Genomic DNA, 121,896 nt, shown 5'->3' with positions numbered 1-121,896 from the left:
GGAGGTGCAAATCGCCTTTTAAATTCACTTGAGCACTTAGAGCTATTGTGTCGGCTTGTGTCCGTCGTCGTGTGTCGTGAACAATTTTAGTAGTTCTACACGTTCGGATAAAAAAAATCTACAATGTAGAATTTGATTAAACCCTGATTCTCCAAAACTTCACAATACACTTAGAAAATACGGCAAATAAAAAAGATAGGGTCGTGTGCTCGATTTTTTTTTATAATGGGAGTCTATGGGAAAATCACAATTTTGATAACATTTACGCGAATAGAATTTTTTCTACAATGTAGATTTTAATGAAACTTCTCACAGTCATAAATAAACATACGGCCTATAATGGTAAAATAAAATGTATAGGTCCGTATGCTTGTTTTTGAGATATTTGTCCACAATTAAAGAGATCCGCGCATTTCAAGCTAATTAAAAGACATTTTTCGGAATTATTTAACGTGTCAGATGTTTATACTATAATATTTTAACTTTAGAAAGATAGTAATGTTGCCGTTGTAATAAATTCACTCACCTTTTGCCACAAATTCATAAAATGATTTTCATTTCCGTACGCCGAATCCAGGTTTTATTCTACGTTTAACGGACAAATGACGTTACGCCATTTCTTCCGGCTTATTAAACGTGCACAACTACCTTAACACACTAAAATGTATTCATAGTTTTAGCCCACACTGGATATAGACTTATATAGAATCTTTAACTTTCCGTTTCCACATGCGGTATTTTTATGTTCATTTTTAAAAAAAGAGATATGGCTTATTGTGTTTGTGTCTCTTTTGTGTTGGAGAAGCGTTGCTGTAAAAAAGTGTCTTGGGTCATGGTAATTTTCCAACTGTATTTCGTAAAATTATATAACGTTTTATTAAAGGAGGTTACGACCCAACTGTTTTGAGACATACCGCATGTTTAGTGTTCAACCCATTTACAGTTGGACACTATGCTTCCCTCTTTGATTGTGTCTGACGGAAGAGGGGGAATACTCTATGATAAGCAGTTTTTAAATCCCGCCAGGACTGAATTGCTTTGATATCTGTCTTCTGGCCTGTTTCGTCAGGCCCTTAAGGGTGTTTCTCTTGTTGCTCTGACGTATGTAAAGGCATTGAGTACATACGTTTTTAGTTCTTAAGGTTTGCTTTTTATATATCTATACACGAGCATTTTTGTGTTTTACATGCCATGCCTTTTTGTTTCCATGACGTATGTTAGAGATTCACCTGGAGGGAAATACTTCTATTTACACTGTCCCGTGTCTTTAGAATATGGTGGGGGTAAGAGTGAGGTTGGGTGCGCACCATAAACCGGCTTAAGCTCCCCAGTGACGTTTTTGCCAAGTGCTGACCGTTCCAAGGCGGTGCTCCACTGTGTTCCTTTGTTTGTTGTTCTGTCCTCGTGTGTTGACTTTGTGTACGTGTGTGTGTATGTGTTTGTGGTGTGAACGTCTGCGTGCTGTGGGTTTCGTTTTGGGGAGGCTGTGTTTTTGGTACGTGGCATTCCCTGTTTGCTATTTGTCTTTGTTTTTATTTAGTAAGATGCCATCATTTACCATAGCTTACCATAATTTGTTGTTTTCTCTTCAATGCCTTCTTGGATGATTTTATTTATATGCAAATGTAATTTATTTCAGTCTCTTTGAATTCAGATTTCCGTAGTTTTTTATTGCATTCCATTGTTTACGTTTCTTTGCATGCTAATATTTTTTCCTTTTTTAGGTATTTGTTCCAAGTAAAATCAAGGCAATGTAATCTGTCGTAAAAGATGTAGCATTCTCCCCGGCAAAAGTGTTTGAATGGAGCAATGCTTTTGTCATTTATTAGATTCTTTGGGAAAGTGATATATAAGTATAGAAATAACATGTGCTGAGACCTTATTATCATTAGATTTCGCCAGAATTTTGTACTGACTAAAAAGAGTGCTAAAAAGAGTGCAAGAGTTTTTTGTGCAATTTACCACATTTACACGTCTCGCGGGCTTAGTGCAAAACGGTTGTAATTCCTTCTTTATTTCATATAAGTTACAACCGTTTTGCGCTAAGCCCGCGGTCTGCTTTTGTAGCAGTTACGTCTGAAATTAACAATTCCTTTATCTAAGTACTGGCAAGTATGAGCCTTAATTAGGTAAAGGTAAAGGTAGGTAAAGGTAAATCTTATTTACCGTCGCTTTGTGTAACAGTTAACATAAGCTCTGTAGAGCTTTTGAGCGACCCTATTTTAAAAACAGTTAAAACCAATTATACCGTACCCCCAGCAATTTGCTGGTACCCATTTACAGCTGGGTCGACTGTGGCAATCGTGATAAAGTCCTTGCCCAAGGACACACCGCAATGGGAGTACCCAGGATTCGAACCAGGGGCCTTCACCTCCGTAGGAAAGCGTCTTAGCCCTCTCGACCACTGCGTCCACACACATTAGCGACGGAATAAGATTTGAATGCTTGTTTATGCAATTTAGGAATCTGATACGTAGACAAAATTAAAAAAAATATCTTCTGAAGATTCTTCACATTCGCTGTTTATTTTCTCATCGTCTGATACACGGTATATTTTTCTGATTGTAACTCCGGGTCGTCGCCGGCTCCGAAAAAGCGGTCCGGCCATGGATCGCAGAGAGGGGAGGGCACGGGAGGGGGATTTTCCCTCTTCTCTAAAGGGAGGTTCGAGGGGCCTCCCCCGAGAATATTTTAAGATTTTGGATGCCAGTAAGTGCGTTTTTCTTGTATCCTGAAAGCATTTTCGGTTAAGATTTTCAGTCAGTTTCATAATATTTTACGAGGATAACTAAATATACCCAATTTTAGCAGATTGCCATAAATGTTGATGTATTTTTTTATCAATCATGGTATGCTGAAGTAAATAATTCGCCGCGTCTCCAGTCATAAGCATAAGTTCGAACGCGAACAATATCTTGATTGTATACAAGACAGGAAGTATTTACTGTCACTTTCTAAATTCCGTGTATCTGTTTCCTTGATGTAGTATGTCCATTGTAACCATCACATGATCAATGATATCAGGAATACTATTCTAGGATTTGATGTAGTGATGCATTATTAGTAATCATGTTACAATCTTTATGATGATGTTGCAAATATATCTGCGCAAGGCAATTTTCAACACAGATGCTAAGTTTTCATTGAATTTGATTTTCACTAGATTAAGATCAATTAGCAGAAAGATATTCACGGTCGATAACTGGTGGGGGTGGCGGTGGGGATGGGGAGGAGGGTGTCCCCAAGAGCATTTAAAAACAGGTTAAAAATACCCAGCACTGAATTATGAAAGAGATGCCGCAATGCTAGCCTTGAACGTGGCCAAAGTGGGTGCTCTAACGGTGCAATTCGACAGCTGGTTCTTTATAACGATGGAATAAGGGAAGAATGACTGTTCTACAGTATTTTGTCATGAAAATCATTGAGTGGCCGCGGTGGATGCTCCCTGTGGGTGTAATTTAAGTAAGACGTTTAGTCAATGGCAACGGGGTCATAAACATTGTGTAAAACTTGATTGCCTTAGCCTGATTTCTCTGCTATTTAAGACTTAGAGCGTGTCTAGTATGGCGATGACACTGCCTTTACAAGCGTAGTCCCCAGTAACGAATCTGGCAGAGCTCTGCTTAAATTTGCACCTCTTCGAATCTTCGATCTTACTGATGTTGATTTTGCTGTGAGAATCCCACACGGCAGAAACGAACTCAGCTTGTGGTCTCACAAATGTTTGTAAAATGCCTCTTTGATGGGATCATTTCTCATTTTTTTATGTGATCTAACCTGCATATTGAATTTACTAAATGAGCACTCCTTTTCGCTTTTTAATGTACTTTGAGTTCCGCTGGCAAGATGGCGGATGTTGAAATGAGCGAGGGTATGGAGGCAGTAAACAGTTTTCTGAGCTTCTCGGCCTAGAGTCGCCTACCTAACTTTCAAAACCTCACACAAAAGTCTGTAACCACACACCTGAAATAAAGATATTGCAACATTAACATCACTGTATGTCTATCGTTACAAACCATCTGCAATACATCTCTAATATCTAGAGTGGGCAGACCAATGCTCGGCGTAAAAACTACATATTTTAAATTTAAAAACTGATTTTTATATTAACTTACCGTACTTTTTTATCGTCAGTTTGTAGAACAATCTTTGAGTATTCAACCATATTGTTTACATATTTCTAGTCACACCGTGACGTAATAGGCGGGAGCTAAAAATAGTACCAGTAAAACCTATGCGGTTCATACGGAAGTATACCAACGCTCGGCGTACGGCATATTAATCTGCAGGTTGTAATTTTGAACTATTTATGTATTAAAGTAAAGTATAAGACATATTTAACACAAGACATAGGTTGTATTGATTAACTGATTTTCTAAAGTACATAAACAGTTACGTAAATTACCCCTCTCTCTATTCTGCATCTATAAATTGAATAAATACAGTATATACAACAATTATCTTAAGGAATTCATTTGAAGATAATTTATCACAATTCTGTGAGTCTAACTTGAAGAAATCAATAAATTATGATATCTGATGATTTATTTCCATTATTTTTGGAAATCTTTTCAAAAGTGTCATTAGTCCACATAGTATATCAATTACTTCGATAGCATAAGCTACAGAAAAGTGCAGTACAATGGGTCCGTATAAAATGCCATGATAAGGGTTTATAGTTTATTTAAGTATAAAGAAATAGAATAATTAAGAATAAAAATGCTTTTATTCTCCATAATTCGGCCTGCAAGCTACTTTTTTAATACCAATTTTACCAGAAAATCTGTTTTAATGAGAGTAGAACACAAAACTGAACGGCTTTTAGCCTTGCATCGTCTGCTCTACTGTGACCACGTGACCATACCGGAAATGAACCGCACTGGGATAAAATTACGCGTGATGTAAACAAACGAAAGGGGACTCATAAGAGCTGATATTTTATATATATATTAAGAAATTCCCAGAGAAACGTGATATACGCCGAGCGTTGGTATGCGCCGAGCATTGGTCTGCCCACTCTAGTTTTCTGTTTACAAGACCTGAATTTTGTGCTCTCCCGGTCGCGGAAACTGATGACGAAAAAAGCTAAATTTGCCAATTTTTCAATCGCTGCAGAAAATTCCCTGAAAATGATAGCCCCAATTGCTACACTGTTCCATACTCCAGTAACACGGTAAAATCTGAAAATAAGCTGAAATATATGGGCCATCCGTACCGTTTTTTCACTATTCCACTTTTTCTGAGGCCCCTGCTAAAATGCCAACCCCACTTTAAGCCAGCTCAGAGGAAGCATGTATACGCTCCTGCAAGTCATTACGTCATACTATCAAGATCAAGGCTACTCAACTGATTTTCTTTAAATAAGTGAAACTCAATTCTAGCCACTGAAACTTCAATTCTAGCAATTATTATTATTTACAAGTTCAAATATGCACTTCATTCCGTAAATTCCCTCTTATTTGTAAATTTCACCCGGCCAATTCGACACTAACAGCTGAAAACTGTTTACTGCCTCCTTAAGGGAGACAAAAGTGACCCCAATAGTATGACATTTGCTGTTTATTTTGTAATTTAATCAATTATGACCAAAAGAAACCCAATTTCTTACATATCCAACATATGCTGTTGAAAATTTTGACAACTGGAGTACATCATGTATGCAAAAATTCTACCAGGAACGCGTACCGAAATTAACTAGTAACATTATAGTTTCATTTAAGGCCCGTTGCATACAAAAATGAGGTCTCAACCATGTTTTTAGTATATAGATATGTTCAGCTGCCAAGCTGGCTGAATATTATAGCAATTTTAAGTCACTGGTACTGTGCTGGACCTACTTCAGGAAGCTACAAGCACATGCATGAGCACCATATGTCACCGTCTTAACGTTTCACAAAATATACCACTACATGCTAATTTGTCTATTCCAAGACACTAAATGGTGTCTATTTGAAGATAATTATCTGCACTGTGCTACTTAGCAATGATGTACATGACTTTCAACCCATAGAACTGACTGCATCAGACCACGAGTCCATGTTAAGACCTCAATTTGATAATGATCACTTTCCACGAGTGATGAAATATGAGAAAAACGTTACTTTTGAGACAAACCTTTCAAAACCCATCTATTTCAGGGAAAAAGATGTCTATTCTCTAAACTTTGTGTGCTGTGACTGGAGTCTATGTTATATGAAATATGTACATAAATTCTAAACTGAAACGAACAACGAAATACTGATTCAGAGGACATACTGCCGCAAGTACCCCCGAGGTCTGTTCCGCAGTCCGAGCCGCTATTTTGCTGTTAAAAAGCTTACTGAATTAATAGAAATCAATGAATTTGCATGTAAATGCCTTATTTGACGACTTTAATGTCACAGTAGGCATATGTCTAAGTAAAATGCTGTCATAACAGATATATCTTTCATTATATCGGCTCGGAAAACACTATTAAACTGACTTTCATGTCTGAATCGCGGTTACCTCCCCTTAGTTATTGCTCTTAAAAACTCTCATTTTGCTTCAAAATTAACTTTAAAACTCATATTCCTTCACAAATCATACTGAAAATCCTCTAAGACATCAAATAAATGCACATGGAAGAACTTACAAATTTTCAAGATTTGCTCTTAAGGAGGCAGTAAACAGTTTTCTGAGCTTCTCGGCCTAGAGTCGCCTACCTAACTTTCAAAACCTCACACAAAAGTCTGTAACCACACACCTGAAATAAAGATATTGCAACATTAACATCACTGTATGTCTATCGTTACAAACCATCTGCAATACATCTCTAATATCTAGTTTTCTGTTTACAAGACCTGAATTTTGTGCTCTCCCGGTCGCGGAAACTGATGACGAAAAAAGCTAAATTTGCCAATTTTTCAATCGCTGCAGAAAATTCCCTGAAAATGATAGCCCCAATTGCTACACTGTTCCATACTCCAGTAACACGGTAAAATCTGAAAATAAGCTGAAATATATGGGCCATCCGTACCGTTTTTTCACTATTCCACTTTTTCTGAGGCCCCTGCTAAAATGCCAACCCCACTTTAAGCCAGCTCAGAGGAAGCATGTATACGCTCCTGCAAGTCATTACGTCATACTATCAAGATCAAGGCTACTCAACTGATTTTCTTTAAATAAGTGAAACTCAATTCTAGCCACTGAAACTTCAATTCTAGCAATTATTATTATTTACAAGTTCAAATATGCACTTCATTCCGTAAATTCCCTCTTATTTGTAAATTTCACCCCGGCCAATTCGACACTAACAGCTGAAAACTGTTTACTGCCTCCTTATGATGTTTTACAATTTTCTACTACTAATGACTAACTGTTATAACGTGATTTTTTTAAATAACAGAAATCATATTATGCTATTATAGAGTGAGATTTATCTTTTCGTAATGTGTCTTCCTTATTTTTTGTTCAACATTATATCAAGTGTGCATGATGCCGGTTGTGTAGAGTGATCGGCTAAATATCTTGTACAGGTGTAACAGTCTCAGGAAAAATGTGCAGCCTCGACTAGGATTCTAACCTCGGACCTTCGGCTTACCGTGCCAACGTTTTACCAATTGAGCTACCGAGGCCACCCGATACGAGAACCGCTACACACCTTCCCTCTTATTGCGAGACATTGGCACTCCTGGCCAATGTCTGCCGCAGACTGTTAACCGAATTCAGCTGCACACCCCAGCCAAACTGCTTCGCCCTGCATGGGCTTCAAGGGTGAGCATCCCGGACGAGCCCCCAAATATAACAGTCTCAGGAAAAATGTGCAGCCTCGACCGGGATTCGAACCTCAGACCTTCGGCTTACCATGCCAACGCTCTACCAATTGAGCTACCGAGGCCACCCGATATGAGAACCACTACACAGGTAAAAGGTAACGGTAAATTTTATTTACCGTCCCTTTGTGAAACAAAGAACATTTACTCTGTAGAGCTTTTGATTAACCCTAATTTGAGAACAGTTTAACAGGTTTTTAGCTCGACTATTCGAAGAATAAGTAGAGGCTGAGCTATCCTACTCACCACGGCGTCGGCGTCACACCTTGGTTAATTTTTTCATACCAGTCCACATTTTGACAAAGTCTTTTGAGATAAAGCTTTGAAACTTTCAACACTTGTTTACCATCATCATGGCCAGTTATAGGCAAGAGTACATAACTCCATCAAGGATTTTGGCTGAATTGTGGCCCCTTTTGACTTAGAAATCTTGGTTAAGTTTTTCGTACCAGTTCATATTTTGACAAAGTCTTTTAAGCTAAAGCTTTGAAACTTTCAACACTTGTTTACCATCACCATGTCCAGTTATAGGCAAGAGCACATAACTCCATCAAGGATTTTGGCTGAATTATGGCCCTTTTTGACTTAGAAATCTGGGTTAATATTTTGTACCAGTTCATATTTTGACAAAGTCTTGAGATAAAGCTTTGAAACTTTCAACACCTGTTTACCATCACCATGTCCAGTTATAGGCAAGAGTACATAACTCCATCAAGGATTTTGGCTGAATTATGGCCCCTTTTGACTTAGAAATCTTGGTTAAGTTTTTCGTACCAGTTCATATTTTTTGTAAAGTGTTTGACATATGGCTTTGAAACTTTAATCACTTGTTTAGTATAATAGTCTCTATCTGTAGGAAAGAGAACATATTAACTCTGTCATCTATTTTGGCTGAATTATGGCCCTTTTTAGCTCGACTATTCGAAGAATAAGTAGAGCTATCCTACTCACCACGGCGTCGTCGTTACTCCTTGGGTTAAGTTCTTCGTACCAGTCCACATTTTGACAAAGTCTTTTGAGATAAAGCTTTGAAACTTTCAACACTTGTTTACCATCATCATGGCCAGTTATAGGCAAGAGCACATAACTCCATCAAGGATTTTGGCTGAATTATGGCCCCTTTTGACTTAGAAATCATGGTTAAGTTTTTCGTACCAGTTCATATTTTGACAAAGTCTTTTGAGATAAAGCTTTGAAACTTCCAACACCTGTTTACCATCACCATGTCCAGGTATAGGCAAGAGTACATAACTCCATCAAGGATTTTGGCTGAATTATGGCCCCTTTTGACTTAGAAATCTTGGTTAAGTTTTTCGTACCAGTTCATATTTTTTGTAAAGTGTTTGACATATGGCTTTGAAACTTTTATCACTTGTTTAGTATAATAGTCTCTATCTGTAGGAAAGAGAACATATTAACTCTGTCATCTATTTTGGCTGAATTATGGCCCTTTTTAGCTCGACTATTCGAAGAATAAGTAGAGCTATCCTACTCACCACGGCGTCGTCGTTACTCCTTGGGTTAAGTTCTTCGTACCAGTCCACATTTTGACAAAGTCTTTTGAGATAAAGCTTTGAAACTTTCAACACTTGTTTACCATCATCATGGCCAGTTATAGGCAAGAGCACATAACTCCATCAAGGATTTTGGCTGAATTATGGCCCCTTTTGACTTAGAAATCATGGTTAAGTTTTTCGTACCAGTTCATATTTTGACAAAGTCTTTTGAGATAAAGCTTTGAAACTTCCAACACCTGTTTACCATCACCATGTCCAGGTATAGGCAAGAGTACATAACTCCATCAAGGATTTTGGCTGAATTATGGCCCCTTTTGACTTAGAAATCTTGGTTAAGTTTTTCGTACCAGTTCATATTTTTTGTAAAGTGTTTGACATATGGCTTTGAAACTTTTATCACTTGTTTAGTATAATAGTCTCTATCTGTAAGAAAGAGAACATAACTCTGTCATCTATTTTGGCTGAATTATGGCCCTTTTTGGACTTTGAAATTGGTTCTGTTTTCATACAAGTCCATGTTTTGTCAAAACTATTTGACATATGGCTTTTAAACTTTAACTATTTGACATATGGCTTTTAAACTTTGAACACTTTTTAGCTCATCTGATTTTTTGAAAAATAATGATGAGTTATTGTCATCACTTGAGCGGTTGTCGGCGTCGGCGTCGGCGTTGCCTGGTTAAGTTTTATGTTTAGGTCAGCTTATCTCCTAAACTATCAAAGCTATTGCTTTGAAACTTGGAATACTTGTTCACCATCATAAGCTGACCCTGTATAGCAAGAAACATAACTCCATCTTGCTTTTTGCAAGATTTATGGCCCCTTTTGTACTTAGAAAATATCAGATTTCTTGGTTAAGTTTTATGTTTAGGTCAACTTTTCTCCTAAACTATCAAAGCTTTTGCTTTGAAACTTGGAATACTTGTTCACCATCATAAGCAGACCCTGTACATCAAGAAACATAACTCTATCTTGCTTTTTGCAAGATTTATTGCCCCTTTTGGACTTAGAAAATCAGTTTTCTTGGTTAAGTTTTATGTTTAGGTCAGCTTTTATCCTAAACTATCAAAGCTATTGCTTTAAAACTTGCAACACTTGTTCACCATCATAAGTTGACCCTGTACAGCAAGAAACATAACTCCATCCTATTTTTTGCAAGATTTATGGCCCCTTTTGGACTTAGAAAATATCAGATTTCTTGGTTAAGTTTTATGTTTAGGTCAACTTTTTCTCTTAAACTATCTAAGCTATTGCTTTGAAACTTGCAACACTTGTTGACCATCATAAGCTGACCCTGTACAGCAAGCAACATAACTCCATCCTGCTTTCTGCAATAATTATTGCCCCTTTTGGACTTAGAAAATCATTTTCTTGGTTGAGTATTATGTTTAAGTCAACTTTTCTCATAAACTATCAAAGCTATTGCTTTAAAACTTGCAACAGTTTTTCACCATCATAAGTGGACACTGTACATCAAGAAACATAACTCTATTCTGCTTTTTGCAAGAATGATGGCCCTTTTTAGACTTAGAAAATCATGGGTAGGACAATATTTCTATTACACAAAAAAAATCAGATGAGCGTCAGCACCCGCAAGGCGGTGCTCTTGTTTATCATTATGATTTCCATCTGTAGGCAAGAGTACATAACTATTTTGACTGAATTATGGCCCTTTTTGGACTTTGAAATTGGCCCATATATTGCCATTTAGTGCAAGACTTATCGAAATCAAAGTAATACAGGAACATTGTTTGTCTAATCTATTTATTTCTTATGTCTGAATATCCGTGGAAATATTTTGACCCCATTCTTCAATCAATTCTTCGAATAGTCGAGCGCGCTGTCATCAGACAGCTCTTGTTGGACTTTCAAATTGGTTCTGTTTTCATATGGAGAAATTGGGTCATGTGGGTCAAAAACTAGGTCACTAGGTCAGATCAAAGGAACATCTTGTTAACACTCACCACATTTTAAGTTTGAAACTCATGAGAATTTGTCAGAATGTTTGTCTTGATGACCTCTAGGTCAAGTTAGAATCTAGGTCATGTAGGGTCAAAAACTAGGTCAGCCTATCAAAAATCAAAGAAAAAGCTTGTGTATGCAATAAGGGCTGCATTTTATACTGGATCTTCATGCAATTTGATCAGAATTTTTGTCTTGACGAAATCTAGACAAATTCAAATATGGGTCATCTGGGCTGATAAAATAGGTCACCTGGTCAAATCAAAGAAAAACTGTGTGTATGCAATAGGGGCTGCATTTTTCACTGGATATTTGTGAAATTTGATCAGAATGATCTTCTTGATGAAATCTAGGTCAAGTTTGAATATGGGTCACCTGGGGTCAAAATCTAGGTCACCTTGTTTATGCAATAGGGGTTGTATTTTTCACTGGATATTCATGAAATTTTTTATTGTTTGTCTTAATCTAATCTAGATCGTGTTTGAATATAGGTCATCTGGGGTCAAAAACTAGGTCACTGTCAAATCAAAGAAAAACTTGGTGTGTGCATTAGGGGCTGCATTTTTGCTGATCTGATGTGCATGAAACTTGGTCAGAATGTTTGTCTCCATCAAATTGTTCTTGGTCACGTGGGGCCAAAAACTAGGTCACCAAGATTATTTACACACTAGAGGCCAGTGTTTTGATTCTATCTTCATTAAACTTGGTCAGAAAAATGTTTGTTATCACGAAGTCTTGGATGATTTTGAATCTAGGTCATGTGGGTTTAAAAAAAGGTCAAATCAAGCTTGTTTACACTCTATAGAGGCCAACTTTTTTGCTCCGATCTTCAGGAAATTTTGTCAGAATGTTTGTCTCAATGAAATCTTGGACGAGTTCTAATCTGGATCATGTGGGGTCAAAAACTAGGTCACTAGGTCAAATCAAAGAAATGCTTGTTTACACTAAGGAGGCCACATTTTCGGTCCAATGTTAATGAAAATTGGTCAGAATATTAATTTTGTCTCCATGAAATCTCAGACAGCTTAAAATTTGGGTGAGGTTGGGGCAAAAGCTAGGTCACTAGGCCAGATCAAAGAGAAATCTTGTTTACACTCTTGGAGCCAGTAGAGGTCACATTTTTGCTCCAATCCTCATAAAACTTGGTTAGAATGTTTATCTCCTTGAAAACTGGGAAAGATTGAAACTGTATCATGTGATGTCAAAATCTGGGTCATTAGGTCAAACATGCTTACACTGTTATGGTGTGTTTCTCAGGTGATCAACCTAAGGTCATCTTTGCCCTCTTGTTTGGCATTAAATATACATGTAATAGACATGTAGATATATGTAGCATATCATATGTAATATATAAGTGTTTACATCTTATTTATATGTTTCCATTACTTCAGGAAGTGAGGCAGGTAGTCCCAGAAGTCATGGTTCTGGCAGTCCAATGAGAGAAGGATCTGTGTCACCAGCACACAGTGGAGCATCAGGCAGCCCTATGCATGAAGGATCTGTGTCCCCTGCGCACAGTAAGAGCTCTAGAAGTCCTGAAAGAGAGGGCTCAGAATCCCCTGCACATAGTGGTGGCCCGGGCACTCCACAAAGTCCAAACAGAGAAAGGTCAGTTTCTCCAGCCCACAGTGGCGCATCTGGAAGCCCAGGTAGAGAGGGGTCTGTGTCACCAGCAAGAAGTGGAGGATCAGGAAGCCCCCACAGGGAAGGGTCTGCTTCACCAGCACACAGTGGGAGATCTCATTCTCCAACTCCAGACAGAAGTAGATCAGCTTCACCAAGAAGTCCCCATAGTGGGGCTGGTGGAAGTCCATCACATAGTAGAGAAGGCTCAGCTAGCCCAGCTGGTAGTCATACATCTAGGAGTCCAGCACGAAGTAGATCTGGGAGTCCGGCACACAGCGCTCACAGTAGATCAGGCAGTCCAGCACACAGTAATGCTGGAAGCCCTGCTCGCAGTAGATCAGGCAGTCCGGCACACAGTGCTCGTAGTAGATCAGGAAGTCCTGCTCACAGCAGAGAAGGCTCGGCTAGCCCGGCAGGTAGTCACAGGTCTGGTAGTCCAGCTCACAGTAGATCAGTGAGTCCAGCTCGAAGTAGATCTGGTAGCCCTGTCCGCAGTAGATCTGGAAGTCCAGCATCACATAGATCAAGATCAGGTTCCAGAAGTCCAGCAAGAAGTGAAACTGCAGGAAGCCACAGGAGCAGGTATTTTTTGCTTGATTAAAAAAGGTTAAAGTTCCGCCAAAGAACAGCTTTGAGATGATATCATCTGACTTCAAAGACATGTGGTTTCTTATCCGATTTAAAAAAAAATCAGCTGAATGGTCCCTTTTATTTATCATATGTATTAATTATAGAATTATAAAAGGTAATACTGAGTAATTTAAGATGAATGAAACTTGTTTAAACTAAATAAAAGCCACTTTTATGCAGTCTTAATACATAGGCATGTAGCACTAAGCCTGTCCCAGACAAAACCCTCTGGGATTTTTGTTGAGCCCGCTTGCGGTGAGCTCGACTTAGTCGCCACTTTTGGCGCTTCGGTGTTTGTGCGTGCGTCCGTCTGTGCATCCGTCTGATTTGGTCAAGACCATAACTTTGACATGCATGGAGCAATCTTGTTTTTGTTTGGGAAATGTTAACCTCAATGAGAAGGAGTGTCATGCGCCAACCCCATGTTCCTATCTCAAAGGTCAAGGTCACAGTTGGAGGTCAAAGGTCAAATTGAAGAATGAGATTGTCCGGATCATTTCTTCTTAATGCATGGTGGGATTTTGATGTAACTTGGCATGAATGTTCACCATTATGAGACGAAGTGTCATGCACAAGAACCAGGTCCCTAGGGCTAAGGTCAAGGTCACACTTAGAGGTCAAAGGTCAGATACAAGAATGACTTTGTCCGGAGCATTTCTTTTTCATGCATAGAGGGATTTTGATGTAACTTGGCACAATTGTTCACCATCATGAGACGGAGTGTCATGCGCAAGAACCTAGAATAACTTCCCTTTGTTGTTACTATAAATAGCTTATATTGTAACGTTTTTATTAGCTCACCTGTCACATAGTGACCAGGTGAGCTTTTGTGATCACCCTTCGTCCGTCGTCTGTGCGTCCGTGCGTTCGTCAACAATTTCTTGTCTGCACGATAGTGGTTTCATTATTGATTTTATTTTAACCAAACTTGCACACAACTTGTATCACCATAAGATGTCGGTTCCTTTCTTGAACTGGTCAGATCCCATTATGGGTTCCAGAGTTATGGCCCCTGAAAGGGCCAAAAATAGCTATTTTGACCTTGTCTGCACAATAGCAGCTTCATTTATGATTTGATTTTAACCAAACTTGCACAAAACTTGTGTCACCATAAGATCTTGGTTCCTTTCTTGAACTAGCCAGACCCCTTTATGGGTTTCAGAGTTATGGCCCCTGAAAGGGCCAGAATTAGCTATTTTGACTTTGTCTGCACAATAGCAGCTTCATTTATGATTTGAATTTAACCTTTAGCATGCTAGATAAATTGTCGTCTGCTGGAAATGTCGTCTGCTAAAATTGTAAAGTTCATTCAATTTGCTCCAAAATTGGAAGAAATATTGTCAGAGTAGCAAACAGCTTGGAACCTGATCAGACGCCGATTTAATCGGCGTCTGATCTGGTTCCAAGCTGTTTGCAAAGGCTGTTAAATTCGCCTGCAGCAGGCTAAGGGTTAATAAAACTTGCACAAAACTTGTGTCACCATCAGGGATCAGCCTAGGTCAATATTTTAGGGAGAAGTGACTTCTCCCTCCACAGAATTTAGGGAGAAGTTGAGAAATTTAAGAAGAATCGGCATAGCATTCAGTTTCTTGCCTATATATATCCACTTTCTGTGGGTCTAGCTGTAACTTATAAACAGTAATTTTTGAAGGAAATTGATTCTTGCATTATCATTTTCATGAATTTCTAAATAAAGTATAAACTTAGCTATGAAAAAGTCGCCTTTAAATTTTTATCCGAAAATTACATGTCCAAAATTCGTAAATTTAATAGGTGCACAATCAAAATGGCGTGAAAATTTTCATTAATGTTTTAATTCTCGTACTTTTATAATGCCCGATTTTTGCACCAACTTTTCAGATTTATACATTTAATTTATTTATTTATTATTTTTTTCGAAAATAATACCAAACTCGTAGTTAATGGCGATCTTTTTACAATATTTTGTACAGCAGTTCTGACGTCCGCGAAATCATTTTTAGCTCATCTGATTTTTTGAAAAAAAAATGATGAGTTATTGTCATCACTTGAGCGGTTGTCGGCGTCGGCGTCGGCGTCTGCGTCGGCGTTGCTTGGTTAAGTTTTATGTTTAGGTCAGCTTTTCTCCTAAACTATCAAAGCTATTGCTTTGAAACTTGGAATACTTGTTCACCATCATAAGCTGACCCTGTATAGCAAGAAACATAACTCCATCTTGCATTTTGCAAGATTTATGGCCCCTTTTGTACTTAGAAAATATCAGATTTCTTGGTTAAGTTGTATGTTTATGTCAACTTTTATCCTAAACTATCAAAGCTATTGCTTTGAAACTTGGAATACTTGTTCACCATCATAAGCAGACCCTGTACATCAAGAAACATAACTCCATCTTGTTTTTTGCAAGAATTTTTCCCCCTTTTGGACTTAGAAAACAGTTTCGGTTTAAATTTTAGTTTGGTAAACTTTTACCTAAACTATCAAAGCTTTTGTTTAAAAAAACTTGCAACAGTTTTTCACCACAAAGGGGCCCCTGTACAGCAAGAAACATAACTCCATCCTGCTTTTAAAGAGAGGGCCCCCTTGGATTAGAAAATACAGATTTTTGGGTTTAATTTTTATGTTTAGGTCAATTTTTTCCTTAAACCTCAAAGTTTTGTTTTTAAATTTCACGTTTTTCACCATCATAAGCGACCTGAAAAGCAAGCAAATAACTCCACCTGTTTTTTGCAATAATTTTTGCCCTTTTGGACTTAGAAAAATTTTTTTTCTTTTGAATATTTGTTAAAGTAATTTTTTAGCTCACTGTCACAAGGACAGTGTGACTTTTGTGATTGTGCAGCTCCGTCGCCCGTCCGTCGTCGTCCGGCGTAAATTTTTGTTTGGACCTCTCTAGGGTAAATTTTTTCAGGGGTTTTTATGAAAGGGGCAGATGTTCATCTGATGATTCTAGGTCAATTTCGAAACGGGTCACGTGCGGTCGAAACTAGGTCATGGGTCAAAAATAGAAAAACCTTGTGACCTCTTAGGGGCCATATTTTTACATGATTTTCTGAAAAGGGTCAGAATGTTCACTTGATGATTCTGGCAAGTTCGAAACTGGGCCCAGTGCCTACAAAAACAGGTCAGTGGTAAAAATAATAAAAAAAATTGTGACCTCTCTAAGGGGCCCAAAATTTTTTTATGGGATTTATAAAATTTTGGGTCTGAATATCTCTGATGATACTAGGTAAAGTTCGAAACGGGTCCCCGGGCAAAAACAGGTCTTAGTCTAAAAATAAAAAAAACCTTTGTGACCTCTGTAGGGGTCATACTTTGAATGGATTTTAGAAATTGGTCAAATGTTCATTTGATGTTCGGGTCAATTTTGAAATGGGTCACGGCCATCAAAACTGGTCAGTAGGAAAAAATAAAAACCTTGGACCTCTTAGAAGCCAATTTTTCATGGGTTTTTAGAAGTTGGGTCAAATTCATTTTGATGAATCAGGTCAATTTCAAAACTGGGTCACGGCGGTCAAAAATAGGTCATAGATCTAAAAATAAAAACCTTGGACCTCTCTAGGGGCCTTTTTTTACATGATCTCATAAAAATTGGTAGAATTTTTCCTTTGGTGATATCTGGGTCAAGTTTAAAATGGGTCAGTGCCTTAAAAAAACTAGGTCAGTGGGGGTAAAAAATAAAAAAACCCTTGTGACCTCTCAGGGCCTTTTTTTAAAGGGATCTTCATAAAAATTGGTCAAATGTTTTTTTTTAAAATGTTAGGTCAGGTTCGAACGGGTCGGCCATAAAAATGGTCAGTGGGTCAAATAAAAAAAAAACTTTTGTGACCTCCTAGAGGCCATTTTTCAGGGGATCTGTATAAAGTTGGTCGGAATTTCATCTGAGATATCTAGACATTTCGAAACGGGTCAGTGCGGGTCAAAAACTAGGTCATTGGGTAAAAAAATAAAAAAAGCTTGTGACCTCTCTAGGGGCCCCATACTTTTGAGTGGATCTTCAAAAAATTTGGTAGAAGTTTTTCTTGTGATTTTCTAGGTCAAGTTTGAAACTGGGTCACTCCCATAAATAAAGGTCAGTAGGTAAAATAATGAAAAAACCTTGTGACCTCTTAGAGCCTTTTTTTCATGGGACTGTATAAAAGTTGGTCTGAATGTTTTCTTGATGATATCAGGTCAATTCAAACTGGGTCACAGGCTAAAAAAACAGGTCACATGTCAATAATAGAAAAAAACGACGTATACCCAGTTCAAAAACGGGGGTCTTTTGGACGGGGGGAGCTTTTCAGGACCTCATGGCCCTCTTTCTCAAAAAACCAATCAAAGAAATTGCTTAAAACTTGCAACAGTTTTTTCCCTCAAAAAGTCCCCAATGTTCACAAAAAATAACTCTATCCTGCTTTTTGGGCAAGAAGATGGCCTTTTTTAGCGAAAATCGGGGGGTAGGACAATATTCTTATACAAAAAAAAATCAGATGAGCGTCAGCACCGCAAGGCGGTGTCTTGTTTTCCACAGTCCCCAGCCCGTTTTTAAGAAATGACCGTAATTATGGTAATTGAAATAATTTTGAAGTAATCTTAAAAAATGAAAGAAAAAAAAATCAATTGTTGCATAGAATCATGCCTCATTAAGTTTACCCCTTTCTACGCGCCAATTTGAAAATTTTCAAAATGGCGGGGCTTACAATATTATTGATTGACATTTTAAAGTTTTTTAAAACGTACGTTTGGCAAAATTTTTGACGGGCGGTGGGCGGGGTTGGGACCAGGGTTTTATCGATAATTTTTACCCCTAGAATATGCATCAGTTTTGCAATTTAAAGTAAACAAAATAATCGCTGAAAAAACTGGGGGTTTTGGGGGGTTCCCGGAGGCGTAATTAGGCAAAGTGCCGATTTAAAAAGCGAGTTATCCCAAATCGCCTTTAGGATGATCCCGACCATAAGTCCCCGGTTCCTTTTGGAACCGGAGATTGTAAGGGGGATCCAGATTGGCCCCCCCCCTAAAAGGCCCAAAAATTAATTTTTTTGCCCTTGGTCAATAGCAGCTTATTTTATTTGATTTTCCCAAAAACTTGCAACAACTTGATCCCACAAAGATCTTGCTTCCTTTTGAACTGGCCAGTTTCCCATTTTGGGTTCAAGAGTTATGGCCCCCAAAAGGTCCAAAATGGCTTTTTTGGGTTTTTTTGGCCAAAAAGAGACTCATTTATGGTTTTTTTGATACAAACTTCCCAAAAATATCTTCAAAACAATAACCGGATCCATGACAAATCAGATCCAGCGTGGTTCCAGGTTTTTTTATATTGATTTCCTCCCTGTTTTTAAACAAAAAAGGATTTAATCGTAAAATACTTTAAGGACTTTTTTGAAATTTCATTTTGTTATTAGTTGGGTGAGACAATAAAGGGGAGATAAAAAGGACTGATTTATGTGAAATTACTCCTTTATTTTAAATTAAAACGGGGGATATCTCCATAACTAATGAAAAATACTGTCGCAATTTCATTTTTCCAAAATATTTTTTGGGGAGATCTTCTTTTGGGTTCACTTAAAAATATTTTTTTTAATTTTTCCCTTTTACGTTACTAAAATAGTTATTTTAGAACTTTTTATTATTGCCATAGGGAAAAAATGAGACCACTTTTCTGTGGGACAACAGGACGGACCCCAAAATTTTTTGGGGTTTTTTGACTATCTATCTGTAGAATTTTTTTTCTTCTTTGGGGAAAATTTTCCCCGGGGGTTTGCCCGGGGGTTTAGATTTTTTTCGAGGGCCCCCGTCCTAAGTGCATTAAAAAAAGGTGAGCCATCTGGCCCTCTTTTATTTGGGTTTTATGGAAAAAAAATTAAAACCATTTTGTAGAAAAAAACATGCATGTTGAAAACCCAAATTTTTATGTATTTTGAAAACCCATCTCTATGGGGAAAGGGTTTTGTGTGGACTTAGATTTTTTTGACTCCCAGTCTTTTTACAGCTGCATGGGGGCTCACTTTTCCCTTTGGGGGTTTTTTTTAACAAGTTTTACTAAATCCCACCCATGAATTTTTCCCTATCTTTTTAAAAAAAAATTTTTAAAGGGCCCAAAAACATAAATTACTTCAAAAAAAAATTTTTGATGCTGAAAAATGAAATATTTTTTACTCATTCTTTTCCGAATTGTGTATACAGGAAGTTGTTATCTTTATCTCTTCGGGAAAATACTTTTAGGGGGTTTTGCCCGTCCCTTTTTACCGATTTGAATGCCCGGTTAGGTTTTAATTAATTTGGGCATATCATATGTTTTTTTTTTTTGCCTGGAGCACTGCATATAATTATATGACCCGTTTTGAAAAGGTTTCTTCAGGAATTGCCCCAAAATGTGAACGAAATATTTAAATTTTGTGGGGACAAATTTCATTGTTTTTTAACTTTGCAAAAAACGCCCTTTTTTTTGGGTATGAAATTCATAGATGTCAGCATCTGAGATAAAATAAGGGGGGAATTTTGTTTGTTGGGGAAAAAAATTCATGAATCGATGCAGTCACAAAATCACGAAAATAAGCCCCCCCCCAAAAGTTTCTGATTTCACAGTAATGTAAAATGAGAGACTAAATTGTTTAATTGGTCAATTTTAAGACACCACGCAGAAATCTTTTTTTTTGTGTTTTTTAGGCAGGAAGTCCATCAGAGCCAGGCATCCAAAAAAAAAGGTAATATAACTGCTTGGTTCATTTTATTTTCAAAAAAATTTTTCTCTCAAGGAAATAAGCACACATTGACCTCCCCAATTGGGGACTACATCAGCCCTACCCTAAAAAAAAAATTTTAGACCAGCTTGTTAGTGTTGCTTAGGTAGGGGAAGGGGCTTCCAACCGAAGGTTATAGAGTTTAATCCTGGTGATTGGGTTTTTTGTTTGTGATTTTCCACAATATTGAATTTTTTAAAAGTAAAATTTGAGGAAAAACGTGAAATTTTGGTATGCTTTGTGTGAAACCCCCCACTGTGGGCACGGGTGAAAAAATAATTGTTCAATTGGGATTTCAAATTTCAGGTGGAATGATTCAGTCAGATGTTTTGTAAAGGGGTAAAAAAGAAAGTCGATGAAGATGATGGACTGTCCCACATTGAGGGGGGTGAAAAAGTGCAAGGAACATGTTTAATTTTAAAAAGAAATGTTTTTTTGGTGTTGTAAAACGAATGTTTTTCTTTATGTGTGTAAAATTAGGTCAGCCGTGTGGCGGTTAATAGTTTCACAGAAAGTTGTATTTAAAGAAGCCAAAGTAGAAAATTGCTTTAAGTTTTCATTTTTATAAAGGCATGCGGCTGAAAAAAGTTTAATGAAAACTATTAGATCCCCCTTTTTCGCACTGATTCTCTTTAAAATAAAATAAAAACAAAAATTTTAAAATTTTTTACGGGTTTTACATTATTCTAAAAAAATCGAAAAGAAGATGGTAATAGGATTTTCAGAATTTAAAGAATCTTTATTAGTTAATTATCATTTAAGAACAATTTTTTTGGTTTTTCCAGGGAAAATAATATATTTTATTCCGAATAAAAAGAAAAAAATTTACTTAATTTTTGGGTGGATTGTTATAAAACTTTTAGGAAAAGACTTACATTTAAAAGCGCATTTCCTTTAAATGTTTAAAACTTTTTTTCGAGAAAATTTTTTTCAAAATTTTCACTTTTTTAAAGGTAAAATACATTTTTTGGGGCCATAAATTTTTAAAGATATTTTTAAAATTCAAAAAGATCTGACTATCTCCCTCTAAGACCTTTGGAATAATTATAGTTTCTTTCTGGAGTTTACAAAATAAAGCTGCAATTTGCGGGGGGAAAAAACTGTAAAAGAAAAGGTGGATCAAATAGTTAAAGAAAATGACCGTCTATCAAAAGTAAGGACGTTTGATTTCAGGGCAAGGCAAATTGATAGTAACTGTGTAAGTTACTGGTCCAACATCTCTTTTAATCCATTTCTGTAACATGGGTAAGGTTACAGCCAGAACCCTCACCGAAATACCATTTAAAACTTACGTTTTGTTAATAACTCGTACCAATAAAGTTGAAAGCATATATTGTTTGACAGTAAGCATGTACATGAAAGAAAGAAGTTGAGTTACCAGTAAAATAAAATTTTGTCTAGCTTCTGTGACCAGAAAAATACAACAAGTGTTTCCTTGTTCAGGTCCACATTTAGCCATTGAGTGACCTAAAATTTTCAGATTTAATCAGTTGCTGTCACTTGATTTTAGTAAAATTTACTATACATGTTATTTGAGATGTTATGAATATGATAGAGACTTAATACAAATACAAGAAAATCATTTTTGATTTAAATCTAAATGCAAAATGAAAGAAATGTTTAAAACAACCTTTCTTCATACAGCAACTGTTGACGACCTGTTTGGTGATGCGGATGACATCAGTTCAGATGAAGAAGCAAAGAAAGGTTCAGATAAAGAGGATGGAGAAGGAGAAGATGGAGAAGAAAGAACACAGGTAAGATAAATAGATTTGATGAAAGGTATGATTGTTATGACCATTTTTCATTTTTAAGATAAAATAAAACACCTAAGAAAGAATGCAGTAGAGGTACAACACACCTGAACACCAGATAAATTATAACTGTATTTATTTATAGATCTACTAGTTTCGGTTCAATATGAACCTTTATCAGGATATACATATTAGAAAATTGTTATCTAAAGTACAGTTTTATGCTGCCACGTTCGTGACGTTTGTTGCTAAAATTAGAAACAAGTGTTACTATTTATAGGTTGAAATTGGAATATTGCCAAATTGTAACTTGCATTTAATGAAAGAATAAAGAAAGTTAGTGTGTTTTTTTTAATATACCATATATGTAGTGAACACTAACTATCTGTTCATTAACATCCGAGAATGTCCCAGTTTCAGCTAAACATACAGTTTCTGTGCTGTTGGATTTGATGTAATAAAATAAATTCAAAGGGGTGGTGTAAATATCTTTATTAGCTCGTCTGATTTTTTGAAAAAAAATGATGAGTTATTGTCATCACTTGAGCGGTTGTCGGCGTCGGCGTCGGCGTCTGCGTCGGCGTTGCCTGGTTAAGTTTTATGTTTAGGTCAGCTTTTCTCCTAAACTATCAAAGCTATTGCTTTGAAACTTGGAATACTTGTTCACCATCATAAGCTGACCCTGTATAGCAAGAAACATAACTCCATCTTGCTTTTTGCAAGATTTATGGCCCCTTTTGTACTTAGAAAATATCAGATTTCTTGGTTAAGTTTTATGTTTAGGTCAACTTTTCTCCTAAACTATCAAAGCTTTTGCTTTGAAACTTGGAATACTTGTTCACCATCATAGGCAGACCCTGTACATCAAGAAACATAACTCCATCTTGCTTTTTGCAAGAATTATTGCCCCTTTTGGACTTAGAAAATCAGTTTTCTTGGTTAAGTTTTATGTTTAGGTCAGCTTTTATCCTAAACTATCAAAGCTATTCCTTTAAAACTTGCAACACTTGTTCACCATCATAAGCTGACCCTGTACAGCAAGAAACATAACTCCATCCTGCTTTTTGCAAGATTTATGGCCCCTTTTGGACTTAGAAAATATCAGATTTCTTGGTTAAGTTTTATGTTTAGGTCAACTTTTTCTCTTAAACTATCAAAGCTATTGCTTTAAAACTTGCAGCTCTTGTTCACCATCATAAGCTGACCCTGTACAGCAAGCAACATAACTCCATCCTGTTTTTGCAATAATTATTGCCCCTTTTGGACTTAGAAAAATCATTTTCTTGGTTGAATATTATGTTTAAGTCAACTTTTCTCATAAACTATCAAAGCTATTGCTTTAAAACTTGCAACAGTTTTTCACCATCATAAGTGGACACTGTACATCAAGAAACATAACTCTATCCTGCTTTTTGCAAGAATGATGGCCCTTTTTAGACTTAGAAAATCATGGGTAGGACAATATTTCTATTATACAAAAAAAATCAGATGAGCGTCAGCACCCGCAAGGCGGTGCTCTTGTTTTAAATTTACTGTTGCAAAAGTTTGGACAACTTAATGTTAATTATGCCCAGTAATTTCAAGGGCTTTTGCTGAGAAGAAAAAAGTTATGGACCACATTGGACTACCAGTCTAAAGATTGCAATTGGCCTAGTGGTTAAGGTTGCTGACTTTAAATCACTTGACCCTCACCGCCCTGGGGCTGAGACCTGCGGCGGGGTGTAGAATTCTGTTTCTAAGGAAGCCATCCAGCTGGCACAAAGAAGTTTGTTGTTTCTACCCATCTCCCCACCCATGCTTGAAAAAATGCTCAGAGGGCCATCTGGGGGTCTTCCTCCGCCATGGAAAACTTGAAAGTCACCATATGACTATTTTGTGTTAGTGTGATGATAAACCCAATAAAAAGTAATGATTATGCATCCTATTTGGGGACACCCTTGTCCAAGTGATTTTGGTTGCTTACTTTAACCACTTTTCCTGGACTTCTGTTGGTTCAGGGTCCATAGTCATCAAGATTTAAAGTCTGAAGTTAGACTCCAGAATGTTAAATTCTTAAATTAGTATGCAGGGTAATGAAACTTGCATAAATATTCATTCTGTAGCTACAGACAGCTCTGCAAAATTTCATTAGTATAGATGTGCGATAAACAAAGTTATGACAAACTGAATATTTGCCATTCTTAAGTCAAAGATTCAGACTTTAAACATTGTTGAATACAAGCCCTGGTAGAGTTGTCATGTGATGAAGCAAGCCAGGTGACTTTGTGCAGGATCATTCATGGTGTTAAGAATTTGTTAAACACGAGTGTTTGTGTTTTAGTACATGATGCAGATTAATATTGATGACTATTTAAATTTGTGAGTGGCACTGTTTGCAAATATTTGCAAAAATGAAGTCACTGTGAATATTACCTAATCTGCATTATTTTACAAAATATTTTTTGTTAATGTCAGTGCTTTCTAAGACCCTACATTTGGGTTTATGTTGGATAATGGCAGAGAAGTATATACCGGTAGTTCTTATTGTTAAGTGAATTTGTAATACTGATAATATTCTGTACGCTGTTGTATCTCTGTATGATATATGATAGGACTTCAGTCTTCTCCATAATATTGTGAAGGCTCTACCGATGCTATAGAAACTAAAAGTGAATTTGAAAAGAAAGGTTTCAGCTTGTAATAGTTTTAGCAGCTTTTGATACCATTTGTGCTTTTTCCCATACTTTTCTCATATTGTGATTTTAACATACTCAAAGCTCAGTATGTCGAGTAAAAAAATATGAATCAAGGAAGTTACTAGTTTAATCCCCTGAACCCCTGTAATGATTTGACAGATGACAGTGTTTCTAAAGTAAATCCTCAGAGCCGTGTGGAGAAGTTGTCGGTTATTAAGTCTTATTGAGGACAGGACAGTGATAGAAAACAGATAGGTAAAATAAATTTTTGTGAAATACTGGAAAGGGGTATTAATCAGTCACACAAATGCAATTATATAAACAAGTCATATTGTTATTTCAGAAACCAGTTATCGAGGGATCAGATGAAGAGAACCAGGAACCAGAAGAGCTGCCGGAAACCAGAATCGAGGTCGAAATTCCAAGAATCAAAACAGATCTGGGCAAAGCAGTGCATTATGTAAAACTGCCTAACTTTCTCAGTGTGGAAACAAGGTATACAGTTAAACTGTTGTTTGAATTCATATTGGAAACATATCAAATCTTTTGAGGTATATGTATAATTTCTTTCTGAAAAAGTCGAGTTAGGGAATATTGTGAAGCATAAATGTGTTTAATTTGAAGCATAAATGTGTGTAATTTGTGTACGGTATACCATGATTTCATAGAATCAAGTTCTTGTGTATTTAAATTATGATATTATCACAGTTTAAGAGTAGCTATGCAGCTCTATTATTGACATCTGACTAACTGAACATTCTGTGTGCTAAGTTTGATTGTTAGACTAAATGTGGTAACATGTACATGTCATAATAACTTTTTATGCCCCCAGTTTGGGGGGGGGGCATATGATTTGCCCTTGTCCGTCCGTCCTTCCGAGAATGTTGTGTCGCGCCTTGCTCCAAAAGTATTTGACGTTGTCACAAAACTTTACAGGAATGTTGGTCAGCATGTATAGTTGTGCACCTGGGGTTTCGCGTCCGGATTCATTCAGTCGTGTAGGAGTTATGGCCCCTGACTTTGTAAAAATTGGTCATTTTAGTGTTGTGTCGCGCCTAGCTCCAAAAGTATTTGACCTAGAGTCACAAAACTTTACAGGAATGTTGGTCAGCATGTGCACTTGGGGTTTCACGTCCGGATTCATACAGTCATGTAGGAGTTATGGCCCCTGACTTAGTAAAATATTGGTCATTTTAATGTTGTGTCGCGCGTAGCTCCAGAAGTATTTGACCTAGAGTCACCAAAGTTTACAGGAATGTTGGTCAGCATGTGCAGTTGTGCACCTGGGGTTTCGCATCCGGATTCATTCAGTCGTGTAGGAGTTATGGCCCCTGACTTTGTTAAAAATTGGTCATTTTAATGTTGTGTCGCGCGTAGCTCCAAAAGTATTTGACCTAGAGTCACCAAAGTTTACAGGAATGCTGGTCAGCATGTGCAGTTGTGCACCTGGCATTTCGCGTCTGGATTCATTCAGTATTGTAGGAGTTATGGCCCCTGACCTTAGAAAAAATTGTCATTTTAATGGACAGGTATCTAAAAATCTCAAGAAAGCATATATGTTTATATGTACATTATATATGGTTATTTTTGCATTTTTTTCTTAAATAGCAACATATTGTTTTCCCAAAGTTGATCTGTGTCCTTTGTCATGTAGTGGGGACATCTGTGTCCCATGGACAAATTTCTAGTTTGAATTATTTCTTATTATCCCTGGAGCAATAACCGGTATACAATGACCAATTTAAATCTATAAGATGGGCGACATCAGGGGTAAAAATTTAACTTTTCTTTGCACTCGCAAATTTTTGCCTTTACAAGAAATTTCAGCGTGTAAAATATAAACTTTACTCATGATTTTAATCAACTGTTTTCTTTCATATAAATTTTTCATGAATACTTGTTTTTATGTAGTATAAATTTGTGAAAAATAAACTCATTATTTTCGCATACATTTAGCTTAGTCACAATAAATTGGAATATGTATCGAAAATGGAGATGAAATATTGCCACATGGATATAATATTAGAAAAACTACATCAGTCATTGTTTTCTCTGTAAATAGCATCAGTGAATGCTTATTTACAGCAATCAAAACTGAAAGTTAAAGAAATGAAAACCAAATTCATTTCATCTACGTTGGCATCTGGATATAGCGTTTGCTATGTGAAAAGCGCTTTTGAACGTGTTTATCACGAAAAGGGCGCTATATAAATCTGGTATAATAATAATAATAATAATAATAATAATAATAATGTGAAGTTATTGTATGTCAGTTGGTATTGCAGTAAACACTGGTTGGAATGGTTTGAAATCTCACACAGTTTTTCACTGTGATAACTGACTTGCAGTGCTGTATCTCTACTTTGCATTTTTATAAAATTATGCCCCTGTCTAGACTTTACAATTTTTGTTTAAGTTTTTGTATGTAAGCTGATATCTCAGTACCCAATGATGGGAAAGGATTGAAACTTCACAAACTTGTCCACTTTGATTTTCTGACATGCATTGCAGAAGTTCCATTACTCATTTTTGAATTTTAACAAAATTATGCCCTTTTTTTGACCAGTGTTCATTCATTTAGTTTTCTTTAGTGACAAGGCTGTTAAATAGATGTTCAAATTATGATGCACTTTTGTTCCTATCTCAGTTATTACTAAATAAGAGTTGATTCAAACTTAAAATAGTTATTCCACATGATATGACACATGGTGCATTACTGTTGCAGAAAGTGTCCATGAATTATGTCCCTTTTATACTTAATGTTTTGATACATTATTATTTGTTATTACTTAACACTTTTGACACAGACTTAATTTATTTTTTAATATCTGCTTTCACACTTAAGTCACTAAACACTCCAGTGACCACTCCATCTTCCTCAGATGTGCCGATTTTCACTATCCAGCATCGAAATAGTTGAGCGCGCTGTCTCCTGTGACAGCTCTTGTTTTAGTATGTGAGTTAGAATTTGAGCCAAGGGCTCTACAGAGGTTGCACCACATATAAGCTTTACTTGTCGTGTTTTCAGACCTTTTGATTCCCAAACGTATGAAGACGAGATAGACGAGGATGAAGTTTTAGATGAAGAAGGAAGAACTAGAATGAAACTCAAAGTATGTCGTTCTTTTATGTACAGAAACAAACATACTGATTTATGCATATTCATTATCTTTTTACATTTTTTTTAATGAGAAAGCAGGAGCCATCAAAACTAAGTGACACATTAGTTTAACACTTATCATGCTGGACATGACTGAATCTGCCTTTGTGACCAGTGTAGATCATGATCAGCCTGCACATCTGTCTGCAAAATCGATTTAAATTTCATTGTTTTCTTTTTTCACAAAACGTGATTTTACAGTATGTAGAATTTGATAAAATTGCACATCACTATACATCTGTTTAGGTTGAGAACACAATACGATGGCGTTCACGTAAAGATGAGGAAGGAAATGAACTGAAGGATGAGTTTGACAAACCAATACATGAAAGTAATGCAAGAGTGGTCAGATGGTCAGATGGAAGGTAAGTCATACCCTAGCTAAAACGCAAGTGTAGAATTTGAATTTCAGACATTATGCTTTGTATGGTCATGTCTTTGCAAATTAAAATAATTTGCTGTTTCATGGCGCTAAGATTTTAGAACTGTATTTTTGCAAGGTTACTGAAGATACAGAGCTTATAATTTTCCTGATGCGGTTTGCCATGTCAATAGTTGTAATGTATCAGAAATTTATGTCGGAGAGCTAAACTTCTTTTTAAAGATTAGTTGATATGCTGTTACAGTGACAGTTACAAGGTGCTTGTGATATTTTTGTGATGATTTTACAGTAAAGAAGATAAATCTTAGTAAGTTACCTGTTAGTACTCCCGAGCCCATATTCTGAACCGTAGACTTGTAAAATGCTGAATTTCTTTTTGCTGTGTCATTCTTAAATTAGAACAGAGGTTAATGAAACTTTGCCTGAGTATTCATTCTGTAGCAAGAGATATCTCTGTAAATTTTCATTGGAATAGATATGCTATTAACCAAGTTATGACAGTTTGAATAATTTACTGTTCTTAAGTCTAAAGTGTCAGACTTTAAACATTGATGAATGTAGGCTAAGATTTTAATGTATGGTTAACATAAAGGATTATTTTACCTTCTTGTTTGATTGGTAGTAAAAACTTGAACAAACTGTGTTGTATTTTTAGCATGTCACTACATCTGGGAGAGGAAATCTTTGATATCCACACTATGCCTATACAAGGAGACTTCAATCACCTGTTTGTGAGACAAGGCACAGGTCTACAAGGACAGTCTATATTCAAAACTAAACTTACATTTAGGTGAGTTGAAATTTGTAATTATGTTCTACGTGATTTACAGCTCTCTGGATTTATTTTATGCAAGTCTTTAGTGGTAGGTGTTACTAATCTTTATTTTATACAGAGCTAGTGAACATTTTGTTTGCTTGGTATTTTATTCTTGAGTCTCCCTTCATAGCTCTGTGGTTGTGAATTCTTTCCCTTTGTAAGATGAATGTTCTGGATGATGGGTTGATAGAAGACAATATGGCTGAAGTTAGTTTTCTTCCATCTCTGATCCATGTGGGGAAGTTTTCGGTTTACTTGTGGAGAGCAGGTCAGTACTGGTACAGGATACAGGAACACTGTTAGATTGACTGGCAGCCATCACATAACTAACTGGTTTGAAATGGAAATAGAATAAAATAAAACTTTAGTCATATTTGTTTGTTTTCTTTAAAAACTACCTTGATTTTTAGAGATGTTCTACACTGAAATCATTACTTATCCATGATAGATGTCTGAAAAATTGATTGTAAAATTTTTGGCACATAAATTTTCATAGTTTGAAACTTCAGACTTAGATTTTAGAAGTGTTTTATAAACCTGTATGTGTACATTCTTTTGAATTTTCCATCTTTTGAACTTAAGCATTTCAGATGCTTGTTGAAATATTTTAATAAGAGTTTTATGTTTTTTTCTCGCAGGCCACATTCCACAGAGTCATTCACTCACAGAAAGATGACACTTTCATTAGCAGATAGATCTACTAAGAAACAGAAGGTGAAAATTCTGCCTATATCAGGACATGACCCAGAATCTCAGAGATCAGAAATGATTAAGGTAAGTTACTCTGTAGACATTAAGTAGCTTTATTTACATTTATATGATATTGTAGGATCTTCTTTGCTGAGTGGTAAATGTTACTGACTTTGAATCACTTACCCCTCACTTCCGTGGGTTCAAGTCCTGATTGGTTTGTATTGTGAAGAAGACATTGAGCTGACTTGCAGAATGTCAGTTTTTCTACCCTATATGCCTGCCCATGCCAGAAATGATGTCTGGAGGGGAATTTGGGATCTTTCCATACCATTATAACAGGGAGTCGTCATAAAGTACTTACATTGTGTTTATGCAACTTAAAGTCAAACAAACCAACAACATCCTTCCAACAAATAAAATACCAACAAACAAGCAAAACTCCATTTTATCCAAAGCTGAAATCCACAAATTCATATCCACATGAAATATCTGTTTTGACAAAACCCATGAAATCTTGTGCCAACAAATTTAAGTGATTTTACAGTTTTTATTGTAGCATTGCTAAAATATGGTAAGTTCTTAATGTGGGAGTTCTTCTGTGTATATTCACGAATATCTTATTTTTTTGATGCACATGTGTTTTTAAGCTAGGAACTGTTTTGGCCAAAATGTTCAAATGCCAGTGTATTGTTGCTTATATAACATACCTTTGTTATAAAAAGCAGTCCTGTCCTAAAAATATTTGTCTGTAATACAGCTTTTCACACATTTTAGGTGTTACATGTTTACATTTAGTAATACATGTACTTTTTTAAGTACTTTGTACAAACATGAAAAGTTTGAAAAAATCATTATGTCATAGTGTAACAGACAGAGCCCATTTATTAACCTTAACCCTGCTAAATTTCTAAAGTGGACTGCTCTATATCATTTAGTTTGGACAGTACCATTTTATTATTTGAAGTGGTGTACACTGAAATTTACTGACTGGATAGCGAACAGTGCAGACCAAAATGAGACTGCACAGATGTACTGGCTCACCTTGGTCTGCACTGGTTGCCAAGGCAAAATTTCTCACAGCCAGCAGGCTAATGGCTAACCAATATATGTGATATTGCAGAAAGAAGAGGAAAGATTGCGAGCATCAATGAGATTGGAGAGTCAGAAGCGTCGTGTACGAGAACGGTCACACGCTAAAGGCCTCAGTCACAGTTATCTTGAAGGTTACGAGGATGAAGAAGAGGAAGGGGGAATTTCATTATCGGCAATTAAAAATAAATATAAACGTGGTGACAAAAGAGGTAAAAATAATACTTTTCCTATATTCATTTGGAACTATTATTTTTAGCTTGACTGTGAAACTATTGTTTTGTAAAACCAGTAATCCAGTGATGGATGAAAAGAACTACTGGTACTGGTATCTCAGTCTTTTATTTGTGTGATTCTTTTAAAGTTTTCCACACATTTACCTGTAATCGTGGCACTCAGTAAACTAAATTTATGTTATTCCTCTTTTATATTGCGCAAATTTATAGTGAAATTTTCTAAAATTTTGCATTTAATCATAATCACAGGCATTGAATATTTCATTATGTCTCCCCCAGGAGACATATTGTTTTTGCCCTGTCCGTCCGTCCGTCCTTCGGTCCGTCCGTCCGTCCGTACGTACGTCACACTTCATTTCCGAGCAATAACTGGAGAACCATTTGACCTAGAACCTTCAAACTTCATAGGATTGTAGGGCTGCTGGAGTAGATGACCCCTATTGTTTTTGGGGTCACTCCATCAAAGGTCAAGGTCACAGGGGCCTGAACATTGAAAACCATTTCCGATCAATAACTAGAGAACCACTTGACCCAGAATGTTGAAACTTCACAGGATGATTGGTCATAAAGAGTAGATGACCCCTATTGATTTTGGGGTCACTCCATCAAAGGTCAAGGTCACAGGGGCCTGAACATGGAAAACCATTTCCAATCAATAGCTAGAGAACCACTTGACCCAGAATGTTGAAACTTCATAGGATGATTGGTCATAAAGAGTAGATGACCCCTATTGATTTTGGGGTCACTCCATCAAAGGTCAAGGTCACAGGGGCCTGAACATGTAAAACCATTTCCGATCAATAACTAGAGAACCACTTGACCCAGAATGTTGAAACTTCATAGGATAATTGTACTTGCAAAGTAGATGACCCCAATTAGATAGGGGTCAGTCCATTAAAGGTCAAGGTCACAGGGGCCTGACCATTGAAAACCGTTTCCGGTCAGTAACTTGAGAACCACTTGACCCAGAATGTTGAAACTTAATAGGATGATTGGTCATGCAGAGTAGATGACCCCTAACAATTTTGGGGTCACTCTGTGAAAGGTCAAGGTCACAGGGGCCTGAACATTGAAAACCATTTCTGGTCAGTAACTTGAGAACCACTTGACCCAGAATGATGAAACTTCATAGGATGATTGGTCATGCAGAGTAGATGACCCCTGTTGTTTTTGGGGTCACTCCATTAAAGGTCAAGGTCACAGGGGCCTGAACATTGATAACCAGTTCCGATCAATAACTTGAGAACCACTTGACCCAGAATGTTGAAACTACATAGGATGATTGAACATGCAGAGTAGATGACCCCTGTTGATTTTGGGGTCAGTCTATTAAAGATCAAGGTCACAGTGGCCTGTTCATGTAAAATCATTTTTTGGAAATAACTTGAGAACCACTTGACCTACAATGTTGAAACTCAATAGGATGATTGGACATGCAGAGTAGATGACCCCTATTTATTTTGAGGTCACTTGATCAAAGGTCAAGGTCACAGAAGCCTGAACAGTGACTTGAGAACCACTAGGCCAAGAGTGTTGAAATTTAGCGGGATGACTGGACATGCCAAGTAGATAATCCCTATTGCAGCCAACCATCAGTGTCTCTTTGACTTTTGCTCCTGACCCCTTTTGACTTCATGCCTATAGGACTTTGCATTGGGGGAGACATGCGCTTTTTTACAAAAGCATTTTCTAGTTTCTCATGTTCTGTTTTGTGTTGAAAAAAATCAAGCATCTTTTTGTATGGAATAGTTTTTGGATAGACTCACAGATTTGAGACAAGTTTCTGTGTTATGCTAGGGCCTCTTTAGAGTCAGAGACCAAAGGGTTAATGCTGCTGACTGGCTGCAAGTTTGAAACACAGTCTGGGATGTAGAATGTTTTCATGTGAAGACTTTCGTCCACACTAATACCAGAAACAATGTCCTCCACCGTTAAAGCAGTAAGTTTGCTGTATGACCTAAAAATTTGTCTTGACTTAAAACATCAAACCATACTGTACTCTTTTTTCCCAGATCGTCAGCATATATATTCATCAGACAGTGAGGAGGGAGGGTATGATTCGGAGCAGGAAGATACTGGTGCTAAACGATTGATGAAAGCCAAGAAAGTCATTAGTGATGATGAGGTTAGTTCCCCTGATTTTACAGGTTTCAGATTGTAAATATCTGAATATTATATTTGCATTTGATCGTTTTAGCTTCAATTCAGTATCAGTCACTGATAGTTTGATGTCTTTAATAGTTGATGCAAAAACCTGGGAATAGTTCCAGGCCATTTGCTAAAACTTATGGCACAACGTTAGTGTTACTTTTGTGACAGTTGACTGCAAGGTGTCAGTAGGGTTGAGACTTGTATTTTTTCCGGAGGACAATATGCCTGAAGACATTTATCTTTCACTTCTGATTCATGTTGGCACCTTGTCATTTACTTGAAAAACAAATCAGTACTGGTACATAAATCAAGAACACTGATTAGGATAATTGACTGGTTAAATCCCATCATAGAAACAAATATGAGCAGCACCATGAGAAAACCAACATAGTGTATTTGCGACCAGCATGGTCAGAATCCATGCTGTTTGCTTTCAAAGCCCATTGGAATTAATGAAACCGTTAGCGAACAGCATGGATTCTGACCAGACTGCGGATTCGCAGACTGGTCTGGATCCATGCTGGTCACAAATGCACTATGTTGGTTTTCTCATGGCGCGGCTCATATGGTCTAGTTACACTTTTTTGCAATGTCCTCGTAGGCTTCTTTGATACTCCTTTAGAATATGAAATGTGACAGTAATTTCAGTTTATCAGTATATAAACACATTAGGTTTTTACCCCAGATGAATATAGTATCTAATTTGGCCTAGATTTTTATAAAACAAACATTCTTACCATGTTTAATGTACATGTATGTCAGGTAGATCATTAACCAAGTTTTTCAATGCCGACCTAGTGACATAGCTTTTTACCTGAGTGAACTTGTAACAATTTTTTCCTAGATTTTAAAGAGAGAAACATTCTGACACAGTCTTATGAACATCAGTTAGAAAATGGGATACTTTTGATTGTTAACAAGGTTTTCATATGCTTTGACCAAGTGACCTAGTTTCTAACCTTACATAATCCAGTTTCAGACTTGAGAAATAAACAATGTGACAAAAAATAGGTAACCAAGTAGAAAATATGGCCTATGAAATTTTAACATGTTTCTCACTTCTGTTTGACTTAGTGACCTTGTTTTTGACCTTGGGTAACCCAGTACAGAATTTGATCCATATTTTGTAAGGACAAACATGCAAAATTTTATGATGATCAAATAGTATTAAAGTCTAAAGTGTTAAAAAGGGTTTACTATGATTTGACAGAGTGACTTAGGTTGACCTCAGGTTTCCCAGTTTTGAAATTTACTTAGAATTCATAGAGACAAATATTTTGACAAAGTTTTATGAAGATTTAATATAAAGTTGTGGCTTATATTGTGTAAACAAAATATTTCTATAATTTGACCTAATGACCTATGTTTTGATCCAAGGTGACTAAATTTCAAGCGCATCTGAGATTTTACTTAGGAAGACATTCCGACTAAGCTTCATTGATATTTGGCAAAAATTGTGATCTCAGGAGTGTTAACAGAAAAATTAATGACAGACTATGACAGACACAGGTATATCCTAATAACTCACCTTTAGCACTTAAGCTCAGAAGAGTTAACAAAACAGCTAACATTTTCTTATTCTAATTTCAGGATTCAGAAACTGAAGCAGCACCAAAGAAGAAGAAAGCTAGAGTTGTTGAGAGTGATGAGGAGGAGGGGGAGGGTGGAGAGGGAAGTGGGGTTGGGGAGGGAGAAACCATGGACACTGGGGGTGATGCTAGTGGAGGGGGAGGGAGTGACTCAGAATGAAATGTTAGAATGTGTTATTTATGTGGAAAGAAGTGCTTGTCTCGGTCTATTTGAATAATGAAAAGTATAGAGGGAGTTGAGACAATATGAAATACAGTAGTATTTGAGTAGCGTTGACATAGACTGTTAACAAGGAAGAACGACTACCTGATTCTTTCCTGTCATGTCACCAGAATCAATATTGTTGGATTAACCTGCCGGAGAGCTCCTGCAGTTTAAGCATATGTGAGAATTTGTGTTACTTTATGAATGAAATTATTTGGTGTTGTTTTGAAACATAACAAAATTGCCATATGCAGGTCCATGAAGCAACATAGACTATATATAAAGAAACATAATCATAAATATTGATGTTTATGTTTGAATAGTTTGTCAGCCTTGAAAAATTTGTCAGCCCCTTTGTTTGATGTGGAGACTTTATTTGTTACTCAAGTGAGTACTTGAAAAAGATTTTTGAAAGAAGATTGTCAGATTATAAACAAGTAATACACAATTTGAAAGGTTATGTGAAAAATGGGTTTGAATTTCAGATCAAATAAAACCTAACCTACTGTGAAGTCATTTAATTTCATAGGCACGAAATTTAGTGGTTTTGGCAAATATTGCTATTTCATAGGGGATACAAATTCATGGATTTCAGTTTCTGAAGATAAAATTAACTGTTATTTTAATTGTTCGTTGGGATTTAATTTTGTGGATTGACAAAACCATGTAATTTTTGAAAATTGCTCCCACAAAAATATTGATGATTTCATAATAAATTTTGTGCAATATGTCTGTCCATATTTATGTCTTTATGAATTGCTTCTCTGCTCAGTACTTTACAGTGCAGTTTCATAAAATAATTTTGCAGCAAGTGATTCACTGTGCTAAAATGCTAAGATCTTCCTCTGCTGCTTAGTTGCCATATGATCTGAATTTTCCTGATGGAGTGAAAACCAGATACAAAGAATGGGGAAGTGGAGAAAATTTCATGATCATTGACTATTTTACGCGCATCATGTGCATTGTTCACTCTGTACCATTTATGTGGACCATCAGTCATTAATTCACCTCTTATTATTGAAACTGTTCATGCAAATGTCATATTTTTATGAAATAAATCTGATGTAAAAGTATGTCTTTGTTAAAAGCCCTTGTTAGGAAAATATTTGTTTTTAAAAAATGATTTAAAAAATTTGAAACTAGAGACAATTTATAAAGGCAGTATAAGCACATCTTATGCACACACTCATTCCCATATTTTAGTTATTGTCTCCCTTGTCACACATTATACAACATTCATACTGGTAAGGGAAATGAGGTTGTTAATAACTGTCTTAAAATTTTAACAATGTTCAGGGTGGGCTAATAGTATAGGTGGATAGTTCTGTGCCTATCATCATCTTGTCAGAAATACATCAAAGTTGGTCTGTAGCATCCTGGTAAGGTCCTGTCTTAAGTTAGTTTAAATGGTTCCACTTAGCCCCTCTTAGGAGCAGACATATAAAAATAGAGAAACATTTTAAATTTTCTTCTCATTAACTGCTTGATGGATCTCCATCAAACTTTGTATTGTCACCATAAGGTCCTGTCCCAAGTATGTTGAAATGTGGGCACTCTTGGGGCCTTTAGAGCCAAATTGGAAATAGCTTTAACTGACTTTTTCTCATGAACAGCTTGTCAGATCTTCATAGGCTTGTTCTATAGCATCATTGTAAGGTCCTCTCCCAAGTTAGTTTGCACATTTTAAGGGCAGCTACAGCTAAAAATAGAAATACCTTTAAACAACTTCTCATGAACGACTTGATGGACCTTCAACAAACTCTCGTCAGTAGCATGATTACAAGGTCATCTCCCAAATTTGTCCATAGAGGAGCACTTGATCACTTTAAGGGATCGCTAGAGCTAGAAATAGAAATACCATTAAACAACTGTTTCACTTGAACTGCATGATGGATCTTCATCAACCTTGGTCTGTGGCATTCTTATAAAGTCCTTGGTTAAATTTATTTTTCAAATGGGGCTATTTGGCGGCTTTAATGGGCCATTAGAGCAAAAAACAGAAATATCTAATTACCTTTTGGCTTGAACTGCTTGGTGGATCTTCATTCAACTTGATTCATAGCTCCTTGTAAGGTCCTCTCTCAAATTTGTTCAAATGGGGATTACTTTACCTCTTTAGTGTCCTTTTTTAGCTCGACTTTTCAAAGAAAATGTAGAGCTATTGCACTCGCCCCAGCGTCGGCGACGGCATCAGTGTCGGTGTTGGTTAAAGTTTTTGATAAAGTCAAATATCTCTGTTTCTATCAGAGCTATTGTTATTTACTATCACAGTCTACACCAGGAGCAACAATCCCCATAACTCTGTTTGAATTTTGACAGATTTATGCCCCTTTATAGCATAGAATTTTTTGATTAAAGTTTTTGATAAAGTCAAATGTCTCTGTTACTATCAAAGCTTTTGACTTGAAACTTGAAATATTTTTTTACTATCACAGTCTACACCAGGAGAAACAATCCCCATAACTCTGATTTGAATTTTGACAGATTGATGCCCCTTTTTAACTTAGAATTTTTTGGTTAATGTTTTATATAACGTCCAATATCTCTGTTACTATCAGAGCTATTGACTTGAAACTTAAAATAGTTATTTACTATCACAGTCTACACCAGGAGCAACAATCCCCATAACACTGTTTGATTTTTGGCAGATTTATGCCCCTTTTTAACATAGAATTTTTTGGTTAAAGTAATGATAAAGTCAAATGTCTCTGTTACTATCAAAGCTTTTGACTTGAAACTTGAAATAATTTTTTACTATCACAGTCTACACCAGGAGAAACAATCCCCATAACTCTGATTTGAATTTTGACAGATTGATGCCCCTTTTTAACTTAGAATTTTTTGGTTAATGTTTTATATAACGTCCAATATCTCTGTTACTATCAAAGCTATTCATTTGAAACTTAAAATAGTTATTTACTATCAAAGGCTACACCATAAGAAACAGTCCCTATAACTCTGATTAGAATTTTGGCAGAGTTATGCCCCTTTTACTGGCAAAGCTCGTAGAATTTTTCATGAGAAGAACCATCCATCTGGCATAAGGAACATTGAAGCTGTAAAAGTTGCCTTATTACCGTACATGTGTTGAAATGTTGTTAAACTGAACAAAAATAAACAAATCATGATTCAGTGTGTCTTACAAATATTTAAGGTCAAATAGCCAAGTTCAGGTCACAATGGCTTGACTGTACCTTAGATAAACATGAGAATATTATTGACAAAAGAGATCTTAAAACATATTATATACACAAACTGTTTATTATTAGTGGCATAGAATAATACACTAGACGTCTACTCACTTCTAAGTTATTCCACGGGATGTGTTACTCTCCTTATAACATTAAGTGTTGACATCACTTTGACTTACTATATTTTGCACCATACACGCACCATGAAATAGTACTTTCCAATTTCATCAACTTGCTTACATTGAAGACATATCAGAATCGAAATAATTTTTAGCAGAACCCTGTTGTAACGTATCTCAACAATACGAATCGGTTACGTCGCGTGTATAATTCACTCTGGAGGCGTATAACCTCTTACTATTTCGATATGTTAAAACTTGGTTCTGCTAATATATTATTTCTTAAATAATATTTAAATGTGGCAAGGAGTGTGTAGACTTCTAATAAATTATTTTGCACCCTAATAATCAATTCAGAGTGCCAATAAAGTGTGGCAACATTCTGTTATATCATTTTGATTCTATGGGTAGAAAAGAAGACAAATGTCATAGAAAAAAATATTTCACTCGGATTTCTATGGTAACAGACAAATCGTTTTGGAATTAGTTCCATTTTATACCTCTCGCATCAGATCTTTAAAAGGTGCTTAAAACCATCCGAAACTGGGGGCCTATTTATAGTATCTTTTCTAATCATATTTATTCTCGTTTAACATTTTAAGTGTTACATCGTATTACGACAAACAAGTGACACATAATTCCTTTTTTAATACCAAAGTTATTTCTAACAACATTTGATAATATGTAACCATATTATGATTCAGCATAGAATGCACCACAATATGTTTCTGAACGTGGTTGTACCAAATGATTATTCGGCACACCGTCCAATACCGTAATTAATCGAGGAATACATCTGATTGAATGCGACTGTTCGTCATGTCGAAATATTTTTCAACACAATTCCTTACCAATCAAAATAGCTGTTCAGCCAAAAAAAAAATCCTTTATGTAACGTCACTCGCTTGATAACACCCATATTTTCTATTAAGAATATTCAGACACTACGAAATGCAGTAAAAAGTTCTAAATACCTATCATAGTTATAATAACTTTCTTACTCTTACTGGCAAACTAAAGCAATTTTCTGCCAAAATATTCAACAGGTACAGTCAACTTGTTTATATTTCACATGTAACATATACATACATACATAATAATAATAATAATAATAATAATAATAATAATAACTTTATTTAAAGAGGATAGCGTAATTGGCCATAGCCAGTCTAACATACGGTCTAACACATGGTCCGCTAACATAAATAATGTAAAAATTCATCCTAAGTACGTAACATAGTACGTAACATAGACAGTGAAGTGAAGACGTGTATCAAAATTATGAACAAATTAAATCTTAGTGGCATAAACTGTATATAGTACAATGAATATAATGAGTATATACAAACGACAAAGATTCGATTCTGAAAATCGCCATTATTTACCCATGCTTTAATTTATTAGTAAATTCATTAACTAGTTCCCTAGCATTTTTGCTCCATTTTGAATAGTTAATAGACTTCCGAATTTCTGCTGACAGCTTTAGATATTCTGACAAAAGACCTTCATTCACCATAAAAGTATCTTGATAGAACTTCATGCTTTGTATGACATCCATATAAGCATATAAATGATGATCCCATAACCAAACTCCAGAAACAAACATATCATCTGGCATTACTCTGGAAGCAAAGTATCCTGATTTAAAATAAAAGTTTACTGTGTGCAACACAATGTTCTTTAAAAGATTTCTAATAACTTGTTTTAGTCTACTCTTGGGTGATGAAACCGACCGTTTTATCATATTGTAATGTCTAAAGCTCGGGCAAGCCGATTCCCTGGATTTAGAAAATAGTTGTACACATTCCTCAAAAGTAAAATATTTACCAGCATAATTCAAAAGTTTGGACAAATTCTGTTTATTCTGGTAACCAATGGATCTTACGTTATAACTGCAATTTGATGTCCTTTTTTTTCCAAAGGTAAATAGTTTCGAGGAGAGCCTTGCTAGCAATTCGGCAACTTTTAATTGCTCTGTCAAAACTGTTCATATATAACCGGTAGTCACCCTCGCTCAAATAGCGCATCCCGAGGCTTATAATTTTATAATGATGCTTGAAAACGTTTACGTTGGAAACATACTTTAACATGGATTTCAATTCAGCTAAGCCGTCTTCCATTTTATCAGATATACCAAGGGCCTGTGCACTCCGTTTAATGCAGCGAAATGCTTTAAATCCTGCGTGAATATTAGTAAAAGTTTTTCTTTTGAGTTGATATAAGCAATAAAGTTTCTTTTTATGCTTTCTATTCAGTAGAAATCTTGACCATATTTTAAAAATGAAGTGTATTTCTGCATTGCGTTCTGGTAAACGAGCCCGTATTTGATGGTTTTCTAAATACGTTATTATCGCTTTATTATCAAATACTTTAGCCAGATATAATGGCGTAAATTTATCAGCATTTGTGCATTGTATCATATTTGAGCCCCAGTATTTCCTGATAACCTTAAAAGTGTCAGTGTATCCTTGCATAGCAACTAAGTGCACAAACGAGAAGTTTCTGCTATTCTCAGAGCAAATAAACTCCTTTGAAACGTTTTTCCTGTTTTCAGTAAGTAATATAGTCAATATTTCATCCATCTGATTGTGCATTTCCCGATAATATCCTTTCAAAATATCAAAATCACTCGTCAAAACATCTTCCAAATGTTTCGCCTTTTGTGCTCGACTTGTGCTATTGTAAGTTAATAACTTTGCATATATCATACCATTATTCTGTATTTCTGCGGTAATTAAATTATCTTTAATGCCTTTCAACACAGTTACACTGGAATGAGAACTATTATCAAAAAGAGCCCATAAAAAGAAATCTTCTGCTTTCTTGTTTATTTTAATTTTCATTTCAATAAAATGTTTTACTAGAATGACATTTCTTCCCTGTACTGCTCTCTCTAATACATTGTAACCATCGAAATCTAAACTTTCTCTCAAAATGTACGACACTTCTTTAAAGAATACAAAGTTTGCTATGCCCTGATTCAGATTCGCAGAAATGCCAGTAAGCATGATAATTCTGAACTTTGCAAATCTCGCAATTTCATGTAAGATGCAAGGTAATTTTAAGGGCTTACAAATCGCAAATTTCAAAAGTTCTACATAGACTCTAACGTCAAATGAGGAATGTGCAGCTGCCTTTAAACTGCAAGTCCATATATAATTCGATAGGAAAATGTTACTGTCATCGTGCACAGACATGCATCCTATAAGAGCAGCGTCAAATTCACTGTTCTTTTCTATATACATTGATACAGCGGTGAAAAGGATAAGGCGGCGTTTTCGAACGATTAACTTCATTATTTTCTTTAGTAAACCTTCTTTCAGAAGCATTTTATTTTTCATATGAAGCAGTGTAATGAAACATGAATATTCCTGTGGCGACAGGATAGAAGACAACTGATGAAATAGTTGTGTATAGTTTGCAGGTATGAAAAGTTTTACAGTATTTGTCACCGGGAGGTTCTCGAGTCCATAAATCGCGGGAATTTTGCCGTATATGTCCCTTGCATTAAAAAATCTGTCATTCTCATTTGTAATATGCATTAGCTCCGATATCACTTTGTAATGCCCATTTGAAATTGCATAATGAAAAATATTTCTTTCATACTGATCTGTCACATTTAAAAGAAATCCATTAGTGACAAATTTGGTTACAACTGCTAAGCTTTTATCAACAATGTCTTCGGCATCATTGGCTGTTTCCGTAGAAACGTTTACTTTAACGGCTGAAAACATATACCCGCTTGCGTTTGACCTGTGATAGATTAGATTACGTTTCTCTTTCTCTATGATGAAATTGACAGCTTCAAACGATCCACACGCTAATGCTAAATGAAGCGGATCTGAGCCATTTGCACAATGTAAGTGTAAAATATTTACTTCAACAGACATTATATAATCTAAAACTCTAAGGCTGCCATGACATGCTGCTTTATGAACAGTATGACATCCTTCACCGTCCCTTGGTATTTCAGCCCAGTGAACACCCATTTGTTTAATCTCTTGGAACACCCAAAGTCTGTCGTATTTGGCTGCAATATGAAGAACGGATGATTCTGAATCACACATGGATGATTGCAAATTGCTCTGTTCAATTTCACTTAATTGAGAAATGTCAGCGATGTATTTTGGTTGTTGGCACTTATGGTGTACATCAAATCGCAATCTGTGAATAATTTGATGAAATATTTCCCGACGATTATACACAATTGCAGAAATCAGCGGAGTTCTACCAGATCTATCAGTACAACTTAAAGCGTTTGACGGCTGTAATATCAGTACCTTAACAATTGACGTTCTATTTTCCCTGACTGCCGCATGCAAAGCCGTTTCACAACTGATCAAATGGCTATCATCAAATAAAACGTAGTCTTTTACACTGTAACCTTCATCAGATAATAAATCATTGCCTTGAATTCTTCTCTTATTTTTTGGCACCCAGTAAAAATGTTCTGTGCATGTTCGACACGTGTCTTTAATACCTTGGCTTAGTGCGAATTCCACTACATCAATATTACCAGTCTCAGATGCAAAGTAAAGACAAAAATTATCTAACATGTCTGACCTGTGTTCAACAATCAACTGTACAATATTTATATGGCCAACTTTGCATGCTAGATGGATAGGCAAAAGATTCAATCCATTCATTTTGAAGAAGTGATATCTACTTGCGGTTACATCTTTTACAAGAATATCTCTTATTATGTCTATATGGTTATTTTGGGCTGCTATATCCATTACTCCGTATCCCCAATGGCGATCTTTAAACGCGATTTCAGCCGCTAATCTAAGATGGATAACATCAGAATAAGATCTCAATCTAAAGTGGATATCAGCATTATGCATCGAAAGATATTGAAATATCTTTGTGCGACCTAATGACGCCGCTAAATATAACGGCGACATTCCGGCCTGATTCAGCTCGTTGACATCACGAAAGTGATAATGGAGCAACTGTATTGCTTCAACACAGTCGCACTGTTTCACTAAACGATGAAGTGGTAATTCGTTTGACCATGTTTTATATTCATTCAATTTGCTCTGATTAATTCTATGAAACATTTCCATAAGTTTCCCTCTTGAGGAAGCATACGATATATGTATTGATATATCCACTAAGTCAACTGGTATATCACGGTTCAAATCATCAAATTGGAAAAGGGCGTGCCTCATGTGGCCGCGCTTAATATCAAGTTCATACTTGCCACTTGATTTACTTATTAGCCAATTTTTTAATGACATATGGGTAAAATGAAGCTCCGCCCCACTAAATGGTAAAATATGTTGGAATTTCCCCATGACAGCTGAAAATTGTTCCTTTGTAATATTTGTCGAACTTTGCGTTATTTGCCTTACGTAGTTTTCAGTCGGTGGAATAAGCGATGCACATACAACTTCAAGAATAGATTTAGGCTGATCATACTGCTTTCCGAAAAGTCTTTGGAAGAGTTGTCCGTAAAATCTATAGATTGATTTAGGTATCTGATTTCCTTCTTCAAAGCTCGAAGGAGTATTCATAATGTTGGATGCCAACAGAAAGTTTGATATATTATGTATCGAAGACACCTGGTTTTTTATTACTTTTGTGTGATTTGAAGCATATATGAAAGAATGTATGTCCTTAAGATTTAAGTCATCGTTGTCCCTTAACATCATAAATGAAAAATCCGTGTCTAAAGCGTTGTATTCAGTGATGTTTCTGGAAGTTATTATGAATTTGAAAATATACGGAATTTGTTTCATCCTGTCCGAATTTAACAAATCAAATATTACATTATCACCGTCGTTGTTTTCGCATTCGTCAAGCGCATCAATAGCGATTATGTATATCTCATTTTGATTTATCTGAGCCTTTTGAAGTGGATCTATTAAACACTGATCCATACATCCGAATGGATCTTGCTCACAGGTATCACTGTCATAGTTCTCCAGACAAGCTCTCTCTCTTTCCAACAACTTTGCAAACTGTGCAAATCTTTGCGCTATCATAGATGCTATCCGTTTGATAAATGTATTACTTCTTTTTGATAATTGTACATCAAATTTACAGATATGGTACGCAACAAGTCTCTTTCGCAACTTAAAACTAACATCCGATTCTTTTGAGCATACCATATGAGCAACAACCGCAGACTTTCCATATCCCATATCTGCAACCATAACAACTCCTCTTCCCTTGGAAGCATTGACGATTTTCTCCGCAAGAGCATCAAATAACCAGTCTCTTCCTACAAACTGATTGTCACGAACAAGATATCCCTCCATATTTATACCAGATTTGAATAATCGGTGCGACTTCTCAGGTAGACATTCTGAAAAGAAAAGGAACTTCAACTACTTAGTCCCTCAATGACATCAGACATGAAACATGATCATGTTGTATGGATCACCCCCATGTGACCATAGAAAGCTATTCGTGAGGTACATGTGGTATATAAACAAACGAAGAACTATTGATTAATTTTTCGTACTATGAGTCAAAGTTTTAAAGAAGTTTTGTTAAAAATTGTACTTTATCGGATTGATAACTAAAGTATTGATAGACCGTTAAGATTTTTATATTCCAGTTATAAGAACTAACCACTTACGGTTTGATCTATTCGTTAAGTCGACCAAGCGCTTTTCATCATCATCCGCATTCCTTACATTTAAGGTATAAATGAATGAAAGGAATACAGATATTATAGCGAAGACTAGAATTGAATAATTCATATTTGTCTTCTTCTCTAATTTATCTATCTTTGCCAGTATTTCCTTATTTGTTCCTGCAATTTCCTTCAATGCTTTTGAAGCTTCTTCTTCATGACCATGCAAATTACCTTGCTCAAGGTCTTTGATAGCGCTGGCAACTTCATTGTGATTTTGTATTAGCGGAATGACATCCCCATGATTCAGTACTTTGTAAATTGCTCGAAATATTGACTTCATCTCGTCAGAAGTCAGACAAAGACTGGAGGCATGTACATGGAACAAATTGTTCCTCGCCTTTTGTAGCGATTTTGAGTACTGAACAAAGTGTCTTGGAAACTCTTTACATCGTTGCCATAAGCTGAGGCTTGTTGAAACATCTTTTAAATTCAGATTCGAAGTATTCCAGCCAGTGGCAGTAAACACCTCGGCGATATTTCTGTGATGTTGTGGCCATTCCCAAGATTTCATTTTGTCCCAGTCAGTTCTAGTACTAGTACCTTGTCCTGTAATGTACGATTGCAATTCAATACGCCATAACTCGCATGTCGAACACCATCTGAAATGAAGCATTTTACATATAATAATAGTAATTTACATTATCTTTGTTCGTTGTTCTTGCACCATTTGCTCAAAATTTCATCCATATTTTACTTATCAATAAGTATAGTGTGTGTGTATTCGGGTTTAACGTCTTTTTCAACAATTTTTCAGTCATATAAACGAGTGTCTACTTGTAGCAGTGAGCACTATGCCCAACTTTATAGTGCTGCCCACTGGAATATCACGCCGTAGACATGTGTCACGTTATACTGAGAACGGGCTCAAAAGTCCTAGCACTATCCTCTTAATGCTGAGTGCCAAGCGAGGAAGCTTCCTGTACCATTTGACGCGGCCAGGGATCGAATCCACGACCTCCCGCTCTCGAAGCGGACGCTCTACCACTAGGCTACCGAGGCGATGGTATCAATAAGTATAAGTGTTACACAATAATACAATATATCTAAAATGAAAGACAGTTTTAAATGTTGTAAAGCTTTTTGTCTTTTGATATTCTTTGAAGATATATGTTACTGCAATATGAGTATTCCAAAGTGCAATAAAATATAATTATTAAACTGTACTTATAACGATCCAATAAATGTCATATAATTAATGCGAAATTTTCCAAATTTCTTATATATTTAGAGGAAAATGTTTTGAATAACATACTAAAATTTAAAGAAATTTGAATTATATCATTATCAAAAACAAAAATACACAGAACTATCTAAAATTTACAAGCGAGCTAATTTCGTTACAAGGCAGGAAAATCATGACAAAACAAAACAGATTCTTCACCCTGTCATAAGGAAACAATCTTAAATTTAATTTGATTTTTGAAATTATATCAGTGAAACGAATGATTTTTCTCATTGGATAAGAATAAGATTTGTCTGTATTTGTTTTTTACTTTTTAGAATGAAGGAAATTGATATCTTTGCAATTTTTGATTTTGTTGCAATTTTAATATGTTATTAACAACATATTTTGTAAATTTGTAAGACATTTCATATATTTACTGTTATACTTTTAAAATATATTGCTAAAAGTATGAAAGGGGCGTTTCGATTAATATATGTAGGGAGGTAGAAGCAGTCTGATATTCTTAAAAACTGCATTAACGTTCTGCCTGGACTTGTGCCTACATGATAATATGCTTTAACTTTTGTCTCATCTTTGTGTGAGCATTTGTTACCCGTCAAACTAAGCTCTGGGTCCAAAGGATTGATTTGACCATTGATTAAGTACTGGGCATTGACCTAGCTCTAGGTTCCAATCATTGATCTTACCCTTGATTAAGCTCTGGTCATTGACCTACCTCTGTGTCCCAAGCATTAATGTAACCATTGATTAAACACTGGACATTGACCTAGCTCTTGGTCACAAGGATTGATCTTACCATTGATTAAGCACCGAACATTGAGCTAGCTCTGCGTCCCAATGATTTATTAAGCACTGGACATTTACCTAGCTCTGGGTCCCAAGGATTGATCTTACAATTGATTAAGCACTGGTCATTGACCTAGCTCTGGATCCCAATAATTGAATTGATATTACTGTTGTTTAAGCACTGGACACTGACCTAGCTCTGGGGCTCGAGTATTGATCTGACCTTTGATTAAGCACTGGTCATTGACCTAGCTCTTGCTCCCAAGGATTGATCTTACCATTGATTAAGGCTGGCCATTGACCTAGCTCTGGCTCCCAAGAAAAGTTCTTACAATTGATTAATAACTGGTTATTGACCTAACTCTGGGTCCCATAGATAATTTTAGCACTGATTAAGCACTGGTCATTGGCCTAGCTCTTAGTCTCAAGGATCGATCTTACCATTGATTAAGTAATGGACATTTACCTAGCTCTGGGTCCAAAGGATTGATCTTACTATTGCTTAAGTACTGGTCTTTGATCTAGCTCTGGGTTCCAACGATTGATCTGACATTGATTAAGCACTGGTAATTGACCTAGCTATGGGTCGCAAGGATCGATCCTACCATTGATTAAGTAATGGACATTTACCTAGCTCTGGGTCCCACAGATTGATCTTTCCATTGATTAAGTACTGGTCATTTGCCTAGTTCTGGGTCCCAAGGATTGATTAAGTACTGGTCTTTGACCTAGCTCTGGGTCCCAAGATTGATCTCACCATTGTTAAAGGACTGGTCATTGATCTAGCTCTGGGTCCAAATAATTGATCTAACCATTGATTAAGCACTGAACATTGACCTAGCTCTGAGTCCCAAAGATTGATCTTATTATTGATTAATCACTGGATATTGACCTAACATTGGTGTAACCATTGATTAAGTACTGGACCAAGCTCTGGGTCCCAAAGATTGATCTTGCCATTGAGTAAACACAGGTCATTGACCTGGTTCGGGTTCCAATGATTGATCTTGTCATTGATAAAGCACTGGTTTTTGATCTCGCGCTGTGTCCCAAAGATTGATCTTACCAATGATTAAGTACCGGTCATTGACCTAGCTCTGGGCCTTAAGAATTGATCTTACCATTGAATAAGTACTTGTCATCGACCTAGCTCTGGGTCTCAATGAATGTTCTAGCTATTGATTAAGAACTGGACATTGACCTAGCTCCGGGTCCCAAGGAATAACTTTACTGCTGATTAAGTACTTGCCATTAAACTAGCTCTGGATCTCAATCATCGATCTTGCCACTGACTATTAGTTCGTATTGTTCTTACCATTGTTTAAATACTAGTCATTGACAATTGAAAGCTAATTTGTGACATATCGATATTAAAATCAAGAAGTTGCTTATGCTATCTGAGGTGCTAAAACAATACTTATACAGTTAGTATAAGTATCGAATAGTTTGAACATAAATTTGCTTTGCTTAAAGTGTTCATACAAAACATATGCATTGATTGTGTCAGCATGTTTGGCCGTATGAATTGATAAGCGCTAGAAACTAGGTTATCTCAGTTGAGTTTTTGTTTTTGTTTTATGTAACCTGTAATAGCAATGCATTTGATTTATAAGAGAACAGAAAAAAATACTCAGAGAGAAAATTTAATAATTTTCTTGACCGTATTAATTCCTCGTTTCTGTTGTTCTCTTCGTGGCTATGTTTAAACATACTTCACACGCACGACCAAACACGTCTCTGTGAAAGAGAAAGGCCACTTTCAAACATGAAACATTGTGTTTCACTTTTCTCATGCAAATTATGTAGTGTATATTTTCCACAACGGGTACCCGATTCTATCGTGTCATTTTTCGATTAACTTGTAGTAATTGAAATGTAGACGATCGACAAAAAGACGTCATCATATAGACAGTTAAATAATAAATATAATGATACAACCAAAACACACCAACAGTTCTATGTTACCGAAGCTGACGGTTTTATCCCAACGCAGGTTAATATCGTTGAGTCAACTATTATCACATAATGAAATATGAGGCCAGTATACACATTATATACAGTTGTTACATTAACATAGAAGATAAGGTAGTTCTACACGTTTGATAAACCGGAAGTGATGGCGTTACATCATTTATCCGGAAAACGTAGAATAAAGCCTGGTTTCGGCGTACGGAAATGAAAATCATTTTATGAATTAATGGCAACCTATGAGTTAATTTATTACAACGGCACTGTTACTATCTTTCCAAAGTTAATATATGACATTAAAATATCTGACACGTTAAACAATTCAAAATTATGTCTCAAAATTAGCGTGAAATGTGCGGATCACTTTAATCATGGTCAAATATCTCAAAAATTAGCAATCGGACCTATACATTTTATTCACCAAATAATAGGCCATATGTTTATTTACAACTGTGAGAAGTTTCATTAAAATTTACATTGTAGAACAATTTCTATTCGCAAAAATGTTATGAAGGTTATGATTTTCCCATAGACTCCCATTATGAAAGAATGCGTGAGGCCCAAATTTTTCAAATCAGTCTAGCAAAAAATCAAGCACACGACCTTATCTTTTTTTAATTGCTGAATTTTCTAAGTATATTCTGAAGTTTTGAAAAATCAGAGTTTAACCAAATTCTACATTGTAGAAAAAATTTCAATCCGAACGTGCAGAACTACCTTAAATGCAGCATTTTATAATGACATCGACTATTTTCTAATAGTATTAGAATGAGCTACTTTAAGACGATCTTACTTGTTAATATTCCTTTGCGTTTTACTGCACTGCTGACTGCAAGGTTTCAGGGCGCCATATTTCCTCTTCATTGTATCATGAACTGCTTGAAGTTTGGTTTCTGTTACATTTTCCAGTGCTTGTCCTGTCACACTTAATGCAACCAAAGCACACTTAAAGTTTAAATGTTTTTCAGTATGTTTTACAATTAAATTTGCCATATTTTTATCTATGTTCAGTTGTTACACAAATTGTACAGTAAACAGGAAGCACAAAAACAAGTTTATCATTTCATCACGTGGTTACCGTTATCATTTATTGATGAGACTTGATTTGTTGACTTAAGAGTCCGGGTTTGTGTAGAAAAGAAACATAATGTCATCACATTCCATTCGAGCGTCATTGTAAATAAGTAGTAATCAAAGCTTTCAGAAAACTGATGGGGCAGAGAAATCGTTTTAGGTATGGCCATGCAGGGACACATGGATGATGGAATTTCGTGATTTATTTTAAAGCTTAAACACTGGGAAATTTTTTTTTTGAAGTATTTCTAGCTGTTTTCTTTCTTTCGCTTAAGATTAATTTACTGTAGACTATACACTGATCGTCGTTCCTGAAATGCAGCTTTTTTAAAACGTAAAAATGCAAGATACATTAGATACCTTTTCTACGGGTAAAACAACTCAGTTATAATATTATAATGCTAATTTCTATATTGCAATATAATATTATAATTAAGTTGTTTTAATGTTTTATTCAACTGTTGTTATATTCCACCTAGACACAACAACTGTTTGTTATCAGTTAATGTTTATATCACACAACCAAGTCTTTGTTCGAGAACGCTGCTGGTGGCCTGACTTCTCGACCTCTAGTCGTCACATAATGCTGTGAGGATTTTTTACCTGAAACATTTTCAAGCGTTGCAGATTGTACAGGCTATGGGGTTCTGATTGGGGAATTTTCCACAGGGTCAGTGTGGGAAGGGCTGTGGTGTGATATGTTTATTAATTTGCGGTTCCTGCGGTATTCTGTACCTTCAGGGGTTTGTATTATATATGACCTGTTGTTATGTTTGGAAATAACCTTGGCTGGTTCCCATGTTTTTCCTCGCTGATACACAATATGATCTCCGGGGTTGAGCGGAGGTAAGGTCTTGGTGTCCCTATCATAATAATGTTTTGATTTCTCGCGTGCTTTTTGCATTTTTTTCACGGGCGGATTTGATGTCAACTAATTGGGGGTGAGCTGTTCTTTGGTGTTGGTTAGGACAGATCGCAAGCGTCTTGAGTTTAGTAGTTGGGACGGGGAATGGTTGCAACTCTGGAGGGATGTATTGCGATACTCGAGCAGTGCTAGGTAAACATCTGTATTTGCCGCTTTTGCTTTACTTAATATTCGTTTCGCGATTTTAACAGACGATTCTGCTAGTCCGTTTGAGTTTGCCATAGTCGGGCTCGAAGTTACATGTTTAAAGTTCCACTCTGCGGCGAACTTTGCAAATTCGTCCGATGTGAATTGTCTAGCGTTGTCTGTTTTGATTTCCACGGGCGCATCTAGTCGGCTAAAGTGTACTTTAAGCTTCCTAATGACGGTTTTACTTGAGATCGTCGGTAAATGGTCAATTTCGATGTGGTGACTGAATGCATCTACCCTGTATTGTTCGTCGTTAAATGTGAACAAATCGCACTCGACATTTTGCCATGGAAGCTCAGGAATATCGTGTGGCAACAACGGTTCCTTGCTATTGGCTGCACGATATTTTACGCATATTGGGCATGCAAGCACGTGCTCTTTTATTTGTTTTGTCATGCCTGACCAAAAGAGGATATCACGTGCACGGTCGACCGATTTCTGGCAACCGGGATGATTCATGTGGACTGCGTTTATCATATCCGATTGTTCTGATTTCGGAATCACTATTTTTGAACCTCTAACTATTATGCCATCTTCAACGGCTAACTCGTCCCTATGGTTCCAATAATCCTGCGCGTCTTTACTGCACGTGCTGCGTTCATTAGGCCATCCTTCTAAGATGTACCCATTTACAGCTTGTAACTGTGCGTTAGTTTCAGTTTCAGAACGGATTTTAGCTACTCTGTCTTCACTTATTGGGAGCGATTTTACGGTATGTACTTGGACATCCATATCCGCGAACATTTCCGGGTACGTTTCCGGTTCATAAATTCTCGACAGAGCGTCACCTATAGGGATGTTCGAGCCTTTCTTATGTACCACTTCTATATCGAAGGGTTGTAATTGCATGAGTATTCTTTGTAGTCGTTGTGGTGATGCACTAAGTTGTTTTTTGAAAATAGAAACGACCGGCTTGCAATCACTTTCAACGGTGGTGCGTTTACCATATATGTATTGTTTGAATATAAGGCAACCGAACAAAATGGCTGTAGCTTCTTTTTCGATCTGGCTCCAGGACACCTGGTTTGCAGACAGGGTTTTTGACGCATATGCGATCGGTTGACCCTCCTGAAGGCATACTGCACCTACGCCCCAGGATGAGCTGTCAACCTGGAGTGTGAATGGTTTTGTAGGATCAAAGTACCGTAGAAACCCGCCCGCTTAGCTCAGTAGGTAGAGCGTCGGTCTACGGATCGCGGGGTCGCGAGTTCGATCCTCGGGCGGGGCGTGTGTTCTCCATGACTATTTGATAAACGACATTGTGTCTGAAATCATTAGTCCTCCACCTCTGATTCATGTGGGGAAGTTGGCAGTTACTTGCGGAGAACAGGTTTGTACTGGTACAGAATCCAGGAACACTGATTAGGTTAACTGCCCGCCGTTACATAACTGAAATACTGTTGAAAAACGGCGTTAAACCCAAAACAAACAAACAAACAAACAAAAGTACCGTAGAACAGGTGCCTGTGTAATCACTTGTTTAACTAGGTTAAACGATTTCGTTTGTTCGTCGCCCCAAACATAGTCTACGTCTTTTTTGAATAATGCACGTAAGGGACTCGTTACGTCAGATAGATTTTTCGCATACAGACTCAAGTATGTAACTAATCCGAGAAAAACTTCCAGCTCTTGTCGCGATTCTGGAGTTTTCATGTTTATGATCGCTGCGATCTTATCTTTGTCTGCGGTCATGCCCTTATCGCTGATCACGTGACCGAAATATGTTACTTCGGTTTGATCCAATTGACCGATAACAAGTTTTTCTGGTTCGAACTTTAACCATTTTTCACGCGCTCGTATGAGCAGACGTCGTAAATTTGCATCGTGTTCTGCTTTGGAGTTTCCCCAGCAGAGAACATCGTCAACGATGGAAGCAACGCCCGATAGTCCCTCTAGTATTTCATCCATTTTCCTATTGAAAATATCTTGGGATGAACGGAGTCCCATTCACAATCTATTGTATTTGTATCTACCGAATGGCGTTGCGAAAATTGTGAGAAGCGATGATTTCTCTGACAACTGACACGAGTAATAGCCTTTTGTGGCATCTAACACGCTGAAGTATTTTGCGCCATGTAATTTTGACGTTATATCTGTCAATGTACGCATGGGATAGTAAGGTCTTTTTATAGAGTCATTCAACATTTTGACTATATATATTATATTCATTCTAAGTTGATAGCTGTGTGCTTTTATATCAATATTTACAAAACACCAAACACTTCTGTACATTCAGTCTTTTCTAAAACCCTCATTAAAAGCAGATACAGTGCTGAATTACTTAGTAAGCTAATCATTACAATTGCTGATAGTATACATTGCATATGTTTATACTAACATAGTCAATATATGCTTGCAGTTTACATTAACAATGTATTCCATGAAATGTCACATTATAATGACATAGTAAGTTATTTTCAATTTCCTAAACGACAACTCATATAATTCATCATTAAAATATAAGTGTACACAAGTATGCATTTCAAAGAAATTGTTGATATATAGAGTTATTAGAGTTTATTAGCTTACGCAATTGGCCATACATGAAAGTATAAATATATATATACACACACTATAGCACCAGTTGTTAGAAAATATTCCAGATATCAGTACTGTATTAATATTAGAACTCTTACATTACATAATGCATTTTCATTCATATATTATATACAGCGAGAGGTGAATGAGGTTTATGATCAATTGAAATGATAACAAAATTGATTCCTAAGGTCAAAAGCTTTATATACATACATAGCTAAGTTTTTGTTTATATTAACATTGTCAGAAGTCATTTATTTAACAAATCTTGGCGTACTTGGTATTGACCAGTAATATTTCTTTATATACTGTTTTCCTCAAATCATTAAATGCGAACATTCTAACAAAAAATGAAACTAATCCTCTAAGGTATTGCAATCGTGACATTTTCTTTCAGTGTAAGGAATTGGGATAGGTTTATTCCACCTGCCAGCTTCAAATTTTAGTCTTTGTGATGAAACTGTTAAGTCTGCAAAGTGCATTTCTAAACTTACTATAAAGGTATATTCTCAAGTGCGATCACTTAAAATTTTAACAAATGAAAGTCCATGTCATTGGTGTACGATTTACAACAAATGTACTCAATGTATTAAACGCCAAATTTGAAGTTTGGACCTCAAAACTCATATATGCTGAATAAAATTTTTACGTGACATATTATCATTAAATTATTTAAAAATTCCAGTGTTTTCAGCATATATTGTTTCAAATGTTGATATGATTTTATTGTGTTTAAAATAACATATCTGTTTTCTGGCATAAACACGGTAGTAAATGTCTATTTAATTCTGTTAAAAGATACCTATCATAACTATTGCTTTTCTTCAGAAATGTTATAAATTTAACGAGTATAAACATTATTGAAATTCAAAACTTGCTGACCTTTACATCAAATTGGAGTAACTGCATGGGCTAATCATAATACACATATGTAATAACTAGTAGTAGATTTGTCTATTCTCAAACACTTTATGCTTGTAACTTAACTGTAAGTTCTTACTTATTGTAAAAACTTACAGCTTATTTTAAATGATATTCACTTTTTGTAAACTATTATGATCATTTTATGCTGGATTTACAGCCAATGTCACTAAAGAGGCTCATATAATAATTGGTAAAAAAGAAAAGAAAAATAAATTGCTAGAAATTTTTAATTGTATTGCGATTAACACATTTTGTCTTATAACGTGTCATCTCTGAATTTTTCACCAACCTCAAATTTGTGAAAGAAAAGTTATTGCGCACTAAAGAGCGGCACTACTTGTCAATAATTACTGAAATGAATATACCTACGTTACTCAATACTTAATCACACAAATATTTGTGTCTACAAGCTTTATTGTAAATAAATGATGTTTAATCAAAATTCAGGTAACCCATTATTTGTTCAAATTCGGAAAAAATAGCATGAATATCCAACTTAATCTCCATAAGATGGAAAGATATGGTGATTTTCAAACACACTATTTATTATCCGTAACTTAGTTGCAAAACGTATGTGAAGAAATGCAAATCTCTACTTTTCGTACTTCATGACTGTAGCACAACTTTTCATCTCAGAATGAAAACAGTATTTGATAAGCATGTATTCGCTGTAACGATCATATAGTATAAATGATTAAAATATGTCCACGTGGTAAGGTATGTGTATTCAGTGGACATATCGTAACATACCAAAACTTATAGGTAAAGTAAGTTTTGTATGATATTTGACATCAGCAGTAAGTATTACTCGGTGTAAATAACATGTGCAACATTAAGTACTTTGTTTGTGATTACAAGACAACCGTGAGAAAATGAAAATAATTTACATACTTCGTGCAATTGATTTCAGAGTAAATTGTAATAATTTTCCTGTTATTTGAAATGATATTTAATTTTGAAGTGTTTAGCTGTGTACGTATATAAAATGCGCTATTACATTGAAACTTTAACATATCCTTATTTAGTAACGTACGTATTAGTACTGTAAAATAATTGTTTGTAAACCAGCTACACACCTGTCAAGTTGATATATTGTTGATGCATTAATGTAATTGTTTATTATATTCAAACCCTCACGTTTTATACGTCAAATTGTCAGATAGTACATATATATGATGTTAGAGAATGCTATATATTTGGCTGTTTTAGATATCTCGGGGAGAAGAGGTCAGAAGGACATGCAAGTCCGGCTGGACTGAGACCTAGGAAATGGGTCTAGTAGATATTAAGATTAAGTTAGGCTTTAGATATGACATTTGTTAAGACTTAAGAAGTTACAAAATGAATTATGAAAGTTATGTACGAAATATTCCATTGTGCAAATAAACATCAAAAACGTTCAGACTCGTTTCGTGTTGTGTCGTGTTGTGTTACGCTACACAACTTTATTCAATTTTTGGTGCCGTGACCAGGATGTCGAATGTCAAGATGGGTTGTTGCGACATTGCCAAGCGAAGTACTCCGACGACGACGACACGCTGCCAAGACGAAAGAAGAGAAACTGTGAGTTGCCATTTTACCTATCTTCTAGTGCAATTTTGCAAGCTAGTCTTTTCTTTTATTAAATTTTTGTTTCTATTATTGAACAAAATTTCAAGGTAAATTTTTTTTTGATTAATTGTTAGACATGAAAAGAAAATACAAAATTATAAAGGAAAAAACCTAACTCATTATAAACAAAATTCTAAAAAAAGAGTAAAATATAGTTAGAAAAAAAAACGTAAAAAGTTAGAAACAATGCATTGAGGAAAATACTCAAGAGACTGAATTAGGAAATGCAAATGTTAAGATATTTATTTTTCGAAAATGTTACTTGTCATATTATGTTTATTTTACTTGTTCCATATGATATTTGTTTCCCTTATGGCCACATTTAAACAGTTTTGAGCATTCCCGCATTGACAAATTGTTTAAATGAAGGAAGATGGATTGTCCTATGAAACTTGTGTATAGTCATAGATATGCGCAAAATGAGTTGTAAATAGTTTCTGTTGAGGTTATGGGTAATATTTCATCACGAATATATGTGAAAATACAAGGAACGGCTGAAAACTAGTTAAATACGTGGAATTCGTGTTTTAGATGTTTTTATGCATGAGAATGCATTGTTGGGTTAAATTGTCATTGCTGAATAAATTTGTACATGGTTATCTTTCTAACCATATGGTTACTTCAGGTCTCAGTAAATTAAAAGGTTGGTCTGGTCTGTTGTGCTGGAAATATTTTGAAGCCTGATATGGCACAAGAATATGTTTATTATGCAAAAAAAATGATATTGTCGCTGGAACATGTGGATTCCAGTAGGGTTGAATTTATATATATTGTGAGATACTAAGAGTTCTTGAATTGTCTTTGTGAGACTGGAAGTTGAGATCCCAGTTGTTTGTAAGATGTATACTATTATACAGACACAGATACTGTCTTCCGAAATCTTAAATCGGAGTCTTACTATCATAGCATGAAATCGATGCATATATTGCATTATGAGGTACGTGTGTGTACCGGATATTTTAAGCGCAACAGCTTTTTGTTTTATGAGACCTGATGTAGTATTTTTTGTCAAAGAGTTGCAAAAACAGTCGAACGTGCTGTTACTTTTAGGTTACCTTTCGTGGTTTTTAAGCAGCGTATTCTGTCGGAAAATTTATATTTTCTCGCGGACGACATAATATTTCTGTTGAATCATGTAGAAAGGTTACATTGAGTAAATATAATCATGGAAGAAATCATGATCATGCAGTTATTCTGTTATATATGGGTGTTGGTTGTTTGTGTTATGTCTATTCGTATTTAGATATGACTGGGCGCTTTATTTTGTAGTTATTTTGTAGCTTTCGTATGCATTCTTAAATATTATATAATTAGATTGTTTATGTAAGAACATATTTTGCTTTTTGTTAGGAACATATTTTGGCTGGTATCTTTATTTTTCGAATATTGTAAAACGTAGGACATAGCTTGTAAAAAAGTACAAAGAAGTAAGGTTCTCGGTAACATAACGGTTTATGCGAAGTACAGATCACTTAAAAAAGGAGACTACGAACTGGCTGGGAAAATACCATTAAACTGTCGAATCAAACCGAAGAAAAAGTGAATTTCATGACTGACATATTGCGGACTGTCAATATATAATAGCCAAAGGGAGACTCATTACACGTAACGGTTACATATTGGGAAGTACCTGTCAAAACAAAATGATGACATTTGCATTTGTGTATTATGACAATTTGTAAACATGCAGTCTTGATTTTATCTGTCATTTATGACAAATGGGAACAATGAATAACAAAGTATTTTCGGAAGTCATCGGAATATTGGACATGACTTTAATAAAACAGTAATATTTTAACTTGGAGAACTCTAGAAAATGCATCTGAAATATTGAACATTACGTTAATGAAACAATAATATTATAACTTGGAGAACTCTAGATAATTTCAGAAGTTAGCAAATGAAATTAGATGGATAAACATCATAAACTTGGAGAGCGCGGTACAACGTTATGGCCTATGACGGGAGATTCTTAGCTACAGAGATTGTTGGTGATGCGTTACGCTGTAGAAGAATGTTGAAACCAAGGGACAAATGTGTAGAAGGATCGATGGCGAAACCAAGCGACAATGGCGAAAGTGGACTGCAAGCTGTGAGCCTGTGGAGTTTGGCGAAGAAAATGGTCCAGCTGGAGAATTGCAGAACACTTGAAAAACAACTAATTATTTTTTCTTTCTTTCTACTTATCAATACATAATTCATACATTTTGGTCATTACATATCGATTTTACAATTTATTCAGACATTAATTGCATAAATGACTTAAGATTTTTTCTTTAACACTTTTTTTAAATATTCTTACTCCAGATTGTATTCTAATGTTCTTGGTCATATTAAATATCATTCTAAATGTCATATTGTAAGGCGATAGATAGTACTTCAAGTCTGAAAAAAAAAATTGCAATTCATTTTTTTTCTTTCGGTGGGTAACGAGTGTAAAATAATTGTTTGTAAACCAGCTACACACCTGTCAAGTTGATATATTGTTGATGCATTAATGTAATTGTTTATTATATTCAAACCCTCACGTTTTATACGTCAAATTGTCAGATAGTACATATATATGATGTTAGAGAATGCTATATATTTGGCTGTTTTAGATATCTCGGGGAGAAGAGGTCAGAAGGACATGCAAGTCCGGCTGGACTGAGACCTAGGAAATGGGTCTAGTAGATATTAAGATTAAGTTAGGCTTTAGATATGACATTTGTTAAGACTTAAGAAGTTACAAAATGAATTATGAAAGTTATGTACGAAATATTCCATTGTGCAAATAAATATCAAAAACGTTCAGACTCGTTTCGTGTTGTGTCGTGTTGTGTTACGCTACAGTACCAAAAGGCTATACTTGGCAAAAGTACAGCCATGTTGAAGTACCCACGAATTCAGGAAAATCTTGAAATACCTAACAAAAGCAGCTACTGAAATTTTAGTTTTGTCTCTATAGTAATTTCACATCTGGATTATTGCAATGTCATACTGTATGTTGTAGCTAACTGTGAGGTGCGTAAGATGCAACGTATTCAAAACATGTGCGCAAAACTTGTCCTTAACAGGAGGAAATTTGACATTTCTAAACACGCATTGTATCACTTACATTGGTTGCCGGTGAAAGCAAGAATTGAATTCAAGATAATTTCTTTCATGTATAGCTGTCACACTGGTAGAGCACCTCTGTATTTAACAGAATTGCTTACAGAGTATATTCCTAGTAGACAAGGTTTGAGATCGTCTGAAAATTCTAAATGCCGTTATGTTGTTCCATACAACAAGTGCAAAACATTCAATGATAGAAGTTTCTGTACTATTGGTCCAAAACTTTGGAATGAACTGCCGTAAAACTACGCAAAAGGAAATCACTTGACACATTCAAAAAATCTTAAGACACTGTATTTCAGAGATTTCGCGGCATTGTTTTTTTTTATAACTGTTTGTTATGCGAAAACAGCAGGTGATAGTCCTTAAGTTTTTGTAAAAAGTTTTACATTTCAACATTTATATTTCCAATGTTTGTTTAATTAAACGAACGTGTCGGTAAGGCTCTATGGGTAGGGTGGTGTGTAGAATTTCTTTCTTAAACAGTATATGATGGCACCATTAACCGGAGGTGGGGGTTGAACCTCTATAAGCAGCTCGTCTGGGCGTACTATGTGATGCTTTAAGCACTGGTATTCGAAATAGGGGTAAAATGACCTCAAGGAGAGAGGTGAGGTCATGACTGTTTGTTACAATAAGGCTGTTTATTATTGTCATTATAAATAATGTTCTAATAAAAATTATTATTTTATGTACAACGCCGTTGAATATATCATTGTATAAAAGTAGGCGTTAAATCAAATTATTCAGTTTCAGTTTAAAAGTAAGCACTGTTACATCATTATCAGCTCGGCGATGTATGACCATTTGTGTCGGTTCGCCGTAAAACCTAACTCACTCACACGCAAAGAAGTATTCAATTTTCATTTACTTTACAGATGCCTATTTACTAAACTATAAAACAAAACAACCGTTGTACAAATACATATTTAAATGTCAAGTATTGAATGCCATGACATAACGTATTTATTAGTAAAGTACTAGTAATAGTAAAAGAACAGCTTGACAAAGGATGATACACTTGTTGGTACACATGGCAGATATATAATTGCTTAGTTGTATATCTGTTCTTTCTTGTTATTAATTCCTCAAATGTCCTGAACAGACGTTTTGGTAAGCGACTTTATTACATAAGTGATTTGACTATTGTTTATTAACATGATCCTGATGGCTTCATTACTTAAGAAAAAAAGTTGTTTGCTTCAAATGAACAATTGCTTATTCTGCTCCTTTGTGATCTTCATGGCCTATATCACTTACATCTATGCATATTTTTCATCTAAGTGACCTATCTAGCATCATTACAAATTGAGGCTATAAAGTCATTGAAATTTTACATTCAACAAAACGCCTTTCAGTTTATCACCAGTTGTATCAGTCTGACCAGATGTCTCAACTCCTTTGGATAATAAGTAAAATAAAAAAATGGCTTCTTTTTAGCATTTAACATTTCCAATTTTACTTTACGTAAGACATAAATTTACTTTTTACCTGAAGTATGTTAAAACTATAAAATGTTACTATGTAAATTACTGCAGAGATATTTACAGTCATCTCGGTAGTAAATACTGGCACAACTGTGTCATGGTATGAATGAAATTTCACAAAAAGATATCCTGTAAAAGTGCAATTTTCTGTTTGCAATTTCGCTTTTGTTAAAACTACTTCTTTATGAATTTCAATGTTTGTTAACTCGGGGTAATTATCTTGAAAGTGATCTGTAATGAAAAATAATGGATATAAAATCAAAATATACCTATTTAATGCTGTAAAAACTAATATTTGAACTATAAAAGCAAGTAACGTAAGAATCGATACATACGTTACCGAGAAATCTTGCTGAAATAAAAAGGATTGCCATTTTCTATGTATATTAAGGCTATAGATACCTGTGTTAAATATAATTACAAAGTATGCAGACAAAAAGGATATAGATTAGAAACGTTTTTGCAAACAATAAAGGACGAACTGCATAGTATATTGGTAACATTTGAATTAAATTGGCGGCCAGGTATTCATTGGCACATTTGGTTATATTCAGACGGTGCATTTCTTCTATTATTACTACAAATTTGGTGTAATCTGTTAAATAATAACAGTGGTAAATACAAAAGCAATTCAATAACAAATTGTAGGCAAAAGAAAATAGCAAACTAGGAGTACATAACGTTACCAGTAATAACGTATGTATCCTAATATTTTCTCTCTTTTTTGAAACATATGCGCATCTATTCAGCATTACATGAACACATATTTGAAAGGAAAAGACATCAGACAAGAGAATGCTTGCAACAAATAGGAGGAGGATATTGAACTATTTTCAATGTTTTGGTATCGTATTTATCAGTCACGTAAGCATCTTTTTGAAGAAACAAAAACTAAACGATACACTGATTGTCTTTAAAGATGGTTGTAAAAAAAAATTTCCGTTAAAGAAAGTGGTTTGCCTATTTTCCAGTACAAGCAGTTTCTTAGACAGTTAATGCTTTATTATACTTTTAGAATTATCTGTAACATATGTATCAACGCATTTCTAACCCTAGAGTAAAGATCGAATACAACACAAAATTGTAAAGGAATTATATGACTAGTGTGTCCTTCGCAGTAAAGACTGACATCTGCCACATAGTAAAATATTATCGTGTTGACTACATGTACTATTTTTTCATCTCTATGCCTAATGATTGTTGATAGCTACGTATGTATCAATGAACTGGGATCAAGCATTTAACATATGCTAAGATATGTAAAACATGCAGTAAATTATTTTGTCTTCCGGCTCTTGTTGACATGTGCTTAAACATATGCTAATTATGACACAATACACTGGACAATTAGATTACCATAGACCATTGAATACACGCTTTATGAAGTGTCGTCAGTAACGTATGTATCAATTTGCACTACTTAGATGACTGGATAATGTTTTACAGTAGTGTGCAAGTTGCAACTATGGAATATCTGTAACTCTTGTTAAATGGAATTGGTATTTAGATGAATGTCAATAAGGCTACACTATGAAACACCCATTTGTGTCACATTAGTGACATTCAGTGTTCAACAAATTTACCTTAAGTCTTCTTCTAATGTTAGTCACAATATTGAATATTTCTTGCTTAGCCATGACCTAAAAATGATGTGATTTATCGCAATATGTACCTTACTGTTATAAAATGTGTATATGTCTGTTTATATTGCAAGAGTCACAAAGAAAAAGTGCTGAAAGTAGCGCGATATGAGGTTTAGTTGAAAGGCGTTTAAATTCCCCCACCCACTTTATATACACTACTGCATCATGAAAACCCACTAATTGTCTAACTTAAAGTATATACATAAATGTCCATACATTGTACATTAATTTCAAATGAAAATTACATATGTTTGTGTGTTCTTTTTAAAAACTAAAAATGAAATTGCTTACCCAACTCTTATTTTTAAGACTAATTTAGCATATTTTAGGTAAAAAAAATTAATAAAAACGACAATATAGTAACAAAGTACACTAATATCTCATGAATGATATTACTTTTTGCTTATTAAGTGGTTAAAATGTTTGAAACTCAATTGTGGTGAGTAAAAATAGCGAATATGAATAATCTCTAAGTATTTGTGTTTTGGCGGCCATCTTGGATTTTTCAAACTTCGCATCCACATTGAACCAAAGGAATAGCAGTTCCTGAAATTAGAGACTCTGATAAACATTTTGGTATATAAAACTTCCTGTTGCAACACGTAGACCAGTTCGGTGCTCTAAACCTCTATAGATTTGCAGCACTTTGTTTGATGTGGAGACTTCTTTTGTTACTCAAGTGAGTACTTGAAATAGATTTTTGAAAGAAGAGTGTCAGATTATAAATCAGCGATACACAATTTGAAAGGTTCTGTGAAAAATGGATTTGAATTGCAGATCAAATAAAACCTAACATACTGTTAAGTCATTTAATTTCATGGGCATGAAATTTAGTGGTTTTGGCAAATATTGCTATTTCATAGGAACATAAATTCATGATTTCTATTTCTGAAAATAAAATCACTGTTTTACTTGTTTTTTAGGATTTAATTTTGTGGATTGACAAAACCATGAAATGTTTGAAAATTAGTCCCACATAAATTTAATGATTTAATAGTGAATTTTGTGCAATATATTTGACCATAATTATGTCTTTTGAAATGCTTCTCTGCTCAGAACTTTACAGTGCGTTTTCATAAGATGTATTTTTTTTTGCAGCAAGTGATTTACTGTGCTAATATGCTAAGGTCATCCTCTGCTGCTAAGTTGCCATATGATCTGGATTTTCATGATGGAGTGAAAACCAGATACAAAGAATGGGGAAGTGGAGAACATTTCATTTATCAATCATTGACTCTGTTTATGCACATCATGTGCATTGTTCACTCTGTACCATTTATGTGGACCATCAGTCATTAATTCACCTCTTATTATTGAAACTGTTCATGCAAATGTCATATTTTTATGAAATAAATCTGATGTAAAAGTTTGTCTTTGTTAAGGAGGTAGGTTACCTTCATATTTGTATGTGCGCATGTCCAACCGGAAGCTAATGTGACGATTTACGACGACGTTTACGACAAACTAAATGTGTTTGTATATTCATTCTTCTGAAAGCAAATCATAAACTTGTCTTCGATCTGTTGATTTATGGTTTAATAATGCAGAAATAATGAATAAATTGCCACAGAAACGCTTAAAAACAATGTTGCCTTAAAATGACGTCATTGATGTCATGACGTTACGTGTCAGTTACCGCGCAAAATCAGTAGCTTTTATCTTGAAAGTACGTAATTCTGTACATTTTCTTTATTTTCACTATTTTCAAATAACCATTATTTGCTGAAATATTTTTTATGAGTCTTTTGCTCTGAATAATAATCAATATTTTGCTTCTTTTATGTAGTTATATTGAAATGTTATGCGGAATGTAAGAAAATGGATGATGGCAACCAATGTTATTTGGAATATAGTTGGGTGAAAGGTTACTTGTTACGGCCATTTTCAAATAAAAAGTCTAGCAGTTTGATTTGTAATACCTATTTTTCAGGTTCCATTGATAATTTGTTACTAACATACTAAAACTAACATCTAAAATTGTTCAAATTTCAGTAGAAAATTGTGGTTTCTTGAATTGAATTGATGTTACCATGGAAACGAAGCCCGTGACCTATGTATCTAAATGTAAAATTCAAAAGCGTTGACACTGGTCTATTTAAGAAACACAGCTTCGGCTTTTTATTTTCATTTCAACAATATCTATGAGAATAATAGTAGCACGTTGAACGATATTTCCATGAAAAATGACAGACGAGGGGTACTGCTGTAAGTAGTCTAAGCTGTGAAATTTGCTTAAATAAATGCAAATAACACGAAAATGTAACCTACGTTAGAAATAATATGTTTTAAAGCTACATCAATTAGAAAGATAATCTTATTCAATATATTTTTTTAAAGAAATTACGACAAACAGCAAGATATAAGCTATTTTAAACATCTCTGTTGCCATGGTTACTTTAAAATTTAAGAAAAATAGGGTACCATGTAAAGTGCTTGGTATTTTGCTAATAATATTACCCAAATATTTCATGTTGGTCATTAACAGAATAGCACTGAAGCCGTCGAAAACCCCTATTTTTATACATAGTTGTTTAAAAATGACAGAAAATGCGTTACCATGGAAACACGAGTCCCGCGACATATACATTTTAAGCTTATATTAGAAAGATAACGTGCATACCAGTAAAATTATCAATTATGCAGACTTCTACGGATAATCAATGAAACTAAAATACACTGAAAAATGTTAAATATCCGTATTTTCCTTCTTCTTTCAATATGAAATACCTTTGGAGGGTCATGTTCTTCAAACCTGGATAAAAAATGAACTTGAAGGGACAGAGACAAACGAAATTGAGATTGTAGCAGTTAAAACTTCATATTACACGAAATACAAAAACATGCTGCGGTTCAACTAATTTGAATTTACCCTTGTAACAAGGTATCCTACCTCCTTAAAAGCTCTTGTTAGGAAAAATATTTGTTTTTAAAAAATAAATTAAAAACTTTAGAACTAGAGACAATTGATAAAAGCAGTATATACACATTTTGTGCACATAGGTACACACACACGTTCCCATATTTTAGTTATTGTCTCCCTTGTCACACATTATACAACATTCATACTGGTAAGGGAAATGAGGTTTTTAATAACTGTCTTAAAATTTTAACAATGTTCAGGGTGGGCTAATAGTATAGGTGGATGGTTCTGTGCCTATCATCAGAAATACATCAAAGTTGGTCTGTAGCATCCTGGTAAGGGCCTGTCTTAAGTAAGTTTAAATGGATCCACTTTGCCCGACAGATATAAAAATAAAGAAAATTTTAAAAGTTTTTTTCTCATCAACCGCTTGATAGATCTCCATCAAACTTTGTAGTGTCACCATAAGGTCCTGTCCCAAGTGTTGAAATAGGGGCACTCTTGGGGCCTTTAGAGCCAAAATACAAATAGCTTTAACTGACTTTTTAGCTCACCTGTCACAAAGTGACAAGGTGAGCTTTTGTGATCACGCGGCATCCGTCGTCCGTGCGTCTGTAAACTTTTGCTTGTGATCACTCTAGAGGTCACATTTTTCATGGGATCTTTATGAAAGTTGGTCGGAATGTTCATCTTGACGATATCTAGGTCAAGTTCGAAACTGGGTCATGTGCGGTCCAAAACTAGGTCAGTAGGTCTAAAAATAGAAAATCCCTGTGACATCCCTAGAGGCCATATTTTTCAATGGATCTTCATGAAAATTGGTCAGAATGTTCAACTTGATGATATCTAGGTTAAGTTCGAAACTGGGTTACGTGCGGTCAAAAACTAGGTCAGTAGGTCTACAAATAGAAAAACCTTGTGACCTCTCTAGAGGCGACATTTATCATGGGATCTGTATGAAATTTGGTCTGAATCTTCATCTTGATGATATCTAGGTCAAGTTTAAAACTGGGTCAACTGTGGTCAAAAACTAGGTCAATAGGTCTAAAAAAAGAAAAACCTTTTGACTTCCCTAGACCCTAGAGGCCATATTTTTCAATGGATCTTCATGAAAATTGGTCATTGTGTTTACCTTGATGACATCTAGGTCAAGTTTAAAACTGGGTAACGTCCGGTCAAAAACTAGTTCAGTAGGTCTAAAAATAGTAAAACCTTGTGACCTCTCTAGAGTCCATTCTTTTCAATGGATCTTCATGAAAATTGGTCAGAATGTTCACTTTGATGATATCTAGTTCAAGTTCGAAACTAGGTCACGTGCCATCAAAAACTAGGTCAGTAGGGCAAGTAATAGAAAAACCTTGTGACCTCTCTAGAGGCCATATTTTTCATGGGATCTGTATGAAAGTTGGTCTGAATATTCATCTTGATGATATCTAGGTCAAGTTTGAAACTGGGTCACTGCAGTCAAAAACTAGGTCAGTAGATCTACGTCGTCTGTGTGTCTGTGCGTAAACTTTTGCTTGTGACCACTCTAGTTTAAGATCCAGCCTTGAAATTTGGATGACATGTACAGTTTTGCACACCAATCTTTAAACTGTCTTTCAGTGACCATAAATGTGACCTGCTGATCTACTTTCTAATATATTAGCATCAGTTTGCCATTTGAAACATGTGGTTCAATATACTCAGGTGAGCGATTCAGGGTCATCATGACCCTTATGTTCTCATGAACAGCTTGTCAGATCTTCATACTTTAGGCTTGTTCTGTAGCATTATTGTAAGGTTCTCTCCCAAGGTAGTTCGCACCGTTTTAGGGCTTGTATTATTATATCACTCGGGCTGCGCCCTCGTGATATAATTCCTTCGCATCTGAACTCCAAACAATGATTTATTCAACGACAAATCACTGGATGAGATATATTATTTCTTAATTAGAATATCCATCCATGGATAAAAGAAGTCTGGTCCGCGTTTCATGGAGAGTCAATTGATTTTGAGGTCAGTAGATCAAAGGTCAAGAGGTGGGGCGTTGCAGTTCGTGTTGTACGAGATCTTGTTATCAAAATGTTAGCTGAGTTATAGAACCTACGTCATTCAGTTGGTTCTACCATAGCGAAGAAGTGTGTGAAATTTTGTGTATGGTCTATTTCATTTACGTGCACATATAAGGCACAGAATGGTCTTCATTTAAAACTTTATAACAACCAAATTATTATTACCTATCAGAAGAAAACGCAAAACGTTAGGAACAGCACACGTTGAGTTATTTGTCTGGTAATTACGGCACTCGCGCGTTTTTTCTCTGATACCAAGATTCATATTCAGTACATGCTTCTGTCAATCAATGGAAGCATGCAAACTAACCACTGTCACAGCTGGGCAGTTACATAAATGAGGCCATGTCTGAAATTACAGCATTTGGAAACAATTGAAATAATAAAATGTTCTTTATGTTGTAGAATTGATTGATATGATGTGATTCAGTGTTGTTACATTTTCTGGTCCTTTGGGAGCATGGGGTCCATTCAATATCTGTATAATAGACACTTAAGCCGGTGCTAGGGGGCGTGAGAGGTGTTGCACATTTCATTACCTCTCATGAACAAACTCAATCAAACCGAGTCCGCTATTATTTTGCTCGGTTGAATTCTATGTTTTCAAAGGATCTTTTTACAGATTTTACTTACAGGCAACAACAAAACAAACAAGAGCTGTCTGTTGACAGCGCGCTCGACTATTCGAAGAATTTTCAGACAAAAGGAGAAAAATGGATAAGACAGTGTACCTGTAATTGCGGATTTGGATAAGTCTTGCACTTTATGGCAATGTGTGACCATGATGGTAAGAAAGTGTTCAAAGTTCCAAAGCCATATATCAAACAGTTTAGACAAAATATGGGAGGGTATGCCAAACTTAACTAATTTCTATGCCAAAAAAGGGCCATAACTGAGCTAAAGTCCTTGTCCTAGTTATGTAGTCTTGCCTACATATGAAGACTATGATGGTAAACAAGTTGTCAAAGTTTCAAAGCCATATGCCAAACAGGTTAGGCAGAATATGGATCGGTAGCCAAAATAGTTAACAGAGTTATGTACTCTTGCCTACAGATGGACATCATGATGATAAGCAAGTGTTCAAAGTTTCAAAGCCACATGTCAAATAATTTTGACAAAACTGACTTTAACAAAAACTGAACCAATTTCTATGTCCAAAAAGGGCCAAAATTCTGCCAAAAATAGTTGACAGAGTTATGTACTCTTGTCTACAGATGGAAATCATGATGATAAAAAAGTGTTTCAAGCCACATGTCAAATAATCTTGACAAAACTTGGAATTTAACGAAAACTGAACCAATTTCTAAGCCCAAAAAGGGCCATAATTCAGCCAAAATAGTTGACAGAGTTATGTACTTTTGCCTACAGATAGAGATTGTTAGAATAAACAAGTGATAAAAGTTTCAAAGCCATATGTTGAACAGTTTACACAAAATATGCACTGGTACGAAAAACTTTAACAAGATTTGTAAGTTAAAAGGGGCCATAATTCAGCCAAAATGCTTGATGGAGTTGTGTACCCTTGCCTAAAATTGGACAAGGTGCTGGTGCACAAGTGTTGAAACTTTCAAAGCTTTATCTCAAAAGGTTTTGTCAAAATGTGGACTGGTACGAAAAACTTTACCAAGGTGTGACGCCGACGCCGACGCTGTGGTGAGTAGGATAGCTCTACTTATTCTTCTTAGTCGAGCTAAAAGAGCTGTCAAAGAGACAGTGCATTCGACTACTTTAGTAGTGAATTGGGGCACATCTGAGGAAGCTAGAACTATCAATGGAGTGTCTAAAAACTCTAACGCGTATGACTATATTTTACAATAGTTTAAGTCTGAGTAATAACAGAGAGAGGGTGAAAGTGTATCAAAACATTTACTCAGTATAAAAGGAACATAATTCTTGGAATATTTCTGCAAGAATAATGCACCGCGGTAATTATGTAGAAAAAAATATTTTATTAAGTTTAAATAAAATCAATTAACTAATAACTGAGACAGAGAATAAGAGCATCATAAATATAACATGAACTTCTAAGAAAAGGGAAATAAAACATAATAAGATATTGGTGCAAGAGTTATGGACCTTGTGTCATATGATATGGTTGATGATGTGGCACAATCATTTTAATTCAATCAAATCCATTTATCAACAACGTAATATATTGTTGCGAGAGTTATGGACTTTGTGCCATATGATATGGTTGGTGCTTGCACAATTATTTTAAGTTCAGTTAAATTCATTTATAAAAACCAGAGATATGATGAAAATAGAAAACAATGAACTGAAATTCAAATAAAAAATAGACATAATTCATGAAATTTTGTGCAAGAGTTATGGTACTTGTGTCATATGATGAGGATGACGATGAAGAAGTGCTATTTTAAGTTCGAATCAAATTCAATATGCAATAACTGAAATATTGTGAAAATGCATCAAAACCAACCTGGAATTCTAAGTAAAAAGGGGGCACAGTTCATGAAATGCTGGTGCAAGAATGTTGGCCTTTGTGTCATATGATGCGGGTGATGACTTGGAACAAATATTTTAAGTCTGAATCAAATACATCTACTGATAACTGCGATACAGTGAAAGTGTATTAAAACTTTATCCTGAAAAGGGGGAGTTATTCATGAAATATTGGTGCAAGAGTTATGTCCATTGTATTGTAACATTTAAGTGATAATTTCGAACAATTATTTTAATTTGAATAAAATCTCTTCTGTAATAACCGAAATATTATAAAAAAACCCCCATCACAAATAAGCTAAATGTTTAATTAAAAATGGGGCATATTTCATAAGAAATTGGTGTCCTATGATTTGAATGATATTGCGAAACGAAACAACTGTTTTTAATTTGAATCAAATCCATTTAGTAATAACCGTGGTAGAGAGAGAGTGGAGAAAGCGCACCTAAACTTTAATCTAAAATACTAAGGAAAAAGTGGAATGAATCATGAAATGCTGGTGTGAGAGTTATATCTCTTTTGTCATATTATATGGGTAATGATAAGGAATAACTAAGTTTGAAGCAATAAGTTATAACAGAGTTAAAGTTAAAGCGCACAAAAATCATGACCAAGGTGTGGATGTGGAACGGACACGACGCAGACAACGGCATAGGTTAGCTCTCTATATATTTCGTATAGTCGAGAATAAGTGGACCTCAGTTGCCAACCTTGAAATTCTCATGCAAAGGACGCGTTTTACCACAAGTTACGAGGAAAACGTATATTTACTCCGACCGCTTCAACCAAGAGATTGTTCAGGATGGCAAGCACTTAAATTCGCGCCACAGAATACGTGTATTCTTTTGAAACTCAAAGATGGTAACTATCAATGATTTGCTTAAAAAGGCGAGAAATACAATTATAGAAGTTGCAAACTGACAGTATTATATTTAAGGTCAAGACAATGTGTTTCATGTCTAAATGTATTATTGAATTAATTTACCATTATTCACGGTACTTGATATAGACCGCGCATTGTTTCTACAGTGCCACGCATTGTTTCTACAGTGGAAGGTAGTTATCTATGCTTTTTAAACTGTACTGAAAAGAGATTGACTGAGTAAGTTTAAAGGTGAAGTTGTGAAAACACAAGTACAGGGAGGGCCTAAATTGTCCATCTGTCATCTTGAAGTATAGCTGTATTAAACCAACATAATCACAATGATTTTCGCGAAGTTCATGAAAGAGGAAAATGTAAGTCACTTTGTTGTAGTGGGTCTTTAACCACAAGTGTATTAGCCAGAGTGGTTAAGTATCTAAGCACCTAGGCTATGAGCCGTGGAATAAATGACGATAAAACATATAAAGCTCATGATTATTTTTATTCTAAAAATGCCCCTAAAAGTATTATGATAAAGAAAGATCTTCATTCATCACAGCGTCATAGTTATCTCTTCAAGCCCGTTGTTTATGGCAGATTTTACCTATTCAGCATATTCAAATTATAATCCCGCTTCTCTTGTGGTACAATAAGATGCGGTAAAGACACACCAAGCCTGCAAGTTTTTTACTTGCAACGAATTTTTGTCATAATCATTCAGGGATGATCACGACAATGCGCTGGGTATTAAATTTCTGATATCAAGGAAGTTCAGATTTACTTTAATACACGCTGATGATGATACAAGTTATTCTTACACTGGTTTATGCTGAAAAAGATTTATGTCTCTACCTGCCTAAAAGTATCTTTTCACTTTTGTCATTTACCATTTGAAAATTGCATATTACTTTTTTTTAGGTGAAGTATTATGTTTTAAGTAGCGTAACAGGATCACTAAGACATTTATGAATTTGAATTGCATAAAAGCAATTAAAATGTAATGTGCGTCCTATGTCTAAAAATGAAACGATAAATTGCTCTGTTAAAATATATTTTTGTTTTCATCTTTCAGGAGCTATCTGCAAATCTATAACTAAATATAAAATGAAAACAAAAGTTCGTTAAGCCGTTTTCTTTACTAAAGAAAACGCCTAAAACAGGCAAAACCCCAGATTAGAAGTAAAAAGCGTGCATACGTGATCCGATAAATTCAGGCAGTTGTGTCGAGCTGAGAAAAAGCAAATCATTATTCCTGATTAATCCTTATTCATGGGAAAAACGTCGTAATGAGAAATGAAAATGCACTTCAGATAATAATTTTGTTGAATCCTCTATATGTAGTAGGTAAAGTATATGACTATGAATAACAAGTGAATGAAGTATTGCCATGCAATACAAAGTCCCCTACTGGAAGGCACCTAATTTTCTCTACTGCAGTATAACATAATGAACTGATATCTGTCAATGATGTATAAACAATATTGTACTATATATACAATATGTTATAACAACACACTTGGATTAAAATGTGCATATATAAAAACCCACAGTTGTTTTCATATTGAAATGTTTTTGCCAATTATAAAAAAGTTATCATATAAGTTATTTATAGTACCAACAAAAGGAAATTAATCTTTAAAAAAAAAAAAAAAAAAAACAACAAAAAAACAAATCTATATAATATAAGTCCACAAGAAAAGAAACTCTTTACCAGGTAGAGATAGGTCAAAATACACCTAAAAATTGGATGTAACATGCATGTTGTACCACAGAAAAGTGGTCTCGATTTTTCTCTACAGCCAATAATAAAAAAGTCACAATAAAATCTATTTATAGTAACAACAAAGGGACACAATTCTAAAAATAGGGTGCCTCATGGTGGTGAACATTTGGTCCAAGTTACATCAAAATCCCTCAATGCATGAAGAAGAAATGCTCCGGACAAAGTCATTCTTGAATTTGACCTTTGACCTCTAAATATGACCTTGACCTTAAACCTAGGGACCTGGTTCTTGCGCATGACAATCCGTCTTATGTTGGTGAACATTTGTGCCAAGTTACATCAAAATCCCTCCATGCATGAAGAAGAAATGCTGCAGACAAAGTCATTTTTGTGTCTGACCTTTGGTCTCTAAGTGTGACCTTGACATTAGACCCTTGGCTTGGGTTCTGCGCATAACATGTTGTCTCATCCAGGGGAATATTTGTGCCAACTGATATCTAAATCCTGTTTTGCATGACAAAGTTATAGACTGGACAGGAAAAAAATCCTACTGACCTTTGATCTCAAAGTGTGACCTTGACCTTTAAGCTAGGGTACTGGATGTTGCGCAAGACACGTCATCTCATCATGGGGAACATTTATGCCAAGCAATATTGTAATCCCTTGATGGATGACAGAGTTCTGGATCGGAAAAAAAACCTTATTGACCTTTCACCTCCAATTGTGACCTTGACCTTTGAGCTAAGGGTACGAGATTTGCGCATGACACGTCGTCTCATCATGGGGAACATTTGTGCCAAGTAATATTAAAATCCCTTAATGAATGTCAAAGTTATGGACCAGACACGAAACAGACCCTGTTCATGCTATGTTAACATTTGACTGCTAAGTGTGACCTTGACCTTTGAGCTAGGGGTCTGAAAGTTGTGCATGACACATCGTCTTATTATGAGGTACATTTGTGCCAAGTAATATTAAAATCCCTTCATGGACGGCAGAGTTATGGACCGGACAGGAAAAAAGCCCTGTTGACCGTTGACCTCCAATTGTGACCTTGACCTTTAAGCTAGGGGACTAGGTTTTGCGCAAGACACGTCGTCTCATCATGGGGAACATTTGTGCCAAGTAATATTAAAATCCGTTCATGAATGGGAGAGTTACGGACCGGACAGGAAACAGACCCTGTTCATGCTATCTTAACATTTGACTGCTAAGTGTGACCTTGACCTCTGAGCTAGGGGTCTGAAAGTTGTGCACGACACATCGTCTTATTATGAGGTACATTTGTGCCAAGTAATATTAAAATCCCTTCATGGACGGCAGTTATGGACCGGACAGGAAAAAAGCCCTGTTGACCTTTGACCTCCAATTGTGACCTTGACCTTTAAGCTAGGGGTCTAGGTTTTGCGCATGACACGTCATCTCGTCATGGGGAACGTTTGTGCCAAGTAATATTAAAATCCCTTCATGGATGGGAGAGTTACGGACCGGACAGGAAAAAAGCCCTGTTGACCTTTGACCTCCAACTGTGACCTTGACCTTTTAGCTAGGGGTCCGGGTTTTGCGCATGACACGTCGTCTCATCATGGGGAACATTTGTGCCAAGTAATATTAAAATCCCTTCATGGATGGGAGAGTTATGGACCGGACAGGAAAAGAGCCCTGTTGACCTTTGACCTCAAATTGTGACCTTGACCTTTGAGCTAGGGGTCCGGGTTTTGCGCATGACACGTCGTCTCATCATGGGGAACATTTGTGCCAAGTAATATTAAAATCCCTTCATGGATGACAGAGTTATGGACCGGACACGAAATTGCGGACGGACGGACGGACGGAATGACGGAAAAGCGCATTCCTATAGTCCCCGAAACTGGTTTTCAACCAGTAGGGGACTAAAAAGGTCGCATACTCGATCCCTAAACACATCGTTTGTTCTCTCTGACGATATAAGAGAGGAAAGTTGCATCCTGCACCTCTGAATAATGTGGGAAAGTTGTCAGATACTTTTGAAGAACAAGTTCATTGACTGAGACACAGTTATAAACATCATAATGAATCTTTCAAGACAACTAGGTGTACTTAATTGTTTTATTCCTGGCAGTAAATATAGATAGAGAAATGTAAATAAACTGATGTGTGCTTTCACTATTTATTTAAATTTACAATTACTTTATAATAACAATAATAATAATAATAATAACAATAATGTATTGTGTATTATGTGTGCTTTTTTAACTAATCAGTCTCTTTGCAATTATAAACACTATTTTATTTGAATATGTACAAGTCTTGTAATATAATATGGATATTTGCTTTGGGAAATGCATGTCATTTATCTAAAATATTATGTTTTGAATGTTAGAAGCAGATTAATACAGTTTGTACACAGTCTTCTATTCATCAGGTTTGAACACATGGACTGCATTTAAAATGGCTTTCTATGTATGTGTTTATACAATTGTTTTTATTTTTTAATGCGGTATGTACATTTAACCAATGACAGCTCAAATATGACCATAATAATAGTATACGAGTTATATAATTATAGTAATGAACATTGTATTTCGTCATTTTTTCGAAAGGGTATGAACTTTTAAGATATGGCATATATAAAATTGCTCTGTACGAATGATCTTAGTTTCGCTTTTTTATAGTATTGCTTTTAATTTTAAATTAAATTCCACAGTTTATAGGCATGTTCTACTCTACATGAAACATGACAAGATGCATATATACTATTAAAGTCCAAAGAAAATCCTACAGAGAAACTGTTTGTAATCAAGCAATTAGGTTATTACGAAAGAAATGTATTTCTTTTAAATACATGTACAAAAATGACTTTATGTGTGTATGTTTGTACACATATTTCAAATAAATACATTTTAATAACTTAATAACACGATTATAAACAATCTCTCTGTAGGATTTTCTTTGGACTTTAATAGTATAAATGTATCTTAAAATACTGGATCAATAAGACCGATACCTTGAAATTCCTGAGACAATCATAAGCATGTTTATTACAATGATCCGTTATTAATATTTATTCAAGTCATTCTCTGAAGGATGGAGCGCCGTTGTAGTAACCATGTGGTTGTTAGTTTGAGTCCCGCTCGAGTCACACACTTTTATCAAAGTAAATTTGATACTATTATTCGAATTGTTCTACAGTTTCACACCTTCAAATGCGTTGTCAATTTCTTTTAATGTAGAAAATGCATTCTTTAATTAGTAACTGCAACAGAAATTAAAAAAAAAAAAAATAAGTGCACGAATCCTAGTACTTAACATGCTATCGCTATTTATTTATGTATTTGCTATAGAACGCAAAACATGCAACTCTTTACAATAGATAACATTGATCAACGTCAATAAGATCCAAGTGATCTGATACTATGCTTTTATGTTTGAGATATATGTCTTGTGTGCATTATTTTAAATAGCTGTACTGGCAATCTTATCTCTAACCTTGACTTTACACTATTATTCTTACTACATGCCCCTATTGTTTGTGAGATTTTATAAAATTATTTAAATGCTTGGCGTTTAATAGTAATGTGCTAAAGATACGGATTTTATTTACAGTTCTTGTACGTTTGTTATAACTGTTGTTTTGCCGACTTACAAATTCTTATGTTTATCTTATCTTATCTATTATATCTTATCCGTTGAATGCTAAAAACAAACCTGTGGCAAGCAGAACTCTCGTCTGGGTAACGCAAGTTTTGCGTCTAAACATTTTAAGCCTAACACGATTCGATTTGATTGCCAGTTAAACAAAGAAGAAAGTGAAGCTCTGTATATTTTGAACAAATAACTGTTGACGCGCGGACCAGTAAGAGAGCATTATGACGTCAAACTGCCGCTTGATGTCCAGTTTATTACAACCCGTATAAACGAAACCCAACGTAATTTTCATTGCAATATTTCAATGAACATGTAAGAATGAAAACAAGTACAGCCTCCCTGTGGTTTATCGTCTTATTTACCACGATTCATCGTTCAGATCCTAAGATATTTAACCTCTCGGGCCAACGCCCTCGTGGTTCAATTCCTGCGCATCTGAACTCTGAACCGCGATGAATTAGACGATAAACCACTCCATGGCCTAGATTATTTGTTCAGAGTTCAGAAAATGCATGGTTTGCAAAACCGTCTTCATAAACTGTAAAAATTAAATATACTAATAAGATGTTGGTTGATCGTAGAAAACTTATCTATGTACCTAGCATTTTTTACGTTGAAAAACCTGCATTTCAGGAACGACGTTCAGCGTATAGTCTACAGTAAATTTATCTTTAGCGAAAGAAAGGAAACAGTTAGAAATACTTAAAAAAAAAAGAATTTATTTTTTTCCAAATCGCGAATCTTATTTTATTAAATTCCATCTTCTATGTGTCCCGCATGACCATAACTAAAACGATTTCTCTGCACCATCAGTTTTCTGAAGATTTTGAATACTATTTATTTAGAATGACGTTTGAATGGAATGTAATGATATCATGTTTTTACACTACGGACTATTTAGTCAACATATCAAGTTTCATCCATAACCACGTGATGAAAAAGATATTTAATACAAATGTATACAGTTTGTGTAACACCTGAACAGAGATTAAAATGGCTAATTTAATTGTAAAACATACCGGAGAACATTTAAACTTTAAGTGTGCTTTGGTTGCATTAAGTGTGACAGGACAAGCATTGGAAAATGTAACAGAAACCAAACTTCAAGCAGTTCATGATACAATAAAGAGGAAACATGGCGCCCTGAAACCTTGCAGTCAGCAGTGCAGTAAAATGCAGAGGAATATTAAAAAGTATGATTTTTACCACTTTAAGAAAAAATATTATTTCATTATCAAATGGTGTATTTAATGTTATATAAAGTAACCGATGTATATAATGTCTATTCTGGCCTAATATGTATTGATGAGATAAAGTTGACTCCACGATATTACCTGCGTTGGGATGAAACTGTCAGCTTAGTTGTATCATTTTTATTTATTATTTAACTCTCCATGACGCCTTTTTCTCGATCGTCTACACAAATATATATGCTAAAAGTTACATTTTTAAGTTGCTACATGACACAATAGAATTGGGTACTCGTTGTAGTCAATATACTATACACAATTAGCGTGAGAAAAGTGAGACATTATGTATGGAAGGTCATTTAAGTAAAAAATCCATTCATGTAAATGACGTATTCTTGCATGTAAATGGTAAATTAATATTCTAATATTCTTTGTCCTAACTTCTAATTTCTATGTCCCATTTTCTAATTTGTTTGCATGGAAAAAAATCACACTTATGTAAATTATACCGTGAATGTCCGTCATTAATTATTCTACGTAATATAAGTTAATTAAGAAAAAAATGCCTTCCATAGGTTGTAATCGCGCGGGGGGGGGGGGGGGGGGGGGTGCGGGGCGGTCTTTTGAGACGGCTTGTCTAGGGGGTATTTTCCAGAAAAAATGCCTTCCATAGGTTGTCCAGGGTGTCTGTCCAGGGGGAGTGGGGGTGTTTTTCAGAAAAAATGCCTTCCATAGCTTGTCCAGGGGTCTTTTGAGACGGCTTGTTCAGGCGTATTTTCCAGGAAAAATGTCTTCCATATAGATTGTCCAGCGGGTGTCAGTCCAGAGGGGTCTCTGGAGACAGCTTGTCCAGGGGGGCTGTTTTTCACATAAAGATCATTTCGTTTTAAAGAATATCAAACTGCTTCTACCTCTCTATATATACTAATTGAAACGCCCCTTCCATACTTTTAGCAATATCTTTTAGAATTACAATTATGACTCGAAATGTATGAAAATGTCTTACAGACTTACAAAAGATGTTGTTAGTAACATATTTAAATTACAAAATCAAAAATTGCAAAGATATCGTATCATTCGAAAAAGTCAAAAACATACAGACAAATGTTATTCTTATCAAATGAGCAAAAATCATTTATAACGATACAGAGGGTTTCACTGATATAATTTCAAGAATCAAATCAAATTTGAAATAGTTTCCTCATGGCAGTGGGGTGGGGGGTGGGGGGTGGGGGAGGGGGAGGATGAAGGGGGAAGAATCTATTACATTTTGTCATGACTTCCCTGCCATATAACGAAATTAGCTCGCTTGTAAATTTTAGATAGTTGTTTGTATTTTTGGTTTTGTTAATGATATAATTCAAGTTTGTTTAAATTTTAGTATGTTATTCACAACATTTTCCTCTAAATATATAAGAAATAACGAGAATTTCCTATTAATGATATGAAATTTATTGGATCGTTAGAAGTGAAGAACAGTTTAATAATTGTATTTTATTGCACTTTTAAATACTCATATTGCAGTAACATATCTTCAGAGAAATCAAAAGACAAAAAGCTTTACAACATTTGAAACTGTCTTTCGTTTTAGCTATATTAAATTATTGCGTACAACTTATACTTATTGATACCATCACCTCGGTCGCCTAGTGGTAGAGCGTCTGTTTCGAGTGCGGGAGGTTGTGGGTTCGATCCCTGACCGCGTCATATCAAATAAGTAACAAATGGTACAAGTAGCTTCCTCGCTTTACGCTCAACACTACGAGGATAGTGCTAGAACTTGTCAGCCCGGTGCAAGTATAATGTGACTGGGTTTGGTAACTTGTGTATAATGTCACGTATCTACTGCGTGATATTCCAGTGAGGCAGCATCATAAAATTTGGCATTGTGCTCACTGCTACAAGTAGACACTGTCTTTGATACGACTGAAAAAAATCTTGATAAAGACGTTAAGGTAGACTACCCGTAAAAGGCCAAAAGCGTACATACAACTTGATAATGTAAGCTTTGAAAATGTCAAACGATAGAAATAAAGTGCATATTGACAAGTTATATAGTGACAGAAGTTCTCAAGAATGCCCTTTAGATTACATCCCCTGATAATTTTGTTTTTTCAGGAATAGAAAAAAATAATTTTCTCCTTTTCCCTACGGGGAATTTTAGATTTCTTTTTGATATTTGTATCAGAATCATATAATGCAGCTTACTACCGCAAAATTTTCTCGAAACTCAAGTTCAGATTCTTATAATGAAAGAAATTATATATTTCCCATAAGCATCTATGTTAACTTCAATACCGATTATCTCCCCCAAAAATGATAAAAATTGAAAAATCTCTCGGTGAAACGTTTTTAATTTCGAATGTCTTTAAAGTGACCAAATTTCATTTTAATATTAAGATCCAATTACAAGATATGAAATATGGCTATTACACCATGTTATCCTTAAATCCGAATACACACACACACACATATTATACTTATTGATAAGTAAAATATGGATGCAATTTTGAACAAATGGTGAAAGAAGAACGAACAAAGATAATGTAAATTATTATTATTGTTATTACTATCATTATTACTATATGTAAAATGCTTCATTTCAGATGGTGTTCAACATGCGAATTATGGCGTAATGAATTGGAATCGTACGTAACAGGACAAACTACTAGTACTAGAATTAACTGGGACAAGATGAAATCTTGGGAATGGCCACAACATCACAGAAATATCGCCGAGGTGTTTACTGCCGCTGGTTGGAATACTTCGAAACTGAATTTAAAAGATGTTTCAACGAGCCTCAGCATATGGCAAAGCTGTAAAGAGTTTCCAAGGCACTTTGTTCAGTACTCAAAATCGCTACAAAAGGCAAGGAACAATTTGTTCCATATACATGCCTCCAGTCTTTGTCTGACTTCTGACGAGATGAAGTCAATATTTAGAGCAATTTACAAAGTACTGAATCATGGGGATGTCATTCCGCTAATACAAAATTACAATGAAGTTGCCAACGCTATCAAAGACCTTGAGCAAGGTAATTTGCATGGACATGAAAAAGAAGCTTCTAAAGCTTTGAAGGAAATTGCAGGAACAAATAAAGAAATACTGGCAAAGATAAATAAATTGGAGAAGAACACAAAGATGAATTATTTACTTCTAGTTTTCGCTATAATATCTGTATTACTTTCATTCATTTACTCCTTAAACATAAGGAGTACGGATGATGACAAAAAGCACTTGGTCGACTTAACGAACAGATTAAACCGTAAGTGGTCAGTTCTTATAACTGAAATAGTTTGTTAGTGGTAACATACTTAAAGGTCTATCAATACATTAGTTATCAATTCGAGAACGTACATTTTATCAACAAGGCTTCTTTAAAGCTTATATTCATAGTCAGAATATTAAGCAATAGTTATTTATGCATCTATATATCTCTGGTATCTCACGAATAACTTTTAACTTTATCATTGGGGTGGTCATGTTTCATGTCTGACGTCCTTGAGGAACTAAGCAGTTAAAGGTTCCTTTTATTTTCAGAATGTCTACCTGAGAAGTCACACCGATTATTCAAACCTGGTATAAGTATGGAGGGATATCTTGATCGTGATAATCAGTTTGTAGGAAGAGACTGGTTATTTCACGATCTTGCGGAGAAAATCGTCAATGTTTCCATGGGTAGAGGAGTTGTTATGGTTGCAGATATGGGATATGGAAAGTCTGCGATTGTTGCTCATATGGTATGTTCAAACGAATCGGATGTTAGTTTTAAGCTGCGAAAAAGACTTGTTGCGTACCATATCTGTAAATTTGATGTACAGTTATCAAAAAGAAGTAATACATTTATCAAACGGATAGCATCTATGATAGCGCAAAGATCTGCACAGTTTGCAAAGTTGTTGGAAAAAGACAGAGCTTGTATAGAGAACTATGACAGTGATACTTGTGAGCAAGATCCATTCGGCTGTATGGATCAGTGTTTAATAGATCCACTTCGAAAGGTTCAGCTAAATCAAAGTGATATATACATAATCGCTATTGATGCGCTTGATGAATGCGAAAACAACGATGGTGATAATGTTATATATGATTTGTTAAATTCAGACAGGATGAAACAAATTCCGTATATTTTCAAATTCATAATAACTTCCAGAAACATCACTGCATATTACGCTTTAAACGCGGATTTTTCATTTATGATGTTAAGGGACAACCATGACTTAAATCTTAAGGACATAAATTCTTTCATATATGCTTCAAATCACACAATAGTAATAAGAAACCAGGCGTCTTCGATACATAATATATCAAACTTTTTGTTGGCATCCAATATCATGAATACTCCCTCGAACTTTGAAGAAGGAAATCAGATACCTAAATCAATCTATAGATTTTACGGACAACTGTTCCAAAGACTTTTCGGAAAGCAGTATGATCAATCTAAATCTATTCTTGAAGTTGTATGTGCATCGATTTTTCCACCAACTGAAAACTACGTAAGGCAAATAACGCAAAGTTCGACAAATATTACAAAGGAACAATTTTCAGCTGTCATGGAGAAATTCCAACATATTTTGGCATTTAGTGGGGCGGAGCTTCATTTAACCCATATGTCATTGAAAAATTGGCTAATAAGTAAATCAAGTGGCAAGTATGAACTTGACATTAAGCGTGGCCACATGAGGCATGCCCTTTTCCTGTTTGAAAATTTGAACCATGATATACCAGTTGACTTAGTGGATATATCAATACATATATCGTATGCTTCCCCAAGAGGTAAACTTATGGGAATGTTTCATAGAATTAATCAGAGCAAATTGAATGAATATAAAACATGGTCAAACGAATTACCACTTCATCGTTTAGTGAAACAGTGCGATTGTGTTGAAGCAATACAGTTGCTTCATTATCACTTTCGTGATGTCAACGAACTGAATCAGGCCGGAATGTCGCCGTTATATTTAGCGGCGTCCCTAGGTCGCACAAAAATATTTCAATATCTTTCGATGCATAATGCTGATATCCATTTTAGATTGAGATCTTATTCTAATGTTATCCATCTTGGATTAGCGGCTGAAATCGCGTTTAATGATCGCCATTGGGGATACGGAGTAATGGATATAGCAGCTCAAAATAACCATATAGACATAATAAGAGATATTCTTGTAAAAGATGTAACCGCAAGTAGATATGACTTCCTCAAAATGAATGGATTGAATCTTTTGCCTATTCATCTAGCATGCAAAGTTGGCCATAAAAATATTGTAAAATTGATTGTTGAATACAAGGCAGACATGTTAGATGATTTTTGTCTTTACTTTGCATCTGCTAATGGTAATACTGATGTAGTGGAATTCGCACTAAGTCAAGGCATTAAAGATACATGTCGAACATGCCTAGAAAATTTTTACTGGGTGCCGAAAAATAAGAGAAGAATTCAAGGCAATGACTTATTATCTGATGAAGGTTACAGTGTAAAAGACTACGTTTTATTTGATGATAGCCATTTGATCATGTGTGAAACAGCTTTGCATGCGGCAGTCAGGGAAAATAGAACAGCACTTGTTAAGGTGCTTATATCACAGCCCTTAAACGCTTTAAGTTGTATTGATAGATCTGGTAGAACTCCGCTGATTTCTGCAATTGTGTACAATCGTAGGGAAATATTTCATCAAATTATTCGCAGATTTCGTTTCGATGTACACCTTAAGTGCCAACACCCAAAATACATCACAGACATTTCTCAATTAAGTGAAACTGAATTGAGCAATTTGCAATTATCCATGTGTGATTCAGAATCACCTGTTCTTCATATTGCAGCCAAATACGACAGATATTGGGTGTTCCAAGAGATTGAACAAACTGGTGTTCATTGGACTGAAATACCAAGGGACAGTGAAGGATGTCATGCTGTTCATAAAGCAGCATGTCATGGCAGCCTTAGAGTTTTAGATTATATAAAGTCTGTAGAAGAAAATATTTTACACATGCATTGTTCAAATGGCTCAGATCCGCTTCATGCAGCATTAGCGTGCGGGTCGTTTGAAGCTGCAAACTTCATCTTAGAGAAAGAGAAACGTAATGTAATCTATCACAGGTCAAACGCAAGTAGGTATATGTTTTCAGCCGTTAAAGTAAACGTTTCTAAGGAAACAGCCAATGATGCCGAAGACATTGTTGATAAAAGCTTAGCATTTGTAACCAAATTTATCACTAATGGATTTCTATTAAATGTGACGGATCAGTATGAAAGAAATATTTTTCACTATGCGATTTCAAATGGACATTACAAACTGATATCGAAGCTAATGCATATTACAAATGAGAATGACAGCTATCTAAATGCGAGGGATATATATGGCAAAATACCCGTGATTTATGGTCTCGAGAACCTCCCGGTTACAGACACTGTTAAACTTTTCATATCTGCAAACTATACACAACTATTACATCAGTTGTCTTCTACCCTATCGCCACAGGAATATTCATGTTTCATAACACTGCTTCATATAAAAAATAAAACATTGCTGAAAGAAGGTTTATTAAAGAAAATAATGAGGTTAATCGTTCGAAAACGTCGTCTTATACTTTTTACTGCTATATCTATGTATATAAGAAATGACAGTAAATTGGACCCTGCTCTTGTAAGATACATGTCAGTGCACGATAACAGTAACATTTTCCTATGGAATTACATATCGGTTTGCATTTCGAAGGCAAGAGCACACTCCTCGTATGCAAAAATGACCAAAAGATTTGTTGAGGCTGTTCACTGTGTAAATTTAAAATTACCTTGCATCCTACATGAAATTGCGCGGTTTTCAAATTTGAAGATCATCGTGCATACCGGCCTTTCTGCGGCTCTGAATCAGTATATTGCAAACTTTGTTTTCAATAAAGAAATGCCACACCTTCTCACAGAAAGTTTAGATTCCGATGGTTATAACGTATTAGAGAGAGCAGTACAGGGAAGGAATGTCATTCTAGTAAAACATTTTATTGAAATGAAAATTAAGATAAACAAGAAAGTAGATGATTTTTTTTTATGGGCTCTTTTTGATAATAGTTCTCAGTCCAGTGTAACTGTGTTGAAAGGCATTAAAGATGATTTAATAACCGCAGAAATACAGAATAATAGGATGATATATGCAAAGTTATTAAGTTACAATAGTACAAGTCGAGCACATAAGGCGAAGCATTTAGATGAAGTTTTGATGAGTGACTTTGATATTTTGAAAGGACATAATCGGGAAATGCACAATCAGATGGATGAAATATTGACTATATTACTAACTGAAAACAGAAAAAACATTTCAAAGGAGTTTATTTGCTCCCAGAATAGCAGAAACTTCTCGTTTGTGCACTTAGTTGCTATGCAAGGATACATTGACACTTTAAAGGTTATCAGTAAATACTGGGGCTTAAATATGCTAAAATGCACAACTACTGATAAATTTACACCATTATACCTGGCTAAAGTATTTGATAATAAAGCGATAATAACGTATTTAGAAAACCATCAAATAAGGACTCGTGTACCAGAAAGCAATGCAGAAATACACTTCATTTTTAAAATATGGTCAAGATTTCTACTTAATAGAAAACACAAAAAGAAACTTTATTGCTTATATCAACTCAAAAGAAAAACCTTTTCTAACATTAACGCGGGACTTAACGCATTTCGCTGCATAAAACGAAGTGCAGAAGCTCTTGGCATATCTGATAAAATGAAAGATGGCTTAGCTGAATTTAAATCCATATTAATATACGTTTCCAATGTAAACGTTTTCAAGCATCATTATAAAATTATATGTATCATTGAGCGGCGCCTTGAAATGCACTATTTGCGTGAGGATGAATATCAGTTACACATGAACAGTTTTAAATATCAAGTTAATAGAGCAAATGCAAGTTGCCGAATTGCTAGCAAGGCTCTCCTCAAAACCATTTACCATCGGATTAAAAGGATATCAAAGTCCAGTTATAACGTAAGATCAATTGGTTACAAGAAAAAACAGGTGTTGTCCAAACTTTTGACTGTTAGTGGTAAATATTTTACTTTTGATGAGTGTGTACTATATTTTTCTGACACCACAGAATCGGTTTGTCCGTGCTTTAGCCATTACAATATGATAAAACAATCGATTTCATCACCCAATAGTCGACTAAGAGAAGTTATTGAAAAGCTTTTATCGAATATTGTCATGCATACAGTAAACTTCTTTTTTAAATCAGGATACTTTGCTTCCAGAGTAATGCTAGATTATATGTTTGTTTCTGGTGTTTGGTTATGGGATCATCATTTATATGCTTATATGGATGTCATACAAAACATGAAGTTCTATCAAGATACTTTTATGATGAACGAAGGTCTTCTATCAGAACATCTACGGCTGTCAGCCGAAATTCGAAAATCTTTTAATTACTTAGAGTGGAGCAAAAATGCAAGGGAACTAGTTAATCAATTTACAAATAAATTGAAGCATGGGTGAATAATGGAGATTTTCAGATGCGAAGCGTTGTCGTTTGTATTTACGTTTATGTTAAATGTTAAATACGACCTTTGAATAGTTTGGTAGAAAATAGCTTTAAAAATTAGTTTGCCAGTTCGAGTAAAAAAACATAATAAATACGAAAGTTATTTAGAACAGTTACCTGCATTTCGTACTGTCTGAATATTCTTAATAGAAAATATGAGTGTTATCAAGCGAGTAAATATGACCTAACTGAAAGGATTCTTTTCATATTTTTGCTGAATGGCTTTTTGATTATTAAACCAAAGGTCCAAGGAACCTCGTTGAAAACAATCGCAGTCTAACAGATGTCTTTCTCGATTAAATTTAGTATTAGATGAAGTATCGATAACCACCTGTATAACCAATTAATACAGTACTATGAAATAGTACAGAGATCTACGATCTCTTTGAGATATCTAACCTGAATATATATTTTATTGATTAAGCATCAGATACCGGTGGTATGATAGTGCATTGTGTGTAGTATTATAAGCTTATATTTGATTTTTTCATTAAAACTGCATATCATAAAATGTTGTTAAAATCACTTTGATATTAAAAGGCAATATTGTTTCATTTGTTTGTCGTGATATGTTGTATCATTTTAAAAGTTGGACGAGAATAACCATTATTAGAAAAGATACTATATAAAGGCACCGGTTTTTTTTATTATAGCTTTTGTACCTTTTAAGATCTTGTGTGTGAAGTATGAAAATGGAACTAATCCCAAAAGAATGTGTGTAGGACCCCTAAATGTGAAAATGGTTACAAATACGAAAACAGTCATAAGTGTGAAATACATGTAGTTTAACAACGTATGTAGAAACTTTCAATATACGTGAAACCTGGTTGTTCTAAATGTAAAAATGACGCTGGTCACAACTGTCATAAAAATCACGAATGTTAAAACATTGATTTGGTCACAAGTGTAAAAAATCTGAATATAGTCACCTTAAAAGTTTTATCTGGACATAATACTGTGGTGTTTATTTATCGAAACAAAGGATGACTTGGTCCATCTGGTTTTAAAGTGTTCTCGGAATTGGAGTGAGTTCGATCCTCGGGCGGGGCTTACGTTCTCCGTGACGATTTGATAAACGACATTGTGCCTGAAATCATTCGTCTTCAGCCTCTGATTCATGTGGGGAAGTTTGCATTTTCTTGCGGAGAATAGGTTTGTACTGGTACAGAATCCAGGAACACTGGTTAGGTTAAAACTGCACTCCGTTACATGACTGAAATACTGTTGAAAAACGGCGTAAAGCCACACACAAACATACAAAGAAATCAAACTTATTTACTTATCTCTTACATAAGCTTTAATCAAACCATTTCCCTCATCGGGACTCGGAACGCAGAAACTTTAAACATCTGTATGCATAGTGCAACACATCATTATTTACAGCGGACCCCTATAATAAACCCCTAAAATAGCAAAACTTTGAGATCCTCTTCTAATTTACACATTTACCCTCCAAATCCTAATACTGAATTATTCTAAAAATCCTTTTAGTATTTGTATAACATTAAAACTGCATCTTCAAAAACGGACAAGTTGTTACTTTGAGTAAGTCGATGTACAGATGCCTCAGACTGACTCTGTTATGTTTTACTTTATACAGTCTGGTATTTGGTCCTTTCTCCATGTGTACTTATTTTATTTACACGGCTTATCGAACTTGTTGAAAATAGGGTATGTGTAAGGTTGGCATGCCTCAAACACGTTTAACCGTTCCGTCCCGCACCGTATTATATACTGGGGAAGACATATTGCTTTTGCCCTGTCCGTCCATCCGTCACACCTCATTTTCGATCAATAACTTGAGAACCATTTGACATAGGACCTTCAAACTTCACATGATTGCAGGGCTTATGGAGTAGACGACCATATAGTTTTTGGGGTCACTCCACCAAAGGTCAAGGTCAAAGGGGCCTGAAAATGGAAAACCACTTCTGATCAATAACTTGAGAACCACTTGGCCAAGAATTGAACTTTATAGAGTTGATCGCAGAGTAAATACCATTTATTGGGTCAGTTAATAAAGCAAGTACAGAGGCCTAACGGGAAACATTTCGATCCATACTGAACACTGCAGAATGTTAAACTTATAGAGATGGTCGCAGAGTAATGCCATATGATTTTGGGGTCAGTTTAATAAAGGTCAAAGTCACAGGGGCCTTAACATGGAAAACCATTTCCGATCAATAACTTGAGAACCACTTGGTCTAGAATGTTGAAACGTTATAGGATGATTGGTCATGCAAAGTAGATGACCCTATTGATTTTGGGGTCCCTCTATTAAAGACCAAGGTCACAGGGGCCTGAACATGGAAAATATTTCCGATCAATAACTTGAGAACCACTTGATCCAGAATGTTGAAACTTGATATGGTGATTGGATATGCAGAGAAGATTCTCTTTATTGATCTTGAGGTCACTGTATTCAAGGTCAAGGTCGCAGCGAACAGAATATGGAAATCCATTTCTGGTCAGTAACTTGAGAACCACTTGACTCAGTATGTTGAAACTGTCAAGGGTGATAGGACTTACAGAGTAGATGACCCCAATTGTTTTTGGGTCACTCTATTAAAGGTCAAGGTCGCGGTGGACAGAACATGGAAATCTATTTCCAGTCAATAACTTGAGAACCAGTTGACCTTGAGCCTTCAAATTCCATAGAGTGATAGGACTTGCAAAGAAGCTGACCCTATTTGTTTAGGGTCACTCCAGCAAAGGTCAAGATCACAGGGGCCTGAACATGGAAAACCGTTTCCAATTCATAACTTGAGAACTACTAGGCCTAGAATGTTGAAACCTAGTATGGTGATTGGCATGCCAGGTAGATGATCCCTATTGCAGCCAAGCATCAGTGTCTCTTTGACCTTTGCTCCTGTCCCCTATTGACTTTTTGCCTATACGACTATGCATTGAGAGAGACATGAGCTTTTCTTCAAAAGCATCTTCCCTTCAGCAACTGCATAAGTTAGGAAAATATTGACGTGATCTTAGTACCGACCATCCAGAAAGTCAAGTCTGAACATAAAAGATACTTTAAGTGTCTACTTTGTAACTGATATCATATAATTGTTATAATAGGAAGCATTCTTATTTCATCATAAATGTATATTGTATTGTATTAAATTATATCCTAATTTCTTATTAGGTCTTTTAACCCCCCTCCTCTGTTTAATGTTTGTTTTAAGTCCTTATGCCTTGTGGGTTTTTGTTTTTCGTAAAAAAGTATAAAAACTGTTCAGAACAAGTAGAAGAGGGTTTAATACAGATTGTTCTGTTTGGAACATATAATATTGTCTCATATCACACGTAATTCGATTGTCCACGTTCTGTTTTATAGAAACTATCAAACTTCACTTCATTTCCAAAGTGTTTTGTCATTATGCCTGTAATTATTTTGTTTCTAACGCGTTTGTCAAGGTACTCCGGGTGTAGGAAATGTTACAAAACATGTACATTTCAAAATATTGCAAAAAATGTGAAATGAAAGTAAAGGTAGAGCTGTAAAAAAATATGAAATATAGGGCATTGAATTTAAAAATGTACGGTCATTGATGAAAAGACATCGCTTAAAGACTTCAGTAATACACTTGGCGAAAGTGGATTCCGGCCGGGAACGATGATGGCATTAGATAGATATTGAAATGACATTGACAAAAATAAAAAAAAGTGTTCTGGAGATAAAGGCTCAAGGTAATGTCGATTGTGTAACATGAAATTTCGCCCTCCTAAAATATACCCATGGGCGCTGATTTCCTAGGTAATAATCTACCTTTGGTTTATTTTTACTGGAAATTTCCTATCACACATAAAAAAGCCCTTCTGTTTGTCGAACACGAGAAGTACTTGTCAAAATGTCATTTGGGTTTTTGTGAGTACACAATATATATGAAATCCTGACGTCTAATTTATTTACCGTTCCTTGTGAAGTTTCAGCATCATAATCGATATAGCATTTGAGCTGTGTTGAAAACCTAATTTATACATATGATTCTAGAATACGCTGCAATGTAAATAACTTTCAGATCTAAAGTATTGTCTAGCACGGAAGTTTTCGGATAATATGCTCAAGTGTCCTTTTTACCTTGCACAGCTGTCACACTGCGACTTTTCAGGTTTGGTTTTCATCGTAGAAGAAGACCTATAGGCATTCTATCAGACAAGAGCGGGCACCCTGGTAGAACCACCTATTTTCCGTAAACCATCTTGGATACTTCCTCACATTAAGTATTCTCTATCCCAAGATAGGATTCTGACCCAAAACACTAAGGGGCAAGTGATTTCAAGTCAGTGATATTAATCAATTGACCCCTTTTCTCTGTTGTAAAATAAATATTCCACAATAAATATTCCACAATTGCTAATCCATTGACGCTGCGCATGGTTTTTATTTCGATATATTTTTAGTGTATCAATAATAATAATAAATGCAGTCATTATGTGAATCATCTTATTGAAATACAGGAAGTCCTTGTGTTTTTAGCAGTTGTAATGCAGTGTCGTTTACATTTGTAAAATATGAGAAAAGCTTTAGACGAAACTTCCTAATACAGTTGTTAAATCAGGTTCAGACAGATCAGAATAGGTTTTGGAAAACAATTGGTAAAACTGGTATAAATAAGACTAAGCAACAAAAGATTCCAATGGAAATGATTGATAATGATGGTAATTTGGTTACTCTTCCTTCAGAAGTTTTAAAGTTCTGGAAAAACAGTTTTGAGAAATTACTGAATGGTGACCGAAGTGAGAACTTAAATTATAATTTGGAACGGATCTTTGAGGAAAATTTCATTTCTGAAATTGATGGTAATATTTCGCTCGTTGAAGTAGAAAGAGCTGTTTTGAAGGCTAAATTTGGTAAAGCTACTGGTTTTGACAACCTCCCTTATGAGGTATTTGAAAATGATACAGTTTTGAGATTTTTACATGTCTTTTTAATGTATGTTTTGTAACAGGTAAAATACCATTACAATGGGGAAAAGGTATTATTAACCCTATCCCGAAAACTGGTAATACAGACCCTAGAGACCCAATGAATTACAGGGGCATAACACTTGCTCCAACCATGTACAAGTTGTATTGCTCTATTTTAAATGAAAGGTTATCAGTCTGGCTTGAAAGAAATGATAAACTTATTGAGGAACAGAACGGTTTTAGGAAAAAAACGTAGTACTGGTGATCATTTGTCTAGCCTTACTTCTATTGTAGAAACACGGTTAAAGAAGAAAAAAAACAGACCTTCGCAGCATTTATTGATTTTAAAAAAGCGTACGACTGCATAGATCGGTCAATTCTCCGGGATAAATTAGTTAAGTTGGGTATTAACTGTAAAATGTTACAAGCAGTAAAGTCACTTTACGCCAATGTTAGCTCTTGTATCAGGTTAAACGGATTTTCATCAGACTGGTTTGACGTAAATATAGGTTTAAGACAAGGCTGTATTTTATCACCTGTTCTGTTTAATTGTTTTATTAATGAACTAGGAATTAAAATCAAGGCATTAGGCCTTGGTTTAGAACTTGACAATGGTGAAATGCTTTCAATTTTATTGTATGCAGATGACATTGTGCTTCTTGCTAATAATGAAAAAGATCTTCAAACAATGCTTAATACCTTGAGTGAATGGTGTATTATTAATAATATGAGAATTAATGCCAAGAAAAGTAATATTATAAATATACTTTAGACGTAATTCAATCCCTAGGTCTCAGTTTGTTTTTAAATGTGGTCAAGAATGTATTGATGTAACAGATAAATATGTTTATCTAGGTCTAGTGTTAGAAGAACACTTAGATTATAATGTCACAGCTAAATTTGTGTCACAGGCAGCGGGCAGAGCTTTAGGGTTGTTGATAGCAAAATTTAAAGCTTTAGGTGGAATGCCCTTTGAAGTTTTTACTAAACTGTATGACAGCCTTGTGTGGCCAGTTATTGCTTATGGGGCAGCTATTTGGGGAACAAGAAATTTTTCTCGCATTGAAGCTATTCAGAACCGTGCTATGCGTTTTTCATGGGGACTGGAAGGTATACTCCTAATAAGGCAGTAGCAGGTGACATGGGTTGGACACCAGCTTTTATAAGACAACTAAGATGTATTGCTATTACATGGTGTAGATTTTCAGAGATGCATACGTCTCGTTTGAATAAAATTGTTTTTAATTATGGTTTACGACATGCAGGAGGTTGCTGTAAAAATTGGCATCAGAGAGTAAAAGAACTGTTTATTCGGTATAACTGTGTAGATTTTTTGAACGGTGAACGTCATAGTAAAAGACATATGTGTAATAAGTTAACTGAAAAGGCAATGAATGAATATTTAGACCAATGGATCGAGTCTCTGCATGTCATAAACAGTAATAATAACAGTGGATGTAACAAATTAGGAACATATCGTACTTTTAAATTCAGTTTTGAAACAGAGTTGTATGTTAAATTAAATATACCACACAAACATAGGTCTGCATTATCAAAATTTAGGTGTGGGGTTGCCCCGATCAGGCTTGGAACTGGCAGATATGAAAGGCTTGAAGTTAACCAGAGAATATGTCCAGTGTGTAGGTTAGGAGTGGAAGATGAAAAGCATGTCTTGTTAATTTGCAATCATTATGAATCTATAAGAAAAGATTTATTTGAAAAAGCAGTATGTATTAATGGTCAGTTTCAGAACCTATCAGATGATAATAAGTTGAGTTTCATTCTGTCTAGCCCAGATATGATGAAATTGACAGCAAAATCCTGCTTTCTTATTCTTAAAAAACGTGCTGAATATGTATATACAGTATAATCGGTACCTTAAAAATAACGAATGAGCAAAAGTTAGTCGGGGTTGTCTCTTCTTTTAAAGGGGTTTTTTTTTTAATGTGTTTTATGGGGCGTTTTCTGTTTATTGTAAGTACACAAATATAGACTATATTAGCTTCTACTTGATATGAAACATTATTGTTTCAAAGCTAATTGTATATATAGAGACTGTTCCTCCTTTCTCTCTCTCTTCAAGCTTGAATGTATGAAATATTTTGGTATTATTTAATTCAAGTGTTTCAAATATTCAAGTTGTGATGTCTCTGGACAGCCGGTGATATATTAAGATTGACTGTTCAAGAAAGTAGAGCTATTGTACTTGCCCCAATTACAGGGGCTTTAAAGGTTTTATTTTAGATATTCATGGAGCTGCAGTGTGGTTATCTATTACTGAAAAGTTAACTTTATAATTTTTTTGTTGTTATCAGGGGAAGTAAATCACCTGTAACTTCTTCATTTGAATTATGAAAGTTACTTCCCTTGCCTCAGTCATAATTTATACTAACGAAAGTTGTGCATTCTTTTCTACAGATTCTCCTTTTTTCTTTTGATTGGTATCCTCACTCTGTAATATATCTACAGTATTGCAGATAATGTAGTCATATTTGGTAATTTAAGTGTATATAGTTTGAGAGGATGGTGCTAATCAGTTTATGCCTGATCTGATCAGGGGTAATAGTTGATATTTTACATCCATTCTTTAAGCTGTGCATTTTTGGGCCAATTTTGCTAATCACTTTTTATGTAAATTTCTTATGGCAGCTTTTAGGCTTGTTCGGGTTAGATAGTTAAGTCAGGATTAGCACCATCAGCTCAAGTTTTTTAAACTTAATTACTAGAGCAATTGTATATCATAGTTTTACTAACTATGTGAATATTGATAGTCTCTTATAATTCTGCTGAAGAATGGTCTTGCAATTTTTTTTTAAAGTGTATAAACTATGGTTTTTTTATGATTGTATAATGTATGCAAGAATGAGACTTTAATAAAGAATATATATATATAGAGTACACCTTATAAGCTTTTAGCTCTAGAGATACGAATTTCATCGTTTTGAAAATAATCTTCTGATTATAATGATAGACATGAATTGAAGAACCATTTAACAAATGAAGAGTGGCAGAATAAACTCCACTACTCCCACCACCATTTTTCATCATAAAAATATCTTAATTAACATCCATGGTTTAAACTAGCAAATATCTTTCGGTCTACCTTTGTTACACACTCACACTTCCAAAGCCATTGTGTATGATTAAAGTGTCAATTAGTATACATGTTGTTTGCTTTTTTTTGAAAAAGATCTTATACAATTATAATCATATTTGTTGTAATCATATTACAAATAGTATATTGTACATTTTTCACGGGCTAAAAGCCTTTGTCAAACAAATAATATTACAGATACAAAAATCGATCTTATGTGAACTTCACTGGAGCTGCCTATGAACGATAGCCGAACGCATAGATCATATGAATTATATGTATCCTAAAAAATCATTCTGAACAGTATTTTTTTTTTACTTTTAAGAACATGATGCCGAACGATGTACATCTGTCACTGTTCAACTGACTATAATTCAATTTACACTGTGCAGTAAGTGACAATTTCTGAATCTTCATTTCACCCTTACTTCTCATCCCCTTTGCCTTCTAAGGTTATTTCTGATTTCGTTTTTATATTGTTTCTTTTCTTACGCCCTTGCGTGTGTGCATATGTCCTAGATATTTGCCTTTCCTTTGAACAGATGTTTGGTCATTAAATTTCTCAACTGAGTGAGTGAGTGAGTTGGGTTTTACGGCTAATCGACACAAAATGGTCATATAACGCCGAGAAGAAGTTATATTGAAAACGCTAATTGTAAAGCATACCTTAAATCATTTATGTAAAAATGTAAAGCATATCTAAAATCATTTATGTAAAAATGTAAAGCATATCTAAAATTTATGTAAAAATGTATATACGTAAATTTCTCAAAGGAGAAATGCGAGTCATCTATACACTGTTTATCAGATATGAAACTTACTAAGTTTTGCATTCCGATGATGTTTATTGTATCAAGCTGACAATTGTTTGTACCAAATAATAACTATAAAACTTTAATAAATGCAAATATGGAAAATAATCCTATGATATGATACATAAACCCTTACATCGCAAAGAAGTAACTGTGTGTAAATACTTGAAGTTAGGATTGAATTACTATGTCGTGCGAGCCTAAGTTGCAGTGTCATTTTAAGACAAAAGTGGTTACTGTGTCCGACCAGTCTTGATATAGAATATAATTCAGTTTTAGGTTTTCAGATATGAAATAAGTATTCCAAAGATGTAGGGCAGCAATATGTCAGAAATAAGCAGTCTAATATATATATATACACAGCAGTCGAATAGTATTTATAAAATGAATTATATAAATACAATTTAGATAATTTGCCGTTCAGATATAATACAGTTAATATATTTGATATTGCAGCTTTCAAATAGCCTTATGGACATTTTTTCGCAATGTAGTAATGGTGTTATTTTGCATTGCTACTCCCAAAATTCATTCCCACCAAAAAAGAAAGAACGATTTTACGTAGATAAGTCAATGTAGTTAATAACTTAAAATATATTCTCACTAGTTATCAGAGACCTAAATACTAGACTGGTTATATCATCGCATTATTACATACTAGTACTATGTCTTTACAGCTGCAAGAATCAAACGAATTCTATCAAATGTGATTGTCTCAGTCTAAATGGACTTTAAAAGTAGCTCATAGACCTGTTTTTGTGATTTAAAGCGTACGTATGACATATTTTGTGTTTCAGAGGCACACCTTAAAAAGTACTGATCTTTTATATAATGGGTTATGTATTTTCCTAATAATTTCTTTCTGCTGTCTTTTATAGGGGATCGATCCCTCTTGCGATATATACCGAATGAGATATACTATCGAATTAAAAAATCTGGTCTTCTGGCACGCGCACTGAGCGTCTGACCTCGGATTTTTTTTTGAAGAATAAGCTTTTTCGTTGTGCCTAATAAGCGTCAACATAACTTGTCAGAACAGCAACACCTTGCACATCATCTAATTACAATAACGGACAGTTGTTGCCTACTTTAAATTGATACAAACGCATATTTGTGGCAAGCTGACTGAAAAGAAAACGAAGGACTAAAGCGGTAAACACGAGTTATTTCCCCGTCAATATTGATAATAGTAAAAGAGAGGGCGCTACGAGTCGGTGTGTAAACGTCTTATTATCGTCACAAACAGGTAAATAGTTTTCCCTATATATTCTATATAAAACTGACATTTTTTAAAGAGCTACCAAACATAGCTAGACCCATTTCAGAGAACAAATCCTTACCTCATTTAAAAAAGTTATGATAAAACTGATATGAAATAAAGAGAAAAGTAGGGGTCATGTATCTTCTAAGAGAGATTTCTCCGGTCACATTTGTATACTGTAAAATCACATCAAAATCATACTGCTGTGACCTGGAAGTACTACTCATACTAAAATTGAGCTTCACTTCACCAAATACAACCTGCTCTCCTATTTTTCCTACCAAAATGTCAAAAATACATCCACAATGAAATTTAAACAGAAACTAGCTTTAATTTAGGCCAAGTGAAAAATTAGTGTTCAAATACCTGGTAGCCATTACTAGACCAGATGGCTCCCACGCTGGTTCCTTTACTTTAGTTAGGCCTATAAGAAAAACTGATTTTCTGTAATAGTATCAATTTCATTTGTATAGTACCAGTAACATATCTGCATGAAAAATACCAAGTTTCAGCTTGATTAGAAAAAAAACTGATTTTCTGTAATAGTCTCAATTTCATTTGTATAGTACCAGTAACATATCTGCACGAAAAATACCAAGTTTCAGCTTGATTAGAAAAAAAAACTGATTTTCTCTAATAGTCTCAATTTCATTTGTATAATACCAGGAACATATCTGCATGACAAACACCACGTTTCAGCTTGATTAAATCAGTTTTCAAGGTTTTATGGCATTTTCAGTAACGCGGGTCTCTGTGCCAATTTGTCTTCAAAATTGATGTCGCGACATATTTTTTAACCTGTTCTTCTAGCCTGAGCTGGTTTTAGCCCTAACTTATAAATTTTAACTATAATTTGTAAACAAATTACACACTAACACTTTGATATATACCGAATCTCTGAAAGCTATAAATGGGCAAAAGAGTAAATATGCATTTTTTTTAAAAAACAAAATACACCCAAAACAGTGAAAATGTGATTTGTTTTGGTTTTTATCAATTTTTGTAGCAAAATTTCAATGAAATGCTAATTTTTACCAAAATCTGACTAAACTAGTCCATTTATATCAATATCTGAACAAATTTCAATGTTTGCCCACATTTTCTTATAGGTCACAAACAGGTAAATAGTTCTCCCTATATATTCTATATAAAACTGACATTTTTTAAAGAGCTACCAAACATAGCTAGACCCATTTCAGGTAACAAATCCTTACCTCATTTTAAAGAGTTATGATAAAACTGATATAAAATGAGTGAGTGAGTTGGATTTTAAGGCGAATCGACACAAAATGGTCATATATCGCCGTGAAGAAGCCACATTGCAAACGCCAACTGTAAAGCATAAACATTTATGTAAAAATTTAAAACATACCTAAAAACATCCATGTAAAAATGTGAAGCACACTGCATAATGTAAAGCATATTTAAAATCATCCATGTAAAAATGTAAAGCATATCTAAAATCAGTTATGTAAAATGTATATACGTATGTGTTAAAATATCAGCTGCAAACATAATAATATTGCAAAAGATGTAAATAAAAATATGAAATGTTAGATTTTTTTGATAAATTCCGATCTGCTTTAAAAACGATAAAATATTTCCGACTGAAATGTTTTCAAATAACTCTTTCAAAGATTGAACGACATAATATGTACTGCGTTGTGTAGCAAAGTCCACGCAGTCGATTAAGATATGCTTAATAGTTAGCGGTGTTTGACATGGTACACATTCGGGTTGATCTTCTATATTCAAAAGATAAGAATGAGTCAAACGGGTATGACCTTTTCGACAGCGAGAAAGAACAACTTCCTCCCTGCGAACAGATCTGTTCCCTTGGTGCCATTCCCCTAGAGTAGGTTTGATATCATTTAGTTTATTGAATGAAGCATTGTGAAGAGAAAAGTAGGGGTCATGTATCTTCTAAGAGAGATTACTCCGGTTACATCTGTATACTGTAAAATCACACTGCTGTGACCTGGAAGTACTACTCATACTAAAATTGAGCTTCACTTCACCAAATACAACATGCTCTCCCATTTTTCCTACCAAAATGTCAAAAATACTTCCACAATGAAATTTAAACAGAAACTAGCTTTAATTTAGACCCTCTGTTGCCCTGCCATGACTGGTCAGCCCGGTGTCAGTATAATGTGACTGGGTGGGGTATCATGTCATGCGTCTACGGCGTGATATTCCAGTGAGGCAGCACTATAAAGTTGGGCTTTGTGCTCACTGTTAGAAGTAGACACCGTCGTTCATATGACTGAAAAATTGTTGAGAAAGACGTTTAACCCGAACACACATTACGCGACTAGAATAGATGGCTCCCACGATGGTTCGTTCCTTTACTTTAGTTAGGCCTATTATACATTCCAAAGTATATTTTTTCTTCGTCTCGAATAGATTACTTATATGATTTTTTCAGTCGATAAAACGAATGCGTTAATATTCTATTTTTTGAAATGATAAAACATTGATAGCCGAACGTCCATGTTATTTTGTTGTTTTTCTAACGGACGAAACTTTAATTGTTAAAACACAAATTTATAAACAAGAGGGCCAAGAAGGCCCTGTATCGCTTACCTGACCTATTGACCTGAAGATCATCAAGATTAACATTCTGACCAAGTTTCATTAAGATATGGTCATAAATGTGGTCTCTAAAGTGTTAACTAGCTTTTCCTTTGATTTGACCCGGTGACCTCGTTAAGTTTCATGAAAATACAGTCATAAATGTGGCCTCTAGAGTGTTAACAAGCTTTTCCTTTGATTTGACCTAGTGACATTCTGACCAAGTTTCATTAAGATATGTTCATAAATGTGGCATCTACAGTGTTAACTAGCTTTTCCTTTGATTTGACCTGGTGACCTAGTTTTTTTATCCTACATGATTCAGATTCAAACTGGACCTTGAGATCATCAAGATTAACATTCTGGCCAAGATTCATGAAGATACAGTCACAAATGTGGCCTCTAGAGTGTTAACAAGCTTTTCATTTGATTTGACCTAGTGACCTAGTTTTTGACCCCAGATGACCCAATATCGAACTCGTCTAAGATTTTATTGAGGGTAACATTTTGACCAAGTTTCATTAAGATTGGGCCAAAATTGTGACCTCCAGAGTGCTAACAAGATTTTCGCTTGATTTGACCTGGTGACTTAGTTTTTTGATCCCAGATGACCCAATATCAAACTCGTCCAAGATTTTATTGAGGGTAACATTCTGACCAAGTTTCATTAACATTGGAGGAAAATTGTGACCTCTAGCATGTTAACAAGCTTTTCCTTTGATTTGACCTGGTGACCTAGTTTTTGACCCCAGATAAATCAATATCGAACTCATCCAAGATTTTATTGAGGGTAACATTCTGACCAAGTTTCATTAAGATTGGGCCAAAATTGTGACCTCTAGAGTTGTAACAAGATTTTTCTTTGATTTGACCTAGTGATCTAGTTTTTGACCCCAGATAAATCAATATCGAACTCATCCAAGATTTGATTGAGGGCAACATTGTGACCAAGTTTCATTAAGATTGGGCCAAAATTGTGACCTCTAGAATGTTAACAAGCTTTTCCTTTGATCTGACCTGGTGACCTTATCTTTGATCCCAGATGACCCAATATCATATTCGTCTAAGATTTTATTGAGGGTAACATTCTGACCAAGTTTCATTAAGATTGGGCCAAAATTGTGACCTCTAGAATGTTAACAGTCAAATTGATGACGACGGACGGACGGTCGACGGACACAGGGCGATCACAAAAGCTCACTTTTGCTTTGAGCACTTCGTACTCAGGTGAGCTAAAAATTGATGAATTGAAGGCTTATAAAACAAGCAATTCATTAATTAATTTTGACTATTATTCCGAAATAAAATGAATTAATTATTAACGCTTAACTACTGTTATTTTTTCAAAATGTTTTGAACATCACACTGCCGCTATTGAATATTGAAATTAAATGTGAAATTAAATTACGAATTAGAAAATATTTGAATACTATAATATGAACATTGTAAGTATATCAAAACTGTTTTAATTTTGAAAATCCAGTGAAAAGGTTGTTAAAAAATCCGATCCAATAAAGACAGTTTTGCAACAGATTTTAATGAGTAACGCCACGGCGATCTCGTTGATTTCAGCAAACTTTCGTTTTATCGGCTGAATAATGCAGTGATTTATTCGAGACCTTTAGTATGTATTCACACGGAATTTTGTTTGCAGAGAAGTATTCATATTATCAGTAAATAACAAGGTATCATTACTTATTCATTAGGAAATCTATCACCGGACGGCTAGAAAATCCCCTGAGGATTTGCTAGGCAGGCGTTTGGTTACCGGACGGCTAGACACTTCCTTATAGAAATGGCATAGACCGGACAGGTATGGAAATACTGGATGGTGAGTTTGTGTATTTGTTGGGTATTTTGTTTTAGTTTGGTTTCTGTTTTCGATGAAGGCACCATAATTTTGCCAATCACTTGAGTCAATGTTTCATGGCATCGCCTTTTGCGCAAGTATTTGGTCGAAAATTAAATTTCTTTAGAACTTGTTGATAATGTGTTGTTGCGTTTTTAGGTATGGAGGAAATGGTAGCTTTTAGATCATGGGTTTGGTCTTTCTAACAGCAATGTACAATTTTTAAGGTGAATAGGGACCTGTTTGAACTACTAACTCCTTGAAGCTCTTTTCAAATTGAACCAACATATTCAGTGTATAGCCTTTATCAATACTTAATTTGGAAGAACTGGACTCTTGTAGCAGGTCAGCGCAATAGCTTTAGGGCGATATCGGATAATGGTCCCCTCTGTATACAGAATGAACAAAAATAATTAAGGGAGTTATAAAACATGTCGATTAAGTGGCCCTTTTAAATGTTGCAATTAAATATCTTTTAAGTTTAAGACAATAGGGGTGGTGGTTAGGGATTAAGGAGGATACATGTTAAAACAGACTTCATTCCATAGAGGGTACTATTTATTTACCAGAAAATGCCGGCTTTACAGGTATAGTACAGTGCATCAGTATGGTTCAGTTGAAATAAATCTCGATAATTTTTTCTTCAAGTTCATGAATTTAGCTCAGCAGAATTTAGTGTTTAACTATGGACCGGTCAATATTTACTATAAAATCATCTGCAGCGTGATACGTATGTAACAACCCCGTGATTTTTACTGAAATGTTGTTTGAGTCACCTGTACAAACTTGACTAAAGCCGTGTGTATTTGTTAAAGTCACATGCTTACCAGCAAGGGCGGATACAGGATTTGGTTTTGGGGCGGGGACACAAAAATTTGTAGCAACTAGGGGGGGGGGGGGGGGGGCCCGGGGGGCATCCCCCCCCCCATCCTCCGAAAAATTTTGATAACAATTGATCCATCTGGTGCATTATGGGCGTTTTGAGATACTTTACTTGGTATTGAAAAAGGACAGGTTTTTGTGACAAAATCAACCCAAATAACATGCTAGATGATTATAGTCCATCTTTTATGGCTTTGCAGACTTTTTTCTCGGAATGAAATTTCTTAGCCCGATTTCTGGGGATTTTTATGGGGAAGGAGTACCAAGGGCTAATATGAAATAAGGCACTGCCTCAACCGGGAATCGATCCGACTTAACTCACCCCATAACATTTGAAAAGAACTGTCTAATGACAGAATGGAGGGGCACATGTTTTAATTCGATAGTAAATATCTCATTCGGTATGTTACCGTAGAGGGATCGATCCCGATTTTCGTCGCTACGCGTAGGATCGATTACCTATCAATTAAAAGGTAGATTTTGGAATAAAACAAAACGCATTTTTACTTCATTTTATTAGCGACTATGCCTATATCTATTCTAGATGGGTAAAAACTCTAAACGGTTTAGAACTTTTAAAACGATTAACCATTTTTGTATTAAAGGTCAATTTTCATTTGATTCCATATATAGCAAAATTCTGGGTTTTCAAGCTGGAAATAAAACAAACACTTATAGGTTAAAGTTCTTCTATAAAACAGATTTTGAATATAACTATAACATATTTTAATTTTTCTGTCTGGTATTTATTTTACACCCACCTCGCATACATATACAGGCATAACCATTTAAATGAAAATGTTAGATAATACGAGTTCTTTTATTAGGCATTGCCTTTATAGTGTATGAACTCTTTTGTAATGATAGTTTTCTGGCGTTATATTTTGAAATCATTTTTGGTATCTGTTTATCTATAGTTTTTGGCTCTTAGGTATTGATAACTGCTTAAATATAGCCAGTCAAGTTCAGTTTTAACTGTGCCAAAGAAACAAGAAAAATGCCATTTCTTCTATAAAACACCTCTTGATATCAGGATATTGTATATGTAAAGAAATTCAGTAAAGTTCTCAGAGGACCCGAAAATATATAACAACAAGTTTCAAATTGTCTTTATTTCCAGATAATCTACAGCAGAAACAGACATCATGTTTACTTTTTCTTTAAGGAAGTCTCCCTTGGTGTCTACATCATACTGCTTTAGTTAAAAATTGAAAATTTTGTTCGGTGTCCTGTCCTTCGATACAAAACAAATCCCTACCTACCTATCTCAATTTTTTTTTTCATAGAGACTGGAAACACATATTTTTTGGTCTTATTTGATATGATGTCCCCGGTGATGGAAATTGCTTTTTTCATTGTCTTAGTTTGATTTTCAACGGAGATTTCAGCTATACATAGATGTATAGAAATCTTGTGTGTAAAATGGTAATGGAGGGATGGGGTAACTGTAATGAAAAGGTGTCTATCAGTCATGGGAACTTTATGAGTTATGATATGTATGAAGAATCAATGCTTAATAGTAATTAGTGGGCATCAGCAACAGGAATAGAAATGGCCTGTATTCTCTGTATGTACGATAAATATTTGGTTGAAAGGGATAAAACAAGGTAACACTGCTACATACACTTTCACTGCCTATACATCTAGTCAGCACGCAAATTTCACTGTCAATTTATTACTTATAGACGACCACTTTGTGATTTTAGATCAAACACAAACATCAGAATATGACAAGTTAAGTACTGGCCTAGGAATGTCCTCTTCCAACTAAAGTTCAAGGTTTTGTTGTGAATACAAATTGTACAAATACCAAGTCTAAAACAGAGTATTCACATTCTGATACATTGTATAATACGTGCCGGAAATTGGTGGTTTGAAATGCTTAAAGTTGAGGAGTCAAAAAAAAAAAAAAAAAAAAAATCGCTGTACACGTATTTTGAGAAAAATAAAAAAGCAAGATGACAAATTCATACCACTGTAAATGAACTTCCAAATGCTCCATAATTTACAGATAATCCTGAATTAAATCAAGTAATGGATTGTATCAGAGCATTTGAACTGGAGCAAATGTCATATTGTTTCAGTGCGTACACTGTTTGTTGCGAAAAGTAAAAAAACGAAGCTCTCAAATGGTTAATAAAACCAAACAACCCGGGCTACAAAGATATTTTTCTATCAAAAGAATGGCTTAATGCTTTGCATGAGGATGGGCAAATAGATAATATTCAAACAGCTGAGGGTAATGAAAATTCAAATCATATTGGTGATAAAGGCCCAGCACCACAACAAACAGAGATGCAAGATATTGAAGAGTGTACATCCGCATCAGGGGTACTTTTTCCTGATCATAGTATTCCAATTAAAGAACAAGTCGAAACTATTATTTGTGAGGTGATTGGGACAAACGGCGATGATGTTACTCAAAATAAGCATGGAACCTTAACTATACCATGGTCTACTAGAGGCAATAGTCCTATGTTAAAGTAATAAAAGTAATCCCCTTGACCTTTAAGCTAGGGTTCTGGGTGTTGTGCATGACACGTCGTCTCATCATGGGGAACATTTATGCCCAGTAATATTGTAATAAGCTAGGGTTACGGGCGTTGTGCATGACATGTCTTCTCATCATGGGGAACATTTACGCCCAGTAATATTGCCATACCTTGATACATATTCCTATGTTGGAGGGGATTATTTTTATTTACACTGTCCCGTGTCTTTGGAACATGGTGGGGTAAGAGTGAGGTTGAGTGCGCACCATAAACCGGTTTAAGCTCCCCAGTGTTTTTTTTGCCACTGACGTTCCAAGGCGGTGTCCCTTTTGTCCTCATGTATTGGTTTTGTGTGTGTGTTTGCGCGCGCGCGCGTTTTTGTGGTGTGCACGTCTGCGTGCTGTGGGTTTCGTTTTGTGGAGGCTGCGTTTTTGGTACGTGGCATTCCCTGTTTGATATTTGTCTTTGTTTTTTTACTACTCAATATTTTTCACTCTGGCTTTTCCATGTTTGTTTCCATATGGTTTAGGAGATTTTCATATAAACAGGCCAAGAACTTGTAAATCAATGTCTGACTGGGCTGATAATCTCCTTTGGTTCAAAGATGGTAGGTTTGCAAAACACAAATATTTAAAATTTGTTGTTCACAATATGATATTGAGAAAGGCATCATTAGAAAAGGGGGGATATATAGTGAAACAAAAAGTAGGAGACTCGCACTTGTCTGTTGAAAAACTAAAAGAAAAGAAAATCAAAAAAGTAGATCAGACAATTGCAAAACAAATTCTCTACTTCAGCGACACATTAAGAGGCACTCGTCAGTATTGAAATAGAAGGTCTAATGGATTACAAGCTTTAGTTCCAATAAGGGGAAGGGATTGCCATCATTTTTTCACTACTGGTAGTTTTGCTAAATTTCATTTCATTTCAAACGTCTTCAAAGATTACTCTATATGTTTTACAAACAACTGGAAGATATTTGACGCATTGCAAGAAAACACCCATATTGTTGCAAAGTACTTTGGTATTCGAACCCAGTCTTACTTAAGCAAAGTTATGGCCCCTGTATTTGGTGCAGATACCTATTGGTATAGACAAGAATTTGCCAAGTCAAGGGGAATGATACATTGGCATGGTCTTTGTTGGAGACATGATAAAGAACACCAAAATCTCATATACCAAGCTCTACAAGATGACTTGTCAGATAATTGTGCGCAGAAATTGTCTGATTGGGCACACCATAATTTTGGAATGACCGCAGAACATTCAGCAGGAAAAGACAGCAATTAAAAACCCAAAAAAGATTTGTGGCCTCCCCCTGGAGGAACTGTACCTGCACCCCAGAAGATACAAACCCATTAGTTAAACTTTTGATGAATGTGTCATCCTCACAGTCCACATTACTAGAGGATTATCTTCTAACTAATAGATTCAACTTACATAGGTGCTCGGATTATTGTTTGAAACCTTAAAACATAAAAAGACAATAAAATAGTGTCGTATGAAATTTGGTACAAAAACTAAACCAGGAAAACATTTAAGAAAGTCCCCAGCTTTGGTTAAAGACAAAAATGGCTCCTTACGCCTAGAAATGGCTAGAGACCACCCAGCGCTAAGTGTTGGACATGTGGCAGCTACAGTAGCTCCAAAAATGTTAAAAACCCATGCTGTAGCGGAGCACAGTCTTCTTTCTATGATCTGTGTATACTGTCGTCCAAATTAGTTTGCTCTTGGTCGCATAAATGATCTTAGGAAACACGTTAATACCAAATACCAAAGTGTCAGCCCGGGGTTGCCAGATATTTTTTTTCACTTCATCCTTATGATTACGTCAGACAAGTAAAACCTTCACCAATGGATAGTGCTTCAGCTAGTCAGGCAATGCTTGCAGTAAGAACATATATTACAAGTTTGAAAGATGCAACGACATCTTTACCTCAGTGGGAAGCAGGATGGCATCAAGCTGTAGGAAGACCAATACAGATGGCCACCAGTGGACTGGGAATCTAAGGACTTAAACGAGACGGTTAAACTTTGTGGCAGCCGTAATGAAACTAGATAACGGAACTGATGGTATGCCAATAACCAGTTCAGACTTAATTTATGACAAACTAGAATATCCCTCTTTTCCCTGGATCAGCTCCTGTACATCAGCCAACTGAATCAGCAAAACGTCGCTTCCACAACTACAAAGTTCTTTATAGCTTCGTCACTAAGAATCAGGACAGAGATCTGGCATCGGTGCTCAAATCAGCAGAACTTGGTAATTTCATTTATCTACAAAAGATCAGTGAGTGAGTGAGTGAGTTGGGTTTCACGGCGAATCGACACAAAATGGTCATATATCGCCGAGAAGAAGTCATATTGCAAACGCCAACTATAAAGCCTAAACATTGATGTAAAAATGTAAAGCATACCTTAAAACATCAATGTAAAATGTAAAGAACACTATGAATAATGTAAAACATATCTAAAAGCATTCATGTAAAAATGTAAAGCATATCTAAAAACAGTAATGTAAAAATGTATGTACGTGTGTGTTAAAATATCAGCTGCAAACATAATAATATTGCAAGATGTGAATAAAAATAAGAAGTGTAAGATCTTTTGATATATTCCTATCTGCTTTAAAAACGATAAAATATTTCCGACTGAAACGTTGTCAAATAATTCTCTCAAAGGTTGAACGTCATAATACGTACTGCGTTGTGTACAAAAGATCAGTTCAGTAATACTCAGGGTTATATTCTAAATGGGTTGTAGACCTTAAGCCCACAGTATTGATATTAACTGATTCTATTTATCAGGAGGCGTATCCTTTAAAATGTATCAAGTTTAGCACCTTACTTGAGCACTCAGGCATGCTTTATTTTTTATTAGTATGCACTTGTACGAGTTCAAATTACTAGTACTCAACAAAACACTAAAGCAACCATTCGGAAAAATACAGTTTTACCGCTTACGTCTGTACACATTAACGAAGACGTCTTTCAACCGAAGAAATTAATCTTTACAATTGACTTCTTCAAATGCGAGTGAGTTGGGTTTTACGGCGAATCGACACAAAATGGTCATATATCGCCGAAAAGAAATTATATTGAAAACGCCAATTGTAAAGCATACCTTAAATCATGTAAAAATGTAAAGCACATTATGAAAAAATGTAGACATTCTATTAAATACTTAACGTCTTATTATACCGAAGTTAAATATTTGAAAAACTGTATTATTGATTTGCAGTTTAGTTTATATGGAAGCAGGAAAAAGCATGTTTGTTTGTGTTAACACTGTTGTTTTTGTTTAAAATGCAATACACTTGAGAAAACCAAAGACGAGAAAATCCAGACACAATGTTTTTGAACAAATGATTGTTGCTTCGCGCCATTTATGAATGCAGATTTTAATATAGAGTTTCGTATATGTAGCGAAGTTAAACATATCTGACGATGATTTTAAAGGTTTTGAGTATATAGTGATAAAATATTATGCTAGGTTGCGTTCTATACTACCAAAGAATCTTCTCACAGATTTGCACTATGACAACAGCAGTCTTTAGATGCCGTGTTGCGGCTGTGGGGTGCTTCACATTTCAAAACCTTACACGAACAGTCAAACCGAGTCAGCTAGTAGTTCTGTGCTAACAAAGGATCTTCTTATAATTGTTTTACAGTGGAAGATGCGCATATGATCTCTTTAACTTATAATCTGTGAAACTACTCATTCAGAAAACTCTGCTCAAGCAAACACAATCTAGTTACTAGGTTTTAATGACTTTCTCGTTCTTGCAATTGCAGAAAATCTATCATTGGATTACTTTTTTTTTCCGGAATTTATCACTATCTAAACAGTTAAAGGTGCTGAAGAGATTTTGATGGAAGATACGCATGTATCTCCGCCCTAAAGTGGTCTATATTTGTTATAACCATCAATGGATCACTTTATTACGTGGGAATATATGACTGATGTTAATGAAGAGATCCTAAAGAAATCGCGCGTGTACCACTGACCTATAGTGATCTATTTTTGTAGTTCATGTGCTGATTAATCATTATGTGAGGTGTGATGATTCTAATAAAAATATTTCTTTTCTTTTTTTAATTATGATCATTCTCCCCAACAAATCGAGGGTATTATTGTGGAATTATGTGGGGTTTGATGATTCTTCCTCATTTATTCTTCAAGGGGAATAAATCTGCTTTTACTTAAGAGTCAAGTGTGGTAGTATTACCTGCGATTAAAGGACATATTCTAAATAATAATTATGTGAGGTTTTTGATGATAATAGCCTAAATACTTTTTCAATTATAACCATTTTCAATTATGGACGCACGCACGATCGGCTGGACGGACACACGCCCAGATGGACAATGCCAAAGCAATATATTTCCGTCTTCGGCCGGGGATAACAAATTACTGAGAATAAAAATTCTTCTTTCGAGATTAATACAAGTATTGACGCATACCAATCCTATCAGCATCTATCAAAGAAATTCCTATCACTCTAAGACTAAAAAAAGTGCTCAGCAATTATAAAAGCTTCTGAATTAATTATGAATTAACACGACATTAATCTAAATTGAAAGCAATTAACTACTTCAAAGTGGACTCAAAGGAATTATCAGACATACGCGGCGACATTTAGATTGTTATCTACTTTAAAACTGCTGCATGGATCAATGCGCTGAAAAATGGACTAAACGATATATGCAATAATTACTTGTTGGGTTTTTGTCATATTTAGTGTGCCATTTTTGTTATAATTAACTAGCTCTTTTAGCGGATTTGTCTTTTGATTATATAATGAAAGGCAATCTAGGGCATGATTTTTCCTGTTTTATTTCTCATTTCTTACATTTCAGGCCACGTATCTCCGTGCACGGTGTCAACCTTACCTTGTAGCCTGAAGTATATACGAACGATACAGGTAGTGTTTAGGTGTTTACGTTTTTAAGATATTGAAAATACGTTCAGTACATAAGTTTAGAGATTATCACTCTTAATTAAGAAATAATATATCACAAACAGTGATATGTCGTTGTTTGGAATTAAGATGCAAAGAAATTATATCACATGGGCAAGCCCGAGTAATATATTAATAACCATCTAAACGACAAAATATTAGTCTATTGAAGATTAAATCACGGTTGACCCTCTGCTCCTCTGTTAACATGTGGCACCCATCGGGCACAAACATTTCTGAAACTCAAGTGCTTGATGAGAATCTCACGCGTTCTCCCGGCTGACATACTAAGAAAAGACGTTATCTCGGACACCGTGTACCTGGCGTCTTCATCAATCAGACGTCTTACTGCTGCTTTGGGCCTGTCAGGACAAGCCATGTCTTAAAAAATTGCGCGACGATTTTTCAAATTTAAGTTTCCACCTGTAAACTGTTTTCTCTGATACTGCAGATATCCCATATGAAGTATGCAGTTCACTGTGTACCTGTCTTGCAGGTATTTCTAAAGAACAACGTACGTTAATGTACCCTCTGATTTAAGATTTATGTTCGCTTTTCATAGCTACATGAAAGTATATTACTACTGTTTACACCTGATACAAAACTAAGTATCTGCAAAGCGGTACGATAGCAAAGGAATTGTATCATGAAGGCACAGCTCGAGTGATTTTTTACCACCCATCTAAATAACAAAAATATTTTATTCAAGAGCAAATCATTGTTGTCCCCCGCCTTTTATTTTGTTTGTTTGCTTTGGGTTTAACGCCGTTTTTCAACTGTATTTCAGTCATGTAACGGCGGGCAGTTAACCTAACCAGTGTTACTGGATTCTGTACCAGTACAAACCTGTTCTCCGCAAGTAACTGCCAACTTCCCCACATGAATTATCAGAGGTGGAGGACAAATGATTTCAGACACTACGTCTTTTATCAAAGCGTCACGGAGAACATTCGCCCCGTCCGGGGATCGAACTCGCGACCCCGCGATCCATAGACCAACGCTCTCCCTACTGAGCTAAGCGGGCGGGCATCCCGCCTTTTAACGAAGAAAATGGGATATAGAAATAGGCTGCGTCCTTCCTTCCGTCCGTCATACTTCGTGTCCGGTCCATAACTGTCATCCATTAAGGGATTTTGTAACAACTTGGCATAAATGTTTCCCACAATGAGACAATGTGTCAAGCGCAAGACTCAGACCCCTAGCTTCAAGGTCAAGGTCACAAAATTTATTAGGGTTTTACGGCGCACCAACACAGTATAGGTTATATGGCCTAAACAGGACTAAAAATTTTGGTTACACATATCATTTACATCGAAATAAAAACATGAGGTATGGAATCAAAATTTGCATACCCGCTGGAATCACAGAGTTACAGCAAAACAAACCAGGTGTTAAGACCCTATTAGTCGCCTCTTACGATCATGCAAGGGCAAGGCAGTGGTTCCAATTCTTTTCATACACAGATCCCCCGGAAGCACCGAGAACATGGCAAACTGAAAATTGCAGATTCGGTTTGATTCATGAGCAGTAATGGAAAATGCAACACTGCCCCCCCCCCCCCCCCCCCCCCCCCCAGTCACGTCTTCCGTTTGCTTGGTGACAGTGTGTATATGACTTACAACTGAACTTCGGATAAAATTTCTCTTGGCAGAAAATTAAAATTATTCATTCAGCAGAACAGAGATGACAGGTACAAACACAAACAAGGTTAGCCTTTGTTTTTTCCGCCTTTATTTTATAATATGCAGTATGAGGGCGTATTAATTTTTAAATGCAAAGCAGACACATTTTAATTTCCTTGGACTTCATCATAGGCTTACACAGTGTAAAGTGTTCTCAGGTCACTGACATGAGAAAGGTTGCTTTTCTCAGACAGGCATTATTAGGCAGTTGTTATAGTAATGGCATGATAAAAAGATGAACACATACCTAGTAACATTAATGACTACCACTGTTCAAAACATTACATTCATTGACCTTATTGCAATTTCAGACTAACAGTAAACATAATGGCTATTGTAGCACATTGGATCGGGATTTACGGTTTCTTTGATGCGTTCTAGTGGTCCCACGGGGCCAGCTACACATGGAGTATATTAGGGCACTTCTTCATGATGATGGAATTTCTACAAGATGTACTGTACTTACAGATAGACAACTGCAACGGACAAAATAAGAACAAGTAAATGCCTCTTTATACAATATCTTTAATAGCATCAACACGCAAACAGCAAAAAATATAAGGGTTCACTATTTAGGATTAGTTTCACCCAATGATTGGTGTAACAAACCCTCGTATATGGAATTTCAACTTCATCAAATTAGTTCAGGTCTCCACCAGCAGGTCTCCACTAGCGCCACATATATCTTACAGATGAATTAGAGAAAAAGGAAAAACATTCATTGCATTAATGTGTGTCAGCATCATTTTGTTGCCCTAGATACAACAATTTGGTTATCAAGTGAAAGAAGTTCAGGTTATTAGTCCCTGATAACAAATTTAGAGTATTGCAGTATTGCCCATCTTCTGTCCACAATATCGTGTCCAGTCCACAATTGCCATTCGTCGATGGATATTACATGACAAAAATGATTCCTATGATAGGAAGACGTATCACATGAAGAACCTGTAACCCTATCTCAACGGTCAAGGTCAAACTTTGAGGTCAACTGTCAATTGAGTTCTTGATGTCTTGTCTGTTACTGGATTTTAAAATAACGTGGGACAAATGTACCCCATAATAAAACAATGTCTCGGACACAAATTGCAGACCCCTAGCTGAAAGATGAAGGTCACACTTGGTAGTCAAATATAGCATGGGATGAACAGAGTCCATTTCAAGTGTATCCCATAACATAGTCACCCAACAAGGATTGATAGGCATAAATGTGTGTGTGTGTTCGGGTTTAACGTCTTTGTCAACATTTTTTCAGTCATATAAACGACGGTGATAGGCAATGTTCCCCCTGATTGAGACCACGTCATTTCATATGCAATACCATGAACCCTAGGTCAAAGGTCAGTGTTTACAAATTTTTTCATTTGGAGAGCGCTGGGCTCCTTTTAGGGGACTATAGTTTAACCTTGAAATGCCCTGTTTGATATTTGTCTTTGTTTTTTGACAGATCTTTGCCAAACTTGTAGCACCATTACAAGGTTCATAAGACAGTCATTTCAACAACTGTAGATTTTTGTATAGGCAAATAAAATTCCGAAAGTTGCTATGTTACCACATACTGCATTTATATTAAACAATATTGTTTATAGTGACCAATAACAGATCATTATGTAATACAGCAGTAGTGAAAATTAGTTGCATTGCCTTGAAATGCTTCATTCGCTTGTTTCTACTGTTTTCCTAGATACACATTGGGAAGTTTTAGCGCGACTAGCTGATGAGCAGATTTTCAAAAAGGCTAAATTGAGTTTTCTTCTTGTTGGACATACGCATGAGGACGTGGACCAGGTGTTTTCGAGGTAACAATTACTCTATGTTATTTATATGCAAGGCAAAACGGATATAAGTAAATTAAATAAAATATTAATTTGCTGACATGTTTTATTTTATTTTGTTATTGTAAAAGTCTTATTAAGAGTCAGAAAAAGTTAACTTCTTGATAAAAGGAGTCGTGGTATTTCCTAAGTGGCCAAAACTCGATACTAACACTGGATGAACTAACGAATGGTTTTGAGAGATGTTACACACCGAAGCCGTCAGGTAATTCCATAGGCGAATAGAAATGCTTATAATAGAACATTGAGTTACAGTCATTCATTTTATGCTAAATGGTGAAATACTGAAAAATATCATTAGCATAAAATAAATTTCGATATCACTTTGCAAACAAACAAATAGAGGATATTTGTTTCCTCTATTTGTTTGTTCTATTGTAGGATCGAAACACATTTCACCGAGTAAATGCTATAATGTAAAATATCACGAGTGACGCAGCCATGAGTGTTCACGAGTGAAATATATTTCCATCACACACTTTAATTTTATGCATTTTTAATGGTTTTAAGAGGTTACGACCCAACTGTTTTGAGACATACCGCATGTTTAGTGTTCAACCAGTTTACAGTTGGACACTACGCTTTCCTCTTTGATTGTGTCTGACGGAAGAGGGGGAGGACTCTATGATAAGCAGTTTTTAAATCCTACCAGGACTGAACTGTTTTGATATCTGTCTTCTGGCCTGTTTCGTCGGGCCCTTAAGGGTGTTTCTCTTGTTGCTCTGTCTTCTGAAAAGGCATTGAGTACGTACGTTTTTGTTTCTAAAGGTTTGCTTTTTATATATTTATACACGAGCATTTTTGTGTTTTACATGCCAAGCCTTTTTGTTTCCATTACGTGTGTTAGAGATTCACCTGGAGGGGATTACTTTTATTTACACTGTCCCGTGTCTTTGGAACATGGTGGGGGGTAAGAGTGAGTTTGGGTGCGCACCATAAACCGGTTTAAGCTCCCCAGTGATGTTTTTGCCACTGACCGTTCCAAGGCGGTGCCCCACTGTGTTCCTTTGTCCTAATGTGTTGGCTTTGTGTGTGCGCGTGTACGTTAGTGGTGTATTGGCTTTGTGTGTGTGCGCGTGTATGTGCAGGTGGTTTGCACGTCTGCGTGCTGTGGGTTTCGTTTTAGGGAGGCTGCGTTTTTGATGCGTGGCATTCCCTATTTGATATTTGTCTTTGTTTTTTAACAAAATGTTATCCGTCGTATCATGGTAAAAAAATGTAAATAGTTCTATAACGTTTTGTGATTTCTTTTACATTTTATAATGATAGAATGTAAGTATTTATGATCCTGTTATTATTTTCATTGATCTATATTGTTACTGAACAATACTTTGCAAGGAATTTTCTAGCATTTATAGTTAATCCCCCGCCGTGGCGGAGGGATTATAGGAATGGTCTGCGTCCGTCCTTCCGTAACAAAATCGTGTCCGGTCCGTATCTCCTAAACCCCTTGAAGGATTTTCATGAAACTTGGGTCAAATGATCACCTCATCAAGACGATGTGCAGAACCCATGAGTCAGCCTTGCCGGTTCAAGGTCAAGGTCACAACTCAAGGTCAAAGGTTTGAGTCTGCCATTTTGTGTCCGCTCTATATCTCCTAAACCCCTTGAAGGAATTTTATAAAACTTTGGTCAAATGATCATCTCATCAAGACGATGTGCAGAACCCATGAGTCAGCCATGCCGGCTCAAGGTCAAGGTCACAACTCAAGGTCAAAGGTTTGAGCCTTCCATTTTGTGTCCGCTCTATATCTCTTAAACCCCTTGAAGGAATTTTATAAAACTTGGGTCAAATGATCACCTCATCAAGACGATGTGCAGAACCTATGAATCAGTCATGCCGGCTCAAGGTCAAGGTCACAACTTAGGGTCAAAAGTTTGAGCCTTCCATTTTGTGTCTGCTCTATATCTCCTAAACCCCTTGAAAGATTTTTATCAAACTTGGGTCAAACGATAACCTCATCAAGGCGATGTGCAGAACTTATGAGTCAGCCATGTCGGCTTAAGGTCAAGGTCACAACTGAAGGTCAAAGTTTTGAGCCTTCCATTTCGTGTCCGCTCTATATCTCCTAAACCCCTTGAAGGAATTTTATAAAACTTGGGTCAAATGATTACCTCATCAGAACGATGTGCAGAAATTGTGAGTCAACCATGCCAGCTCAAGGTCAAGGTCACAACTAAGGGTCGAAGGTTTGAGCCTTCCATATGGTGTCCACTCTGTAACCCCTTGAAGGATTTTCATCAAACTTTGGTCAAATGATCACCTCATCAAGAACTCATGAGTCAGCCATGTCAACTCAAGGTCAGGGTCACAACTGAAGGTCAAAGGTTTCAGCTCTGTATCTCCTAAACCCCTTGAAGGATTTTCATGAAACTTTGGTCAAATGATCACCTCATCAAGATGTTGTGCAGAATTTATGAGTCAGCCATGTCAGTTCAAGGTCAAGGTCACAGCTAAAATCAAAGGTTTACCCTTTCACTATCTATAGCAGTGGCGGGGGATTTAGCTGTCTTTCAGACTGCCTTGTTCATATTATTTTGCATTCAAGTATAGTTCCGTACCAGTGAAAAATAAAACTGATATTTTCATTGTTTGAAACAGTGAAAATATTAATTTTATTTTACTGTTATTTTTCAGTATTTCACTGAAGATCATAAAATAAACATCCTCTGTATGACATATATTCTCAAAGACATTCAATTTGTAGAATACAGTTTGGACTGATCATGAATTGTGTATATTTGAAGTCGAGATTCAACTATCTAGAGTTACATAAAAAGTCAAACTATACTGTTCTGAGTGTATGGAATATTAGGGCTGCATCAACTCTGATCAGATTTGTTAATAATTTTTGATGCCCATTCTCGTTAAATATGCCGAGATAAACAATACATTGTATATCAAGTTGAAATACACAATTTTCTGTTCAATGCTATAATATGACAACAATATTTAGCCATTTAGTAAATATAGAGTCTTCTTATATTATTATATTCTGAAATATAACGAAAAATAATGATTGGTTCTGTACTACAAATAAAATTACAATAATAGGTTCTGTAATACAAATAAAATTACAATAATAATTATTATTACATTCAATGCTACTTTAAACAGTTTCATATCTGAGTGATCTGCTTTCATTATCATATCATATCTTTGCTGACAAATAGCTTCCAAAAACCGTAACTGTATGAGTTACAGATAAGAGCAGATCTGGCTTTGGGACATTTTTTACACGTCTCTACTTCGTTCCATGAAAACCCACCAGGTATATAATTTCCAAAGATGTTTGGGGTTTATAAATGTTAAGAACCATTCAAAACCACATGTCATCAAGATACACGTAACGAGGAAACAGGAAAAGCTGAGATATCGTACAAGGGATTGTCAACCGACAAGGTAACGATGAACACAATGTATAATGTTCAACGACCAGCCAGTTCAGTCATGTAACTCCAGACGATTGGCCAAAGTGGCAGAAGTAACGTTGTATATATATAACACAAAAGGGCCAAGATGGCCAAAGGTCGCTCACCTGAGAAACATACCATAACAGTGTAAACATGTTTGACCCAGTGATTTCATGGAAACAAATATTCTGACCAATTTTCATTAAGATTGGACCAAAAATGTGATCTCTTAAGTGTAAACAAGTATTTTCTTCCATTTGACCTACATTCGAACTTGACCTAGATTTGATCAAGGCAATCATTCTGACCAAATTTCATGAACCTCAATTGAAACATACAGCCTCTATCACATAAAAAACATTTTTCTTTGATTTGTCCTAGCGACCTAATTTTTAACCCCAGATGACCTATATTCAAACTTTACCTTAATTTTACCAAGGTTATCGTTCTGACCAAATTTCATGAAAATCATTGAAAAATACAGTCTCTATCGCATACACAAGGTTTTTATTTGATTTGACCTATTGACCTAGTTTTTCAACACAGATGACCCATATTCTAACTTGACCTAGACTTCATCAAGGCAATCATTTTGATTAAATTTTATGTATATCCAGTGTAAAATGAAGCCCTTATTGCGTACACAAGGTTTTTCTTTAATTTGACCGGGTGACCTAGTTTTTGACCCTAGATGATCCATATTCAAACTCAAAACTAGATTTCATCAAACAAACATTCTGATCAAATTTCATGAAGATCCGATGTAAAATGACCTAGTTTTTGACCCCAGATAACCATATTCTAACTTGATCTAGATTTTATCAAGGCAATCAATCTGACCAAAATTAATAAAGATCAATTGAAAAATTAATTGCATACACAAGGTTTTTCTTTGATTTCACATACTGACCTAGTTTTTACCCCCGATGACCAATGTTCAAACTTGGCCTTGATTTCATCAAGGTAATCATTCTGCCCAAATTTCATGAAGATCAGTTGAAAAATACAGCCCCTATCGCAAACAAGGTTTTTCTTTGATTTAACCTAGTGACCTAGTTTTTGATCCCAGATGACCCATATTCGAACGTGACTTAGATTTTATCAAGGCAATTATTCGGACCAAAATTCATGATAATTGAAAAATACAGCCTCTATCGCACACACAAGGTTTTTCTTTGATTTAAGCTAGTGATCTAGTTTTTGATCCAAGATTACCCATATTCGAACTCGGCCTAGATTTCATCAAGGTTATCATTTCGACCAAATTTCATGAAGATCAGTGAAAAATATAGCCTCTATCGCATACACAAAGTTTTTCTTTGATCTGACCTAGTGACCTAGTTTTTGACCCCAGATGACCCATTTTCGAACTTGGCCTAGATTTCATCAAGGCAATCATTCTGACCAAAATTCATGAAGATCAGTTGAAAAATACAGCCTCTATCGCATACACAAGGATTTTCTTTGATTTGACTTAGTGACCTAGTTTTGATAGCAGATGACCCATTTTCAAACTTGGCCTAGATTTTATCAAGATAATCATTCTGACGAAATTTCATGAAGATCAGTTGAAAAATACAGCCTCTATCGCATACACAAGCTAATTGTTGACAGACGACAGACAGACAGACAACGGACATCGAGCGTGATCACACTCCGGTGAGCTAAAAATTGTATGACACTACCGGCCTTATTTAAGAAATAATTTATATCAAAAAAGTGTTTCAACACTATCTATACACGATGGGTGTTTACACGTCGAGCGTAATAATTACACGAGGGCGTAAGACGTATAGCCGCCCGAGTGTATAAACAGTGTTAAAACACGGCTTTGCTATAAATTATTCCAATTCTAATATGGCAGTGTTGCATTTTCCATTACTGCTCATGAACAGACTCAATCAAAACAAGGAAGAATATCAATTAAACCGAGTCTGCAGTTTTCACTGTTTGCATTGTTCTCGGTGCTTCCGAGGGATCTACTTTCCAGATTATATTTTATTGTATATTTACTTCAAATGTGATAGAAATGTTTCTTCTCGGATGTCCGACGCCAAATAGGAAGGTCGTCAGACTCCTTTGTTTATGCACGCATGATGCGGAAATGGTTTATATAGACTTGTATACGAAAATAGAAAAAGTGGAAACTCCACAGGTCGCTCAACACGACAAAAACAAAAATGTTGCAGGCTTGGTTTGATTGATTGATCCTATTCATGGACGGTAGTGAGATGCACGCTCCCGTCCACACCCTCTAGCCCCGGGTTGAGCAGAACTCAACAGTTACACATGCTAAAATGACAAAAGTCATTTAGAGACATCTGCAGATGTGTTCATACGGCGGTGCACATGGAACCTTCAATGATACATTTGCATGTAATTCAATGAAAAGCGGCATATGGTCCACAGTTAAAAATAATGGGTTTGCCCTAAACAAGACAACAATAGGCAGAACTAAACAAACTGGAATTTAGAAAGGGGATCTGAGGTTATGGAGCCTGCATATCACAGGAACTGCCAAAACAAAAGTTAAAAGCAGGCACCATATCCAAGTAAACCAGATTCCTACCCGTTTTCGAGGATTGAAAGAGGCATCCAAAGGAATGTGTTCTGAATTAAACAGACCATCATATAATCAAACAGATGGCTAATCCATGGCCAGATTTTCATTGTTTTGGATATGGAACAGCGAAATTTCTAGCACAACGATGATTTAGTGGTGAAAAGATTTTTCTGAATATCAAATTAATTTTAATGCGTGTTTTTGTGTAATTCGCGATGTGTCATTTCATGAGCATTTCGCTGTACCTAACAAAATTCACCTACTGACCTAGATTAATTTTTCACCACTGGTGACGTCACACCTTATAACGTCACTGCGCATATATTTACCATCAGTTAATAATGGGGAGCACAACGTCTTAGGCTGATTCTAAGTGTATTACACAATAATATCTGTATTTTTACAAGGATTTAATAAAGAATAACGGCTGTATTTGAAAGCAAAACGTGTTTGGGAGAGATCTATTTCAATTCTACTAAATATATCTTCGTGAGACTAAGCTATAGTGTTTATCCGCGGTAGAGAAACGAGGAAGAATATCCAACAGGGAAATAAAACAGACAAGTATCAAACAGGAAATGCCACGTACCAAAAAAGCAGCCTCCCCAAAACGAAACCTACAGCACGCAGACGTGCTCATCACAAACACACACACATACACAAAAAAAAGAGAAATATCAAACAGGGAATGCCACGCACCAAAAACGCAGCCTCCCGAAAGCGAAACCCACAGCACGCAGACGCGCACACCACAAACACACACAAAAAAAAACAGAAAAAGTATCAAACAGGGAATGCCACGCACCAAAAGCGCAGCCTCCCCAAAACGAAACCCCCACCACGCAAACGCGTGCACCACACACCCACACACTCAAAGCTTACACATCAGGACAAAACGAACAACACACACACACACTCAAAGCCAACACATAAGGACAAGACGAACAATACGCATACACACACGCGCGCACACAGTCAACACATAAGGACAAAACGAACAAACAAAGGAACACAGTGGAGCACCGCCTTGGAACGGTCAGTGGCAAAAACACCACTGGGGAGCTTAAACCGGTTTATGGTGCGCACCCAACCTCACTCTTACCCCCACCATGTTCCATAGACATGGGACAGTGTAAATAAAAGTAATTCCCCTTCAGGTGAATCTCTAACACACGTAATGGAAACAAAAAGGCAGCCAACACATTAGGATAAAACGAACAAACAAAAGAACACAGTGGGGCACCGCCTTGGAACGGTCAGTGGCAAAAACACCACTGGGGAGCTTAAACCGGTTTATGGTGCGCACCAAACCTCACTCTTACCCCAACCATGTTCCAAAGACACGGGACAGTGTAAATAAAAGTAACCCCTCCAGGTGAATCTCTAACACACGTAATGGAAACAAAAAGGCATGGCATGTAAAACACAAAAATACTCGTGTATAAATATATAAAAAGCAAACCTTTAGAACCAAAAACGTATGTACTCAATGCCTTTTCAGAAGACAGAGCAACAAGAGAAACACCCTTAAGGGCCCGACGAAACAGGCCAGAAGACAGATATCAAAACAGTTCAGTCCTGGAAGGATTTAAAAACTGCTTATCATAGAGTCCTCCCCCTCTTCCGTCAGACACAATCAAAGAGGAAAGCGTAGTGTCCAACTGTAAACGGGTTGAACACTAAACATGCGGTATGTCTCAAAACAGTTGGGTCGTAACCTCTTTTAATAAAACGTTTTATAATTTTACCAAATACATTTGGAAAATTACCATGACCCAAGATCTTACGAAGTTTGTAAAAAACAGACAAATATCAAACAGGGAATGCCACGTACCAAAAACGCAGCCTCCCCAAAACGAAACCTACAGCACGCAGACGTGCACACCACAAACACACACACATACACACACAAAGACAACACACGAGGACAAAACGAACAAACAAAGGGGCACCGCCTTGGAACGGTCAGTGGCAAAAACACCACTGGGGAAAACCACATCCCAGGATACTTCTCCTCGATTTCCAACGCACACTTCTGATTTCCTGAGTACGCATATGCTAATAGTTTATCAATCTGTTCATAAGTCAGTGGATACCAGAGTACAGTTTCTGCATAACCTGAAATCCCGAAAATAAGCCGCGGCTTATTTTAAATTTTCTTAAGGATTTGGTGGCTTATTTTCGAGACCGGCTTATTTTTTAGTCCGGCGAACTTTCGAGTACATATATCCGGTAACGATTTAAAAACCGGCGTATTTTCGAGTGCCATATTTTTCATAGCGGTATTTGATTTTTAGTGAAATCATCGATGTCGGTAAATACTTATACTTCTGACAAAATTACCCATAGATGGCCTAACAAACAAATAGGTTAAAGGTCAGTAATTCAAATTCTTCTTTGTTTCATATAAAAAACGACAACTTCATGTCGTCTTTACGTATCTTTAGAGAACATCACTTTTTCCTACACCAATTTTTCATGAAAGTTCTATCACAAATTAAAGCAAAAATGAAAAGAAAATAGGGGGTTGAATAGTTCCTAGTGAAATGCCAGTCAGTTGTGGTCCGCTACCCTAAAAATGGCGCATATTTGCTCTCCTCCGCGCAATAAACACCTACATCCGGTTTCGATCTGCAAAACTTGCCATGTGGGTTGTATGAACATGAAAACCGTCTCATTTCATGCAGAATGTATTCTAGCAGCAAAAAAGTGTGATTAAAGCACTCGTTCTACACGAATTTGCGCAGAAAATGGGAAAATTAGGATCTATTTATTATGGACTTCTTTCGGCTACACCACGGAAGCAAATTTTCGACCGAATTACTGACCTTATTCCAATGCACCTAATGGCGTGGTCACACTACACGTAGTTAATCGTAGTAAGGAATGATCGTAGTTGATCGAACTAAGCGTAGTTACACGTAGATAATCGTAGTCAAACGTAGTAATGATCGTAGTTCGAACTTATGATTTGTCCGTAGTAAGCAAATAATTTTTCGACATGTTCAAAATCTGACTACGATTAACTACGATGTTTTTACCCTACTGTGCCCGTAGTTTGAACGTAGTTGATCTTAGTTAAACGTACTTGATCGTACTTAACAGTAGTGTGTATCGTTTTTGATCGTAGTACAAGAAAAACGCATCGACAGTACGGTTCAACTACGATAAACTAGGGCTCCACTACGGCTAAACTAAACTAGGGCTCCACTACGGCTAAATGCTTTTCCGTAGCTCAGCGTAGTTGATCGTAATTTGTCGCAGTTGTTCGTACTTCGATCGTAGTATATACGTAGTGTAATGTAGTAACTCGTGGTAAGACGTAGTGATACCCTAGTTAACCCTACCCGATTTACTCGTAGTTGAACGTAGTTGTTCGTACTTACACGTACTTCAACGTACGACAAACTACATTTAAAATTAACTACGACCAACTACGTGCGTGAACGTAAATGTGACCATTGCTTAAGTTTCAATCGCCAAACCGTGAACAGGTTACAATACGTGACAAACACTGCATTGTGTTATCAGTCTAACAGTTTTATAGGCTTTCTTATATAGCGGTATAATTACATTTACAATGGTGTTTTACAAGTTGTAAAAAATGGAAACAACAAAACAAAATCGTAGACGAGGGAATTTAAACTGAAAGTTGTGTCTCATTACAAAACGTTGCCAGTTGGAAATGTTAAAAATAAAGTAATAGACACAGCCCGACATTGTAACATAGAAGAAACTAATGTTAGACGTTGGCTGAAAGCTCAGGCGGACATTAAAAACTCCCTATATAAAGGGCTCTAAAAGTACCGGTTCGGGACGGAGAGCTTTATTTCCAGACATGAAATCTCAGTTACATCAAGAAATTCTTAAAATTAGACAATAAGGACTGAAAACA

General features: G+C 35.6%; 4 protein-coding genes across 4 annotated transcripts; 2 read left to right on the top strand and 2 right to left on the bottom strand.

Annotated features, from left to right (window-relative positions):
* Window positions 1-3,828: 3,828 nt before the first annotated feature.
* On the top strand, window positions 3,829-36,053 carry LOC123533780 (RNA polymerase-associated protein LEO1-like). Its single transcript, XM_053520599.1, has 11 exons — window positions 3,829-3,871; window positions 12,664-13,497; window positions 21,874-21,986; window positions 25,002-25,153; window positions 27,687-27,771; window positions 28,065-28,183; window positions 28,856-28,990; window positions 29,656-29,791; window positions 30,831-31,011; window positions 33,048-33,160; window positions 34,777-36,053. Exons 1-11 carry the CDS (start codon window positions 3,847-3,849, stop codon window positions 34,933-34,935), a joined length of 2,052 nt encoding a protein of 683 aa, XP_053376574.1. The 5' UTR covers window positions 3,829-3,846; the 3' UTR covers window positions 34,936-36,053.
* Window positions 36,054-39,408: 3,355 nt separating this feature from the next.
* On the bottom strand, window positions 39,409-50,113 carry LOC123534734 (uncharacterized). Its single transcript, XM_045317124.2, has 3 exons — window positions 49,670-50,113; window positions 44,877-45,535; window positions 39,409-44,600 (listed from the first exon to the last, which is right to left on the bottom strand). Exons 1-3 carry the CDS (start codon window positions 49,867-49,869, stop codon window positions 40,177-40,179), a joined length of 5,283 nt encoding a protein of 1,760 aa, XP_045173059.2. The 5' UTR covers window positions 49,870-50,113; the 3' UTR covers window positions 39,409-40,176.
* Window positions 50,114-50,881: 768 nt separating this feature from the next.
* On the bottom strand, window positions 50,882-51,913 carry LOC123533398 (uncharacterized protein K02A2.6-like). The gene has a single exon (XM_045315037.2). The coding sequence runs from the start codon at window positions 51,911-51,913 to the stop codon at window positions 50,882-50,884; it is 1,032 nt and encodes a 343-aa protein (XP_045170972.2).
* A 24,845-nt stretch (window positions 51,914-76,758) lies between these two features.
* On the top strand, window positions 76,759-86,232 carry LOC123534861 (uncharacterized). Its single transcript, XM_045317312.2, has 3 exons — window positions 76,759-77,143; window positions 79,747-80,405; window positions 80,681-86,232. Exons 1-3 carry the CDS (start codon window positions 76,944-76,946, stop codon window positions 85,630-85,632), a joined length of 5,811 nt encoding a protein of 1,936 aa, XP_045173247.2. The 5' UTR covers window positions 76,759-76,943; the 3' UTR covers window positions 85,633-86,232.
* Window positions 86,233-121,896: the final 35,664 nt, after the last annotated feature.

This window comes from Mercenaria mercenaria, chromosome 12 (assembly GCF_021730395.1).
Source record: "Mercenaria mercenaria strain notata chromosome 12, MADL_Memer_1, whole genome shotgun sequence".
In the NCBI taxonomy this organism is placed as follows: Eukaryota; Metazoa; Mollusca; class Bivalvia; order Venerida; family Veneridae; genus Mercenaria; species Mercenaria mercenaria.
Note: the sequence above shows the minus strand (reverse complement) of the source record. Positions and strands in the feature narration are given on the sequence as shown.

Coding starts and splice junctions, on each gene's coding strand:
- LOC123533780 (XM_053520599.1), top strand. CDS start 3,847: ATGGCGGATGTTGAAATGAGCGAGG. Junction 13,498..21,873: donor CAGGTATTTTTTGCTTGATT/AAAAAAGGTTAA, acceptor TTCTTCATACAG/CAACTGTTGACGACCTGTTT. Junction 25,154..27,686: donor TTTCTCAGTGTGGAAACAAG/GTATACAGTTAA, acceptor TCGTGTTTTCAG/ACCTTTTGATTCCCAAACGT.
- LOC123534734 (XM_045317124.2), bottom strand. CDS start 49,869: ATGGCAAATTTAATTGTAAAACATACTGAAAAACATTTAAACTTTAAG. Junction 45,536..49,669: donor ACGCAAAGGAATATTAACAA/GTAAGATCGTCT, acceptor GCTTCATTTCAG/ATGGTGTTCGACATGCGAGT. Junction 44,601..44,876: donor CTTAACGAATAGATCAAACC/GTAAGTGGTTAG, acceptor TTTTCTTTTCAG/AATGTCTACCTGAGAAGTCG.
- LOC123533398 (XM_045315037.2), bottom strand. CDS start 51,913: ATGCAATTACAACCCTTCGATATAGAAGTGGTACATAAGAAAGGCTCG.
- LOC123534861 (XM_045317312.2), top strand. CDS start 76,944: ATGGCTAATTTAATTGTAAAACATACCGGAGAACATTTAAACTTTAAG. Junction 77,144..79,746: donor ATGCAGAGGAATATTAAAAA/GTATGATTTTTA, acceptor GCTTCATTTCAG/ATGGTGTTCAACATGCGAAT. Junction 80,406..80,680: donor CTTAACGAACAGATTAAACC/GTAAGTGGTCAG, acceptor TTTTATTTTCAG/AATGTCTACCTGAGAAGTCA.